This window comes from Centruroides vittatus, unplaced genomic scaffold (genome assembly GCF_030686945.1).
Source record: "Centruroides vittatus isolate TY-2023 unplaced genomic scaffold, ASM3068694v2 contig_425, whole genome shotgun sequence".
Taxonomy (NCBI): Eukaryota; Metazoa; Arthropoda; class Arachnida; order Scorpiones; family Buthidae; genus Centruroides; species Centruroides vittatus.
In genome coordinates, this window is record NW_027122231.1 from 1413793 (window position 1) to 1557971 (window position 144179).

The 144179-nt window shown below is 29.5% G+C and overlaps 2 protein-coding genes and 1 long non-coding RNA gene across 6 annotated transcripts; 2 read left to right on the forward strand and 1 right to left on the reverse strand.

The window, feature by feature from the left end:
• Nucleotides 1–2166: 2166 nt before the first annotated feature.
• On the reverse strand, nucleotides 2167–14951 carry LOC136976812 (runt-related transcription factor 1-like). 4 transcript variants are annotated; one of them, XM_067272193.1, is made up of 5 exons: nucleotides 14429–14950; nucleotides 10338–10451; nucleotides 7221–7379; nucleotides 3097–3306; nucleotides 2167–2904 (listed from the first exon to the last, which is right to left on the reverse strand). In XM_067272193.1, the coding sequence occupies exons 1-5, from the start codon at nucleotides 14787–14789 to the stop codon at nucleotides 2315–2317; spliced, it is 1434 nt and encodes a 477-aa protein (XP_067128294.1). In that variant the 5' UTR covers nucleotides 14790–14950; the 3' UTR covers nucleotides 2167–2314. The 4 variants fall into 4 exon arrangements, with proteins under 4 accessions (XP_067128294.1, XP_067128295.1, XP_067128297.1 ...); XM_067272194.1 differs by having other exon boundaries at nucleotides 10347–10451; nucleotides 14429–14949; XM_067272196.1 differs by lacking the exon at nucleotides 7221–7379 and having other exon boundaries at nucleotides 14429–14951.
• A 5919-nt stretch (nucleotides 14952–20870) lies between these two features.
• Nucleotides 20871–105379, forward strand: LOC136976815 (transcription initiation protein SPT3 homolog). Its single transcript, XM_067272198.1, has 12 exons — nucleotides 20871–21043; nucleotides 32603–32688; nucleotides 72878–72962; nucleotides 78046–78132; nucleotides 86805–86907; nucleotides 86996–87132; nucleotides 90408–90483; nucleotides 93436–93557; nucleotides 101031–101195; nucleotides 104948–105043; nucleotides 105116–105229; nucleotides 105298–105379. Exons 1-12 carry the CDS (start codon nucleotides 20930–20932, stop codon nucleotides 105340–105342), a joined length of 1230 nt encoding a protein of 409 aa, XP_067128299.1. The 5' UTR covers nucleotides 20871–20929; the 3' UTR covers nucleotides 105343–105379.
• Nucleotides 105380–114243: 8864 nt separating this feature from the next.
• LOC136976816 (uncharacterized) lies at nucleotides 114244–135279 on the forward strand. The gene is made up of 4 exons (XR_010880988.1): nucleotides 114244–114295; nucleotides 127076–127144; nucleotides 127217–127306; nucleotides 135216–135279. It is a non-coding gene; the product is annotated as an uncharacterized lncRNA (long non-coding RNA).
• The last annotated feature ends 8900 nt before the right edge of the window (nucleotides 135280–144179 follow it).

Below are 144179 nucleotides of genomic sequence, written 5' to 3' on the forward strand. Positions count from 1 at the left end.
CGAAAAACTTTTATATTTTTCTCGTTTTTTTACGGGATTTTAAAAATTTCATTATTTACTGAGCACGAGTTTCGATACATCTAGAAGCATCCTCCCGTTTGTCATCGTAATAGTTCTTGGATGTAATTTCGATTCAAAAAGCGTTTCAGTCTTTTAGAACGTGTTTAAATTTTTAAATAAATTCTAACTCTCTCGATAATCTAAACGTTGACTTTTATAAATTTTTGTCATTAATCTTGAACAGGATTTTATCGTTCGTGAATAAACAGAGTGCCATCATATTCTGTAACTCGGATACTCCGTAACTATTAAGAATATCAATAAAAGTGAATCTTAGGTCCCAATCCACCAAAATAACAGTGATTGGACGTAATAGAGTCAAGAAGCCGAGCCAGTCGTAAAACATAATTTATCAAAAATTGTCTTTCTCTCTTCACTTGGCTCAAGGGAAAGTTGTGAGGGGGTATATCGGATCATTGTTGCTATAGCAACATCCGACGTAACAGCTGTGGCTAAGCGTTAAATAGATGGCAGTGTTTGAGACGTAATGTCCTACTTAATGTCGTATTGATTCTATTTGATAGAGTTTCAGTGGTGACAATTGCATTTATCATATCTTCAAGCGATACTCACTAAATATACAGTCTCAATTCAGTATACCCCATTCATCGGATTTTGATGAGGGAAATTCAGATATAGAAATCCCTATTCGAAAAATCATAATAAGATAGTATCGTCATCAATGTGTAAGGTAGGCAAAGACAAATGACCATCCGAGCCGTAAAAACTTCAGCTAAAGGGGAAAAAAATGACATAAATCGCGTTTTTATGACCCAACCTATAAATTAATTTTTAAAAGTCAAGTTTCCTCCTCCGTAGACTACTAGAGAAGTGTTGCGTTAGGCTTTCCGTTATGAAAGAACACGCGATTTCCTAAATACTAACTTTCGTAACTGAATAGAGAATGTTAAGAGTCATTTTCTGCCAGTGATTTCGGTATAAAGGTTTGCAAAAGAATCGAAAATAAAGGATGATACTCTTCTTTCAATTAAAATAAGTTTTCGGAGAGAGAAAGAATACGATTCAATAGGAAAGAAAGAATATAAATCCGTAAAATCTGTGGTCTTTATTCTTAAAAACAAGCCACGGAGAGCACAAGAGGTAAACTGTTGAATTAATCCCAGTCGAGCCACACTTTTCTCTCACTTATTGATTTGTTTCCATCGGAATAAGTGGAAGCACAGATCGTATGCATCAATTTCCTGGCAGCATCGCTGTTGCTGCACGCTTGTGTGGCGATCAAACCAAACCCGGTCTAGCTTTGACACAATCTAAACCAGTTCTCTTCTAGGAGTTGACAGCAGCTTTTTGACCGAATCGAATACAAAACGATTGGTTTAGTAACAGACTTGTCTGTAAATTATTTACAAAAATTCCACCAATTCTCTAGAGTGTTTTTCTTTCTTGCTCTTTGACTTCTCGGATGTTACGAGATAAGTGATTTCTAATGGAAAAAAGGGCATTTTTATTACTGTTACTACTAATATTAAAAATCCGTTATATATCTTTAATTAGATTTAAAAACGTTTTATTTTTTAAATAGAATTATATATAGGTCAATATGTATTTAATCTTTATTAATTATTAATCGAGAGTGTATGACCTAATGATATCGTTTCTTAAACTGGTAATTATCTTTTGATAAATCGCCAGAAATTGAATTGATAAAATGTTAAATTGATTTTGATTTTTATGACTTCAAATCTGAAGAAAATGGTTGTAGTTTTACTTAAAATGACATTTGCATCTCCTGCTCCCCATCCGACAAGCTGTAATCTGTTTGATTGAACTTTCCCCCTTCTCTTTTGCATACTTGGATGTTGATGGGTATGAAGGATGGACAAAGTTTCCTTCTTTCCCATTTTCTGATTTAAACTGTAAAAAAAGCACTTTAAAGTTTCCGTTTGGAAATGTTTTGCTATCGCAATTAGCTATTTGTATCTTAAAAAAAAGAATTAGACTATGATTGATATCCGAATCTTTAATTTCCAAGTTGGAAAGAGGTTTTTAAACTTTCATCGTAGAGCGATCCGATTTCGATTCGAAAAAAAATTATAATAAAATTACTTAAACCATAGGTATAAAGGCAGACCCATACAAAAAATATATGATAGGGATATTGTATTTATTGCTTCACCATCTCAACATTCATACAAAATTACTGCTGAGGACGAAGGGGGGATGATAACGATGATGATGAGGTCGTTGTGATATAGCTATTTACACATCCGTTCTTAAAATAAGTTTCTACATTCTAATAAGGTCTCCATAAGGTCGGGTCCGAATGACCGTTAGTCGTGGAATTAAACATGGCTCCCGCTGTAGGTGTTGCCTGTCGAGATTCCCCGTTACCATCAGGGAAATCTGCGGATCTTCCCGAAACGTTAACTTCCGATCGCTGAGATATGCTAGCTTCAGTTGCAGATCTTAACTCGTTTCCTAATAGGTGAAGAGACGAGTGGCTATACAGCTGCGGATACAGCAGTGATGGTGGTACTACCGGTGATCCAATGTACATACCCGTCGAGGAAGCACTAGTGTTATTTCCATTGCTGTAGTAACCGTGAGACGATAATAGACTGTAGCCTGGATGGCTTGCAGATAAGTAGGGACTAGTTGTAGTGCCGGGAAGTAACGATACCGTTGTAGACGGTGTTTGTTGGTTAGTTACTCCACCCAATCCCTGACGTAATTCACTCAGTCTATCAGTAAGACAAAGATCGGCCGCTGCTAGAGCATTGTTGTATCGTGAAACTAGAAGAGAATCCGCTTTGAGTAGACTACTGTTGGATTCGGTTAGGGAGGGAAAACCGGCTGGAGTTGTAGGACCTCTTTCCGAAAGACCTGATTGAAAAGAGGAGAAAGGTCTTAAATACACGAAAGCGCATAAGAAAATTAATAAATTAACTTAAGCCACGTTAAATCAAACGAATATATTAGTTATATATAACAAAGTAAACGCTAGCAGAATAGTCGAAGCGTGGATGTTTCTGTTAATTGTTACGTCACTAGAGTATGAAAGACAAGACTAAGTACCGGATGTCAGTTGGCTGCCTGACGTACAGGTGTCATGGGATGCTGCCGACGTGCCTGCTAGGGCTCCGTCTAATTGGTAAGTGACAGCAGCCGAACCACTGAAGCCAGAACCTTGTAAAGACGAGGCTGGTGTCAGATAAGGTGTGTAATGGGAAGCATATGGTGTCCAATGGGCATCAGTTCCAGTCAGATGAAGTGCTTGAGTCGGATCTGAAAGACGAATGGTACAATTAGTAGCTTAATGACGGCTCTTCTTACATTCTCCTTCCATCTCCTACAAGAAATTCTCTAGCATTATTCCAGTTAACAAATGATAAGTTTCTTTTATATTTGCAACCGTAAATTAATTCTATCTTTAAAATAGAATCAGCGATAAATACTTTCGATGATTAACGTTTAAAATTGCATCAGTAATGGAAATACCGCAATTAAAAAGCATAAATTAAAAGTCGAGTCTCATGAGAAACTAATTATCTAGTTTCTAGCCGTTTTGTGATCGAAATGATCAATTGATCAAATTATCATCTAGCTTGATCCACGGTTTTGGGATGCGCAACTGTCACTTTTAACTGCCATCGAGAAGAAAAGAATTTCGAACCGCAAACCGTATCAGATAACCAAGAGGACGATAGAGAATTGCCGATTGTGTTAATGGCCAGAGACAGATTCTTGGCGTGGCTATAATCCTTCTCCGTATCCAAGCCACTGTTCGGAATTTCACTCCTAATTGTCTCATAATTCTACTTCTGTAAGACTGCTATGTAAAGAAAAAAGAATTTTTCCTCTTCTCTTAACTATTTATGCTATTTCTTTTGCGAATTTCTGACGTTAACAAAGATTCCTAAAAATGAAGAATTTCCTATCGAATCATTGTCGTCCTTAGCCTATAAATCAGCAATAGGCTATTAAAATCAACTTTAATTTCTATAATATTCAAGCTATTTATTAACTATTGATTTCTCATCAATACAAAACAAAATTTAACAACTTCATTACCAAATTAATTTATTAACAAAATAACATAATAGGCCTATAATGCTTAGAAATTTACATATTTTACCAATCTCATCTCATCGATATTAAATTCAGACATTACATCTCATATAAACGCTCGGAATTCGATTAATTATTAAAATATTTAAGCCCAAATGATCATTTTTAATTTATAACTTTTAATAAAAATAATTAAAATTATTTAGGCAATTAAACAGTAAATTTTCCGATGATTCTCGAAGATAATATGATAAAAATTGATGTATAGGCCTATTGTTAAAGAACTGGAGCAAATTTTAAATACTGTATTTGCTTCAGTTCTGCTATTTCATAACATTTGTTTAATATCAAGTCATTTTTTAAATATTTAATTTACAGTAAAAGATCTGCCTCCATAATAATCCTCCTGCTTAACATATGCTTAACAACTCGAACAAATGCAGGTTGTTTCATATATATTTTTCCACCAAAAAAATTATTCATCGACAAAAATCTATATTTTATGATGCTGAAAATTCTCTTCTTTACAGTTTGATTTGTGCACAGAGAAATTGTTCCAAAAACTTGACCTATGTTCACTTAAGTAGAATTCTCCTCCGGCCTCAGATATTGCAGTATTATTTTCTCCCGTTACAAAAAGAAAATGGAGCGAACAATAGGTCAGTTAAATGTTCAGTTTTTTATTACGATAGGGCCTTAAACTTATATAATATAATAATTAACAACTTCTAGTCGAAAATTAAAGAAAACGTAAAATAAAAAACTATATATTAAACCCAGAAAGAAAGCCCAAGGGCTAGATTTGACTTCCGAGTGGATTTATTTAGTTCACGCTATAATATAACTTTCACACTCCTGCCCTAAACAAAAATAGCAAATATCGGCCTAAAACTGAGGGGGAGAAAACACATTTCCTTTATTGTGAGGTGATGTATCCTACGTGTAGTTTATAATCGCGAAGTGGCTATAAACGAGATTAGAATACGTAAAATTAAAAACCAGGTTTTTTTTTTTACTATTTTTATTCCACAGTTAAGCATTATTTACGAAATTATATAAAAATACTTAATATAAATCCAGAATTATACTTATAGATATACAGAATTATAATAAACAGACCGCGCAGTACATTACACTATTACACTAATGCCACATAATAGTATAGGTTATCAATTAGACGCATACAGCGATCAAGTTATTAATTAATATGAAGAAATGTATTGGAATTACGTTTGAAACAAAAGCCAAAGCATCGAGAATTGCGTAAGATTGAAAACACTGGAACCGAACTCAGAAATGCAGCGCCTAGCCACCTACCCTGTAATTATTATAGTGGACTACACTCCTAAACAACAATTAGCTCCCCATCGACGCCCATAATGTAATTTGTATGCCATCCACTCTATACATTTCACGTTGTATACATGCGATACTTCTCAAATTCATATTAAAACGAGCCCTTTCAATTTTACTAGAATATATCCGAGATTGTATTATTTAAAGGGTCGATAGACATCAACTATTGAATACAAGCAGGGCGACGTCAAACCATTAAACTTCGCAAACACCGATCTTTCAATAGTAAATGCTGTATAATGGCTTAAAATGTGATAGTTAAATATTTTAGAGTGATGATGGATGCACCGACCACTCATAGTTAACGGGTTGCATAGCTGTAGTTAAGTGCGACGTATGCGTTCAAAATAATTTCGATTTACAAATTTAATAAACTTAACTTTGCACATAATTCTATATCAGTTTTCAATTTAATCATGGAAATTGATTAAAGACAGCTACTGTTGTGAGATATAATCAATTAATACAATACGTGTAGAAGCTATGCGCTCCCACTGTATATAGTAACGCGTACGGCATAACCAGTCAAACAGAATCTACATAAACGCAGCTGTTGTAGGTTTGATATACACACAACTGTATACAAATGGTAATACGGAAGACGTTAAAGTAAGCTAAGCCCTAAGCAGTACGAAAATCGCAGCGGGCACTCCACATTAGGCAATTGGTAACGCGTAGGGATTAAGAATGCAACTATGTGTATACGCACGAGCGACTTTACATTTTGCACCTTTATAAATGTAGCCGTTTATTCAATATAATAAAGCCTCGCACCGTTTGATTGCATTATAGTGGGTTGAACATTTGGACTATTATATGGATTTGGAAGGCGCTTCTATATTTAACAGTCCGCTTATAATATTTAACGTGAATTTACCTTAAAGCTGGGTTTAATTATGTAGTAGCACTCCTCGTCGTAATTATAAGATCCCCCTAGCTAGCATCACAGTAAGTTACCGCACGGTATAAAAGCCTTTACAATAACAGGGAAAGGATTTTAATTGAGAGCATTTGCACACAGAAAGAGAAATATCAAGTTGTCAAAAGTGCAGAACCACTAATTGTTTTTCTCCAAGTGAGCCAGACCTGTTAAGACACCGCTTAACCGCAATCTCATCCACGTCCCAACAAACAACCGTAAGAATATCGGCAAAGCAATTTGCAATATTTTTACGACCTCTCCTTTCTCATCAGCGTATGATGAATGATGATGCTGATTTGTCATGTTCAGCTACTGCTTTAAATAATGCTACTTTCAATCGAAGTCTGCCATATAGATCTCCTTCAACCGTATGACTATCAACCGCTTCTAATTACGTCCCGTAATCAATAGTTTCTCGGTGCAGTCCGTAAATTAATCTAATCTCAGTGAAAACTTGAACTAGATGACGTGATGTGGAGCTGTTGGCTCGATATTGTCAAATGGATCAATATTTTGGTCACTTAGATAGTGCTTATTTAATGAACATAAAAGCATACTTTCTATTACTTTTTTGTCGACGTAGAAGTAAGCGAGATGTTACGGAGAATATTTGGCGTGCCCACATTTAAAAATAAAATACAGGCTGTATTGCAGTCGCTTGAGGTATTGTGTAAGAGAATGATTTTTGAGATGGATCATTTTTGAGAATTAGCCCGGAGGATAACTTTCCACGTGCACTATGACAGCTAAAATGCAGCCGAGCGGTCGAACATTCCAATCGCATCTATACACGGGGTGGAGATGATCTGTAATGCTAGGTTATGCTACCTTAGAGATAAATGACTAAACTTACCTTGGGCAGGACCGGGAGGTGCGGGCATTCGACGTGGAAGTTCGAGAGCCCACTGTTCTGCTGTCTTCCTCCTCAAATGTTCCCATTCTCGAAGAGGATCGAGAAATGTCGGACGCTGTCCAAAGGCACTGGCAAACGCCCGTAACTGTTGTTGCTGCCCTGTCAAAACACAAAATCCAATCAGCCTTCGTTATTACGCGTTATTAAGCGAACTACTAGCATACTCTTAATTATCGCAATTATAAATGCCGGCAGTCATTTGGATTAAATGACATTTAACGCTTTTTTAAACGCTTGCGTCGCCTCGAAATATGGCGCCTATCTGCTTCTCGCTATTCTTAACAATGTGCAAAGCCGGCGATCACGTGACGAACCCACTAAATATCAAACCGGGCTCCTTCCATAATACAAATGTACCTGGTAGCGAATTCCAAGATAGAGTAGATACCAGGTGAACGATGTGATTTAGTGGGCGTCGGATGACACCCGTCTAACAACGCACTTAATGATACAGCTATTCGCAGCATTAAGTCTATTATCGCTTTTTTCGTCCGCTGCACATCCCATCATAATAGTGGGGTAGAAGATATTTAATAGCCGGTCTATACTTGTAAATCCTGGAACTATAGTGCTACCGGAACAATGCAGGATTACTTTTGTTCTCCAAAATTCACGCAAGCTGTTATTGCTGAATATGACTTACATAATCGACAAAAATGATCAATTTCGGCAATTTTTTGGACAGGGTCGTTCTATAGAAGAGAAAAAATAGAGTAACGTACGTTTATTTTTAACGGCGAAACACACTAATAAGCGGGGACTCACCGATCTGTGACAATTAACGATTACAGTGGTTCCCACCCTACTACGGGGCGCACCTCTCTGGGGGGGGGGTGCGAGTGGGTGCAAAAGAGAGAGGGATGAGGGCGGAAAAGCTTTACTTATTTTTGTTACTAAAGCAGTTCACTCTCATAACATCCAAAAACTATAGCGCACACCCTCACTGCAATTAAAACGGCAGCAAAGTAGGTTAAAAGAATACGGACTGTATTTATTTATGTTAAAAAAAAAACGCTTGGGGTTTTATTTCTCGATCTAATCTTCGAATCGTTGGCAGACATATGCCCTCGCAACCGAGTCTAATTATCTGCTGCGCCGGAAGCCGCGTAATTCAAGACATGACTTGCGTCAGTCGTATACAGCCAGGTCTGTCATATACACTTGTTACTCCGGTTGTAAAAAAGCGACCATCAGCTATAATATGTTGTCTTGCCGCCACATTACCTGACTGAACTGCAGCGAGGTGCACTGACAAAAACATATTGGCTGCCTCGGAAATTACAACGCATCTCTCAAATAAATAGCAGAAATTTCAGCTCCATTGAAGCACGCCTCTGGTCTTATCTACAGCCCGTAGGCCGCCTCGGAAGAACCAGAAAACACCTGATATACAGATTAACCAACGCCCGTTGTATATAACAGATGACTATGGACGACATATCAGAAGCTCGCACCGAAAGACCAGGCGGCATGCAGATAAGGTAGAACAGAGGATGAGAATGTGGTATGCCCGATCACTTCCCTCCCCGTTACAGATACGAAGATCCCATCCGGCCTTTTCTAATACGGGGATTAACGAATTTCAAAAGCTTCTCTAGCCGGGTAGTAATGAATAATTCGAAACAGTCTCCTCCCCCGTCCAATATGAAACACCGTGATAAAGTTCAACCATTGATCCGGATGCCAGCTGTTACTGTGGACAGCTGTTGTGTTTGTGAGAAACATGTTATTAGGGGTGCGGCATGGGTTATTAGAACGGGTCAGCAAAGACTCAAAACGAGTTACGGTAGCTACAATTGGGGTGGGTGTTCGCCCGTGCCGTGCCCAGTTCGTTGCAATTCATCAACTCTATAATATACCGGTATGGTACAAGGAAGTGTTTGGGTTTCGGCGTAGCCCGGGGGACTTGCGGGGATTCACCTTGCTCTATTTTTATGGAGGCGCAACGGGGAGGAATTGCCATCGATTAATTCGCACCCCAAAGCTCGAATTGTGCGCGTAAAACCTAGCAATTTTACTCTTTTGTAAAGGATGAAGGTGCAGCAAACTGTGACGCCACGCCGCCTTTTTTCCCCTTCTCTTCTCAGTTAATTTCGATAAGTAGCTTAACTCGGGACATGCTTTATCCTCATTGAATATGTAATTAATAAATTTACGGCTTGTAGCATTTTAAGTCTTTGCAAGTGACAAAAGACGGTTTTTGGTTTCTTTTCCTTAGCTGATTTTTCTGTCTTTATTTTTGCGGTCGACTGAACCAGAAACACAGTCGACAACATTGCCAATCGACCAGAAACAAATTTTGTTAAGGAATCTCCAAAAACTGTAAACTTTTAATAATTTTATTAAAACTCTTCACTTAAAAACTACTAATTGATTTTCTTAACTTAATTTCTTCTATGCCCTACGCTAAATCGATTCGAAATCCTGATAAGAACACACCAACAAACATTGTTAACTTAGTCTATAATATTAATTTTATTAATTATAATATAATTTAACTATTTATTAACATAAAAAAACTGTCAACTAACACAATTTACTAGTGTAACCTCCGCCGAGGAGGCTTAAAATGTTTTACTTTATAAATTTTATTGATGTTAATTATTGCAAGATATAATCTATGAGCACTTAAATGTATAATATCAATAAAGATGAATGGAACCGCTTCAATTTAAACAGTAATTAACCTTAAAAACTCGGGGCTCGTTTTAATTTTTTTATCATTTGTAACACTAGTAAATTATGTTTGAATTTTTAGAATTAATTATTAAACTTAATATTATTTTTAACTATTCAGAGCACTTTAGCGGATAGTTTCCGTTACGAGTGCCATTAGAAACAGTCACTCGAAGAAGAAACTATCCAATCACATATCCCAATAAACCATTCATAACAACCATTACTGGATGGCCGAACCACACCCATAATTGCCACTATAGAAGAGAAACGGCAATCGAAAGGGTGGTTCGAAACTCGACAAATGGACGTTGGGCTAAACTAGGGGAGGCGAAAGGGGAACATCAGTCATCCACATGCACTCAATTAGCGGAAACGTACGGGTCTTACTGCGTGGTTCTCTTGGTCCGTCAACGGTCACCTTGATTGCTTTACAATATGTTGCCACTTGAGGAGGACTCGTGCTGACTGTGATGGTCAACGTGAAGCTTTTACCTGTAAGAGAAACGGTAATTAGTTTCGGAAACGGCATCGATAACAAAACCGCAAACCGTTCTCTTCGCTTTTTTTATGGGAGAGAGCTTTAAAAAATTTCTTTTTGTGTATTCTTTAAACTGTCAAATTTACAGAAAATCCCGAAAGTGAAGGTTGGATTAAGTGCGTCCCCTGAAAAAAGCAGGTGAGATGACCATAGCGATCAGCTCTTTTCCTGAAGCGACCGAGTGAATGACCAACCCGAAGAAGGGATGTCAATAATAGTTAGGAGTTAGCGTTGCTAAGCTGGATGACTTCTGACATCTGGGAGAAATCCTGACCGAATTAGATACGAGCAGTTTTTCTAACAATTCGGAAAGGTTAGTGGCTTAAGAAGGCAGCCGCCATTTTAGATTTCGGCCACTTTCGCAGCAATGCCAGAAGAATGACTACAAAAGAATTTGTTTTATCGCATACTCGAAACACAGCTCATTACATTTCTCTTGCTAGACAATGAATGTACATTAATTCAATTCTTATTTATTTATTTTTTCCCTCCTTTACAAAAATAAATAAATAAAAATTTTGTCTGTAAACTGCTTGTTAATACGGACTCTAATTTGAATACTTGCTTATTGCATTTAAAATTAAAGTTTTGACAATTAGTAAAATCTATTTCAATTATAAGGCCAATTATTTTATAATTTAAAAAGTTTCATAAAATTATCAAAAATTATTTAAGGTTTTCGAAGAATATCTTATTATTTGACTTAATACTTTGATAAGTTAAATGTAGCATTACTTATACTTCATATCCCTTAAAATTAAACCAGAAGTTACAACCCGCAGGTAATTAATCCACGGATTATGTTAAGAATTAAGTGACTAATGATTAACCTTAGACTTCTAAATAACAATTAACGTTTAACAATTTTATATAATCTAATAATAAAGGCCTACTATATACTTATAGAATAGGCATAAAGAATAAGATTTTCCCACTAATTTTTAATAAGATATATAAAAAAATTAGTTTTAAATAAAATTATTCGTTTAAAAGTATATATTTATTAATTGAATATACGATACGATGATTATTTTACTATTTAACTAGTGAACTATATCCTTAAATTATATAAAATCCATGTGTTAGAACTTGTATTCGATCCGCTCTGTTACAGAAAACGCGCATCTCTCGGGTCTATTGATATGGCCTAACCAATTTCTATTTACTTTATATGCAATTAGTACGACACTAAAGTTTGGTAGCTTTAAAAAAATTCTATACACGAACCTTCCATTTGAAAGATAGAACGAAATACGCGACTTCTCAATTCCTTCCGTAACTAGAATCTAGTGACATGATTGGAAGACAGATTAAGGGGGATCAAAGGCTGTCCGACACCAAATTTGGTCGGAGTTTGTTTATTTGCTAGACCTCAACTAAATTTTGGTGTCGGACTAACCTCTATCCCACTCTTGGACGGAGCAAACGAATTTATGACGATATATTCTTGCTCTAAATCAATTTTTACATAAAAAATAGACCATAAACCAAATTTTTAATTACTTTCAACCGCATCGGTTAATAATATATTTTCTGATCTATAATAAATTTCGTGCTGTAAAGAAAAGCGTTTAAAAATTACACCATCTTCAAAATTACTTAATATTTTATTAAAAGAGATTTTCGCATTTCTTCTCTTGACCTCAAGCTTCGTAATACCCTTATTATAGTATAAAAGAGGAGTACAAATGTGCATAAAGTCTGCATCTTATTCCTGTCCTCATCTTAACATGAAAAATCCGTCTTATTGAAGAGAAACTCTGAATAGATAGATGCTATCCGAATTTAATGTTATCTTCTTGCATGAACCTATAAAGATTTCGTTCGCATTAAGTTTATGTATACAAAAAAAGACGTAAAGAAATCTTATTTTTTATGAAAAAAATAGAGGTTATGCCATTTTGTTTATTTTCTATAATAAATCCTTTTTATAAGTGTCGAATACGCAATACGTTCCAAGCTTTTAAACATTGTTTAATTTACAATAATCCGTGCCTTATAAAAATCTTAGTTCTTTCTTAAATAAAATTAGAACTTTATTTTTTATATTTTTTTTCTAATCACCAGTTCAAACTCGAGTAAGTAACTAAATAAGGAAGTTACGTTTATCTATCTTCTTTCTGGATAGCCTTTCTCTTGGGAAAAGTTGCGCTCTGATCCCTTTCAGGTCGTAAGGGGCAAAAAGGTTACATTAATTGCGGATCTTTACAACATGGCACGGAATTAGCTGACCTACTTGCCGACTAGAGGTCAGTAAAAGTAATTTTTTTTTATTTATTTTGTAGGAGTTGCATCTTTTTTTTCGTGGTTATTTCTTGTACGATTGTATTCCTAATGCTTCTTTCATTTCAATTGGGACGCGCTCAATTATTCATCAAGAGGGTCATTGTTGCCGATATTATATACAACTAGGGATAGAAAATAAACGAGAATTTTATCGTTCGGTTTAGCATACACACACATTAAACAATGGTCTATTATACGTAACGAAAAACCGAGTTTTAAACTCGTTTTCCGCTTATAGATTTTTGGATTATTGAGGAATTTAAATACAAATAATCGTAAAATATTCCTTCAGTTCTTCGTTTATGGTCTTAATTACTAATCCTTATTCATTTAATTCCTATTGTACAGAAAATTTTTTGCTGGAAACTTATGGCAAAAAAAACGACAGAAAAGCAATTATCATAACCGAAAATCACTTATGGATTGCGGTTGGCCGTTGGTCATTTTCTGTAACAAACACTTAGAAAAGTATGGTTTTCTGGTTTAATTAGTGTAAAACCTAAAAAATTAGAGTGGTTAAGGTAAAAAATAAACAGGAAACAAGTCGGATGAGTCAGAGAAGCGGGCGAGGGAAAAACACAAGTTTGCGGTTGCTTGGTTGATGTGTGGTTTTGTCAGGCAAGGGCGTGACGGGAATAGTGATGTGGCGTCTGAAATCTCCAACAGTCGAACGGTGCTAATTTCACGAGACGACATTAAGCTCAGCCTCAAATGTCTCGTCCCAAGCGAATCAACTACTCTAACGCTTCCGATCAAACCGTAACGGGAAAACGAAAACGAGCGAGGGGGAAAAAAAGGCTCGAGCGCAAACACGTTAAGACTAGATTAACGATAAATTACTCGAACCTTCTCTCCTTTTAATATTTCCTTATTGTTTTCGGATGATTTGGAAACAGACCTTGGCACCCGTTAAGAAAAACAATAGAGGTGAAACGTTCTTAATTTTGATCTTCCGTTTGACCCAGTTGAACGCGCTATTTGCACCCCTAGACAATAGGGCAGTAGGTGGACCGAATTGTATTCTGTAGCTAGTTGCTCCGGATAACTGTAGGTCTCTTAATAATACCCGAAGAAAATAATAATTATTAACGTGGGAACGTGTTTATATTCGTAAATTACCATCTAGAATAATTGGAATTTATGATCGTATTTTTTGTTCCTTTCTTATATGTATAATGGATGAGGGGCAGCCTTCCTATTCTAGATGTGAAACAATAAAGGTGATGTGTCATCCGATATGTTCTTGCGGTGTGCAGTGCACAAATTTCTGGATATTGGCTTGGCTGTTGGGTAAACATTCTGGCCAAGTCGGATGCAACTGTACAACGTTACCAGGTATTAAACTGTGCAAATATCGGCGGTATATATTTAATATGTAGAATTTGCTAGTGTTTTACTAAACGCGAAAAGCATTAAGCAATTCCGATTTAAATAAAAAGACTGAAATTAAAGCATAACTTAAAAAAACACCTTAAATCACGCGGGAATATCTCGGTTGTGGTAGATTAAAAATCCTGACAAACTCGTGCTGGTTTTATTGATTGTTAAGCAATTCCACAGGTTTCGTCACATGGTTTTGGTTTGTAAACAAACATCACATAACCGTTATACTTTGGAGTAACACAAAAGTAAACAAAACACTCACCTCTTCCACTTCTTCCCACGAATCTCAAATCGTTAAACTTGGCTACTTGATTTTTCATGACAGCCGATGCATTTCTTAACTCGCCACAGAAGTTCTCGTCATTTCCGGCCCTGATAGTGACCAGGGTGCCGTCAGTCACTTCACCTAGGGCCACAACCTTAAAGGCCACAGGTAGAGTTTTGTTAGATCTCCAGTGAGATGGCAACACTGAGCATACGAGATTTGGGCTTCCTGTCCTAACTAATTCACCAGGGTGTTCGCTGAGCACTTCACTCAGTGCACGCTCGCCCGATAGAAGAAAGTCGGTCATCATGTCTGTACGAACGGCAGAGTTGCCGTGCCGATCACGAGGAAGATGCATGAGGTTGTACGCAACCCGAACACCTATCTTAGACCCGACACGTTTTGCAGTGGACTGAATGGGAACGAACCACGCGCCACTCTCCCTCCCTGGATGGCTGATGCCGTATCACTCCGCCTAGTCGTGTGTGACGTAAGCGCCAATAGTAGTGTCTTCTGTCGTTCAATCTTCGCGTTTTTCTCACAGTTTTAAACGCCACTAAACATCTCTCAAAATCAAATCTCCCAAGACATAAAAACTTAAAACTGTAATTTCAACACAGATTTATTTATTTTAAACCAGGAAAAAAACATTAAAAATTTCTCCAATTGAAATTAATCAGGAAGTAATAAATTACGAAGTAAAACAAATCGTTATAATTAACGACGTTTATGACGAAAACTATCAGTAATAAAGTGCATAAATCGTTACGCCATTTTATAACATTGCCATTTTTAAATTTACTAATTTCTGCATCAAAATAAATTATAATCCTACTTAAGAATTTAATATTAATAAATATTTTAACAGGAATTGTTAAATTATTTTAACTAATATCGTACTATTATTTAACGCGGAATGAAACACAGAGTAAATCGCCTCCTATCAAAGAAGCGACCTGTTCCATTGTAAAATAGGGAAAGACGGTTTTACACGTGGAGTTATTGTTGAAATTATTTTCTTGTGTAGTTTAGAAATATAAAAATTTTTTAAAAATTTAAATTGTGTTAATTTATCGTAATTCTTATTTAAAATAAATTAACACATAAAATATACTCTTACATCTCCATATTGATCACAATTAATGGCTAAACTAATTGTTATACTTTTTCAAATCTGATAATTCTGCCTAATTTATGCTTGAAATTCGTTATAAATTCCATAAATTTCAATACAATTTAAGAAAAAAATTACGCACAGAAGGAATAAAAGGATAGTATCTAATACTATAATGGATGTGACATATATAATGGAGGATAGATCATAACAGATGTATTACCCAATTAATTAATAAGATACTTTATTTATTTTTTAATTTTTTTAAAATTTCTTAACTATCAAATATAAATATTTTGTTAGTTCTTTCGTTTCTTGATGTTATAACTCAGGTAGAGTGTAGAAAAAAGATTGAATAGAGCTTCTCTATTCTATTTTTAAAACTAGACAATTCTTTTTCTAGATTTATTTTTTTAAATGAAAAAATTAGATTTGGTGAAATGGATTAAGAATGAATTTATTTTATTCGAAAACGGGAAAAATGTTTTTTTTTTTTCTTGAATTAGTAAAAAATTTTCTTTTGAGATGTTCTGATATAATACACTCTATGGCTATTCTACAGTAAACATGTACTCTGTGTCATAAAAGTTGCCATAAAACCTTTCTGTTGATAAGTGTGCTACGCATTCTTAATATGTAAGAAAATCTCGATATAACTTATATTGAAATTACGAGATTTTACTAACTTATTTTTAATTTCTTATCTACGGTGCAAGCTACGATAATTATTTATAAAATAAAGCGATAAATTATTCAATGTGCTGTGCGTGAATAATGAAAATTGAATAAATGTAAGGCCTTATATCAAACGTTATAAGTCAGTGATAATCGTGTTACATCTTAAAAATTATTGTTATCGTCGGGAGTAACTTCGTACATGAATGAAAGTGTAAACATTGCTCTATTTAGCTTCTCTGTCACTACACGAAAGCTCCGTTAGCTCTTTATCAATCAGAAGATGGGCGTGTTTTTTTTTTGTCTCGTTGACACCAATATGTCCTCCCTAAGGATTGCGGTAGGTGTTCTTGAATTACGATGCCACTTTTTTGATGTTTATTCACCAATATCTTGCGTATTAGAATGGACTGGCGATTGTGTTTCTTATAGTACGTAAATTGAGATGCTTTTCAGTATCCAGCTGTAAAGAGGAAGACCGCTTCATCTTTCCAGCGGATATTCTCCCTTGGGTCTACAAGAAAGCAAACCAGTGACGTAACTACTGTACCGCAAAATTTACAGTCGCGGGGTCCCGTATAATAAGCTTACATTTGTATTATGTCATAGAATTTATTTAAAAGGAGACCCAATCATAACTTTTTGTTATAAGACCGGATTTTGTAGTTGTATTGGAAAAAACTTAGGCCTATTTATTTTGGCTAAGAAAGTCGGTCATGTTGCGTCACGCCTTCTGTCAGGCATCTTGAAGCTGTGGTAGGAATTCGTGTTTACTGACTTATTTTATATTTATAATATTTATATCAGATAAAATTTTCGTAAAAAAATATTTAAGAAGTGGAATTTTATACTAAAATGATAATCAAATTTAATTTTAAAACTGCAACAACGACTAGGTCTATAATCTGGTCAATAATCGACTTTAGATGTTAATGACGAATCTTATTAAGGAGTTAATTCAACGGGTTTATTCTGCATAATTTTTTCTTATATTCGAACATGATTTAGATGACTTTCTCAATTACCTAAATACTACAACTAACTAAATTACAATTAAACGACTTAGCGATTAACCTCGACATCTTTATTTTGAATTCAACTTTAGATGCATTCAGACAATTCCTATTCTTGTTCTTATTTATTTATTTATTTTTTAAATAAAAAAACCGGGCTTTAGAATATCTTTTCCATTCTTATTCTATGATAAAAATGTCGTATAAATATACTTCTTGACATCCTGTCAAAATTTCCAGCTTTAAACAGACATATTTTGTTTCTATAACAGGATCTATTTAGAAAAACAATTCGCTTATGTAGATGATCCATCTAATTTTATTAGTTAAGTGGGTCCAGCGCATACACTTATCACTAAATAAATGTAACTTAGACTATTAAGACTATTAAATAAATTAATAACTTCATAGCAGGCCTTAAAGGGGTACCAGAAGAATCATTTTCTTGAACCTCACATTTAAGACGCTTCAAAAATATTTCTTACAAATTATTCATTCTATTGCGTCTTTTGTGTATTAAGAAAAACTTTTTAAAAATCTATTATTTAAAAAATATAATATGAATTTTAGCGTTTTTTTTTTTTTGAATGTACTGGGGCCCAAAAAGTTAAGTGTTCCGGGCCTCTCTCGATATCTGATAGACCTTGTATTATGGTAATTAGTCTAATATTTCGAATATCATAATATCTAATCTTCAGTGAGTCAATTACATTTCTGTACTTTAGAAACTTAATCAGTGGCAAAGCGTGGGAGGGGAACTAAAGGGGTTCGAAACTAGGGGAAGCACCTAACCGGTAAAGAACATTTTTTTTTATAACTCTTTCGGCCCTGTGGGTACTAAGATGATCTTTTTTAGGCAATCGCAAATAGGTTCGGCCAGGCCCACAATGGCTCGGCCTGGGTGGTGAGGAATGGAGCCCAACGTATCCGGATGGATCACCCCAGAAAAATTCCTGGGAATTTTTCGACCCGTTCAGATTCGAATCAGGCGGTAGTTTGCCACGTTTAAACACTAGTTTTTGTCATTTGATACAGTTCTAATAAACACATCAAAGTTGCATTTTGACAATGGTTTAGTTATCATATCTGCAACATTAATCTCAATTAGTATATATTCAATAACATAAACATTATTAGTAATTTGTTGGTTTAAATAACTTACAAATCTCATTAAGCTAGGCCAGCAGTACTAATCAGAAGAAATTTATTTGAAATTGAGTAATGAAATAATTTAATTTTTAACAAATTGTAAAGATAAGCAGCAGGGGAAGCGGTGCTTCCATCGTTTCCTACCACCCCCGCCGCTAAGCTTAATTATTATATAAATAATTATGTAATTTATACTTAAAATATATCCACGTCCATTTTAGGATGGCAACTCAATTTTATATTAAGGTGTAAAACTCTTGCGTTGAAATCTATGGAATAAAATGTCACATATGTTTATTCAGTAATGAATAGTAAAAGTATACGGTATATGAATATAAATTTCAGATTCTCTTTAGTAGTATTTTAATATTTTCTTGAATTATTTTCTCTTTTAAAATTTAAATGATAAAAACATATTCATGAATAATTCTGTTGTAAATTTTATATTTTTTTTATTATATATTTTTCTAGTGAGATAACAGCCTTGCTGTTTACTTATTTACTCCATAAACAGAGCATAAAAAGCGTTTGAGATTTAAAATTTCAATGTTCAATTATGCTATTTTTCTCTACAAAACTGAAGAAATATTTTGTAGTTTTATTTAAATGCAAGAATAATTTGTAAAAATATAGCCTATGTGCTTAATGATTATGGCTTTAGAAATACGAAAATTCGCTCAGATTATTATATAGCGTTATTCAAATTATTTTTGAGATTCATCGAAATTAAGATCTTAATGTCGAGTTAAACTAATTGATCATTTCTATCTTCATTTTGGCTGCTTAGATTTGGTTTTTTGCCCATCTAACTTCTTAGATTAGTCAATCTTTACTTCGACCTCCCAGCCATTTCCTTGTTCATCGATGTTCTGGAACGGTTGTTCAATTTCCATTCCAACTTTTCGGTTCGATCATCTTTTAAGTTTATTAAAATTCTTTAAATGTTATTTAGATTTTTGACTTAATTTCTATGATATTTTACATAATTAAAACTAGTAATTTCTCATAATATAAAGTACAAAATTGTTAAGTTTAAACAAATTTAAGAATTGAAACGATTCTTAATCCAAATGTTCTAATAGAAAATAGATTTGTAATTACAATTTAGAACATGAAAATTGCCGAATATTTTTTTATAAAATTTATAAAGATTATTAGATTAAATATTATTATATATATATATTATAATATAATTATTTTAAAAAATTAAAATTTTAATATTTATATTCGAATTTTTATATATAAGATGGAATTTAAACACGTAAATGACATGAAATATTCTGTGACAAATTTACAAAATTTTAAAAAATTACTTCTTCATTTTGTACACATATATTGATTGTACTGTACACGATAGAACAGAAGTAGCTGAAAAAGTATCTTCTATAATTTATTTTATTTTTTAATAAATTAAATTATCATATTAATTTATTAAAAAATAAAATAAATTATAGAAGATACTTTTTCATTAAATTATCATTTTAATTTATTTTATTAGTTTACTTTCAAAAATAAAAAGGTGACTGACTATACAGAGTGACTTTTGCTCATACTATAATAAAACGAAACAAAAAAAATTAAATATTTGTTTGTTTCGTTTTATTATACTGTTTCCTGGTATTTTTTAAATAATTTTTTAAGACATTAAAATTTATATAAGTTAATGAAATTTAAGAAAATTCTATAATATAATACAAAAATTTGTAAGTAACTACATTGAAAAGATTCTACTTTTTTCAAGAGAAAAGTAAAGTAGTCTTCAAACATGTATTTTTGTTTTTTCTTCTACACACAGTAACGTTTACTTTTATATAAATAAAATTTAAGATAAATATTTTAAAATATTATTATTATTATTTTTTAAAATAATTTTATTTGTGAAAATTTCCAGAATGTATTTGGTTCGAGGTTTTGACAAAATTTTGTGATGTCACATTGGAAGCAGACAATATTAGAAAAATCCTTTAAAATTTTTATCGGAAAAAATTCGAAATTTTGCTGGAAAGCAATATGATATATCGAAAAAAATGGGAAAAATTCGATTAAATCAATTATTGTACGATTTTAGAAATATATATTTCATCTTAAAATATTTTATACTAAAATTATTTGTTTATCTTCGATTGCAAAGTTTCAATATGTCTTCTTAAAAAAAAAAAAAAAAAAAAAAAATCAAAATTTGAAATAACCAATAGAATGACATATAACAATTCAAAACATTTAAAATAGCCAATAGAGAAAAGGAGATTTAAAATTCCTTCTTTGTTATTGGTCAACTTGAAAAATGAATATATTATAATATTAATTTAAGTTTATACCTGTTTTAGAATTTATTAATTTAAATGCAATGGAATGTTTATTATTAATAATGTTAAATTTCATTGTGAAAATTAAAATTAATTATTTATGTTTATTTTTGTTAAGTTTTGAAACAAAAAAAAATTTTTTTCTTCCAATGGAAAACGGATCTCCCCTCCAATACGAATGGGTAAAAACCGGAAGCGGAATGACGTCACAGAGGCAGTGTGCATCTGTGTCGTCGACAACATGCCGGTTAACGAGAGTCCTAATAACTTGAAGACATCAAAACACAAATCAAAAACAAAGAAAATAAATAACGAAAAGGAAGTTAAGACACCAGTACAAGTTAGTGAGAATAAGGTAATGTATTTATGCTGTTATAAGCTGATAATAGAGTGCTAGATTATATTGTACGTAAGCCTAATGCATTCAATGTTGTTTACAATCTCAATTATGCTTTTTTAGTATTGTAATTGACACCGTAAATGATTAATTTGATTGAAAATATCTGATATAATTTCAAAAATTGCAAATGTTAGGTTATTCTGGCTGTCATATATCTATATCATACATAAACATCTATAAGAGTATTTACTTTAAACATCTTGCATGTAGTTGTGAATTGCCATGTGTTAAATCATTAATTACATAACTAATATATTTTTTATAGAAAATATATCTACTCCACGCCAAAACATATAATTAGAATTGATACTGTCTTTTGGAATTATAATTATTTTTATATTAATAAAAATAGTTGAGCAAGTATTTTTATATACTGAATAGAACATATTAATAATATGATCTAATGCCTGAGGAAGATGTTAATGTAATGTCGAAAGAACTTGATTAACTATTTTATTAATATAAAAGTAATTATTCTTTACTTCACAACTGAGTGCATAGGTAGACACTGGGCATCTTTAATGTCACTCTGTATTCAGGAATATCTTACACACTGATACACGTTTTGGGCACATGCCCCTCTTTTATCAGCTTTTTCTTTAAGACATTTAGTAAAGAGGTGCTAACTAATACATGTCCTTTTTTAAAATATATATATTTACAGTTAAATTTCTTGACAGTGCACTGAACAGCACTTAGCTTTCACTGGTAATGTTGGTTTTATAATGCCAAAAGACAGTATCTTTTATAATTGATGACAATATTTTATGGTACAATTCTAGGACAAAATCACGTGGTTGGGACTTTAACAGAGCTGTAGAGCATACTGATAAGAACAAATAAGTCAAAGGAACCGTGCCTGTATGGGCAACCCTTTGCGAGAAATAGGCTCCCCAAAATGACTCTATGTAAACTTTTGAGACCCTCAAAAATGGGGTAAACTTTCAGTCTTAAGTTGTCATGTTATATTTATTAATTCTAAACTGCTTTATAATATATTTTTTTCTTTTAAGTTGATGAGAAAATTATTGGTAGTAAAATAACACACTGATTTATGGATATTTATGTAAATGATAATGAAATATTTATTATGTAAAATCTGCTAACCTAATACTTTGACTATTTTAAGATTGTAGAGAAATTTCTGTTAGTTTCAGAAAATATTTGATTTAATAGATACTATTTAAAATAAAAGAAATTAATATTCAATAATATATTATTTTTAGAAACTTTGTATAATATTATTTTCATCTTTGTACTGTTTAAGAGTTACAAAATATAAAAAATTTCAAAAGAATGATTCAAGTATGAAAATACATATTTGAATATTATTTGTAATCATTCTTTTGTTAATTTTAAAATTCTGTGATTATTCTTTTGCTTTAATGTAGTTTATGAATATTTAAATGATATTTTGAAAATGGATAAATGTATTTGAAAATGTTAGATTAGTGGATAAAAATTTTTTATACTTGATAAAGTTCTCACTGATTCTTAATCAAAAATAAAGAGGAATGGTAAGTTTAATTTGCTTGAAATACAACTTTTACATATTACTTTTTTAATATAACTTGATATGTATACATGCTAATATACAAAACAAAATTACGTATGATTTATTTTAAAAAATTAATATGGTATATATTTTTATTGATGAAAATGTGTATTCAGTTTATCAAACAACAACTAATTGAACTGATGTCACTACAGAAAATTTAAATTTTAAAATTTGTTGGTAAATTTTGGATAATCAATCACTTGTTATGGAAAGAATAAAGTAAAAATATTAATATGAATTCTAGTATAGTACAACAAAGGTTAATCAAAAATTTAACAAACAAAATTTAATCATAAGAAATATCAAAAAAAAAATTTTTTTTTAATTGGTAAAAAGAAGCACTACTTTACCATTATAAATCTACAATAAGCTGAGGAACTTTGAATTGAAAATAAAAATACATAATAGTAAAATTAATATTAAATAAATAAATTTTATATGAGTACTGTACTTTATTACAGTTCTTTTTTAAGGAAGTTACTTATTTTGCTTTGTTATATATTAGTGTTAATAATGAGATAGCTCAATAGCATGTCTATAGAAGATTGCTGACAATCATTATGCAAAAATTTGTAATTTCTGGAATTAGTACACACTGAAATCAATTTCAGTTAATCAATTTTTTGATGCTCTACTATATCTTTTTTTTCTTCTAATGGTTTTTGAAATTATCCTGTAATATCTAAGTGCTAGTTCATAATATTTAATTATATAATTATATATGCTCTATCTAATATTTAATTCCATTCAAAGCATATCTTAAAACCAAAGAAATTAGTAACATGTGATTCTTAATTATTAATTCTGAAGATGAAGATTTAGTGTTTGAATGTAAACATCTGCTATTTAGTCCGTAAAAATTTTATAGAATGTATTTAAAGTTTATTCCATTTCTGTGTAGAATAAATTTTGTTCAAATATTGTTTAACTGAGGGAGCTTGAAACAGTAGGCAAAATTATTTTTAATATAAAAAGTTTAATGTGATCTGTCTTCTTATGTTCCAGACATGGGCAAATGTGGCTCCGAGAGTCGCATGCAGCTCTTCTTGAGTTACGTGCGGCTCTTGCTGAAAGTGTTAATTTCAGTTTTTTATTATTATTTTTACAGTTTTATTTTTTATAATTTTGTGAAAATATGTTTATGAAAAAAATTCAATATTTGTTTTATATTATATTTATATTATATAATAAAATCGTGCACCTTACCATACTATCCACCACGACAGTATAGAACTGTGGCTCCCATGCATTTTGCAAAACCTACATTTCAGCTCCCACTGAACTCTTGCTTGCCCACCCCTGTTATATTTATTCAAAATGTAAGGGTTCTGCTTTGGTTAATCAATAAATTTTAATAAGTTAGTTAAATGATTACCAACTCATATATCATCTTTATTTTTTAAACTTTCCTTTTAACTCCTTTAACTTTATAAATGAAAAATGACAGTCTTTTCAAGAAGTCATAAAACTAGTTTTTTAGTGCATTTTCAAGGTTTTCACTTTTATCCTTTAAATCTACATTGAAATAAAAAGACAACAATGGAAATTACAACTAAGTGTGCTATTTTATATTTTATATAAAATAGCTTACTGTTTATATCATAAAGCTGAAATTATTGATAATCTTTGAAATTAAATTTGAAACTAGTACATTTTTAAATTCAATGATGTAAAACTAAAAAAAAAAATAAAAGATTTTATGTGGAACTTTGTCGCTCAGTCATGAATTCTATTACCAATAAATTGTTGACTTAGTTAAAAATTTTATTATTATTTCATTTGTTGGGCTGCAATTTTCAAATTGCAGATCTCTTCATTCCCATTGTTGTCCATCTGCTTGTCTCTCTCTGTCCTTTGTTAACTTTTAGCTTATTTACTAGTTTTCTATTTTTTTTTTCTTATCACAATAACTTTTTTATTGAAATAAATGAATATTAAAATTAATATGGAATTATAATTAATGAGTTTGTGTTTATGTTGAATCTTTAAGAAGAAAAAATACATTAAAACATTTAAAATAAGCTTTCTTATATAAAAGAAAGCTAAGAAGGAGAACTGTTAAGTATTCATTTAAAAATAAAAGAAAATGTTAAAATATATCAAAAATTGACAAATAGAATATAACTTATCTGAATGATAAACAAATATTTATTTTTGAACATGTATAATTTTATTAGTTCATTTTATTGCTAAATTATCATTTATGTTTAATGTATTTATGATATATTTTATATTATTTTATGTACAGTACAGAACATACTATTTCAGATAGTTTTTTATTTTTAAACTATGTACTCTATATTATTTGCACTCAATTTTATATTGTGCCTTTTTCAAATGTTAACTTATTTCAAAGTATCAAATAAACTAAGACACTAATATAACTCTTGATAAATTTCCTGAAACATTTTTTTTATAGAATGAACAATTTTGGAGTTTTCATTTACTGTATTTTATGGACTATAAGACGCACTTTTTTCTTCGAAAAATTGCCTCCAAAATTAAGGTGCGTCTTATAGTCCATAGTGTCTTATAGTCCGTAAAATAAAGTAATTGTTGTTTCATCTACAGTATGTACATATTTATCCATATATTTATACAGTATGTACAGTACATATTTTCCATTTACAGTATTTGTAAAAATAAATAAATAAATAAAAGTTTCATGGAATTAGAAATAAAATCCAGCAATGAGTTGCTTAACTTTCCCCAGTGGCATTTGGTGGCACCATCTGTTATGATATTTAAAAAATTTTTTTTATATTTTTACTATTATAAAATGGCAAAAAGCTTCATTTTGAGGGTAGGGATGGGTTTAGAAATAATCGGTAAAATCATCATTAAGTCTGACCCTACTGAACGTACAACCTCCATTATATCCCCACCCCTCGAACATTAACCACCAAAATTAAATAGCATCAAGCCCCTAATAAGCAAAACCTACCTGCAAAATTTCAGAAATTTTTGACAAAAAGCACAGGAGTTATTAAACTTCAAAGAGGTGAACCAAATTGTGCCACCCCCCCACACACACACACACACTAACATAGATTATATACAGAAATTACCCCAAACTTTTTTCATTCCTCAATGTTTGAAGGTTCCCTGAGTCCAAAAATGTAAAAATCTTGGGAGGTCATTTTTTATCGATTGCCATACTTTCCCTGTGTTATATATAACAGCTGGGAAAGTAAAAGTTATATAACTTGTGGTAGACAGATTTTCATTCAAAATTTTTCTTTTAAAATTAGAAGAAAGATAATTTTGAAAAAAATTATATGCATAAAATGAAAATTTCAGTACTGAGTCATGAACAAAACCATATAATAAGGATATACAGTAGAACCTCTATTATCCGGACTAATTGGGGATGAAGGTTGTCTGGATAAGGAAAAATCCGGATAATCGAAAAAATAATAATTGACAGTGCATATAGCAGACATGGGCAAATGCGGCTCTTTTTGAGTTACATGCGGCTCTTGCTGAGTGTTAATTTCTGTTTTTTATTATTGTTTTTACAATTTTATTTTTTATAATTTTACGAAAAGATGTTTGTTAAAAAAAATTAAATATTTGTTTTATATTATATTTATATTATATAATAAAATCACGCGCCTTACCATACTATCCGCCACGACAGTACAGAACTGCGGCTCCCATGCATTTTGCAAAACCTACATTTTGGCTCCCACTGAACTCTTGCTTGCCCACCCCTGGTATATAGTATGAATAATTTTTATTTGTCTAGATTTACATATAGCTTCAATATTAAATTATTTTTTATTAAGAAATTCAATTAACGATTTTTGTTTAAAGCTAGCTGTTCTTTTTGAAGCTGCTAAATCGCGAATACTTTTAAGACATATAAGTTGTCCCGAGTTACACTCTTCTTAGCTCTCAAACCACTTCATGGCGACATCTAAGCACTGAAAAGCTTCAGAATGTGTAGGACCAATCTCTCTTACTTCGCAAATCTCTTCGTCTTCTCGATCTTGTTTATCTGAGGAAGATATTTCTTTAATTATTTTCTCATCATTCAAAATTTGGAATCCAGGATCGTTTGCATCGCAATTTAACCACTCGGTTACATCTTCGTCACATTCGACACATGTTGAAATTTGTGCTATTGCTTCCGCAATGTCTCCTATACCACTTTCTACTGTTACTGGAATTTACTAATTGTCTTTTCAAAATTTTGTTTCATGCATTCCATCACGTACGTACATAAAGTGTCGCAATTTGCCAAGTGCAAATCAGCAAGTTCGTACAATTTTTGTTTATGTTGAACAATCCGGATAATCGAAAATCCGGATAATAGAGGTCCGGATAATGGAGGTTCTACTGTAATTCACTATTTAAAATTTTTATTTTTACAATTGATAGATGAAGTCCATTAAATAATGAAGCTCAAAAATTTGAATGAAAATGCATTTAATATTGCAAAAAAAATTTTTTATTGTGAATTTTACTTTAATAAGTTTTAATTTGAAAGTTTTTTATAATTTTAAAAATGATTTTATATTAAACATTAAAAAATAGTTTTCCTTACATCAACGTTTCGTATTTCTTAAAGATTTTTTACATGAAGTAAAACTTGCTGTTTTTTTGTTTTTAAAGTAAAAAAGACCATGATGATTTTAATACCAATAGTTAGATATTTATTTTTGAGGAAAATTGTTTAGTAAATAGAAATATATGATCAAATTTATTAAATATTTTGATTTAGATATTGTGATTCTTCTGTTAAGATTGGATTCAAGAAAATAGTGCTGATTATTATGAAGCTTCTATAACATGAAATGGAAAAATAATATCTGGTTATAAAGTCACTGATAGATGATCAACTGATTTAATATGCAGGATGTTTTTCCACAAATTCATAAAGAGTAGATAATATGTAAAGAAATTGTTTATCAATATTGATGTACAGTACACAGAAAACTTTTCATTGTTAGAAATGTATATACTTATATTTAATTAGCAAATATATGTAATAACTTCTCTGATATCTCTTTGTTGTGCAAAAATTGGCATAACTTATAAACAAAACATCAGTACAGATGCAGATAGTTTTAATGTTTTATATATACTAATTATAGTAGTCATGTTTAAATCCAAGTAAATAAAATACAGCAACTTTTACTTAGAAAATAAAGTAAAAGTTATACAACTTTTTCCTGTTAAAACAATTTTTACTTTTATCATCATCAAACTTTTAATATCCACAAAACTCTTCTCATTAAATTTGATTTTTGCAGAACCTCATGCTAAAAATGATTTTTTATGTGGAAAAAAATTAGACATAGACAACATTGTAAAATATAATCTTTATCTTCTATAAGTATTAGACGTTTATGGTGCGGTTTTTTGTATATATTGCTTAAGTATCAATTTCCCTTGAAAATTTTCTTTTTCTCAATAGATTAATTGATTTAACTTCACAGTTGGTTTAACCGTAGTTATTTCGTCTGTACCGCATTTCATCAGAGACAAAGACTATTGGGTTTTATTTCCTACATTATTCTTTATTTCACTATGCATTTGATGCATAGTGCAATAAAGTGCATAGTGAAATAAAGCCCAATAGTCTTTGTCTCTGATGAAATGCGGTACAGACGAAATAACTACGGTTAAACCAACTGTGAAGTTAAATCAATTAATCTATTGAGAAAAAGAAAATTTTCAAGGGAAATTGATACTTAAGCAATATAATCTTTATTTTTAATGTTTTCATTTCTGAGCAGTATAATTTTATTGCAATGTTTTCTGTAGCATTTACTGCAATATATTGAAGAAATTAACTCAGAAACTTTTTATTGACAAAATGCTTATGTTATAAAAATAACAATTTTATTATAGTGCATTCAGAATTCATGAAAATAACTGTGAAATATCAGGATTTTGCAGATATATTTATAGATGCAGGAAGCATGTTTAATTTATGACAAAATGAATATAATGCTTTGCTATATAAATTTCAGAAACACTGTAAATATTAGTTATTTTACTATAAAGTTATTAAAATTTTTGTTAGATTCTAATTTAAAATTTTGTGTAAAGTTGGTATAATAAACTTTAAATGTAGTATATGAGGTAAAAAGTTTTATTTCTGTTGAAATCATATTTTGATAACATCAAAAAAAATATCAGGTTTGTATTTTACTTGTCTTAGATTTATTTGCTGTTAAGCATTTTCAATAGATTTATCTTTCATCTTCAGAACCTTCTACAAAATTTAAAATTATAAATATAAGTGACAAGTATTTTAAATATGAAAATTTAACCTCCAAAAAAAACCTTTTAAAATTATATTTTACTGAAGACAGTCAAACATAATTTAAAAGATATTTGTAATTGTATTCATCATTTTTTAGAAATAGAAATTGTATATTTAAAAAAAGCTGTTTTATAAATATACTATTTTGCTATTGGTAGATAAAATATTTTTGCAGTTTTGCATTTCATCTGAATGAATTCTTGATTATGGAGTGTGCTTTCAATGCACATAATATTGATGTTACTTTTAGTTTTCTATTGTATTTTTATGATAGGAATTATATTTTAATTTATTGCTGAGAATTCTAATATGTTAGTTTTCATTTCTAAAAGTGATAAATAAATATTATATTATAAGGAATGAGCAATTATTTATTGTGATATTGTCACCATGCCAGGCTGCAATTTTTAATCATACTTTTAATTTATATTTAATTTAAAATATTATATATGCTCTCCATCTCAAATTAGTAGTGGCTTGCCCCTGTACATCATACTTCTCCTTCAACAATAGAGTTCTGCCAGTCATCTGTCTAACACCTTTCAGGGAAGAATTTTTGAATTGAAACAACATGGCTTCTGTTTTACATTGGAAGTTCATATTTAGTTAATCTGGGCCTTCTGCTCCTAAAGTTTCCATATCTCATCTTGTCTTTCATATATCATACTCCATTCTCAAGATTAAGGAAAGACGGATGGATGAACAGATTACAGTGGGAATTTAGAGGTCTACAATTTGTTCAAATTACAGCTCGATAATGATTTCAAATCTGCATAAAATACAGAGCAACAGTGTAAATTGAATGGACAATCTTTTTAAATGGTGGACCAATAAAATGTCTCTAAAATAGTATGGACTAAATTTTTTAGCATTTCTTGATTTACAGTATGTTATTGAGATGACTTATAATGAAAAAATTGACACAAACAGTTTAATGTTATTTATTGTAATATTTATGCAGGTTTGTACATATAACTGATTTTATTAATAAGATAAACAAAATACAATATAAGATATTCTGTTTATTATATGTACAGTATTTTGTAAAAGACTGACTGAATCTCATATGTTTATGTGTTGGAGTTAACTTGTTAATCATAGATCACTGTCCCTGATATAAATTATGATTACACTGTATTTTGCATTTTTTAATTTATATAAAGAATAAGAAATTTTAAAATAGGTGTCATAATTGTGGTGTAAAAATATTTTCATTAACTATTAAATATTATGTTGGGTGTATTTAGCCAAGAATATTAGTCCAAACTAAAAACAAATAATTTGATTAAAATATATTTCAGTACATTAATTGAAAATTAATTGTTATTTATATGTACAATTATTTCAGTTAATTGTAATTTATAATTTTAAATATGCAATTTAAAATTTCATGTTTAAAAATAGTATTAAAGAGTGAAATTATTTAAATAATAGAAAATGTTAATTCAACAAATATAAATGAATTTATCAGATATCTAAAAATAGTGAAAAGAATTTAAATCCATTATTTGGCAATTTAAGAGAGTTTTTTTTTTAATCTCCAAAAGTATTCATAGTGAAATGCTCATAGTGAAAGAGTCTATCTTTGAATCTTCACATAAACACAGTAAGACCATAAGATTGAAGAACAAGAACTAATTTAAAACTTAAACTTTGTATGATCATGCAGATTAAATATTTTGTGGTAATAAATGCCTTCAGATTACTTTAAATAATAATAAAATACTTTTGTGTGTGTGGTTCAGATTCTAAGTTTGTATGCATGCACATACATAACATAAATAATTGTCATCTGAAAATGAAGGGAATAAATCTGAAAATTTTTATGAATTACAAATACCACTTTTCATTATAAAAGAAGTATAGTTTTTGGTTTTATTTTCAATACACAGTAGTATTGTAATATATATTGTAATAAACATGTAATATTTTAAAGATTTTAACTTAAACGTTTGTTTACTATCAGTGATCTTTTAGCATTTAAATTTTAAATTTGTTCTTGTTTTTCATTCTTGCAGTTTTGCTACATTCGTCTAGTATCTGAAAATGGAACATACTAATTCTAATACTAAAACTTTATCTACAAATATAATAAAAAAAAACATATTTTAGTCTAATTGAGAATTTAAAAGATTCTTTATTCATTTTAAAAAATTTTCTGAGAACTAATATATGCACCAGTTCACTTTAGTCTTATCCAATTTAACTGAAAATACATTGTTCAAGCATTTGTTGTATTTACCTTATGGCTGTCATTTCATATATATTTTGCAATCTGTAATGTCTGTGGATATTTTATGTAGTTTATAGAATTTCATACTTGTAATTTTTTCTAATAACAATATACTGAATTTTAAACAAATGAAACAACAGTAGCTTGAATATTGCATAAACAGTGAATTGCTATAGAAAAAAAATCTAAGTTTGTACAATTTTTTTTTCTTTTCTTTTGCAAAACTTGAATAAATAGGATTATGATAGTTTCCAAATCTAACACACATTTTTTTTGTTATATTTTAAATGTTATTTTTTTATTGAGCTTTTCATTTTCAAACCACAATAGTAGCAATGATAAACAACCAGATTTTTAAAATAATAAAGATTTTATTTTTAGATTTATAATTAATTAAGCTTGTTTGTTTATATTACAAAAATAATTAATTGGCTTGTTATATTTTTCATAAGATCATCAAAAAATATCAGAAGAATAGTTTAAAAGTAATCATTTTTAAACTTTTGTTTTGATGATTTTTTTATTTTTTACATTTTATTGTATATTATATTAATATTTGCATCTGTATTATCACTAATATATCATATCTGTATCAAATTAATATAGTTTGAAGGAAGCATTTTTCTTCCTATGAAAATTAATTTCAATTTAATTGAAATTTACAGAAATATATGCTATAAATTTAAAATGTAATTAATTTTATTTATTGGCTAATATTATTTATGTTTAATTTAGTTAAATTATGTTAATATAAGTAAATTTAAAATATTAAAAAAAATTATTTTTAAAAATTAAAATGTACAATAGTGAGAATTATAAAAAGATTTAGAGACCAAAACAGCTTATCCAATTATTTAAAACTTTGATGTAAATCTTTTGTATAAAATTTTTAATTATAAGATACTTATAAAGCTTAACTTTCTTGTTAAAACATTATTTTAAAGTGTGTTAAATATGCAAGTTTTACAGACTTAAACTTCACAGTTATTATTTTTGTTTAATTAATTATTGATTTTAACAATAAAAAGTATGCTATCAGAAAAACTGTCAAAATATTTGCTTTATTAATGTTAAAAATATAATAGCATTATATAGTATATTAAATGTAGCACTTAAGAAATCAAAAGAAAAGATTCAGGTGACTCAGCTGTCAGTTTGTCAACATTACTATAATGCTTTATGACAAAAATCCATTAGAAACTTCATCTTAATATCTATGACCACAAAAATTAATTATCTGCTACTTATTGCAACATGTCATTATTACAAGTCACTACATAAATAAATGGGTTGAATTAGGTAATATATGTCATTGTTTTAAATGTAGTTAATTTATAGAGCTTTCAGTTATTCTTTATATATTTTTAAATTTATAATTAATTAAATTTTTTATTAAAAATTTTATGATAATGAATTAAAATAATATCATCTTTTTTAAACATTAAGGTATCAGAAAATACAAATCTTCCTGCAACTGCCGTACAAAAAGCAGCTTCATTAGAATGGTTCACTTCGGAAATTCAGTCTATGATGTAAGTATTATTTTAAATATTACAGTCAGCTTAATACAATTTAAAATTAAAACATAGATAAGAAAATATTTTTTTTTTAATTTAATTTAATTTTTAACTAATAACACTCTTTCATTTTCTTTATTATTTTAGTTAAGTTTCGAAAAAAATATTAAATTCAATAAAATATCAGAAAATTTGGGAATAAATTTGTGTTCACTAAGCCAGTCATTTTAATTTGTATTAAAATAGTTTTAGTTTTAGTGTTATGCGTTATACTGCAGTTAGATATTTAACTAAATCTGTTCTCATTGAGAATAGAAAATATCTTTTATTATCAAATTTTTGGTGTTTTATGTTACTTTTATAGTACTGTAATTAATTTTATTCAAAAAAAATGAATTTTAGCTAATGGAGAATCTTTTGAGTAATCTGTTAATAATGTACGTTTGTTATTGAATATAAAATTGACAGCTTTAATAAATATAGCATACTTCATGGAAGAGTTTTCAAAGTTTATTTTTTATATTATTTTCTAATGGTTTTCTTCTAGATGCTATTATTATATTTGAGTCGAAATGTAATTTAAAAAGTAATTAGCTTTTAAGTAATCAGCTTTTAAATATTAAGTAAGAAATTAAGAATAATTTTTTGATCAGTTGTAACTGGATTTTTTGGATGACCAGAGAGACCTTGCAGGCACGTAGAGTTCGGCTTATAGAGGATATTACACACAATTTTTTTTTTAATTATAAGTTTTTGAAGTTCTATCTAGTTAATTCTATTTCTTATATGTGAAAAATTGTTTCTTATTATTGTACTAGTGTAAAATTTGATAATTAAACTTACCTACAACAAGCAATTATTTATTGTGACATCGTTACAATGCTGGGCTGCAATTTTTAATCATAATTTTAATTTATTTAATTTAAAATATATGCTTTCCACTTGAAATTAGTACTGTAGTATCTTACCCCTGTACATCATACTTTTCTGTTAGCAATGGAGTCATGTCAGTCATCTATTAACTGCTTTCAGGAAAAAAAATTTTGAATTGAAATAACATGACTTCTGGTTTGCATTGAAAGTTCATATATAGTTAATTGGGGCCTTCTGCTCCTAAGGTTTTCATATCTGGTTCAGGATTTCATCTAACTCTGTTCTCGAGATTAAGAAAGAACAGATGGACAACAGTGGGAATTTATAGGTCTACAATTTTTCAAATTGCATACATCACAACACACACACACACACACAAGAAAGACATTGGCTGTACACAAAGCATTTAGCTGGCAGAAAAGAGGGTAAAGGAAAGGTGGGAAGGAGGAGGGAGAGGAGATAGACAGTACAGAAAGATAGGATCTCTCTGAACGGTGTGTATATGCTACAGTACCCTCTATGTTTGATGTTGGTGTGATATGTTTTCAAATTGCAGCCCAATTATTTCAAAAGCTATGAAAAGGTAAAAATCATTTGAACTGGAGATGGTTTTATTGTAAAATTTAAATGTCTCATGTACAGAATGTTACTTATGGAACAATAATAATATATTACATATTCTGATATGGAGATAAGAATTTATAAAATTATGTCGAAACTGATTTTTAATGTTGAAATATTTGAGGTTCATTTAATGAGAGACTTTCTAATGTAAAATGTAGAAATGTCAGTCAGTATTAAAGATTTGTATCTAGTTATATATTGGTATTCATTAGTGTTCTTTTCAAGACAGTTTTAGCTAGTGATCAATCACTAAACATTCTTCCAATCAGTTAAAAATATATTTTATTTATTTATTGGTTTTTAAAGATAGCTGGACTATTGATCAGAATATATATAAAAACTCAATATGAAACTCAAAGAATATGAAAGTATATATATGCTATTGAGTTTTGTAGCATGTGCAGTTTGTTGTCATTAACTAAAGTTTATAAAGAAATTTGTAGTTAGCAGCTAGCTAACATTAGGCTATAGGTTGATCACTTAAATTTTTTTCTGGGGAGAATGCTGTATATAATTTTTATTCTCATAATAATGTAAGAAATAATACTTTTGTATGTTTAATATTATTTATTGTTCTGCAAATTAAAATGTTTTAGTGCAGCATTATAATAATAATGTCTCAAAGTGCAGATTGAAATATTTTTATATTTTAATCATACTCTTACATGAAATTAAAATTATCAATTAAACAGGTAAACTTGAATTTGAAAAAATTAGTATACTATAGTTATTGATGTAATTTGTTATATTACATCTTTCTATTCTACACAGAACTTTATAATAATGTTTTAATGTTACAAAATGCATTATATTTTTATGTAATTTCAGTTTCATAACTGCAGTTTAGCTATGGAATAAAAATATTCTGTGGCAAATATAAAAATAATAATATAGTAAAATGTATATAATGGAAATGTTTTGGAGTAAAATATTTACATTATAAAGCAATCTTTGTTTAATAGAGACTTTACCTTAAAATCCCTAAAAATGCAAATTTGATTGATTTCTCATTTTATTTATAACATAGCCAACAACAAAATGCAAAATTGGTATAAAAAGATTATTCATTTTTAATTCATCTATTGTTGATTACAGTAATTTTATTTACAAAGAAGAGGATTTTATTAAAGAAAATAAACTGTATTGTACTTTAGCATAGACTAACACTTTAATGAATAGAGATTCTCTTATAGACTCTTATTTCTAGTGTAAAATAGTTGTGATTTCTATTTGCTTTGTTCTCACTTCTTAACTTTTTTTGTTTTAAGATTTCTTTCAGTTTCCTCAATTACTTCTTGCAATGTATTGGGTCAATGTTTCAAACCTTCTTGAATGAAAAAAATCTATTTACATTTTAAAATGCAAGTAAAGAGTTGAAAAATGACTGAATTGGATTTTCTCCTTACTGTTCTTGCTCTTCTATTGTTACTTCAACATCATCATCTTTATGGCATTGTGAATTTTTGCTGAAACTATCTGAGCTATATTTCTGTTTTTTTCAATTTTGATGGTTTGATCAAAAGAATACAATCTTTGGAATTCATGTTTGTTTCTGATACTTCTAAAATGTTTTGAAGTTGTTGTTGGATGAAAGATTATTGTCTTCCTCAGAAATAAAAAAACTCGTAAATCCAGCCTTTTCAAAGCATTTTGAAACTAAAGATTTTTCCACTAGCTAGAGTGATGCTATCAGTTTTTCAATAGCATCCAATACTGAATTCATGCTATCATTTTAGATGCCTCCTAAGTATTATTCTAAGTGCCATGTTCAGAAAGATTTACTAAGATGCCTGAATTATTAATCATTGATAATGAGTTTTTAACAATGTGTATGAGCCCTTGATTTAAGGGCTGCAAAATTGAGTTAGTTTTGCTTGGAAAAACACATCAATTTAATGTTTATAAATGTGATATTGAGGATGGCTTGTGTCATTTTCCAAAAACAAAAGTCAATTTCTGTTTTCCTTTTGCATTTTCCTACTGAAAAGTTATGTAGCTGGATCTCTAGTATTGTGATATTATTGTATCACTAACAACTTTGTATTAATTTTTTGATCTGGGTGATTTTGATTTTTTATGACTATTGATTTCTTGAATTCTCTGTTCATATTCCAATGTAGAAAATGTGTGTCTTTGGATATTTTTCCTCCAAAACAGTTTTCTTGTCTTAGTGCAAGGGATTTAGTTGGTAACATTTTGTAAAATAGTACGTATAATTGCAGTTTTATAAATCACAGGAATCATATCCAGAAACAATTTACTCCAGTTTTTCTTTTCAAGTTTTTACATTTCATGTTGCACTTAAATAATACAAAAACCTTTAAAAATCAGCCTTTTTATTCACTTTTCCAAATGTTTTTGGCCAGTTTGAATGGCCTTCCTCTGGAACAGAATAAAAGGTTGCATTTTTAAAGGTTTTTGTGTCCAGGTTAGTGTATCACATTTCAGGATTAACATTTCTAGCTTCTCTATAAATAAGTACAGTACTTAATTTTGCACAGACTGTAAAATATAGTAACAATATTTAAAAGTAAAATATAAAATTAGTTACAAATTAAGAATAAGTAAGTTATTTTAAATAAATATTATTTAAATTTATGTAAAGTAGAACTTTAGTAACAAATAGGTTAAATGTTAAAAATGATTACTCATATAATAATTAATAAATAAAAATAGAAGATAAGTGAAGAATTTAGAATTAAATCAATTAATTCTGACTTTTCATTTCTCTGTGCAATTTTTTTTGTCCTAATCTTTATTCTAGATTTTCTCATAATTGAAGTTTTAAGTTGTGTCACTCTTAAGAAAAAGATTTGATAAGTAAATATAAATAGGTAACATTGACATATTACTTAAATTAGTAATATTTTTATTTTAATTATTATATGTTGTTATAAATTATTATTGGTTATATTTAATAAAATTTTCTTCTATAACAGCAAAGAACATTTGCTATTAAAAATTCTTTAATAATTTCTTCAAAATTAATTTGTCAAAAACAGTCTTCTTCCAGATACTATATGATAATGAAAATGTCAATTTGTATTTGAATCATTGTTTGAGGATTTTTCAGTTTCTTTAAGCAAGAAAACAAGCTTTTTGGTGTGCAGATAGTCATCATTAAAATTAGAAAAATGTCTAATTCGATTTCAATATTATAAAATACACATTTTATTTTATAAGTTATTACGCATTCATACCAGTTAGTATGAGCAAAATTTTTCTGTATCTTTCAATTTAGTATACGTGTAGGAATGAAATTGTTGAAGTTCTTCAAGTCTTATATCTAAATTATCAAATGTGAAGTACTAATTTTTCATATTATTTTGTGTATTCTTCATTAGATAAATTCAAATTATTGAAGAAGAAAAAAACTATTTGATTTTTTTTATACACTTCCATTGTTGAAAAAGTTCAAGCATATCAATTATAGCATAAGTAGTTATACAAAATTTACTTCTTCCATTAAAAAATCTATTAAATGATATTTCTGGTGCACTTCCATCATTAATATTTTTTCATTGTGATTTTGAACTACTTTATATTAATAATTAGCAAATAAACAAATTAATAATTAGTATCAGGAAAAACACATTTAGATATGTTGTCAAATTTTCTAAAATAATCTCTTAAAGTATGTAAATAGTTTACTACTGACTTGTAGATATCTGCATGTTTTCAAATTTATTTTTTGGATCTTGAAAGCTTGATTTATCTGTTGAAAATTCTGCAATATTCATTTTACATAACAAACATTACAAACTGTAATTCTAACATCTTGTTGGCAATGTTTTATACTTCTTTTTGTAATTGGTGTTCATTTATACATTTTAAAGCATATTTTATCATTATGTAAGATTCTATAATTGCAAATATAAACATCTATTACCTGATTTTTATTGAAGCCAAGCAATCTACCAGATTATATTGAGTTGTAATATATTCTATAATTGCATTTGTAGCCATTGAATGTTTTTCTAAAAGGTATTGAAGAGTGATTTTAATACTTAATTATTATCTAAACATTTTTTAAGTATTTGCTTATTAGGATGTTGAAAGAAGAAAGAATTGTGTAAAATAATTGAATTGTTGAAAAAATTAACTGTTCTTGAACAACAATCTGCAGGAACTGATAGCATTGCAATCTTCAAGATAAGTGAATGAACAGCACATGGTATGAATATTGCATATTTATTATGTTCTAAAAATTTTTGTTGCATTCTTTTATAAGGTTCTGATAATGTTTGCAGCATTGTCATATGACTGACATCTGTACTTTGAAAAATCTGTTTTGTAAAATTCATATAAGTAATGGAAAACTTGATTTTCCATATGTTCGAGATTTGTGTCTTAATACAATATTTAACTGATCAGTGTGAGAAAGATTAGCAGTGATATATATAAAGGTCTACAGACAGACTGAAATATCTGACAGTCCTTTGAATACAGTTAAACAAAGTTTGTCATTTATTGGATTTATTAATTCTTTGCAGATTGTATTAGATAAAGGCAGTGGGTTTTCTTTCTAAATATTCCCATATTTTGAGATATGGCCTGCTCATAATGGATCAAAACTGAGCCAAAAGTTCTAATATTGCAAAAACTGGAAATTTTTTGGGATCAAATTTCTCATCTGTAGAGTGACTTTTCAAAATGCAACTTTTGTACAAACTAATGAAAATGGGCTTAGTGAAGGAAATCATTTTTGCTTTTCCACAAATCATGTTATGACTTTTCCATGGTAATACAATACAGTGAGTGATCAGTTAACGAACATAATTTGTTCCAAGACCATGTTCACTACCCAAATTGTTCATTAACTGATTATCAATTTACCATAGATTTTTATGAGAATTTGATTAATTCATTCTGGAGACCTAAAAAATAAATAAAAAATTGAATAGTTTCTTATTGCATTTATTTATATGTATTAATGATAATACATATATACACAGTCTTGCATTTTTATCAGTTATGTTTTTTTTTTTCGTTTGTGGGGTGTTATCAACATTGGACAGATTCTTTAAATCTGTTCAATGTCGATTGCTTTTTCTGTCTTCTTCAGGATTTTTTGGAAGTAATTAATAACGTTGTTGTAGAGATCTATGAACCTATTAACTTCAACTTGGTTTGGATGTCATTCTAACACTATTGTTCTAACATTTTTCCCACTTTTTCAAAAGATTTTTAATAGCAAATGGCATTGGTCCTCTTTTGTTTTCCTCTTTTTCAGAAGAAAACGCATCTTGCTGAGTTTCTCGGCATTTTTCATTCAGGAGTTCTGTCATCAGATCAGTTTCAGGTTCCATTATGAGCTCTTCAATATGACCATCTTCATTTACCTCCAATTCCAGATCTCTAACAGTTGTCACAATTTCATCCATAATTTCAGGAACCTCTCTGAATACAGGAGGACACAACTTTCATCAAGCAAAATTCAACTGTCGTTGAGTAAATTCTGACCATGCCTTCTGAATGAGCCTGATAGCTTCAAGAATATCAAATTTTTATTTCCAAATGTTTTTAATATCATCATTGAGGAGAACTGGCATGCTTCAAAACACTGATGAAACAGTTTGGGAATGTACAATTTTTTGAAATCCATAATAACCTCCTGATTCATTGACTGAATCAATGAAGTGGTATTTGGAAGCAGAAACTAAACTGTCAGCCAGGGAAAGTTTTCCAGCAAATTATCTCCAAGGTCTTTTGGGTGTCCTGGTGCATTCTCCAATAGCAATAGTGCTTTTTCAATGGCAATTCATTGGTCTGAAGGTAATCTTGATGCTTGGAGCAAAAACTTCAAACAGGGAACATGCAGGCTCTTTTCAAAGAAAAGAGCCTGCATGTTCCGTGCCCTTTTATTTGATCTTTGCATCACTGGCAGTCTTTGTTTAATTATGGAATTTTTTTTTGAATATTCTAGAGTTTTCAGAGTGAGAGACAAGATGCGGGATAAGCTTCAAATCACTACTAGCATCAGCTTCCAAAAGTAACGTCAATCAATCTTTCATGGTTAATGCCCAGGAATATTTTTCTCATCTTTCATCATGTAGGTATAGTTTGGCATATGTTTCAAAAATTTTTCTAGTTTTCTCTTGAATGATAGTCGTACTAATTATCTCTCTTTTCATTTCCCTTTCTTTTATCCAAACTAAAAGCAGTCTTTTCATTTTTTTATGGATGGCACATGTTTGTTTCTCAGATATGATTTTTGTCACTCCTTTAGCTGCTTGAGTCTTCTTGATTAAATCTTTCTTAGCTAAGATTGTGCCTACTGTAGACCTGTTCAAGCCATATTGCCTAGCAACATCTATCTGCTTACTCTCTACCTTGGGTATTATCTTTTGCTTGGTTTCTATGGTCAACACGGTTCTTGACACTACACTCTTTTTAGGCTCCGTAATATTATCAATTTCTTTTTTAAATAAAAAGTTCAGAAAAGCACTTACAAAATTCAGAGAACAGAAATCAGCTAGCGCACAAAGAAATTATGTAAATATGAAGCTCGAACAGAATTCGAAATTTGGAGTTAAAACGTTAATGAATATCTGATGGGACAGTTAAAGTCTCTCCTTTTGAAAATAAAAACTGATGCAAAACTTAACAAGTGCCTGACAGTCTTGCAAAGACTATAAAAAGTTATTTCTGTCAGAAAGGCAAACAAAAGGCTGGAATTACAAGGGAGAGTTTCAAAGTTCAGAGGAATAATATTCAATCAGTATCAAGTTGCATTGATGTTGACATTTTCCATGCTCTGAAAGGTTTTGAATTGTCACCTGGAGACAAGGGAACACCAATCAGTATTCATTATTTTATGTTGCTGCTGCTTGTGTTTGTTTTGTGAAGGTGTTCATTGTTTGAACATAAAAATATTTCGTGGAAGTGTTCATTGTCTGATTTGTTTGCAGTCTGAACTGTTCATTAACTGATTACCCACTGTATTTTTATTGCTGCATTTCAGGACTTAATAAAACTGGTTCTGTTTTATAATAGCCTTTGAAGCACTTGGATCATTCAGAGCACAACTTGTGCATATTCTGCATCAAAATGCAATTATGGTGATGCATAAAGTGAGAAGGATGCATTGTGATGGTTTGTTGGGCACTGCGGGCACTGACTTTTTGTTAGTTATGCTAGTGTATGGAAGAAGAAGAAGGCTTTCTTGAGCAGGTTTAAGCAGAAAGAATATTATTTTGAGTATTTTTGTCTTTCTTGGTTAATAATATGATTCTTCTTTCAGTAATGGCTGTTGTTGTTTTTATTTTTGTCATGAAAGAAAAATATTTCTGAACAAAAAGGAACAAAAACAATTTGTTTTGTTGAATGATTTAAAGCTTAGTGTCGCTTTGTTACAGACTTATCAAACATTAGATGTTTGAGATGAGATGACAGGTATAAACAAAACTTTATTTGGTATACATTTTACAAAGATGCATTTTGGGTATCAAACCCCTCTTCAGTTTGATTCTTAGATTTACCTAATATTATAAATATACTAAGTTACAATATTGCTTAAGATTGTTTTACAAAAAAAAAATTACTGCACCATTATATTTACATTTACCTGTGTTTTGTAGACATTTAATTGTATTATTTCAAACATTTTTCTTAAACATAAATACATAAATTACAGTCTAAATACAAAGAATGAAGAAAATTTTTTGATTTACATGTTTATGAGAATATTTTTACTAATTTATCTAATAAACAACAAATAAGAACTTTTGGTAAGCTTTTTTACAATAGGAGTTACATTGTAAGCCATGGTAGAGTTTTTCTTCATCATCATGTGTGTTTAACTTTGTTACTGTTTTTGTCCTTTTGAAGTAAGAGGAGGGGAGCCATAAACAACCTATAGGGTGCACTGACATTATGTAACTTGTTTCCAGATGTTCAGTTATGTTCCAGTGTTTAGATTTATGTCTACTACATGGGGGAATTTTTTGTTTCAAGATGTTCAAATAACTTGTTTTATATTGTTCTTTTTCACTTTTAAAATTTTTATTTTATTAATAATGATTTCACATCCTGTTTTTGAACACTGAAAACAGAATGCAAAATTGTTTTTATATGTTGTTATATTGTTTTCATAATTTGTGATAAACATGAAAATAGTTCAACTCAATCATATCACTATTTCTTCAGTCACTATCAGGTTATAAAGATGAAATTAAACATTTTGAAAAAAACATTATTGACAATTAACTCAACAATGATTACAGTTCAGTCTCAATCACATCTCACCACCTTTGCTGCAGACTTTCAAACTCTGTGAGCATAGAACGATTGAGGTTTTTCTTTGAAGAAAATCTTGAGCATTGTTCTCACATGGGTATTGTCATTGAACCGTATATTAGCAATATGGTTCTAATAAATGGTAATCAGTTGGTGCCTATTTGTGTTGTAAGGTGGATGAGGCAAAATCTCACAGTCCAGACTGGGAGGTTTTGCCTTACTAATTATCTTTAAGATTATCAGTTAGGCAAAACTTCAAGATTATCTTTGCTCTATGTGTTGGCCTGTTATGAGGGTATAAGATTTTGTCAATTTTTGAGTTTATGGGAACACTTAAGTTGTGCTAATTCTCTGGTGATTAACCATGGATTATTGTCTATAAGTTGCAGGAGAATGTCATTATTAATGCCTGGATACATTTATCTTGAAACAAGAAATCTCTGTTCTTAAATTTCTTGAACCAATTGTAGCAGGCCTTGCCTGTTTACTGTCTCCTCGCCAAATGCTTTGCAGGTGAGATCATGAAACTTTTTCTCAGAGGTTAGATTGTAAATGGATAATAATTGTGGAAAAAACTTTCAGTGGTGGTAGTAGTAGTAGTAGTAGTTTCAGTAGTATCAATAGAAAGATCTGTAACTATGAGATTTAGATTTTTAATTAAAATTTTTTTCTGATTGTTTACTTTTTATAAGTGAAGTTAATTTTGATAAATTTTCAAGCATTTCACATTTTTTCTCTCCTGTTTCTTTTTCAGTTTTCTATTTTTATGTTTGATTTGGTTGTTTGTTTCGTTGTTACCTGAAATTAATATTGACTATAAAAATTTTATAATGTAAAATACAATAAACTAGATACAACTGATTTTGTAATATCAATTTAATATAAAACACTTTCAACACTTTCAAATTTTATAATGAAGTAAGAAACAAAAGTAGAATATTGATGGAAACTTGAGAAATGAACTTTATTATTGAGTATAACTTAAGAACTTTTTGGTGCATGTGCAATCTTTTTGTAAGATTTTTATACATCCTTGAATTTAAAAAAAAAAAATGTAAAAATTATCTTACATAAGCATTGACTCAATCTTCTACTTTCCTTATAAACAATCAATGTTCTTATTTCTCTAAATATTGTCTGTGTGTATTTGTTTATTATGATACTTGTTTTTGAATTTGAAGATTATTTAACTGTGCTGCCTAGTAATGTTGATTTATTGTAATGATTGTCGATCTTAATTTTCAAAATGTTTCATGCCATTGTGATATATTTCAACGATTTATTATATTATACCTCTAAATCTTTTTTAATTTATAGCAAATTTTACTAGATTATATAGCAGTTTTAAATTTAATATATATAGATATCATTGAATGAATTTCAATTTAAGAGTTTTCTTGCTACACATTTATTTTAAATTCTTACTGAAAGGTACAAAACTTGAAAACAAGATTGTATTACCATAGCAATAAGTTCTTACTTGTTTTTCTGTTATACATGTAGGTCTTCAGTTTTAAATTTAGCTTTATATATAAGGCTTTCGGCACTTTTCACTACAGAGAAATCAAATAAGAAATCGTTTTTCTTTGTTTTTTGTTGACACTGAATCATTTTGTTTTAGCTTATCGGTTTTGGACATGTAAATTTTCAAATTTAGTAAAGGAAATCAAATTTTTTGAAATTCACTTATAGTATCTGTCATTTATATATATACGAGGTGACAATAATTAACCCGTACAAAGTTTGTAGCAATGCTGCACCTGAACTTTTTTACTGTCACCAATTTACATACTATTGTTTAATTCTCCATGATTTCCTGCCCGTGTAGATGTACTTTCGATGTAATAAGGGTTAGTTCTTTATTTTTTTAATGGTGTCGAACAAATGTTGTGCAATTTTGGAGCTATTCCGGCAAGGAAAGCATCAATGTGAAATTGTTCGTCTGCTCGGTGTTCCAAAAATGACAGTCTCAGATGCAGTTCGGCGATTCAAGGAGCTTGGCCACAATGGTGACCGTCCCGGACGTGGAAGAAAGCGCACTGTCAACACGTCTAGGAACCGCAAGATCATCACAAAGCGAGTTGACTGACATGCGAAGGTCTCCATGAGAAAAATTGCTCGTGAGATCAGAATCAATCGCGAATCGGTGCGGTTAATGGCGAAAAAGGAACTCGTACTCAAGCCCTACAAGTTCCAAAAGGTTCAGCTCCTCACCGATGAAAACAAGTGCGTGAGACTCCAAAGATCCCGTTAACTCAAGCGTCGGGCCGCAGGTCGACAATGGGAGTGCATTCTCTTCACAGACGAGAAGCTTTTCTCCGTACAACCATCAAAACGACAGGAACTGGTCCGCGGGGGCTCCTGGACGCTCAGCCGTCATCGAACATCACAAAATCCAATGTCAGTCATGGTTTGGGGCGGAATTTGTGCGAGCGGCAAGACACCCCTTGTTTTCGTCGATCAAGGGGCCAAAATCAATCAAGATGTGTACCACCATGACATTCTCGAGGCTGTGGTACTTCTGTGGGCTCAGCAGCATTTTGGCAGTGCGAAATGGACGTTTCAGCAGGACTCGGCGCCGACACACAGGGCGAAGAAGACTCAGGAGTGTGCAAGGCTCATTTTCCCGATTTCATCTCGTCTGCGGAATGGCCACCGTACTCGCCGAATCTGAACCCAATGGACTACAGTGTGTGGTCCATTTTGGAGGCCAGGGCCTGTTCTAAGCGCCATGAAAGTTTGGAGTCGCTGAAGCAATCCTTGCGCTGGGAGTGAGACAAACTGTCTCCAGAAGAGTGCGGCCCATCGCTGAGAATTTCAAAACGCGTTTGGGGCTCTGCATCAAAGCAAAAGGAGGCCACTTTGAAACTGGCTGAATATCTGATTAATACGTAAAGTATTGTCACTGTTATATGCTGTTGTTTTGCTAATTTTCATTTCTTTAATAAATTTATGATACAAAAAACTTGTAGGGGTTAATTATTGTCACCCTGTATATATACCAATGAAATCCGAGGCAATGAAAACCAAGACAAATTTTTTTAAAAATAGTTGAAAACCCAAACCGATGATAACCGTAATGTGTATTATATATTATATATATATATATATATATATACTTTACGGTTATCATCAGTTTGGGTTTTCAACTATTTTTTTCTGCAAAAAATTTGTCTTGGTTTTCATGCCTCGGATTTCATTGCTGTGCCCATGTGACCTCACTGCTAATTTTGCAAAAACAAAGGGCGACCCAAGTGTTTTCTGATCAGTGTGGCATTGTTTCTCATTGTGTGAGCATTATTATCCTGTGCCTCTAGTGAAACAATGCCATTGCTTTCCTTTCCTTTTTGCTCCATCATAGGACCAAAGAAAGTTTCCAGAGCCCGCAGCCCTTCGAGAAGAAGACCAGGAAGATGATCAAGTTGAAGAAGGAAATTATTGAAAAATAAAAGAGCGACATTGAGATTGCTGAAATTGGCTGCTTTTATATTCATTTTATATTAATTTTTTATTGTTGTTAGTGTTAAACACTATATTCATTCTCTATGACAGTGTTTCTCAAACTTTTTGGTCTGCGACCCCCCCCCCTTTTGTACTTAAAAATTTCAAAGGACCCTGAAGAATGGGTATGTGCAGAAAAACATCCTGGAGGGGGTTAATTTAAATTCAGAAAGGAGTTCATTTCTTTTGTTTAATTAATCTATCCCATGTTGAAATTTTTCTCCGTTACTTGTCGCTTCATGCATTGAATTTTTCATCAATGTTAAGCCTAACAAAATTTTTTTTAAAATAATTTTTGTGGCTATTGTATTGTTAAAAATTATTTCTTTATTTTGCACAAACAAAATAAATATATTGAAAAATATAAAAACAAAAAAAAATTATATTTCAGAAGTTAATCTAGTCTCAAAAACATTCTGATTTAGCATGACCACACAGTCCTCAGAAAACCAAGCAAAACTTACTACTCACGATGGGAAAAACCGTCTTGTTCAAACACTGGCGTGTCTTTAAGTACCCTGTCATGGTCGCACCAGTGCTGCCAGCTAAAACACGCATACCAACAAAAATAATATCGGAGTAGCCCAAGGACATAGTCAAATATTGCCAGCAGAAATTCGAATTTGCCAACTGAAATGCTTTCAGATAATCAACGCTCTACTGTATTTCTAACTCAATATTATATTTTAATATTGGGACTTCATAATTTTATGCAAACTTGCAAATCAGAACTATTTTGCAATGTGTTCTTTGATTGTTCTAATAACTTAATTCAATATTAGCATCATATTAACAGTTTGCAAGTTTTAAATTATAATTTAAGAATTATGCAAGAAATTGTCTTTGATCAGTTTAAAATTTAACTTTTATTTAATATTAATAATAAAATAATAATAAATATTTCATAGTAGTAATTGTTAAACCTTCAACATCAGTCAAGCAAAAGAAACAAACCGGATATTATTCATATATTTAAAAATTTCAACGTCCATAGAACTTTTTAAATTAAATTTTATTTTTGTGCAGCTTCATAGTAAAAGTCACTGTTAGGTATAGAAAAATTAAATATATACATGTTAAAATTTTAATCTTTATTTTTAACTTTTTTATTTTTCAATATAATTTTTTTAGGATTTTTAAATTTGAATTTTGTCTAATTACAGTTACATTTTAAAGAAGAAAATTGTTTGTAATTAGTAAATTAATCTAATCATTTTATTATTGAATTTATAAATTTTACAGAAATATATTTTGTTTCTGTAATGAAAGTTACCTGTCTTGATTTTTTCTAAAACAATGTGCATCCTAGTACTCTAGTGTGCTACAAATATTATGTAAGTATATTTTAAAGATGAGAAGAAACCCATTCATATAAAGGTTTATTACATCCACAATTAACTAATAGGTAAGATAGGCCACCAGTTACTATTGTACACAACTATTTGTAATTTAAAATATATCAAAATATTTTTAATTTTGTACAATAATACATGAGATAGAACACCAGAAAATCTTATGTTTTATAGTGTTCTGCAAACCAAAAGTTTGAGAACCATTGGTTACTGTTAATTTCTAGTTTGGATGTTCTTATGCACATAAAATAATTTTAAGGGGGATATGTAATATTGGAATCTGTATAGCTAAATGCTTACAAAATGAAATTATTTTGAAATGATTTTTAATGTGAAAACATGAAACTGATATAATAAAAATGTTATAGTTATGAACAAGACATAATATCTGCAGTTAATATTAGAAGTAATAGTTGATTGAGATAAATTTTCAGTTTTATAATACAGTATGTACTGTATAGTATCAAACCATGACATGTCAAATTTAAGCACTAATAATGTTTTTTATTGAAAAATTGAGTTTTTTCAATATAGGAATACAACTGATTTTATTTTTCTTTTGAATATGGGTTTTAATTGAAAATAATTAATTAACACAAAAGTTAATCTAAATATTAATTATATGTTACTTTAAATAACTATATTTAATAAACTGAGAAGATAATTAGTAATTTTTAACATTTTAAAAATACTTTCACATATGGTTTTTTATATTATTTAAATTGGGAAATAATTTTCGTGAACAGGAAGTTAGTATTTAGAGAATAGTATAATTGACATTTTAACAGAATTAAGCAGATAGAGAACATTCTTATTTTTAATAGTGATATTTAAACTAAACATATTGTTATTTTCATTAGCAGTTATGTTATTATATATGCTGCCATCTGTTGGATTTTGAAAAATTTAAAGGGTTCTTTAATCAGTTATTATATTAGATGGATGATAAGGCTGGTTATTTTAATTTTAATAATTAAAAAAATTAATTAAAAATTTTTTTTTATCCTAATTACACAAATCTTGCTATAAAAAAAATAGTTGTATGAAATTTTCTCATACATTTCATGGAATGTTAATGAGAATCTTTTTCCAGAATCAATAAGCATGTTTTGAGAATTTTTACAGAACTAAATTTAAAAAATGGCAGAAGAATTAGTGATATGCAAAACTTATGATGATGACATATAAAATTCCAATAAATAATAATGACAACTTTAAAAATGTGTGATAAAGTAGTATTCTGCACTTTATTATGATAATAAATTCGAAAAATATAAAGTAGAATTATTTGGTATAAATTGTAGTATTTATTCATTCAATCAGAATGTAAGATAGGTAGTTTTTAATTTCTGCTTGCTGTAAAAATTAGAGACCTGTTTAAGATACTTTTAATAGATAATGTAAAATAATAATAATAAACATTATTTCAACATATTGAAATATATATTGTTGAAACATACTGTTATATTAGTAACAAAATATATAATACACTCAAACCTCTTTTTGTGCGGTCTATTTTTGTGCGATTTTTTATTTGTGTGATTTGTTTTGTGTGATTTTTTGTGCGCGGTATATGAATTTCAATCAAATTGGTATACTGCACAAAAATAATTGCACAAAACACATTGTACGTATAAAAAATCACACAAAAAAAAAGACCGCACAAAAACAGGTTTGAGTGTATATATATTAATTTAGTTCTTCATATATTCTTATTATGTTAATAAGTTTAATTACCAGTAATTTATTTAATGAATTTTGAAAATTTTTTTAGATATACTTTATTAAATATTTTATAATGTTTTTTTTTTGTTATATGACTCTTCTATTTCTATTTATCATCTGAATGAATTTTTGTTGAAACTTGTTTAATTTAAAAATTAAATCTTGTTGCATTAATTTTGTGTTTTATTAAATTACTGATATTTATCAATAATTATTGATGCCATTTTTACACATAATTTTACACTGAATTATTTTAATGAATGTATTAATTTTTTTTAATAAAAAACAAAACATACATTTTTTTATGATCAACTTATATGATTTTAATTAGTTTAATAAAATTAAAATTTCATGTTGTATATATTTTTATTTTGACTTAGAAATGTTCACACAGATGATAAAGACTTGTGTAGTAAATTTAACATTAGGCATTTTTTGATATTACTTTCAAGAAGAATTATAATGTAAATATATCGGTGTATGTACGCATTCAATTAATGAAAGTTAAATTCAGAGTTTAATGTTTAAAATATACTTAGGAAAAATTAAATGACTACTAATGTTAACATAATGACAATTAATGAAACTTTAAGAATTAAGATTTAATCATATATTCTTTTTCATATTTAAATTGGACAGTATTTATAATAGATCATTTAAAAAGTAATTGACCACTATTTTTTTAATTATTCATTCATATTTTGTTGATTCTGTAATAAAAATTCAACTTAGAAGTTATTTAGAAGTCAAGTCAGTTTTTTTAAAATTTTATTTATTATTTATATTATTGGATAAAATGACAGAATTTTATATTAATTTGCTTTATTAATTGTAAATTACATTAAAAATATTAAGTTGTCAAATTTTTCTTAAGTATATTTTGAATGTTAAACTCTGAATTTAATTTCTGTTAATTACAATGTGTACACAGACTGATATTTCAAATCTATTTTATAATTATTCTTGAAATTAATATTAAAAGTGCCTGATATTAAAGTTAATATTTTCGTAGTAATTGTATTTAATATCCATAAAATGTTTTCAATTTACTTTTGATACTTTTTCAATTATTAAGAGAGTAATAGATAGTCAATTTTATCATGGAAAATTGATTAATTATTTAAATTAAAATTATGATCTTTCTTTGCCTAGTAAGATGAGACTAAATATATTTTGAATATATAATTTAAAAATTGTAATGGAAGAAAACAGGATAAATACTAAAAGTGTTTGAGGAAAAAATGTTGATTACAACAATGATTAAATAATAATCATATAAAATGCATTATTATTGTATTAGTTGATATTATATACTTACATACAAGAAAGATATTACATTAATACAAATGATCAAAGCTGAATGATTACCAGATTACATTGGGCTACATTACCAGTATTAATCAGTATTAAATACTGAGTAATTTGGCACTAGAGGTAGGCATTAGGTGCCATCTCTTATTAAATTAATATTTATTAAATAATTTAGAAATTCCTGGAAGAAAAGAATCAGCCTGGAGCAGACTCATATTCATAACTGCCACTTACTGTGCAGATGTGTTGCCAGTTATATTACCAGAACCTCTGTCCAATCCTTTGCTTTTAGACATATTTAATTTTGATATAACCATACTTGTTACTCATGGTCTATAATTATCTACCGTGGCATTTGGCTATTGCTTTATCCCTGCATGATGTATATATAGCCAGATGAGTGCCATAGTGGGTGATTATAAACCTAGTTACTCACAACACTAACTGAGTTGTCTCCAGTCAGTGTTGTGAGTAACTAGTATGGTTATATCAAAATTAAATGTGTCTGGAAGTGAAAAATTGGTCAGAGGTCCAGATAGTATAACTGGCAATACATCAGCATGGTAAGTGGCAGTTGTGGATTAGAGTCCTGCTCTGAGCCAATTCTTTTCTTCCAAAAATTTCTGTTATTTAATAAATATTAATTTACATATAATTATTAAATTTAATAAGAGATGGTGCCTAATTCCTACCTCTAGTACCAAACTACTCGGCATTTAATAATTATTCATAGCAGTAATGTAGCCCAATTTAATCCATTAATCATTTGGCTTTGATATGATCATCAGGCTTTAAGATGTTTATAACTTATATGTAAATACAAATGATCATTTAGAGACTTGCACTGCCATTTTATGAAGCAGAATTAATGTGAATTGAAAGTTGAATGATTTGTAATCTCTAAATTATATTCTGAGAAAGTAATAAATGTTCAATATACTGATATATCAGTAATTATTTATTTTTATAAATTAATGCCTCAACCAATTCTGTAAGTCATCTGATTAAAATTCTATATTCTTTCAGTGTTTGTAAACTCCCTTTTAATCGCCCTGTATTTTTTTCCTGACTTAATACAATTATACTTTGTGATGATTCTAAGTATATATTTTAGTATTTTTCCAGTTTAAGTTAGTAATTTGAATCGGTAATGAATTACCAACGATCTACCTTAACATATTTAAGGCGATTGTTGGTAATTCATTATATACTCATCGGGCTTAGAGATGTTTACTATTTAATCAGTAACATTCTTGAAAAGTGCAAATGCATATTTTTGTTCAGTTTAATTTACTCCATTTATTTTGCCTGACTTATTTTCTACATATTCATCTATCGTAATTATTACTTGGTCCACATTTAGGAAAAATAAATCAGTTTAGAGCACAAATTCTACAAGGATTGTGAATATACATCAATGCACATTTGGAATATAGAGGCTGTCCATAAATGATGTCCACACTGGAAGGAAAGGAGGGGGTTAAAGCAAGGTGGCAAATCTTTTTGAAATAAAAGCGCACTCGGTTCAGTAAGATGACGACATTGACATTTGCTGATTACATTCCCATACAAAAGTTATTTTACATTGTATTGATTTTTCTTTTGCAACAACTTTTAATTGTATATTTGATTTTTTGCGGAACATTTGAAATGGCTTCATGGAGCACTTGTGTTCTGCAGACCATGGATTGAGAACCACGGCAATAGAGGATACCTAAGGATGGAAATATTATAAAGCAGAAGACTATGAATTTATAAAAAACTACAGGAATCTGAACCATCAACAAATCTTCAAGCGACTCAAGGTAAAAAAAGAAAAAAGGTTCTGCTAGTGAAGGATGAATGACAGGATTCTCAAAAAGAAATGCATTTCACAAAATTAAAATTAAAGAGTAAATTGTATCTGCAGATGATGATGCTGCCAAGACCTTTCTAGAAAAACTAGTCAAAATAATAAGAGAGGGTGATTATGTTCTTGACCAGATTTTCAATGCTAACAAAATTATACTGGAAGAAAATTTTCATTGCTATTTTACATTGTTTTTGAATGAAATATAGTTATTTATTTCATTTTACATGATTTAATAACTTGGAACATATCTCCCATTTTACTACAGGAAATGTTTTTTTTCTTCCATGTTTTTTTTTGAGGAACATATCTTCCTTATAAAAAAAAGGGGTTGGGTTTACTATAGTTATTGCTGTTCTATAATAAATATCACTGTTATGTTAGACTAAGAATGTGTGTTTGAGTAGATAAATAAGAGAAACTATCTAAAATCTTCACAAAAATAGGTTTATTATAAATTAATTTCTTTTCATTTTATTCTTATCCTTTCATAGAAGCATATCAATGTTACTGGTAGAAGATTTGTGGAATTGTTGTTGGGATACTGTTTAAAATACAGTTCATATGAACTTGTCCTTAGCTTACAGTTGCATATTCAAGATTAAGCTTGCAAGTTGTGCTTACAGTCTGTGTATGTATCACACTATATAATAGTTAACTAGCTAATATTATGTATGTGGAATTAGTACATTTTAAGTTTATAAAAAAAAATTGCATAGATATATGAGCTGCAGTAATGATCTAGAAGATTGGCATGTAGCGCACAAGCCACAGTTGGACCATTGTGATTACTTGGTCTCTTGTTTATTTACTTCTAATATATTAGATTTGAGTTATGGTAGTAAAATTGATATATATTAATATGGTTTTAATTAAAGTAATCGGATTAGGGAAGTTGTTTGTAGAGATATAATATTTCAGGATTTTAGATAGGAAACCCTTGGGAACATATAGTGCTGACTCTCAGAATCAAATCTCTGAGGTAACTGAGTTTGAATGTTTGAAAAAGTCCTAAAATCTTATGAATAGTTGTGTGTTATATTTTTTTTTGCTCTCTGAACATTGCCTGTAGATGTGGCTGTCACCTAATTGTTTTGGGATTTTTTCCAAACATTCAAATTCACTTACCTCAGAAATGTGATTGAGGGTTAGCACTATATGTCCCTAAAGGCTTCATATATGTAACATATCTTATATATTATCTGAGTTACAGCTATGTAGAATGAGATGACAGTATTCAAAATATACAAGTAATTAATTAGAATTTGAAAAATTTGCCAGAATCGCATACAAATCTCTCTCTCTCTCTCTTTTTTTTCTGTTTGAGAATGAATTTTTGTATAAAAAAAGAGTTAAGAAATTACAATGTGTGATCTCATTTATGTTCTTGAACCAACCAATTTATTTACTGACAACAGAATATGTATTTTACATGAATTTTGCTATATACAGTATTTTCTTTATATATTTAACATTATATATAATTTAAATGAACATATATTAAAAATTTTAAAGTTTTTGATGGTTGTTAATGTTAAATGAACAGAAAAAGAAAATTATTGTTGAAATTAAAAATTTATATAATTTTTTTTCTTTATTATATAAGTTATTTATTTATCTACACATTATATATATATATATGTTACTGGCAAAACCTGCAATTTTACGCCAAACTAGTTTGGCGTAAGCGTGTCAGGCCAAACTAGTTTAGAATTATTATTCAAGTATATTAATGGTTAAATATATTAATGGTTAATTTAAGTTCATCATAAAACACAAATAAGTTCATTTTTAATTTTAGTTTGATTTTAAAAGTTATTTTTATTATTTTCGTTTGAATTTTTGAAAATATTTTCGAAAGTTAATTACTTTTAAAAGTGCATGGCTTAATAAAAATATACAAGTTGATAAGTACTGATTAGCTTATTTTTATTTTATAGTTTTGTACAAGTGTTGTGTCACTTCTAATCAATACTGTTTTTCGTTAATTTTACCCTGGGTATCGAATTTGGCGGCTCATCTCCGATTCCAGCGATCAGAAGACAGGGAACAGTGGGACGCACGTTCTAACCTAACCTAACCTATTCTAATAATTTGGTTGCTAATAATTATGGTAATTTATTAGAATAGGTTAGGTTAGAACGTGCGTCCCCACTGTTCTCTGTCTTCTGATTGCTGAAATTGGAGACAAGCCGCCACCTTTGATATCTAGGGTAACATCAACCCCGTTTTTTATAATTAAGTAGACTATGAGTAAATATTGTTTATCTATTTGATTGCCTTTTAATTTTATTTTAACTATTAATATATTTAACCATTAATATACTTGAATAAAAATCTTAAACTAGTTTGGCCTGACACGCTTACACCAAACTTAGTTTGGCCTAGGCAAAACTAGTTTGGTGTAAAATCGGGTTTTGCCGGTAACATATATATATAAACAATAATATAACAAAACTCTATGTAAAGTGAAAGAAGTTTATATCTTTAATTTTTTAACAATTTAAATATTTGAAAACATTTAGAAATAAAATAATCTTATTTCTTTGTAAGCAGTTTGATACTTGATATTTTAGAAATTTGAATTTTATAACTTTTATTTGTCTGATGCAAATGAATTTAAAAATATGTATTGATAGATAAATTTTCTTTAGTTAGTGTTTGTGAAATTTTGTCAAAATATAATTACCAATAATTGTTTAAATGATATTAAAATAAACATTAAACTGATTTTAAAATAATATAAAAAAACATAGGATATCATAAGCTTAGTGGATATAAATCAAATTAATATACAATGCTTTTCACCATTTGCAAGTTATTTGATAGAATCCATTATTTGCATATTAAACAACTTCTGATACATAAGTATCAGAAGTTCAGTTTATTCGTTTATGAAAAATATATTTTAGGCCTCTGATCCCATCTTCATTTCTTACGATTCAAAATTAAATCTTCTATAATGAAATTTTTTAATGAAAATTTTAAATTCAAGTTTAAACTCAAAGCAACCAAAAAACATGACAAACTCTGATTGATGCATTTGAATTTGAATATTTCATAGTTAATCTATTTGATTATTTTTAAAATAATAATAAATGTAAATTATTCCTATTCTAGAATTTAATGATATTATACTATGTTTCACTTAAACCCAATCAAATTATAGATTACTGTTAATAAATTTTGATCCCACTGTATCTGTTCATATGAATTTAAAAACATTTTTTTCCCCTTCTTTTTTAAATTTAACTATAAGTAATTTATAAAATGGAACTAACTTAGTTGAAAATGTCTTTGCAATTAATTCATTATTGAAAATATTCTCTTGGTATAGTTTAATTTCATTTAGTTTATAAGAATTACAATTGTATTTTTATAAGTAGAGCCGATTAATGTAATTGTATAATTTGTTATATTAAAACGTTTATGTAATTAAAATATAAGCTTGTTAAAGATTATATTTTATAAGTACTGTAATTAAACTTGTCTTAATATGCATTCATGAAGAAATATTAGAATGGAAAAGTTTGATATGTTAATTTTCAAATGAACATATAATAAATGTTTAATTGAAACTTCAATAACATTTTATTAAGAAAATTGAAATTAGAATCTCTTGAATGTATACAAATATCAAAGATTCTTTTGATTTAAGAGCTTTCTTATGTAAATTAATTGAAAAGTTTTTTAAAAAACTATTTTTGTCTAGAATTTTTTTATTGGATATATATTAAATTTAATCATTACTAAATATTCTAAAAAAATTTTAATGTAATTATGAAAAATGGGTGAGGGTGATTTTTGTGCTGCTTTGATATTGAAATTTTTTTATTGTATTTTAAAATTTAGAAATTGTAGAGTTTTGTTGAATTAAGGAATGATTTTAACTTTAAAAATTAAGGAAACAAAATTATAAATGTAGATTTAACCACCTTGGGGCAACATTTTGATTTCTTTCCACTCATTTTACTGTAACCAGCTTTTTATCAATTCTTCTATTCCTCAAAAAGAACATTGTAAAAGGGAATGTCTACCTTGATATGTTGAAGCAGTTCACTGAACGAAGTGCAACTATATATCATCTTTCAATGGGATGGTGTTCCACCCCACTGGTGTATGAGTCAGAATGCTTCTTGAATCAGATGTTACCAGAATGATGGATTGTTCAGAGTGGACCAATTCTATGGCCTTTACATTTGCTAGACATCACTCTACTAGACCTCTTTCTTTAGGATATCAGATTTAAAAGACCCCACAAAACCAAACAAAAGATTCATGATTAAATGATGAATCAACTGCCACTAAATTATATAGAATTAAATTAATGTTAATTGCTAATTCAACAATGAATTAAAGAGGTAAGAATTTTGCTTTAATAGAAATCATTTATAATTTAACATTTATGAAAAATACCTTCATAAACATACATTAATTATGTCAATGCCATAACTGCTAATTTTCAGTTAATATTTTTAAAAAATAGAATGTGTATTCTATATTATAAATTATTATTCTATGTTCATTTCTTCTTAAGGATATAATTTTAAGTATATTTTTTCTTTTTAAAATACTTAGTTTATAAATTAATTAATATTTGTGTGTAACTTGTTGGAAACATCTTTGCAATTACAGTAATTCATCATTTAAAATATCATTCTTTTGATATAGTAAAAGTTTAGTGATTAAAGATATATAGAAAATAGACTTACAAATAAAATATAAAAGCACAATAAAATAAAGTTTATATTGTGCTTTTTTTCTTGTACTACTGAAGAGGAACTTTAAATTAAAACAGTTCAAAATGCATATAGTGTTGTTTAATTATTTCTTATGTTACTAATAATGAAATGTTGAAAAGATTGAAGTGACTGTTTTATTTTTTAAATTACCCTCTTTTTAGGGTTTATGTTTTTCATATATATTTTTTTTACATAATAAATTGGTCAGTTTTCCTGTCAGATGTAACTACATGTATTTCTAAATATTTCCAAATATTGTACCGAGAAAAATTCTACCTGCTTCATTCAATTACTAGTCACTTATTTTGTGAAAACAAACATAATAGAAATGATTAAAATAGTCAAAGAATTAGGATTATGTACTAGTTAAAAGGCAAAGCTTAATTCATTAATGCAGTTTGAGAGAGAGAGAGACATGTTAAGTTTTATTTAATTTCAGAAATTTTTGAAGATTTTTAAAAATTTATGTATATATGTACAAAAAATATATGTATATATATTTTTGTAGTTACTTTAGAAAAAAAAGAACTGTAAATGTCAATATACTTACCACTATACCTATTTTTCTTTTTAAAGAAACTAGCATAAAATGATCATACCATTTATTTCTTTGAAAATACATAACAGAAATAACTGTATTATAAAAAAATGAATCCAAAATTATGAGCGATTATTTATTGTGAGATTGTTACAATGTCGGACTGAAATTTTTAATTTATTTAATTCAAAATATATGCTCTTCATCTCAAATTAGTAGTAGTTTGCACCTGCACATCATACTTTTCCTTTAACAATAGAATTGTACCAGTCCAACATCTTTCAGGGGAAATTTTTTGAATTGAAATTAACATGATTTCCAATTTGTATCAGAAGTTCATATATAGTTAATCGGAGCCTGCTGCCTCTAAGGTTTCTGTATTTGCTCTCATCTTTCATCTGTTGAACTCCGTTATTGAGATTAAGGAATGACAGACAGATGGACAGAAACAGTGGGAATTTAAATGGTTACAATTTTTTCAAATTGCAGCCCAATAATCAATATTTTTAATCTGTTTTTTATAATTGATGATGATAAAGTTTTTTATTGATTCTAAATTAATTGATATATATACACACTTATAAATAAATAAATAAATAAATTAATTAAATAAATTTAAAATATTTAAAAAAATATTTATTGTCATTTTAACATAATGCAAAAAAAATTGAATTTATAAATGCTATTGTCAGATCTACGGATTATGTTTTTATGATCTTAGTTTAAAAACCAATTAGTTACACATTCACTTTTTTTTGGAAAGTGATTTGAAAAAAGAATGGGAAGTAATTTGAAAAAAAAATCTGTTAGTTTTTACGTAAACTTATAAGGGTATTTACTGAATTAAAAATTGAACATACATATTTAAAAATTAATTGAATAAACTCAAATAACTTTTTATTGTTTTTATTTTTTACAAAAGATTTGAATACTTTTTTACATGAAATTTTATATAATAGTGTTAATTTTACTCATTCAACTTTACATAAATTTAAACTATCTCCTTTTTGTAAAATTTGGATGTTGTAATCGAGTTTATTTTAACTATCTTGAAAAATATATTTAATAAAAATAATCATTAAAAAACATTTAATTAATAAAAGCTTTCTCAAAAGTTTTAAATATTGATTTTTCGTACTATTTTTCTAAATTTGAGAATTTGTTGTAATTTATAAAAATTATTAGATTATACCGAATGTAAATTAAAAAGTGCAAAATACCAAATGCAAAATAGTTTACACTGAATGTTTTTTTTTTATAAATTAAAAGATGAAAGTTTATAGTCTAATTTTATGTATCTAATGATTGTTCACAGATCTAAAATTACAATATATATCTGTAATAAAATTGCTTATTATGGTTTTTTAACTCAGCTAATAGTAATTTAATAATAGTTTAATCAGATTATAATTTTAGTAAATATTATAATAATAAATTAATATACAGTATATATATATATACTTAATTTCTATTATAATACTTAATGTGATGATTAAATTCAAAATGATAGTTTGTTAACTTCATTTGAAGTATTTTACAGAGCTGCTAGTTTCAAAACTGTTTTATGTATATAGTTCTGTTAAAATCAGATATGTAGAATATTTATTTTCTAGAAATGGCATTAGTAGAAGAATTTAATAACATTATTGATTAAATGCTAATATCCAAAATTTTAAAATAAAATTTGAAATGTAATCTTTGAATAATTCATGTTGGATTGAACAGTGATGTTTTTGAGCAGAACATTATAGAAATTTTAGAAACTATTTATTTGACTGCAACTACAGAATATCTCATACTTTCTTGTCTTTGTAATTTTTTTCAAAAACAAGATTCAAATCTATTATAGTTATGCAGAATTAAATAACCACTGAATTGAAGTATATTCTTGATGATTGATGAATGAATAAAAGCTTGTTTTACTATATTTATCACATTCAGGCTAACATAAACTGAAATTTCTGATGTAAAATAATTTATTAAGAACATTTATCAAGTTGTTTCATGCAGTTCACAACATCTGGTGAATTGGATATACTATACCTTCTATAGTTTAATAAAATTAATTTTTTTTAAATATTACTTATTTAGAGTTTTAGTAATCTGTATTTATAGATGATTATTTCAATTTTTTGTTATTACTTTCCTAAAAACAAATATGATAGTAGTAATGCAATTTTTAATCTGAATAATATTTAGTTTGGTAAAAGTATTTTATCATGATATAAAAATTATTAAATAAATCAATTATTTTGAAGAATCATGTTTTTTTAATTAAAAGGATAAATGATTCTAGGCATTTTATCAGTCAGACATCAAGAACATTTACAGTATGATTTAATAGTATTTATTATATAATTCAGTTTTGTTAACAATTGATGAATGTTTCTGATGCTGAAAATGCTTAAAAACATTTGAACTTTTTATTTAAAGAAACTTAATTCCTCAAAAGTTTCAGTGTCAAAACTGTTAGATACAATAGTAAAATATTGGAAAATTACAAACATTTCTTGATGGACAAACTTTGAAAGTGTCCTTTACTCAGTCTCTTTTCATACACCATCAGAAAATGACAGTTTTTTTATGAAGTAAAAAAAACTTCTTAAAAATGTGTATTATTTGTCAAAAGTTTAATTGCATTTTTAATCAAATTTAAATTTTTTTTAAATTATGAGAAGAAAGATTAATTTTTAACAGAGTTTAATAAAGAAAAAAGTACAAAATAAATTGATGTGAAATCGGCAATACTTGATTACAAATATCATCAATATACTCAGTTTATGAATGTTTCAGTTGATAAACTAAGAACATTGACTATATATGCTAATATATGCATTAATATGTAATCAATAATTTATTGATTGTATATGCATTAATAGGCTAACCTATTATGTTAGCATGATAACTATTTCATCAGAGATTTCTGTTCTTTATCAGAATTTTCTGTATGTTCTTCCACTATATCATTTTTATTGACATCACTTTCATTTTCAGATTTAATAATCAAATTTTTATCATCTAATTCAAGTAATGTCTGCTGTAATTCTTCAACATTCTTCTTATTGTCAATTTGATATGTGGTATTTTCTGTTTTCAGACAGAAAACCAAAAAACATCTAAAAAAATAACAAAATACTCTGATAGGTTGTAGTATCTCTTAGAGAGAAATTAAGATAATGTCAAGAAAAACTTGCAGTTCTGCCCAACAAAAAAGAACTGATTATGCAATGCTAGCTAATCAATGTTGTCAGTCCCTTAAGAGTAGCTTCTCAAAGTTGCCAGATTCTACACCATTTCGAAACAAAAATATTTTAAAAAATTATTCTGAATGTATCTGTGAGATCAGCTACAACTTCCAAAGGTTAATATTAGCATTTCAAAGTAAAATAATTTTTTTTAAGAATTGATATTCTACTTTTAATACTTTATGGCATTTTAAACTTTATATAAGTATGGATCTAGGAGTATCATTTGAAAGTTTATAAGTTATTCATTTCTTCATTTGAAATTAAAATCATAATAAATTTTAAATAATCTTTAAACAAGAGACTAACAATTAATGGTAACAGTAAATATCCAAATATTTATTGTTTTACATAGTTTGATTACTATTAAAATAGTAATAACAAAAATTTATTTGTTCTTTTTAAAGTTTTTAAAAGTAGAAAATATTTTTAAAGTTACATAATTTAATTTTATAAAGTCATTTTAATTATTAATTAATTAATTATAAACAATTGAAAAAAAATTTTACTAATTGGGCTGCAGTTTGAAAAAAATTGTAGACCTATAAATTCCCACTGTTGTCTGTCTGTCTTTCCTTAATCTCAAGAACAGAGTTAGGTAGATGAAATCTAAGACCAGATATAGAAATTATAGGGCAGGAGGCCCTGATTAACTGTATACGAATGTCCAATGCAACCCAGAAGTCATATTATTTCAATTCAAATCTTTTCTCCTGAAAGCAGTTAGATAGATAACCCAATGATTATTGTTGAGGAGAAGTATGATGTACAGGGGCAAGAGACTACAGTACTAATTTGAGGTAGAGAGCATATATTTTGAATTAAATAAATTAAAAATATGATTAAAAATTGCAGCCTGGCATTGTGACGATGTCACAATAAATAATTGCTCATTAAGAATTCAAGTTGAGAGAGAGAGTGAATATTATAAACTTAGGATATTTTATTGTTAATTAAGGTTGAAATGATAAAATAAAAACCATTCAAATTTAATAAAAATACAGTGGATATTTTCTAATTTTAAATAATAATGTTATAAACTGGAAACCAATGTTTTATGAATTAAATAAGATACATAAAATGCTAAAAAATAGTCACTTATCTGGAAATAATCACTTAAAAATGCTTTATATTTTAAGTTCAATAAAAAAAAGAACAAAAAAAAAATTTGACAACTTAGTTGTCATTGGAAAATCTTTTGTCAGGACTTGTACTAAAAATCTATCATTTGGTCTCATTTAAATACTAAGAAGCTGACATATATTAGAAGAAATTTTCAATATTTTGATTTTGATGTTTTTATTTTCTTAATCTTTAGATTACAGAAATGTGTTTTTAAAAATAGTTTCGATAGTAGCTGAATATTTTAAATATATTTTTCAAATTATTATAACAATAGTAATAATAATGCAAGTCCTAATTTCTCCCATTTAAAAGATTATTACATTGTTTATTTTTTAAATATAATCTATCTGTAATCTTAGAAAACTATATTATTTTCTTATATCTGGAAAAGGACTGATAGGTTTGATTTAATTTGTAATAATTGACCGATTTATCATTTTTATTTCATCTTGTGTTTTAATTTTCTATATTGCCTCAAATGTAGGTTGTGTTATCTAACACGCTGTGATTAAGGATTGATTGCTGTTGAATCTGTTCCGGCTCTCCTGTCGATACACACTCCAAATGAAGATCTTTCTTCACAGATGGATTTTCAAAGTCGTCCCAATACACATCATATAATGATTTATTTTGTTCCAAATACACGCGAGTTAATTTGACTAAATTTTACTATCATTCGACATTTTCTTGATTAGTTATAGATGTAAATCGAACAGAATTTTGTAATGCAATTTTGGCTTTTCCCCTATTCAGATATTAAATTGTTCCGGGTGTATTGATATGATCTTGTATTCGAAAGGTTCGACAAACACCTTGAAATTGTAAACAAAAGTTTAGTTTTCAATTGCAATTTTAAATAAGTTACCCAAGAATTTTTCTTAAATCTTGTTTGGATTATTCGCGTAAATCGATTTATTTAAAATATAAATTTAAAATTCGATTTTACTGATTTAACTTTACTTATTATATTGAGTTTTGTAGATACAGTAATTTTAACCTCTGCTATTGATTAATTAGTGTATTGAATCGCGCTATATGAAATATCCAATTAAAACATCGGTTTTTTTTAAACTAAAATAATTATCACAAGTTTTTAAAAATATATAATTTTAGAAATCGTCACGAAAGATGCTAGCCTAATAAGTATTGTGCTACAGTTTTTTTTAATATCGAATTTTTATAATTGTGAAAGTATTTCTTGTATTGTTTTGTTAATGAATAGGAGCTTTTTGCCTCATTTTTAAATGTTTGATTATTAAGAGAAACGATGAGAAAGGTTAATATTTTTAATTGCTGTTTGAAGAACATCGAATTCTTTATATTTATACTGTATTTAAAACTCTTAAATAATTTTCGTTTTTTGGCATAGAATGATATTTTATATAGGCCTACTCTCAGGAATGTGTTTGTGTTTGCATATGTATGTCCAAGTTTAGTAATTATCTTACTTTAAAACACTTTAATAAATTTATTAAAACATAGTTAATAATAATATTGTTCTACATAAAATATCATTTTAAATCATTCTCAGCCAAAGCAGTGTATTATTCAATTAAACGCTATCTAAAACTATATTAATTAATTAAAATTCTCGATGCGATGTTATTTTATTCAGAAGCGCAAGGTAAGACGTAAAAAATGCAACTGTAAGTATTTTAATGAGAAAAAGTTGCGATGCGGTTCTAATAAACATTGTTTTGAATTGTTAATGCGTTACAAAAATTAATTGTAAAAAGAAAATCGATATTTTGTTCAATAAATAAATTTGTATAAGTGAGAAATTTAAACTTGATATTTTATTTTATGGAATAATTAATAATGTTAATTGCAATAATGCAGAAAAAGGGTAAAAACTTTTATCGTTTTAATAGTGGTAACACTTGACAGTTTATGGTAGTGTGTATAGTATGGACAGCCGGATGGTCAAGGTAGTTAGGGCGTTAGTTTTTCGCTCTGGGGACACGGAATCGAATCGAATCCAAGCGAGTAATCCCAAGAATTTTTTGTGGAAGGTTCGTCCCAGATATGTCAGGCCCCACCATCTTGTTCCCCTGTGAACCTAGGTATGGAAAATGCCCTCTTTTATTTTATTTTTTGATTTTCTGTTCTTTAGGCCCTAAGAGGACCTTCCTGTCGTATTTTTGTAATAATTTATTTAAGAACACACAAATTTTTTATATAATTCATCATTTAAATTTTTTTATGATGACAGAAATTCAGAAAGATTTGATATGAAAATTGATAGCATTATTTTACTTGACTTATGATTTCATAAATTAAATTACTTTTGTTTAAGTTTATTAAGAATTTTTAGCTATCGTTTTAAAAGAAATTAGGTCATAGAAATAAAATTATCATTAACAATTTTATTCAAATTTTTTATAATTAAACATCATATGAGAACATTTATGCAATATGTCAAAAATTGACTATTCATATCTACCTGATTAATCAGGTAGATACAGAGGTACCTACCTGATTAATACATAGATATATAGGTACATATATACACAGAAAATATGAAACACAATGCAGTTTTTCGAATAAAATAACGAATCTAAAATATATTATAAAAAATAATATAAGTTTTATTTAAACTTTACAAAGTAAATATTCACAAATTTTATTATATAGCTAATTAAAATGAAACCGATTTTATAAAAAAAGAAATATGAATCAAGATTTATTAAATATTTTAAAAAATGTAAACATTTTTCACTATACATAATAATAATAAGTTAAACTGGTATAATAAATGCGAAAGCGTTAAACTACCTTAAATTAATAAATGAGAAAATTACATATATAATAAATCTTTGGTGTACATGTAAACTTATAATGGGAATGTTGACAAATCATTTATATTGTCTGTCAACAAGAGAGTTGTGATTGGGAGAGATTAAATTGAGAGAAAAGCGTTAAGGTTTAATATAACAACGTTCAAATTTCTATTATGTAATGAGTTAGATCATTTTTTCCTCTTGATTTCCTGTAGGGACTGCCTTAATTCTTCATTACAGTTCAAAATGTTTAGTAATTTTCTCGAAGAAACCGAATATGTCTTCGGAGGAATGAAAATTATTTCTAATGTTTTCTGTCAAAATATACATTTTAAAAGAGTTATTTAATATAAGATTTGACTTTCTAAAATATTTCTATCGTTATGCATTTGCGTTTCATTTATCAATGCCTTTACCTTGGAATTTGAAGATAGTTTCTGTAAAGTCTAATGATCCGTAAGTAATATTTTCTAGTTAATTACAATTTAAAAATGGTGTTGAAATTTTCGAATTTGTTTTTTCCCTTGCCTTCCCATCCTATACTGTGTAAGAGAGTTTTTTTTTTTAGTCTTAAATCTGAATTTATTTAGAAGAAATTTTATTTTCTATCAGATGTTGTCTTTTTAAAAGGAAAGTTATTCCGGTTGCATTTGGTAGATTCCTACTAAAAATATTCCTATTCACCGACGCTTTCTACTATTTTCTAATGCCATGCATTGCCATGTCTCTCCCCAAAAGGAAAATTTCGTTTACTATTTACAAGGTAATCTTGTTATTTCAAAAATAAATGTTAGTTTTTCCATATTTATTATGGCCATCTTATGCAAATCAGCGAAAATCTACGATATTGTATCGATTTCTTATGCTTAAATCCATAGTTTATTTTTATTTGGCTATTGATTTAGATGAATTGTTTTAAAAACATGAATATAAATTAATTTCTTACGGGAAAAGTATTTTGAAGAAGAGGATTATAAATAATTTTCTATAATAATTTATAAATAAAGAAAAAACTATAACAATTCGTTATTTTCAATTGCCTTTAGGTCATTACATTTAAGATTTAGATTAATGTAAATTAGTATTTTTTTTAAGCGTTTAATCACCTGTTCTCGTTTCAGGATTTCAAAGTTTTAAAATTCTATTCAAATTTTTCTCCGTTCTGCTTTCGTTTTACTTATTTTATACAGTACAAAAGCTCGAAAAATTAATGTATTGTGAAGTTAGTGCGTTTCACTTATTCTCTGGAGCATTATTAGCGTATTTTCAGTAGCGGATTTGTCTGTCGAAATGAAGTTTTTACATTTTTCTATGACTTTTCGGCGAACGCCTTAACCGTCTGCTCATTATTGGTGCCGTTACACGCGCGCGCATAATCATGGCTGCTTGTGTTGTTAACAGCCCATCTTGTTGCCATAATGAGCTGTCAAAGCAAGGAGATGGATTTGGCAGGCTTGGGGTTGTCGGGGAGCTTCATTAGTGCTGGTAGCAAGTTGTGTCAGCGATAGCTGTAAAACCAGGAGGGACGTAAACCTGTCGGATTTGCTTCGGCCAAGAGTGGTTTTCCCATTTTTTCCCCCTCTCTTCTCCCGTTTCTATCACCTCAACGGCTGTTTTTTACGTGTCTCTATCTTCTTCTTATATTCTCGGGTTCATTTTTTGAAACGGATCGAAACTCAGTCCAGACAGAAACCACTTCCCTATTATGACTTTAGTCGGAGCGTGAAGGACTCGACCCTAATCCCCTGCCAGGACGTCGCTAAGTCCGTTTAAATCACATCGTTTCTCTCCGGCGAACGGAAATCTCCACATTGTTGGCGCACCGACCGAACTTTAGTGCACAGTCGTGGTGATGCGCGTGTTGCAGCGGTCTCCCCGGGTTACCAGTCTGATGGTCCGACTTTCATCGATTGCAGCATCAGTAAGATAGTCGCCCGGACGACGTCCTTGCTTCTTAATGAGAGGAAATGAGCAAAACTCCCACGCGCCCCTTACCTATTAGAGTTTTCGCCCAAACGAATTTGCCGACGCTTAATCCAGCGATGACCCACACCGGGTAGCCACAGAAATTTATTGGGTCTCGCCCACCCTCCCTTTCTCTCCGTCGTCGGCTTTGTTGGCGTCACCAAGGCAACGGTTGCCAGTAGTAAATCCTTATTTCTGGCTGGCACGGTCCGGGGGCTCGGACGCTTTCACCGTGGGATTTGAGGTTTGCTTTCATTTCCCGGGGTTTTATCCTTCTTGATGGGAACCGGAGAGGCCCGATTCCCTTTGTGGTTTGCCTCCCCGTCTTTCTTGTTATATCAGCGACTTCGTCAGGTCTCTAGGTCGCTTCCAGGGGATTGGGTTCGAAATTGTGATTTAAACCTGTCCTTTCTTTCTGATTCTAAAGCTGGATTTCCCCAGCTCATATTCCCTTCTTCTCTTCTTCCTAATTATATAGTGTAAGATTTCCAACTGCTATTTTTTCGGATCAACTATTCTATAACTTGCCCGTTTTTAATACCTGTTTTCGTAAAACGGATATTAGAGGAGCTTGTTTGTTACGCTAAATCCCACGTGATAATCTAAGAATAAAAAATCGTGTCATACTCTTTATGCTTTTATAAAACGTTAACAATCGCCTATTAATTTGTTGAGAATCTGCTTGAGTTTTTTTCTTTCTTTTCTTTTTTTAAAGTAATGCGGAGGTTTTGACTGTGGGAGTCCGCAGTTACGCACAGTTATGCATATCTAATTACTAACCGATCTGGTGTGTTATAGGGAGTTAAAGGGGAAGGTGTTAGTTCTGTTCCGTCCGAAGGGGGCGGAGAAACACAGAAAAACTGGAACGAAAGAACGCAATGTAGTAATGGCTCGTTCTCTGTCAGTGTCAAGAGAATTGATTCCGTCTTCCTGTGGAGACGACATTAAACCTTAATGTGCTAGAGAAGCCGACGGGATAGCCACGCACTACCCTCCCCGACCGTCATTAAGTGGCAGATGAAGAATGGCTCTAGCCAGTCCCATTGGGCTACGGGTCTGCCACCTAATGAGGATGGATGTTACTCCGGAGACGACCATGCCAAGTGCATTCTGCTGTGACACGGCCACCCCCTGTGTCGCCAGTATGAGTTGATAGGCACATGCCACTTGACAGGCCGCAGAGAGCTGCGCTTTGTTACGTTAATCCCCTATTCCACCCGCCCCATTTATTCGGCGAGCATGCGTGTCGCGAGTGTGTAAAAACATCTAGAACTCGTTTAACTCCCGGTAGATGGCGAGACCGAGCGGGGGTATGTTGGACCGATTAAAAATAAATCGATGAAGTTTAAAGTTATCGCGGCGATCGCCATTTTTTTTTCTCTCTCAGGTAATTTTCCGATAGAGATGCGATTTTCCGGGGGAGGAGGAGGAGAATAATTAAAATACATACGTCCGGCGACGATGCTTAATCGCGTACTCTTCCAACGCGCCGATGTCCATCTGCGGGGAGGCAAACCCTGGATGCACAAGATAAGGGTTTGTTAAATTACCAGAAAACTTCGTTTAGAAATTCGCACGGGCGTTCCCCGTATCCATTTGAGAGCGATTTAATGGATCCACCAAAGTAAAACGTTCACCGGGGACCACGGGGGAGATAAACCGAGGAAGAACAGGTAGGTATGGATAGCGAAGATAAGGATGGTAAATTAGTTGAATGGGTTTCTTCAGCTTCATTCTGTAATCGACAGCGAAGGTCGTCGCCATAGCTTTTAAAACCCCGCATCGAAAAGTGGTATTATTGTCAAAACGAAAATCGCGCGCTTTCCTTATGATGGGTGGAAAGGAGCCGAAACCAGCTTTCGCCCAATGACTAGTCCTCCGTAGACTAGGTGAAATTACCCGTAAGTTTTGAACTGTGGGGAGAATCGGGGGAAAAATCAGATTATCGGTCGGACAATTTTGGCTGTGAAATGGTCCAGAAAAGACCAGAGTGGAGTATATTATGTCATTACGGAGCTGGGGCGAAATTGGCTGGTTGCTCGCCTCTCTTCCCCCCTTTTCTTTTCTCTAAGCTTGTTTTTGACGGTGGCGTGCGATACGAGGACAACAACAACCTGTCTCGAATTATTCGAGCTCATTATTCGTCGGTGAGTGGACGGTGAAAGAGATGGTTAACTTATCTCGCGTTCATTAGCGAGGGAAAAAAGGGGAAGAACTTGGAAAGAGAGGGGGTGGAGGAGACTGTGTGTGACGCCGCCAGCCGTGAAAAGAGGATGAAATGGTGATCGTTGAGCCGTGAAGTGTTGGGAAATTGGTGGTGCTAATTACGGTGTAGAGACGATAAAGTAACGACTGGGTTTCGCGGTGTACTTCAAGACTGCACGCAAAAAGTCTCCCCCCCCCGTTTCACTTTCCCTTTTTGTGTGATGAAGTTCTGGGGAAAGTTTAAAAGAAAGTCGTCTTGTTGAGTAAAAAGTAGTTGTGTTTGCCAAGATTTCTAATTTGTCTTTTCCCTAAGTGGATTTAAAACTAATCTTTGGAGGAAAAAACTATCTGTGGTTTTATATATTGTCTGCAAATATCGCGTCGACGATGTAAATTTCTTCTGGTATATTTTTGTTTTCGATAAGATCCTGATTTGCTTTTTACGCTTTATTTTCGTTCTTGAAATAGTTAACGATAAACTAAATTTTTTCACTTAAGTTTATGTAATGTTTGCTCTGTCCTCAAGGTATTTCCTATAAAGAAACAATCGTTTGCATTTTTAAAATGGTTTTACGACTAAAACGCTAATCGTTACTGTTTTAATTCTAAAGAACTTGCAGACGTTTATTGGAATAAATTAAAAATTTAATTACACAACTAATTATATAGTATTTATGTATTTCGGATTTTTATATTCCTAGTTCAGGTGCTAAATTTATGAAATTTTAATAGTTTTTCCTTCCTTTTTAACATTAGATATAAAGGAGAACAAAATTATAAGATTTTTATTTTAAATTTGCTAATAAAACAATTACGTAAAATTTACCATTGAAAACACATTCTCTTAATCACACGCACAATACAATTTTTATTAAATAATTATCTCATAGGCTAATTAAAATCGTTAATCCGCTGCAATAAAAATAATAATTTCTATCGAAAAAATATGGTTTTGTTTAAATATAATAATTATTTCGTATTTTTTTAATACTGTAGTACTTTACTACTGTGTTTTTTAGTACTGTATTTGGAATTTCTTTTGGGAAAAGATTCTTACATAATTTAGTATTTGTGAAAAATGTTAGTTTTTAAGCACGAATACTTTTAATTAAAAAATATAAATATAATATAATAATAATGGTGATATTTTATCAACTGCTATTATTATTGCGGTACATATAGTATAAAATGGTGTCTTATATTTTGTCGGACAGAAAAACATTAAATAAAATTATTATATTTTAATATATTGAGAAAAATACTTCAGAAGTAATTGGAATAGAACCAATAATTGATTTATCGCTATTTTAATATACCAATCGTCAACTGAATTCATTCAGAAACATATTTCTCCGTCTTATCTCTTTAATTTTGTTTTAAATCATACAGTTTATTTATTTTTGGAGCATTTTTTCATTCTTACTTATTTTAATATTAATATTTCTACAGAGAATATTAAAAAAATATTATAAATAATTGATATTTATTTGTTTTTCGAAATATTTACAATAGATAATACCGCATTGTCAAGTAATTTAATTATTCATCTATGGAATTTTGCAGTAATTAAGTAGATTTTTATGTTAGGAAATAAAATATCGACAATTATTAGCGCATTTTATAAAAAATCCTAAAATTTGGTTCCATAGATACTATAGTTTATATAGCAAGAAATTAAGTTTTACGTGTGTTTAAATATACTTCGGGCGAATGTTATTTTCCGATTTTTCTTTCTACTTTTAAGAATTAAAGTAAAAAACTCTTACATAATTGAATTTTATTTAAATTATCTTTGAGAAATTATCGTGTAATGATCGAACTTTGTAAAGAGAATTATGAATAACGCTTTAGAAACGGAAAGTGTTTGCCCACGTATCGAGGCGGCCATTTGTAAGACAAAACATGAGACTTGATTATATTGGCCTAAGACATTCTTTGACATTTTAATTGATATTTTTTACCCTATTCTTGAACGTTATAAGCTACAGAAATCGGAAAATAGTGTTTGCTCTATTCTAATTTGAACTTGGGCTATCGCTATTATGCATATAAACGGGTTCACATCGACTGACGTAATATAAAGAAATTCTCCGAAGTTTTTACTTTTACACCTTTTAAATGGAAGACGATCAATTCCTAAGTGAATGAAACACCTTTAATTTTTATTAAAAATAATAAAATTCTGCCATATCCCGATCTTTGTAGATAATTATGATTTTTGTGTACTGGAAGACCATGATTATTACTCAGGAATATCATCATATCTGGCACGCTAAAACGCGACCTACTGGTTGGGAAGCACGTTTTTAATTGTATTTTTAATGCCTGATTGTGGATTGTTTCTGGAGCTGAAAATTGATTTTTTTGAATGAAAATAATCGCGTAAAATGCGCATTATGCGCGGATTTAGACAGTGAAAACAATAATTTGATCATTAGACAATCTGCCATTGTCCAAAGCAATTATATATATATCATACTGATATAACTACTTTAAATTCATTTTAAACAAAAGCCAGACATTCATTGTAACAAGATTTGACTGTGTCTTCAAATGAACTTAACAATAATCAATCAGAATTAATTTTATATTCTGTAAATAGTTGATTGATTTAGCTAAAAATGTTCTATAACTTTCTATACTTTTATTACATTAGATTAATGTATAGCAGTTGTTATCAATATTAAAGAGTTACATTGATTTAACAGAGTAGTTTAATATTAATTTAGTTTAATAATTTCGTATTTTTAATTTGATGTATTAATTCAAGACATTCAAATTTCCCTATTCCGATTGATTCATTATTTACTAGTTGATTTCTTAATAAAAATCACAAGTTTACGATTGGTCAAATTAAATAATTTTATATATTTGGAGTTAATAGTTTTGGAAATTATTTAATTTAAATCTCTGTAGAGTTATTTAATTTAATTACTTAAACTTGTACAATATTTTGTAACAGTTTAAATAATTTAAGAATTCCTTTTATGCAGATCTGTAATTTGAATAATGTCTAGAATGTAAGCTGTGGCAAATTCATTGTTAATTCTAATGAAAGGTCTTAATTTTGTAATTTTTGCTAATAAATCACTTGTTTGTCTATATAAGTGAATATTAAAGAGATTTTCTAATAAAAATAAAAAAAAGTTGTCATTAAATAATTTATAAAATGTATAGCGTAACAGTACACATTGTATAGTACATATGATTATTAATGTAAAATATCAGTTATTAGAATTAGTAATGTTAAATATAATTGCAAATCAATTTGTTTAATATTTGTTGTCTAACTCTATTTTTGATTTTGTAGAATGTCTTTAATCATAGTTTATTATATATTAAAACAGGTTGTTAATTATCAATATGAACATCAAATTATTAGTGTGTTTTTATAGCAGTGATGATTTGATACTGTTAATAAGTGGCAAATATTTTGAAAATTATAAATTATTTTCTGCATATTAAAATATTATATCAGATAAAATTACCCTTAAATATTCATATTTATACCAAATATAAATATAATATAGCTATAATAATATAATAAAATATAATAGCTGCTTAAAGTGGGTGATATTTTATTTATATTCAAGTGGTTTTATGTTTATCTAGTTATTTAATTATATATAAAAATATTTTGCATCTATTACTGATTAGAAAATAAAAATAAAAAATTCTATAAATTAATATTTTTATGTAAATATCTTTATTTGAATTATATCTCCATTAAAGAAAGTAATATATAAAACATAATTAATTACAGTAGAGCATCGATTATCCGACTTAATTGGGGACTGGAGTTGGTCGGATAACTGAAAAGTCGGATAACCGAAAAGTATGAAAAAATACATTATTAGTATAGTGTATTAGGCCTGGTTTAAATACTAGCCTTCCTTTCATGGTCGAGCCAGTGCTGCCAGCTAAAACATGCAAAAATTTAACAAAAATAATATTGAAGTAGCCAAGACATAACCAAATATTGTAGCGCCACATCACTAGCGGACATTTGAATTTGCCGACTAGAACGCGGTCGGTTAACCGATAAGTTGGTTAATCGGGGGTCGGATAATCAATGCTCTACTGTATTATCATTAAGTCAGTTAAATTTATTGATTGAATTTTTATTTTCAGGTTTGGCTTTGGAGATTGCAGATATCCTTTGTTAGAATCAGCTCAGTTAATTGAAGAAATTGTTCATCAACAAATGAATTCATTGGTACATTGAGTTAAAAAAAATTTTACCGTTAATATTTATTTAGTAAAATTAATTTATTTTCATTGAAATATCCTTAGTAATTATATATAGAAAAATATGTTTAACTATACTGTTATTTAGAAACCTGTCAGTTATATTGTTATCAATTATTTTAAAAATTAGTTTTTATTATTGATGTAGGAATATAATTTAAAATATTTAAATTTATTCTTATCAATTATTGAGTAAAAGCTAATTACATTTTTTGCAGTTTTTAAAAATTATACTCAGTAAGATATTCATTTTTCATACGTTTTATATAATTTTTAATAATTTAACATCTTCATCTGATTAACAGATTTTAATTTTAAATATTTTGAGAATTTATGACCCTAAAAATTTTATTTATATCAATATTTTTATTTGTAATTTTAATGCTGGAGAAACTAAATCTTAATGAGCAATTATTTTTTGTGACATGTTCATAATGCTGGGATCAATTTTCAATCATATTTTTTAAATTTATTTAATTTAGAATATATGCTCTTTATCTCAAATTATTAGTGGCTTACCCCTGTACATTATACTTTTTCTTTAATAATAGTCATGCCAGTACACCTTTCGGGGGAAATTTTTTGAATTGAAATAACATGATTTCTAGTTTGTATCAGAAGTTTGTATATAGTTAATTGGGACTTCCTGCATCTAAGGTTTCTGTATCTGGTTTTGTCTGTCATCTTTCTAACTCTGTTTTCGAGATTAATGAAAGACAGGCAGGCGGACAGACGTCAGTGTGAATTTACAGGTCTACAATTTTTTCAAATTGCTACCCAGTTAGACAGTTAAACATTTTGGCTAATGTAATTAGCTCACTTTAACTATATTAATTATAAAATTCTAAACATTAGAAGAATTTTTGAATTTACTTTCTAGAACTTTATAGTTAATGTAGTTAGACCCTGATGATGCCTAATTAAATTTTCGAAAAACAGTTGTGCAAAAATTAAATATTGCAAATTAATTATTAAAGATTGAGTTTCTCAAGTTAATTTCATCTTGTTATTATTTATATTAGTTTGTGTAATGTTGACATAAAAAAAAAATAGATTCTATAACAATTAACAATGAATATTTTCTTAAGTTACATACTATAATGTTCAATATATAAGTGTATGAGTCCATAGTGATATGTATAAATATAACAGTATTTTGAGCCAGATATATCTGGAAACAATAAAAAAATACTTTGGCATTACTACTGGATATTGTATTATGAAAATACTAATAAAATTTTCAAAAACATGTAAAAACTAAAAATACAATGCTTTACACACAAGTAAATACAAAATCTTTCAAATGATCTTTAACAAAATCAGTAAAGATTTTAATTTATACTCTTAAATGACATATATAGGATGATCACTATTAAAGAGTAGATGTTTAGAGTTCTCTGCAGAAAGAACTATTGGACAAATGTCAATCAAATATGGTATATGTAATGTCCTGAGTATGTGGTTTTGATTTTTGGGAAAAAATTTTACTTCAAAATTTAGACAGTAGAGTGAAATTTGATGCTACTGTCTCTTTATGTGCATATTTTCTATCAAATTTTTGGACTTGTGAAACAAAATGCAATAATTTTATTTCAATTACAGATGTGGAATATGGGATTAACAATTAAATTAAAGATAAGACTTTGTGCTCCTCCATCTCCATGTTCTAAAAACTGTTTGCTTTTTTTTCTCCAGTTTCCAAAGATTCTCAATACTCAGAGGACCTCTTTGTAAATCTTCTAAACACTGAGCTGGCATTTTTGTTGACAGAAGGGTTTAACAAGAAATGCATGATCATGCAAAATGAACAGTGACCGTGCATCTGTCAAAAAATTGTGAAGAATGTTTTGTGACTATTTTTATACTCAAAATTTATTAGAAAATGTATGTAATATGCACATTAAGGAGAGAGCAGTACCAGATTTTATTCTGACAGCTAAATTTTGAAGTAAAATTTTTTACAAAAATCAAGCCTGTATGTTCAACACCATAGTATCTCAAATTCAATTGAGATATGTCCAACAGTTTCTTTCTATAGAAAACTCTGAACATCTGCTCTTTTGAAAATACAGTGTTATTATAATTAAAATAAAACTTTATTTGGGATATATTGTCTCTAATTAAAATGAGCCTAAAAAATTATAATGAATATAACATCAAAATGTAAACAATGTATCAAATAAGATTTTTCTTTATAGATTTTCTGCATTGTCTGACGAGTTGATAACTTTCCAATCTGTTCTATTGTATGATGTGCCATATTCAGAATATATATGAATAATAAAAAATATAGAAATATTTAAAAATGATCACATTTTAGCTTAAAAATTTACTAGTAATCAAAAATTTTTTGTTGTTGATTTTGAGTTATTCACACTTCAGTTTTTTTGATTTGCATGAATAGTTTTAGAATATACTAAATTTATGTTAACATAAAATCAAATTAAATTATAAAGCTTAAAAAATTTTAAAAAGTTTGTTCTCATCATAAAGTTAATTATTGTAATTATACTTTTTGTTATTAGAATTAAATCTTTTTTTATAACAAATTGTAGTTTTGAAGTTTTTCCTTTTATCATTTCATATTTGGTTGGATTATAAAATTCTGAGATTATTTTAAAAAAAGCTGATATAAATATTTCAATTTAACTATTGCCTTTAAGATGATCTCTGGTTAACAACAAAGATAAGTAGAATTAATAGAAAAAGCTGGCGTGTATTCTATTTTGCTTTTTGTCACCAAATTCTAGAATGAACACACACTATAATGGTGTGAATTCCATATCCATACAAGTTAGAATTAACAAATGTAAGAAGTATGTTGCAAATAATTATGTTAATATAGAGAATGCAAAATGGTTGTGACATAGTTTAAATTCAGACAGGTTAAACTCCAAGAATTTTTTGTAATAGTTTGTCTCAAATATGTCAAGCCTCATCCCTCACCATCCAGCTGTCTTATTGTGGGCATGGCCAAACCTGAAAGGCTTGAATAAAAAGCCTTGTAGTGTCCACTGGACAGAGAATAAAGTATTGAATATTGTTATTTTTGTTCTGTTTGAATTTTACAGTAACATAAAGTGTACAGAATAATTGTTCAATATCTTGAAAATCATTATTTACAGAAGTAAAGGATTTTACATATATTAATTAATATAATAATATTAATTATGTCATATATTAATAATCTGTATATATAATATTGATTAATTTAATATACTAATTAATGTTAAAGTTTGAAAATTAATTATTAATCTAGATACTAAGTGATAAAAGACAAAAAATCATATTTTCGGCTCAGTTACTGTTGACTTTTATAAGTAATAGACAACGAAAGCAGAAATCATAAAACAAAAATGGTAGTTTTTATTTATTTATTCCAAACTTATTATGTATATAAAGTTAAATTTATATCTGCAAAGTTTGTTTTACAATTTAAAATTATTTGATGATGACTAGAATTTTTATCTGTTGAACTGTATAACAAGTTGCAAACCTTGAACTTGAACAGAAACTTATTTTTATAATATTTTTAATGCAAAATTAAATTGTGAGTTCTCCTTTGCTTGCGACATATCACATATGACTAGAACTTCAGCAGATAAATAAATATTTAAAAAATTTTAAAAGAATATCTATATTTTGAAGTATTTCCACTTTTTACTGTAGTTCAATGTTGTAGATAAACTGATACATAATTTGCATTCTAGTTAACATTTTTATTGTGACATTCAAGTAAAATAGTGTCAAAATGGATCATAATTATATATATTGAATGTCAAATAATTCAATGTTCTCTAAATTTATTAAAAAAGAAAAGTATCTATCATATAAAGATATATATCTTTATGTTAGATACAAATGAAATTTGTTTTCTTTGGCTGCTATGATGTTTATGCCAACATTCTAACATTATGAAACCTGTTGTTTAACAATATTTATAAAAATATCATTCAATTAATATGACTAAAAACTATTGTGTTTTATGTTTTTAATAAATGATTCATATAGATTTAATTTTATAAACAAATAATAGTAAATATGTCAATTTAGCAAAAATTTGGTGGTTAATTATTCTTACATTAAATTTGCATAAATTGCATTAGGCCATCGTATTATGAGCATGATCATTTTAGGGCTGGATATGCATAACACAAGATGGCAATTATAAGTTTTTTTTTTGTAAAAAAGCCTTTCATTTTTTTATTTATTCAATATAATAATATATTTTTTATACTTTATTGGGAGGCTCCAAAAGTCATTACTATGAGATCACCATGACCATTATGAGTAGTCCTTTCTCCTTTGTTTCTATACATACTGACAAAAATCCAAAACATGTTACTTATTTCATCTGCAGAATTTTTAAATATTTGTTTATTTAAAAAAATATTTTTACTTTTTATGTATTTGTTTATTTTAAAAAATACATAAAAAGTAAAAATATTTGTTTATTTTAATTATTTGATGAAAATAAAGCAAATTGGCACTTGTTTTTACATAAAAAAATCTGTCCAATGTTAATAAGAAAAACACAAAGAAAGAAAAGATATATGAAAAATAGTTTTATGTTTAATTTCATTCTCATATTTTTATTGAGGAAAACATTTTTATATCTAATGCTTCTTTTATAAAAATATAAAAACATCAAACATATATGTTTTCATTTGTATTTTATATAATCTCTATACTTATATTTTATAAGAGGAGAAACTAATACTGACAGTTCACTTTATCGACTTATAATTTAATAATTAATAAAACAAAATTCTCTTTTTCTCTCTCTTTTTTTTTAATAATGTTTATTGCTTGTAAGCATAATATAAAGTTTATATTTTTTTCCTCTCTCGGGACAAAAAGTTATGATTTTTACTAATAATATTTTAAAACAAGAAGTTTCTTTTTGATTACTTTCCCTTGCTTGTAATACATTTACTTTTGTAATGAAAGAGTACATGATTACATAAATTTATTATATTTATAATTATGATCATTTATTAATTTTTGTATGATTAAATAGACTTACTGATAAAGAATTTTTAATTTTACAGCTTCTTCAGTCAGCAGAAATAGCAAATATACGCAATTCAAGATTTATTGGACTTGAAGATATTGTTTTCCTAATGAGAAAAGACAAAGTAAAGATTTAATGATATTCAGAAAAATTTAATTATTAAATACAGTATATATGTAATGTTTAATATAGTACAGTAGAGCGTCGGTAAGTGGAATGGCCGGAAAGTGGAACGATTTTCAGTCGGACTGTGTTGTGCTGAATCGAATGTTTTTGATACCAAATTTACTTCTAAAGTATAATTTTCATGTTTATTATATTCTTTAATATATTTATTTTGTTTGTACAAAATGCAGAAATAATTTTTAACGATACGGTAGCCTTGATGATTATTATAAAAATTTTCGTTAGGCTTAAAATCGACGAAAATTCAACACGAAGCGACACGCAACGGAGAAAAATTTGAACATCGGACAGGTTAATGTATTTTTTCGTACAAAGTCGGAAACTGGAACAAATCATTAACTGGAAGGACCCCAGTCCCCAATTGGTTCCACTTATCGACGCTCTACTGTACTTTTATTTTATTAAAGAACTTTAAAATCTTTTCTAATTTACAATTTCAGTTATGTTCAATTATATCAATTTCACTTGTGAAGAGTCACAATTCTTACTCTTCCAAGTCTTAGAAGTCTTATTCTCCCAGACAATAAAAGTTTTTTTTACAGCTTTTTTATTATTTATAATTAATGTGTAGGTTAGTGTATTTTAATCTTTTTCTAACAGTGACCCTCAATTTGGTAACTTTTTTCTTGCAGTACTCCTCCTACTTTATCAATTTAGAGTTGTGCTTTGTATACTTTCAGGAAACATATAAGAAGTGTTATGGCACTTATCAGCACTATATAGGTATCCCTCATACAACATGGTACTTCTGTAACACTTGCTCTAACAGTTTTGGAAATCCTCTATTAAAATTTCACAATTTAAGTGTAAACTTTGTTAGCAGATGTGTGTTTACTTGAATAAAAAAAAATGTGTCATCTCAAAATTGCCCACAGATTTTAGAATATTGAAATTTTCAAATTATTTTGTGCTTTTTGTCAGGTTTACTTTAATGAAAACTGATAAGGAAGCAAAAAAATTGCACTAGCTTTTCTATCAACCAGGTGTCACTGTTGTTGCTTTCAGACTTTAGCCTTTAAGACTGTCACTGTATTTTTTTTTTTTATAAATTAATTTTCATATTTACCTAAAAATATTTAATAACTTTTTCTGTGTTGTTAAACTTTTTTTAACCATATGTATTACTTACCTACAAATGATTACTTCATTTGTAGGAATGATGAACAAAGTACAGCAGTATCTCTGTACTCAAACAATTTAGTATTCAAACACAAATTCTGGAAAAAGTTGTTCGGTACTCAGCTAAACAAATGTGAACATCTAGAACAAATTTTTGATTAATAACATATTTTTATTTTGTCATCCATAAAAAATTTTTTACAATAAAAATAAAATAATATGAAAATGTTGCTGATACTTCTGATCAAGATCAACAAAAAAGCTGAGATGATGACGATACTTTGTAAAAAGAAAATGCCCTAGTTTAACTAAAATTAATATTAATATGTAATATAGTACTTTTAATTGTGATTGTTAATTAATTATTGATTATTTAAGCAAATTAAATTATTGATTTATTCACATATTGATATATTATTTCCAAACATATTTCTTTTAGTAATGAAAAAGAATAATATGCTTTTGCTAACATCTGGAATGTAATCCTATGTTTTGTATTAGACCTTTGTTTCATATAGCACAGATTTGCATAACACAGCACTTTTTCTGAACGTAACTACAATATTATATGAGAGATACCTATATTTAGTGGCATCCCTGAAGCATTGTTGTGCACCCCAGTTAAAAGGCACTGGTTTAGATATTTACTCATACAGCAGTCTGTTCAAAATGTATTTTTGCTCCCTTGAAAAGATCCCCTTCAATTGCCTTTGCCTATTAATGTTGCACAAAATATACAAAACTCTGTTTAATTGAAAATTTTTTTTCTAATTTTTTGATTTAATATTTCAAACACAATAATAATAATAATGTCTTCAGTTTGTAAAAGGCTTTTATAAAATTTGTAGTAAATATAGTCATTGGAATTATTCACATCTTTATATATAATATAATGAAGACCCAAATATAAACATAATATTGAACTACTTTTTGCCTATATTTTATGCTAATTTATTAATTAATTATTGAAATTCGGCTTAAGGGTAGATTGTTGTGTCAACACCTTGTATTAAAATTAATAATCACAAATTAATTTGAAATAAAATAATTTAGAAAATTTTGGAAGAAAAGATCAGTCTTGGAAAAATAAACTTTAGACTTGTATTTATTCACATTTTTTATATCTATGATTAAAATAAATACATTAAACAAAAAAAAAATGACTGTCCTTTATAGAATATAAAGGACAGTCATTTAAGAATGTTATAAGAATGTTGCTAACCACTTTTTCCCTTTATCTTTTTTCTGATTTATTATTTTAGAATCATTGAAGAATAGATTATACTGATAGAGTTAAAAGATTATTTTGTGTGAAAAGAAAAATTCACATTTAAATAATAATTAAGAATAATATGATTGTAATTTTCATATTAATATTAAAAAAATCTGATTATTTGTTTAAAAGGAAAGTCAATTTTATTTAAATTATTGCAAGCTTTTATTTTGTATTTTCATTTACAGTTTCAAATGTTTAGTTTGCTATTGAATGAAGCACTGTTTTAGATATTTATCCTCATATTAAAGTTACTTTTTACTGTATTTTGTTATAATTATCATCATAACTTCATAGTTTTATGTTAAAGTACTTATGATGTATTCAATATAAGAACTTATTGTGATAAAATGAAATTGTTAAATCATTCATTATCAATTTAAAAATGATTGCTTCTTTTTCTTGAAGTGATATATCAGAGTTTTCAATTACTTAACTTTTAATTTATTAAACTATTGACTTAGTCATTAAATTAAAGTATTTTCTAAGTTCAAGTAATAACTGATTTTTTGTATTTTTATTTAAAATAATAATTTAATACTTTATTTAAATTAATCAAAGAATTTTCAATTGTGAATTTAATTTAATTTCTAAAAATGTAAAAATGCATTTGAATTCTTGTATTTGTCAATTATTTTTGGATTATTTTTCTGACATACTTGAATGAATACTAAAATGTTGAGCAAATAAAGCAAATTTATATTTAAAGATTAAAAGATGTCTGATAAAGTTTTATGAAAATTATTAGAAATTAATTTACTTGATAGATAAAAAAAATAGAAACTGTGATTATGGAAATTCAGACACTCATGAAACAAATCAGCATTCTGTGTTCCTAAGTTTATTCATTATGTTCTATTTTTGTGAGTTTGATTTTGTATTCTAACCTGAGAATGGTTTTTAAAAATGACCAAAAACATTCATAATTAAATTGTTTTTGTTACTTATAAAGATTGTGTGTGTGTCTGAATTGGTAGTGTGGGGTCATTATTTTTAATATCATCAATAAAATATCAAAATTCAGGAATGCTTTTAGTTAATTATCCACTGCAATCTAAACAATCTAATTGGTTAATCTAACAAATAAAAGAGAAATTTTGTTTGTTTCTTTGGCATTCAAAACTGCCAAAGGTTTTTGTTAAAGGAACCAAGTTATATATATATATGAAGCATGAGAACCAGTATTGAGGAGATACAGTAATTACCGTATCTCCTCCATACTGGTTCTCATGCTTCATTTTAATTAATTCTTGAGATGGATCCCATTTTGTGTAGTTGATTTCTTTCAGTAAGTTTTTTGAATATATAAGTGTATTTATGGTCTAGTTTTTAATGAAGAATGCTTTTTCACTTTTATGTTATTCAATACAGAAAATATTTTTTCAGCACAAACAGAGAATGAGGCAATGAAAATAAACTTATCAGGTTAGTGAGAATTTGTGTGGAAGTCATCCAGTTTTGAGTAGAGTAACTGTTAATATAAACTTATCAGTTTTGATAATAAGGAATATCTATATACATTCTCACATTTTTCTTTTGAAATTTTATACCAGAGTTTGTTGAATTCCTTTTCAATAAGATGAGCTGTATCTTGTAATTTTTCTTTACTCTTTGCTTAAGTTTTCATTATTGTCTTTTGATATTGTAATAGTAAATTTCAAGGCACGAGGGATAATTGAGCATTTACATTAGTAGGGTCCATTGCTTCAAGCAGTTCTAGATTTGTAAACATGTCCAATGCAATTGACAAGAATCACCTGAACATCTTCATTAGTTTAACATAACAATTCAAAGTTTGCAATTTGGAATTTTTTAAGCTCTTTATTAATTATTCTTGATGTGTTTTTAATATAAATAGCTTTAACTTTGACTTCACAGTATATTTTGTCTATTTGAAGATAAATTGATGGATCACTTTCATTGATATTGGGTAAGTCATTGTTCTTAATTATTTCTCTCTAGAAAGAGTAACTGAGGATTTCTTTAACACTATTATTAATTGAATTTCTTAATTTTACATATTCTAAGGCTCTCAATTTAAAATTCAAGATTAAGTTTATTATTAACACAAAGTAAAATGAAAGCTAAAAAGACATAGTATATCTTATTAACTGGGTTCTGTAATTGTTCCAATATCATAGCTGATGTAATATTTTCTTGTAATACTGCTGATATGAAACAGAGGATGCGAGTTGGTCATTAGTTTAATCTTCTTTTCATTACTTACTCAAGAGACAACCATCTAGTATAACTAATGTATGAATTTTTCAAAGATCAGTATTAGTAAACATTTGAAACTTTATATTCAGACAGACATTTTGGACTATTTAAAAAATGTGTGTAAATACTTCAAGCTAATTCTTCTAAATAATATGGGAATTCTGAGCAAGCCTTTGATGCACATAATTGCATTGAATGTCAGACAAAACCTTGCACAAAAATGTAATGGAATGTTTTGCTTTAGTAAATATTGAACACCACTTTTGTTGCCCACCATCACACTTGCATTTTGCAAATGTGATGATGGACAACAATAGTGATGTTCAATATTTACTAAAGTAAAACATTCCATTGTAAAACTGACAGGGATTCCAAGATTTCTAAAGGAATTTCATGCTTCTGAAAAAAATGACATTAAAGAATCAAAAATTCTTTTAGCATTGCAATCTGTTATCTTTAGCAGAGTTAAATATTTATCCACTGTTTTTGGAACATCATAATCATAATATCTAACTAACAAACAAGTTGTTCAAGAGTAAATACATCAGTTGTTTCATCTGTAATTAATTAAAACTTCATTATCTTCAATTTTGAAATTAGCTCAGTTATATAATAGAGTGAAACAAACCAGTGATTTTTGTTCACATACATTTAATACCTTTGGAAATTTTAGAATTACAGCATGTATTAGCAATCTAATTTGGTAAATAATCTAAAACTGCTATTGATAGATTGTATACCACAACAAAGGCATAGAGCTTTACTCTGCTGCTGCTACTTGGTTTGAATAAACAGATGAAGATGGTAAGTTAGTTATTTTCAAGCATTGGTTTGTGCAATTAATATTTTTAAATGCTTGTCTTCACCTGTCTTTCAACTCATGATACTTCCTGCAATATCACAACTTTGCAAAATACTTTGCTTTTGTTTTTCTTACTTCCATTTAAGAATTAAATCTTTCATCATTTAGCCATTCTCTTCTCAATTTTTGTTTATAAACTTTAGCTATTTTTGTTTTTTTCTTTTCAGGTGTTTTATTTTTTTTCTTTATCACTATCTAAGTATTGTTTACCACATTCACTCATTATAAAGTAGGATTTCACTAATAACGTAAGAATAAAAGTTTACAAATCTCACTTTTTGCATCAACAAGTGAAAAAAAAAAGACTCAGCACAACATTGCAGATGAGAAAACATCCATCAGTAAGGTTTCTTGCTAAATTTGAGGTAGATTTAAAACACATCAAAATTAATTAGTTTTTCAATGGTGTCACATATGTTTTGTAAAGATGTGCCATATCATATCCCTGCTCAAGGTGAAGAAATCATGCATAAAAAGCTTTAAAAATGTAGTTGTCCTGTAGCAAAAACGATAGAAAAAATTTTAACTAAATATCTTGTATGGTTTCTGAGATATTAAAAAAAAAAAAATATTTATTTTATTACAGGTACTCCTCACTTTATGACCTAGTTGCTTAACAACCACTTGCACTTACGACAAATCGAGTTTCGACCTGCAATTCGGGGAATCCCCTTTCGCAGCTTGAGTGTCGGTCAGTGGCGATTGATGACATGCGCACTAAGCGTACTATAATAGTCTTATAGCACTATAATAGGCTAATAGCATACTATAATAGTCTTTTTATGAATAAATTTGAAGTTTGTTGCATAATTTGGATAATTTTACAATGATCCTATATTCCCAGCACAAGCTCCTTGCTTATCGACCAATTTGCTTAACGACGTAGTCGTCGGAACAGAACTCGGTCGTAAAGTGAGGAGTACCTGTATTATTTTTTAAAAGGAATATTTCTGTAGCATCTTGACCATCCTTATCTCAAAAACTAAGCATTTTGGGATATTAGCTTTTTTCCCTAATTTCACATATTTTTTGATGTTTGATCACCTCCTGAAGTTTGGCTAGTTCTATCATTAACACCATTTAAATGTTACTCTTATATTCAAATACATGGTCTGTCTTTACAAAGATTAGTTATTGGACTGCAATTTGAAAAAATTGTAGACCTATGAATTCCCACTGTCATTCATCTGTCTGTCTTTCCTTAATCTCGAGAACAGAGTTAGATAGATGATGAGACCAGATATAGAAATCTTAGAGGTAGGCGGCCCTAATTAATTTTATAATAACTTATGATAGAAACCAGGCGTCATGTTATTTCAATTCAAAACTTTCCCTGAAAGCAGTTAATAGATGACCAACACAACTTTATTCTTAAAGGCAAAGTGTGATATACAGGGGTAAGCCACTACAGTACTAATTTGAAGTGGAGAACATATATTTTAAATTAAATAAATTTAAAATATGATTGTCATAATGCCAGGCTGTAATTTTTAAAGTCACAATAAATAATTGCTTGTTAATGATATAAATATTACAAAAATGAAGACTACTATGAAAACATTTTTGAAGCCTTATACACATCCATTACATGCATCAGAACACAATTTATCTTAGCAGAATTAATCTTTCTTTATAGGCTCTTCTTCACTTACACATATGCAAATTGACTAAAGTGCTTCTGGCATTGGATACATGTAAAAAAATACTTTTTGATATTAATAAAAATTAAAAAATCCAGGATGGATACATATAAAAATTACAAAAATAAAGGCTAATACAAGAGTACAACTACATTTCATGCACATACCTACAGTAGTTCCTAATATAAAAATGTTTTGAAGTGTCCATTTGGATTCCAACTGCTAGGACACAACTAACAATAGCAGAATCACTCTTTCTTACTGCATTAAGAACATATAAATTCTCTGAAAGGTTGGAATGGATATGTAGAAGACTGTAAATGTTTTTGTATGTCTTTATCTTCATAATTTTTATAATGTAAAAAATTTTAAAAAATCTAAAATTGAAATATATTTACAATGATATCAATAATTGAATTGAATAAAACTATACGTACATTAATCTATAGTTGTCATTGGCAATTTTAAAATATATTTTATGTAATGTAATTGTAAGACTTAATTTTGTAATAAAAATTTTAAGTTTTTAAGATTGAAATTAAAGAACAATTTTTAATATTTTTTCCAATTGCAATGCTTTTCTTTTCATATGGCATTATTTATTTGTGTGTTCTTCCCATTAACTCATTAAATTTAATAGATCTTGTTGTTATAGCTAATTGACTATGTAAAGTAATCTGTTTAGTATTACGGGCATTTCTGGAAATTATTGGATTAAGATAAATGAGATTGTTATATTATTGCACATATACAGATCATTCTGAAACCCTAACCTGAATTAAACAAATCAGAAAATGGTTAATCAAGTTTGTTACAGCAGAATTAACATACTGTCGAGCAAGTGCATAGACTTTCAATTTCTATTAATAAAGTCAAGTAATTGATATTTCAATATTTGTTTTTGTTACACTATTGAAAATGGTACAGTAAAATAGCTTAACATTGTTACAAATTAAAATATAATGTAAAATTAAAAACCAAATAAAATTATATAAAATGATGGGAAAATATAATTTTATTGCCATTCTCTATGTATTTGTCTTTTGTAAAGAAATATTTCTCTAGAATTATGATGCTATTATTGTTATATGATTTGTTTCCATTTATTCAAATTTCATCTTCATTTTTTCAATCCAGTTCTTCATTGTCATTATCATAATTATATTAAAATAAATTAAAACATTTTAAGAAGAAAATTCAGAAAATTTAATTTTTGTTATACAGTAAAAATCAATTTACTATAATTATTTCTTAATCATTAAAAAAAATAATTTATATTAAAGAAATTACAATATTTTTAGTTATGTTTTCTAATAAGAGTCAACGTTATTTTATATTAGTTGTAAGATCGTTAATAGACAATTTTTAAAATTTTAAAGTTACATTATATTGAGTCAAGTTTTATATTAAAATGTTGTCTATTGTATTTTGATATAGATGAAATAATTTAAATAATAATTCAATTACTGAAAAGTAACTATATAATATTTTTCTAGACAAAAATTTCAAGATTATTACATTATCTTAGTGTTAAAGATACAAGAAATACTATTGCAAAGAATTGTAACTTAGAAGAAGAAGATATTGCTGATACAGGAGGTTGGTTTGAAGAAATTGAAAATTTTCTAAATAGTAGAATCTGTAAATTTTGATTTATTTGTTGTATTAATTATATATATTGCTGTAGGTGAATCAAAAGTTCAACCACGTTTAAAACGAGCTAAATTATGTCAAGATTTTCTTAATTCTATAAGCCTTATTGGAGGATTATATAATAAAGTTGAAGATGAAGTTGTGGATGAAGTCAAGATAGAAAGAGAAATTGTAAATATTCTTTGTTTTATGAACTTTAATATATATATTTTGCTTTATATTTAATTTTATTACTTTTAGTAATCTAAATGCATTTACATTAATATCTTAAAAATATTTACTATAACAAATATTAGTACTGTTTTTAAAATGCTAAATTTGAATTCAGTGTTTTAAAAATTTTGTTTAAATGAAAAACAGTTTTATCCTTTGTGAATTTGTTATATCATAGTAATATTTGTTTTTTATATGTTCTAACTTATAATATTTTTATTATTTGTTTTTTTTTGTAATTTTTAAAGGGATGTTATATTGTTAATTTGGGGAGATACTTCTAGCCTATGGCATTACCTTTATAATAAATAAATAAATAACTGATCATTTGATTATTGAAATAATTCAAAGTATAGTGGAACCCTATTTATACATTTCTCAGTTGTAAGTTTTTCACAATTGTTTATTAAATATTTACTACCATACTTTCTTCATTATAAAACACTTCAGTTATACATTTTTTGTTTATACAGTTTTGCACTTATAAGTCTTTTTTTTGTATCCTATAGCACTTTTTCCCTTATTTAGATATTATTCATTAAAAAGTGAAAAAGTTTAAAGTGATTATCAAAGAAAGTGAAAAAAAGTGAATTATGTATGCAATTCAGGTTAGTCTATATTGACAACTAATTGCTAGCAAATGCAACAAGGTTGGTCAAGCTGATCTGATAGCATGCTCCACAAAAGTGAATCAAATATTAATTTTGTTTAAAATAAATTTTATAAATACTTGGAATCAAGTAGTTGTTCAGAAGAATTTTTTACCGAATGTACAGTAAGGGATGTGGTTTATAGATTCCAGAGGAACCGGGTAGTTACTATAGCTTACATTGACTATAAACGAGAATGTTCAGTTCCCTTTTGCGCATGCATGTGGACATGCACAATGAATGGATTGAACAGAAGCATGACAAAGTACAATTGAATCTACTTGGTAAATATTTGCATGCAAAAATTTTGTATATTCTACTCTATAAAATGAAAATTGATTTTCAAATTGTTCTTTGTCATTAATTGATCTTTTTGCATGTACTTACTTGATTTTGAAATGATCGCCTGGCAAAACTAATAAATACGTTTGCTGTCAATTGCTGTCTCGAATATATAATGTCTGACAGACACACAAAAATCCTAATATATGCACTTCACCACTATAATGGAGCAATCTAAAAAGTAGAATGAATAATACATAACATATGGTGCTGTTACTGATGAATTTTCTTGTTTAAGAAAACACTTTGCCAGTCTAATATGTTGAAAATTTTCACTTTGTTTTGTACTGTGGACCAATTTTCTTAAGAAAATATTAATATGGTATTGTCTTTGAGAATATTATAAATTTGTCCTCCAATTAATAAAAACGTTTTTCAATTTCTCATTCATATTCACTGTTTGCTATCAGTGTGAACTAGTCTTTAGAATGACTCTTCATTCTTTCATATGACTGGAGTTTTAACAGAAGGAAACAACCGATGTATATGACAAGGCTATTGAAAAAACAAGAAACAAGCAAAATTTGATCAATTTTTTAAAAATACATAATTTTTTGTTGTTTTACTTTTTTTTTAAGTTATGTTATTCAAATATTATACAGTACATATTCGTGTATTATACAGTACATATAGCAAATTGAAATTTCTTTGACATATCATAGTAATACTTGTTTATTACATGTACAACTGAATTTGTACTGTGATATACTTTTGTGATGACTATATTCACTCTGAAATCAATTTGAAAGTAATTTCACTCATATGTTTTTTCAATAACATTCTATTTACACAAATATTTTCATAGTTTCCTAGAAAATTGTATAAATGAAGTTTGACTGGTTTTTAAATGTTTTTAGAATTATTCAAATAACTCACTCACTATTGTTGCTAAGTTTTAACTGTAAAATTAAAAATAGTTTCTCAAAAATATTCAAAAATTCCTGTCTACAGTTGACTTTTCATACCAAAAACTTACTTTTATGTAGAAGAAGACCTAGGCCAATTTTACTTCCAGCACTGCACTTCACGGTTGGCAGCCAACTCTGTAGTGCGGTGTTTTCCACTGGATGACAAGCTGTGATGGCCAATGACTGAGATTTTATTTTAAGTTATTTATATAATTATGAAATCACTGCAATTAATAAATAAATAGTCAGAATATCTTACATTTGTTACTGTTACAGTGTAACATTATTTAATCCTAATACAGATATAAAATACATAAAAATTAAACTATTCAACACTACAACATATTGTAACATTTAACTTTCTAATAATAATAAATTTTATTCCTGTAATTAGAATGAAATAAATGAAATTAAAATGTAATAATTGAATCAATTTCAAGTTATGCAAGTAAATATAAAAATTTTAATATCTAGACAGAGGTTTAATTTAGAAAATTTTGTTTTATGAATTTAGTCAGTGAGGTAATTGGTCACAAAATTTGTTTTTTTAAACATAGATAAAAATTAATGTATTAGATTTATGCATGCCACATTTACTGTATTTACTCGCATATAAGACAATCTTGCATATAGGACAAGATGTGACTTTCAAGATCAAAATAAAGAAAATTAGATTTATTAATACAATTCTAATTTTATTTCGTTTAATCATGTTAAATATCAAATGAGCGTAAATGTACACATTGTCCTGCAAAAATTAATGGCATTTTAAACTTTAAGGAAAAATCTTGTAAAATCAACAACATAATTTGTTCACATAAAGCTGGACAATCGGGAACCTTTTTTTTTTTTGCCAATTCTTAACTGTTGAATTCACTCTCTGTCAATTACACTTATGAGTTTCTTGAATTCTGATTTCTGAATAATCATCTGTTTTTATGTGGGAATGGATTAAAACTTATATCGTGCTCCCATGTGATTTTGGAATTTCAATCTGGAATTCAATTCAAACGCTTTGCTTTTCCTATTGCTATTCATCTTTACTCCTGACAATATACAAGAACGATTCAAATGACCCAGATAAAATACTTATGTTTTCAAATACAAGAGGGTAAGCATCCGGTAAAAAATGTGAATACACTGTTCACAAAAATTATTTGCAAAAATGCAAAGAATCTTTCACATGCATGTATAGGACAACCTAGGACTTTGAAGCTGTGATAAATGAATAAAAACTTTGTCTTATATGTGAGTAAATATGGTATTTAATATTAAAAGAAGAATATATTACTATGAAATCCTAAATAATATATATATTATTTATTTTAATAAGCGTGCGGATCAACAAACTGCAAACATGGATCAAAATCAATATTTAGAATATTCTGAAGCAAGAAGAGCATCTTTTGGTAAGTCAATAATTATTTTTATTATTTGAGTTTTATTGTATTAAATAAATTGTTAATATATTTGGAGCTGTAGAATTTAATCCTAACTGTTAAATAAATATACAGAATAATGTAAATTTATTTACCAACATTTTAATCATAAATATGGAAATATAAAATGTGATAAGTTATTCTTTCACAAAAATTAGCTTGAAGACAAAGTAATTTATTATTTTAATGATAAATGTGATAATTATTGTACTGTTGCCATTTCTCTTGAATAATATGACTAGAGAATGCATAATGTACAAAAGAAGAAAAATATTAAAAATCTACAAAAATAGCAAAATTCAAATATTAGTCTACATTTTGAATTAAATTAAATTCAACTGTGATATAATGGTATAAAATATATAAAAAAGATTTGACTTAATAAAATATCTTTTTGTTTTTTTTTATAAAAATAACTCAATAAAGACTAGAACAATATTGTGCTTTTTGACAAAAAGGTTATGCACTAAGGAGGAGGCATTAGAACTGAATAAAACTTTCTTAGTGCAAATGCAATGACAATGATAAGTGATCACAATGTCATAGCAAAGAGATGATTTCCTGTGGAACAACAGTGCAATTTAAAGTAACCTTTAGTATCTTGTAAGGTATTCTCTTGCTTGGATACATGTCAGATACAATAGGGCATAAAAGCATACGTATATTCTATGCTATCTTGTGACAGACTTCTCCACAGATATTGCAACTGATGCTTTGAATTCCTCATATGCACAATTGTGACTGAAACTGACAGTTTATCTTGTCCCACAAGCGATTGATAGATAACAAATCTGGAGATTGGACAAACCAGGAGTGTATGTCACAATGACATTTCTGGGAAACTGTAGCTATGTGCAGTTGAGCATTATCTTGATGGAAAATGGCCACGAAAGGCAATATGTGGGATGTAAGATTTTTTTGAATGTGTCTCATACCACTATTAAATTATGATTGATTGTCATAGGAGGTGTCATCATAAACCAGAAAGCCAGAAGTGGATCAGAGTGCTACTTAGCCATAAAGGTGAAATTGAAGCACTCGCTAGTGGTTCTTTACACTCTAACATGGTGGTTCTTCATTTCTAAACATACTTGGAATTTATTGCTAAAGATGAAACATGCCATTCAATAGTGGCTTATGTTTCTCTATCACAACCAATGTTATAGGAAGAGGTGATTCCGTAAGAAGGCTTCCATTTGTCTCTAGATGATGGACGAAGACATCATTGCAGCTGTTTGTGTCTGTCCCATTTGACCCAAACAGCTCTTCTGATGATTGATCTGAAGTATTCAGAACCTGTTTGCTATGTCTGTGTGTTCTTGCTTAGCCATTGGTTTCAACAACTCTTTATTGTCAGACCAGAATAGCTCAGATAGTGGGGAAAATGGCCATCCAGTTTTCCTTGCTCTGATGATATCCTTTTTCAAATTCATTGTGTAACATCTTTGACTACATTGCACAGGCATGCATGGGGTTTGAATACCTCCAATCAACAAGTCAATTCTGAAATAGTGAGTCTCTGTAAGCCTTTTTAAAGGATATTGGGATAGCAATTTTAAGATACTATGGTGACAATACCTTCATATCATTGAGAACTTGTATGGAGCTTGAGGGTAATATCAAGGAGCAGACCCCTCCTTTGTCTTAGTGGACCTGTTTTGTCAATTTTTTTTTGTTTTGAATATTTGAAATATGTAGAATGTTCCTTTATTAATGAAAAGCAGTTTTAAAGAATTTATATTTTTGTTAGTAAAATTAACATTAATTCACTACTTTGGATTCTTCACTTGTATTAAATAACCAAACCATGAAAGAAATCTTAAAATGCAGTGATATTTTAAATTTTTGAATGTTTTTAGTTGTTATTTTATCAGCCTTCGTTGGGATAAAATGGTGATTGAATGACTATGTTCCATGCATTTTGAATGAAAACTAACATATTTCTGATGAATATAATTTAAATATTAGTTCTAGAACAAAAATTCAAAACAAGAGAATGCTGGACTTTAAATAATATGCTAATGAAAAATGTGTAAATGACTAAAATACCAAAAAACACATAAATGAATATGAACAACTAAAAATAGTTTTAATAGTTTACAAGTCATGACTTGTAAACTTGTATTGGTTGATTTTTTTTGTATGAAAGTTGCTGAAGTGATAGTTTTCTTTATTGTCAGAAAACAGTTTCCTGAAGATGGATGTAGTTTTCTATCTGAAATGCTTTGTAATGCAAGATATTTATAGGAGTTGATTAAGTAGTCTTGGTTTTTTAAAGACAAAGAGACATGACAAAATTGTTGATAGTCTCTAGTTCGTTTTATTAGCCAAAAATAAGAATTTATATTGATTATTTAAAAAACTGCTGGATGTAAAATAACTGCTATATGACAGTTATTTAATTAATAGATGGTCTTAAGTGGACAGTCTCAGGATTTCCTGCTAAGCACAGGTTCTGCTGTTTTATCATATGTTTCAGATAGCTTGTACTATTTCAGATTTTTTAAAATTCAATATTACTCAATTTCTATACATTAAAGAACAAAAGTTTTCAATAAATGAGTGACAAATCATATAAAATAACTATAAACAATATAAAAAATTTATAAATAAACAAGAAAATAGGAATTTAATTTGAAAATTAAAAATATCCAGTGTATTTGTGCTTAATAGTTTTGAAATAGTAAACATTTCTAGAATAAAACAAATGTTTTTTGTTTACAAATATTAAAAGTGGTAATGGTAATTGTATTAAAAGGCAATGAAAATTCTTTTATATAAGCTATTAACACAACCTGTAAAATAATTTTATGGTCCAGCTTATGCATAATATATAATTATTGTTTATAGTATTATTGATATATTCAATTACTTTAAAAATGCAATAAATTTTCAGTTAAAAGACTATTATTTTTATATTAGCTAGAAAGTACCGATCCACAAAATTCAGAGATTGGCTTCTGAAGGATAACTTGACCGAAATAAAGCCAAATCCAATAGCAATTGAAATTTTTCATTATTTAGCATATGAAACTGTTGCACAGGTAAGGATTAAAATTAATATTCTGTAAATAGGCATAAATTAATCAGGAAGACATTGCCATACTTTTCTTCTGTTATATATAACAGCAAGGAAAGTAAAAATAATCAATCGGTCAAAAAATGACTCCCCAAGATTTTACACTTTTGGACTTAAGACACTTTGAAACATCGTGAAATACAAAAAAGTTTGGGAGTCATTTCTGTATGTATGGATGTTAGTGTTTGTGTGTGGAGCATGATTTTGTTCAACTACTTTGAAGCTTAATAACTCCTGTACTTTTTGTTGAAAATTTCTGAAATTTTGCAGGGAGGTTTGTGTATTAGGTGGATTGATGATGATAAATTTTGGTGATTAAAGGTCAAGGGAGTGGGGAGATAAAGGAGAACATGCGTATCTCTAGTAGGGTTGGACTTAATGAGGATTTTACTCCTTATTAGCATTTATAATTTTTTATAAAGCCCATCCCGACCCTCAAAATTAAGCTTTTTGCAATTTTATAATAGTTAAAAATATAAAAAGTTTTAAAAAATAAAATACCATTACAGATGTTGCCACCAAATGTTGCTGGGAAAGTTAAGCAACTCATTGCTGGATTTTTTATGATTGAAGCGTACAATTCCATAACGTTGTAAATGCCACTTTTCTCAAAATATTTATTGAGGAATTGAATTCTAAATGCAAACATGTTTTCTGCTGCAAAAAAATATTTGGCAATATTGGCATACAGTGCCATATGTAAGTGGCTGTATTTTAAAATTAAACTTATATGAAGCCATAATGTTTAAAACACCAAAGTGCAAGTCACATTACTTTTGCGCTTAAAATGTTACAGCCTATATTTACATCATTTTGATATTCCAGAAAATTTGTAACCTAGTGAGTTTTTACCTCTCCTGAAAAATTTTTTTTTTGGAATTTACAACATTATGGCATTGCATGCTTCACTTATTAAAAGATTTGCAAATATTTTAATGTACAATTATGGATTCACTATAATACACAATCATTAGAATAATAATAAACATACTACAATAAATAAACAACAATGACATTTTTAAGCAATTGTGGACACAGAAGATGGTGTGCAGTTCTTATGAACATAGATTTGTCAATGTAGTCTTCACTTTGTCAAACTGCTTGTAGGCTTGGAAGAGTTTATAATGGTTAGGCAATATGAGATCATAAGTACAGAATTTACAGATAATCTGTGTTAAAAGATGTAACATTTATAGATGACACAAGTGTTAGAAAATGTCCTGTTCTGTTCAAAATAATATATCACCTGAAGATTCAAGCTTTTAAAATATAGATTATTACATGTGTGTAACAAAATAGATATAAAGTGAAAGAAATGTGTACACAAACACAAATTATTATGAAATGAATAATTCAAACAACTTCTAAATTGAGGAAATCAAATACTTTTTTAATTATTGAAATGTTTTTGACTTGATAAAACTTATCATCAGTACACCAAACACTACATAACAGAACCTGAATTAGAACATTTTTGAATCAAAACTTTTACTCTTATTACAAAATAAAGAGTAAATCAAAGATGAATAAACAATAAATAAAATATCTTTTGTAATATAGAATGTTAAAAATAATTGTTCATAAATAATCTGTTTTGATTCAAAAATGGTTTAATTCCAATTCATGTTCTATACCAGTGTTTCTCAACGGGGGTGTTTTTCCATGTTGGGGGCGATTAGTAACAATTTATATTTTGGGGAGAGAAAAACAATTTTCTGGGCGATATAGTAAAACATTATATTAAGAATAATTAGATATTTTATTCATTATATTGTATAATAATTAAACAAATAACATTATACTAATACATAAATGTTTAATTTTTTACAAAGTATATAATTATCAAATAAACTAATAAACTCAACAAGATTTTTTTTCGAAGTGAAGGGGCGATAATTCGTTAGACGTTGAGAACCTCGTTCCACCTCCACACACACACCAACACCAATACCCAAAAAGTAATAAAAAACAAACAAATAAAAATGAATAAATTTATTATAAAGGATTTGTACACTAAAAAAACAAAAAAAAAGAAGTATAAATGTTGGTGTAATAAATACAAGGTAGACTGTAGTGTCCATAAAAAAATATCTGAGTAATGAAAGAAAAATTAAGGCCAATAATAAAAAACAATAAACATATAATGTTAGAAAAACATTGAAATTTAGATAAAATTTCACAGAAAAACAGATGTTTCTTAGTATTTTACAAATGACAAATAAACAAAAAAATAATAAAAAATACCTGTAAAATGTTACAAATAGACATAGAAAACCATAAGTAAACCAAAAAAATATAATAATAAAATCACTAAAAATAAAAAATAAATAAGAAATAAAAATATAAAAATAAAAAAAAAAATAAAAAAAAAAATTATAATAGAAAATAATAGAAACATATAGATAAAAAAATATAGTAAGACAAAGAGAAAAAAAAAAAATAAAAAGAAAAACCAATAAAAACAAAAAAAAAAAATAACAAGAAACATTATAAACAAAAATAAGAAAGACATAGTAGATACAACAAAAAAAAGAGATACAAAAAATAAAATATACAAACAAAAAAAAAAAAAAAAAAAAAATAATAAAAAAAAAAAAAAAAAAAAAAAAAATAAAGAGAAAATAAGAATAATTAAAAAAAAAAAGAAAACAAAAAACAAAAAAAAAAAGACTAAACAAACCCGCGTGGATTACAACGCATTCTCGGGGGTTGTGCTGCGCTTCCTTGCCCGTGTCTCTCTCCTTCGGGCGCCCTCCACGCCCACCCGCCCCTTCGGCGCCACTCCCCGCCCCGAGCCCCTCTGTTTTTGTGTCTTGTCCTCCTCCTGCTGCTCCCTGGTTCCCTCGGCCGTCCCTTCCCCCCCCTCTCCCTTTTCCCCGCCTTCTCCTCTCCCGCTCCCCCCCCTCCCCTCCCATCGCGTCCCAGCCCCCCCTTTCTTCCCCCCCCCCCCTACCTCTCTCTGCGTCGGCCTGGGGTTCCCCCTTTTTGTGCTGCCGGCCTGTCGCCCTTGCCTCCCCTCTTGTTGGGACGCCCCTCGGCTTTTCCCCCTTCCGTCTTCCGTCGCGCGTTGCTTTCTCCGCCCGCCCTGTTCCTCCGCCTGTCCGTTCTGCCCGCTTTCCCGTTAGCCTGTGTCGTGCTGCTTCCCCGTTTTTGCTCCTCCTTTCGCCCCCCTTCTCCCGTCTCCTTTTTTGTTTTTCTCGTTTTCCCTCTCTTTATTTTGTCTTGTCCCCCTCACGCCTCCTTTTTCCCCTACATCGCCTCGATTCTTCTTATCCCCATTTTCGTTCGCTTCCCCTCGACGCACATTCCCCCCCCCACTGGCCCCGCCCCTGGCGCCCACTTCCCATCGCTCGGTTATCTCTTTTTTCATACATAATCAGTAGGGATTGCAATTGCTGGATCCTTCATCCAGCAATCCAGCTGGATCCAGTGCATTCTTCGGCCTGCTGGATCCAGCGCTGCGGATCCGCAAATACTCAATTAACTTTCTAAATAATGGCGCAAAAGTCTACGTTGTCTGCGTTGCCGCTTTACTGCGTGCACTATGGTTCGGCGGCGAGAGTGACGTTGCCATTCATTGCAGCATGTGCTACACCCCCTCTCTACACCGCATCGCCTGCCCTTTTACCTCAGCTGATCTAATTTGCCAGTTTATTTAGCGAGAGCGGAAAGTCAAGTGTCTTCACGCTAAATAAAATAAGTAACTCCTCTCCTAGTCCTGGTGCATAATTCTAATTTACAGTCGGTTGTGACGTCAATGAATCACATGACGGAACGATTTATGATTATTTGATGACCCTGAAACCAACTGGCATAGAGGCAGAAAGGGCCTTCTCTGCAGTGGGATATATATGCAATTCATTAAGAAGTAGGTTGGGAGACAACACCATCAATACCATTTGTTTCTTGAGATCTTACTTCCAGAAAAGTAAAAAAAAATAACAGAAGTGATTGATTTTAAAGGATTAATTTTATTTAATCCTTTAAAATACTTTAATCAAGACAAGACTAATATTTTATAACTTCTACTCTAATTCTATTAAGTAAGAGTTTTTAACTTTTATTCTATTAGGCTAGGCTAGGCAATTTTATTGTGAAAATTAGTGAGAAACTGAGACTATCTAGTTAGTTAAATAGTTCATTAAATGAATGAGTATCAGTATTTTAGATATATGATGATATGAATGTATGTGATTCATGATTGTGATAATAACAACTAACTACTAGACTACTACTAATTACTTACTCATTACTTTACTAACACTACTAATTATATTATGTAATAAGTACAGACTGATATGTAGAGCCTATATAAGAAAACTGGTAAGACTGGTAGCCACTTAGCCACTGATTATCCGTCCTTACATTATTATAATATATTAATATAAATTAATTAGTAGTATTGCCTTTACTATTACTTAACTTAAAGATTACATTATAATTATAATCTAACTGAACATTTAAAGTTAATTTCTATCTCAAGTGTTAAACCGAACCAAAGTTAAGTTTACTACCTAAATGTGTAAAAAGTTTTATTGATTTATAGTGACCAGTCTAAATAATAAAAGTCTTAAGTATTTTTTTAAAAAATGTTTTATTTCTTTAAAAAAACCATAAATTGCTGGATAGATAGATAGATAGATAACACGTTCTTGCACCAAAAATACATCTGCGCTGGAATGATGTTGGTCCAGCAAAAATCCAGCTGGATTGAAAACACTGCTGGATTGCAATCCCTAATAATCAGTTATCCGAACAACCCCAGTCCCCAATTGATTCGGATAAACGACGCTCTTCTGTATGTCCTTTTATTGTAACATGCATTTTGTAACATATATTTACTATAACATATTATATATTTATTATAAAAGCCAAATTGGTGCAATCTTTGATACTGCATTTCATTTGCTAATTTCTCATAGTTGGGAGTGTAAGATGATAATCCCAATTGTGAACAATCTTCAAGGTTAGCATTAGTAAGTTGAGATCTTATTTTTAATTTTATAATATTCATGGTGGAAAATAAAAATTTGCACAAATAAACAGGATTTGACTTTGAAAGCTCCTTTTTTCAAAAGATTATACTTTGTATGATCAACTAAATTCCAAAAGTTTTCATCCGTATCGTGAGGTTTAAATATGATATCATTTTGAAAATCTAAAAATCTCTTCTTCAATTTTCAATGTTTCTTCTTGAAAGAAGTTCTGCTATAGATTTAGTAGTTTCAATAATATATACTTATGTAGTAAAAGGATTTACAAAAAATGTAGCCACAGGTTCGATAATGGTAAATTGCTGGAATCTACTTTCAAACTGTTCCAAAAGTTTTCAAGATGAGTAATAAATAATATTAGGTCAAAATTATTTTCACTGATCACGTTTTCATCCTTGGAAAGTGTACAAGAAAGTTTTTCATCCAAAAATGTATTTTGGCTTTGAATGCTTTTATAGAGCTAAATGTTTATTTTTTGCCTAGAGTTAAAAAAGCCAAGTCCATCAACCATTGTACATTATCTAATTGTTCAAATGTTTGACCTTTTGAAATGAGTTTTCGATCTTTTGGAAGAGATTAAAAAATTCTTTACCAAGTGCTTTGCCTTTACTTAACCATCTTATATCTGTATGGAAGATAAGGTCAGCTTGGGAAGATTTGTCCTTTCCTACAAGGGCTTTAAACAATCTGTGTGATAAAGGATTTGCTCGAATTTTGTTAATTATTTTAACAACAGCATTCATAACATGTTCAAAGGATAATATTTTGGCATATAAGGATTCTTGATGTATGATGCAGTGATAATACATAAAGTTTGGAAAGGATTCATCTTTTTTGCAATGGGAAATGAATCCATTATTGCAGTCCACCATTGCTGGAGCACCATTAGTTATTATTGCTGATAACTTGTGTAAAGGCATATTAATTTCTGTTGAGTAATTTTAAAGATATAAATATCTTCACCCCTTGTTTGCTTTTGCATTGATAGTAACATTAATAGTTTTTCTTTCACACTAAAGTCACTGAATACCATTCTTATCATTACTGCCAATTGCATCATATCTGATATATCTGTTGACTCATCTAATTGTAATGAGAAATACTCACATTCTTCCAAATTATTTTTCAACTGACTTTGTAAATCTGTTGAAATCATCTGGATTCTTCTTGTACTTGTATTGTCTGACAATGGTAAATCTTGTATTGCTGAAATAATTTCTTGCTTATTAGAAAATCCTTCAAATAATGAATCGGCTCCAATGAGAAAGGTTTCCTTAATTAGTTCACTTTCTAAAAATGGTTTTCTTCCTTTTACCAACAAATGAGTAATTTTAAAGGAAGCAACAATGGCATTTTTATTTTTATTTACACAACTGGTAAAAACTGCTTGCTGGGTCAGAATTAGGTGGAAAACTAACCTCAAAAGAACTGTGATTGATTTTGTAATGACATTCAACATTGTGTTTTTTTGCCACTGACACAACACTGTTGCATATTAAGCAAATACATTTCTCCTTACTTTCGATAACAAAGTAGTCTTCTTCCCAGTCTTTGTTAAAATGATAGGTTTGTTGTTTTTTACTTGGATTACTCATTTTGAGGTAAAATGTTTATATACAAAAAAAAAAAACACAACACAATGATAGCATGTGATGACAACAGTGAGAGTTTACGACGACAGCACTCAGGGACAACTAATACCATACTACTAATACAATAGAGATGCTGTTGGAGATATGATTATAATAGACGTGCTGGATTAGACAATGGTCAGTGTAGCCCAAGTGTAGCCAATTTAGCAAATTTCTCACTACATCTAGCAAGATTTTAAAAACTAAAGTAACTTTTCATTTTCTTTATTTTGAAGATTTAATTTTTTTTTCATTATTTCAACACTTTGCTGCAGGCACAAGGTTGGGAACCCCTGATGTAGGCCTATCTATCAAGAAACAACATACAAAATATTTAAGCTGAAAAAAACTATTAATATATATAATAATAATGAAGATTGAATAAATTCAATAAATTTCATCAAAAAATAGTTATTTTTATTACTTATAACTTCTTGTAGTGTTGAAACATAAAAAAAAATGTAAAACGAGTTGCAGTGAAATTAAAATTTATGATATTTCTTTAAAGAAAAATGCAGATGACCGATTTCTAATTAAGAATATACATATATTATATCAAATTGCAAGTGCTTTGTTTAAACAGATAACACAATTCAATCTTATTGATATTTTTCATAAATTTATATTTGAGAAAAGTATTTTATTCAAAAATGATAATTTGCATACAGGTTCTTTTCCAAATGTAAATTTAAGAGAAATCTTAAATTATGACATTCATTTTAAGTAGTTTTAATTTGTTGAAGATGAATTATTATAAATTTTAAACATTATAACTTATCCAAAGATTGATTTTAATTATTATTTGAAAAACAGATTGTTGATTTAGCCCTGTTGGTGAAACAAGATGCTCAAGGGAATTCATGTGATCCATTTACTAGATTAATTCCTCCTGTTGTATATAATCCAGAATATCCTAATATTCAGATAGCTCAAAATCTGAAACAGTGTCAAATTCTAAGACCTGATTCTCCATCACAGGTAAGATACTTGTTTATACAGTATTTAAGTATAACTGACCTTCTTTAACTGTCAAAAAATAAAAAATATGACTTTAATAAGATTGACTAAAATGTATTCTAAACATTAAAAATTTAAAGATCAAAATTCTTCACCTTAAACATATTTTTAATATTCAATCATCACAAATCATAATCTTTCATTGTAAAAAAAAAATCAATTAAATTTCAAAATTTAAGCAATTTAAAATAGTGAGGTTACGACCAACAAACTTCTAGGCTTACAGGAAGGCAGCGCTGAACATCTGATGATCACATTTTCGCATTGAAAACTTTGGCCACAACCTCTATATTATATAAAGTAAAACTTTAAAACTCCAATAAAATTTAGTAATTTTGGATGATTAAACAGTCCAAAGTATCTTAATTAATTTTTAGAAAAGTCTAAGAAATTAATTAAAATTATTTATCCCCTATATATACTGCATAAATTGTTTAATTTGATGTAGTAGTAAAATCTAAATGACTTGGTTCTAGCAATCATAGTCAATTATACAGGATAGATCTTAAAGGTAGTTAACCAATTAGCTTCAAAATCAATCATACAAGATTATATGAAAACAGGATATTATAGTATAATTTAAAATTGAATGAATAAGTAGTTTTCCTTTACTATAAAAATTTACAGATTGTAGAACAAAAAAAAAAATTTTTTTTTTGAAATGTCTTATTTTTACAGTAGGCCAACAACTCTCAAATCTATTATTTCATTTTCACATTTTCTAAAATAAGTTAATTATCTTTCCAATTTCTCTAATAATAACAAGTACAGTATGATCTTTTTTTATGTGGGGATTGTGTGTCAGCATACACTGCATAAAATGAAATTTGTATAAATTTTAGATCCAGCTTAAGCAGTCCATAGACACTAATGCAAATTTATAAGTAACAGACAAACATTAAAATGTGTTTTATGCTATCTTTCCATTGTGGTTTTGATTTTATTACATAGTATCAAAACAAAATGTTTAGTTTTACTTTTACACAGCTGACATACTGTACACCAAATTTTTACTGCTTTATATCTGCATTAGAATTATTATATCATTAGTTTTGCTCCACAATAAATTTCATAGTGAAAATTATCAAAATCATAGTGAAAATTCATAGTATCAAATCATAGTATCAAATTCATAGTGAAAATTATCAAAATTATAAATTTCATAGTGAAAATTATATGCAGAGAATTATCTCTGCATATAAGGGTTAACATAACCATTTTGCATCTAGAAAACAAATTTTTTTCTATCAATCCTGCATAAAAGAAGACCCTATTGTACATATAATTTTTAAGAATTGCTTAAAATTATCATAATTTTTAAAAGAAAATTAAATACTATTAATAGCCTCAATTTGAAGTGAGTAATTAAATTGAATTTAAGCAATACTTATGTATGTAATGGGTAGCCATAAAGATAGGTTTTCCTCATACAACACTTCTACAACACAATTTTGCTCTAACAATGTTTGAAAATTGTGGATATCAACACAACTTCTGGTTTTGCTCTAACACAGTTTTGGAAATCCTCTATACTTAAAAATTGTGAAATTTTGTACAAACTTTGTTGTTCAATATTTTTTTATTCAAGTAAGCATGTGTGTTGCCCATGGATTTTAGAAAACTGAAATTTTCAAATTATTTTGTGCTTTTTGTCAGGTTTACTTTAATGAAAACTGATAGGAAAGCTAATGCAATTTTTTCTTCCTTGTCCTATCAACCAGGTGTCATTGTCATTGCTTTCAGATTTTAGCCCTGAAGACTGTCACTGTGTTTTCTTATAGATTATTATATCATTTATTATTATTATTATTATTATTATTATTATTATTATATTATATACAGATTAATCTTAGTATTTGGTAAATTTTATTTAAACTTTTTTAGGTATGTGTTACTAAACTTTTTTTAACCATAAATAAGTAATCATTTGTAAAAATGACAAATGAAATACTTGAACAATTCAGTATTCAAATGCAAAATCTGGAAAAAAGTCACTCAGTACTCAACTGAACAAACATGACCCTCTAAAACAAATTTTCAATTAATAACATTTTTATGGATGATGAAATAAAAACATTTTTTATGATAAAAATAAAAAATATGAAAATGTTGCTGATACTTCTGATCAAGATCAACAAAAAAATCCGAGTTGATGACAATACTTTGTAAAAAGAAAATGCCCTGGTTTAACTAAATTAATATTATGCATAAAAATTAAACAAGTTAAAAGTGATCAAGCACCGATCTTTTATTGTAGGATTCGGCGCTTTCACAATAAAACATATTGTGAAAAATTTTATCAATGTTTTATTGTGAAAGTGCCAAATCCTACAATAAAAAGTTGGCATTTGATCATTTTTAACTTGTGTAATTTTTTAATATTCTATGCCTGCTGTTTTTTTGTTTTTGAAGATTTAGTTTATATCTGCAAGCCAGTTTTTTTACTGTTACTTCTGAGTTGAAATAAAATTATTATTCTTTTATGTAAGTCTTTTAATGCTTTAAATGAAGATAATCCTGGGTTATGTTGTTTATATTTCTCTTAATTAGCAAAAGTATACTTTTTTTTTGTAAGTTCTGGAATGTTACCCTATGTTTTGCATAAATGGATTCACATAACACTGCACTTTTTCGGAATTAACTACTGTCTTATACGAGAGATACCTATATTCCCTGTTTTGTGCTTTCTGGAGGTTATTTACAGTACCATGTTTTGTATAAACTAAATATCTTAAAATCTAATAATGCTTGAAACAGAAATTGAAATGTAATCAAATTTGGACATGAAAGTCTTTTCCCCATATTTTGAATAGTAATTCAGGTAATGGAGAAAAGGATTTCATGAAAAAAATTTAATTACAGATTGTGTTTTAAGAGGGCATATACACAAATGACAAATAAAAACAAAGATTTATGAAATTAAAGTTTATTTAGAGTTTTGAATCACTACTATGACATCTGTTAGTTAAGTAACCAAAAATGTCTACTCAACTTCTCAGCTTTGAACTAAAGCACTACATACTTTTCGTTCACTGAATTCACCCATTATTTTGGAGTCTTTTGTTTGCATTAAAAAGATTCACTTGTATTGAGATATGCTTAGAGTAAGTGCCTTATTTAATTTACCTATAGAGTTTACAACAGAATGCAGAGAAAAATTTCTCAGACACACATCATTTGAAATAAGTTTTTTTCAAAAAATTCAAATTACTCTACAACTCAAACTGATTACTTTGAGAATTTTATTTGGTCAGTATACAATGTTGCCTTCAACTTAAATATTAACAAAAATAGATAAGAATCAATATTAATGAACAGAAAAGCATAACACAGAGTGAATTCAGAAAGGACTTAAAATTTCACATGCTTTCAGAGTTTAAAGTTGTAATCTCAACAAGAGCATTTGTTTTATTAGCTACTAGCTAATTAAATGTTGAAATTTTACTATTGTTTAATAAATTTCTTGATTAAGAAACAAAACACTAACTGTCCAAAGGAAAGTTAATTTTAAATAATTTTTAAGTCACTATATCATAAGCTTAATCAGCTGGGTTTTTTTTGGGCTATAAAAAGTAACTTAATTGATTTTACTGCATAATTTGGATTTGTATTATATATCTTATGACATACATTGAAATTATGTGTATAACTATATCATTTTAGATTGAAATATTGTTTTTAAAATAATTCAAAAAGAAGTAAAATTTTTTTAGAGTTCTGCATCCCCACCTTCTTCACCTGGTTCTCAGGATAGATTGCAGCATCCCTCTACTAGTTTAAATAAACCAAAACCAAAGAAACGTAGAAGGGTTTGTCATAAAACATTTCTGTTGTCTTAAAATGTTAAACTTTTTACATAATCTAATTCAAAATCTTTTTAGAGTGATGGAAAATCCTCCTATGATTTATCCGGATCTCGATGCATCCAGCCTGCCGACATCAGAGAAGCTATTCGTAGATACTGGAAGCCTTCGGGTCCGCTGATGCTATTTTCGGTAATTAAAGTTTAGTAAAGCTTTAAATTTCTGTTCAAGTTTGAATTAATAACTTATTTTCTTTTCAGAAACATCATCATAATTATTTAGGAACAAGACTCATGTGTTGCTAACTCTTTAAATTATTTGTACATAAATATTTTATTGAAACATTTGGTCATACTTTTGTTCTCAATTTTCAAACAGCATAATAATCATTTTCCTTATAAGTTAAATGGATTATTTAAAATCAAAACATTAAATGTTGAATCCTATTTATCAGTTCAGATATAGAAGTAATAAAAATCTTAATGACAAGTTGATGTTAAATTGTTACATGTAATAAAGAATTTTTTTTAATGAAAAGTTTAACAGAGTAATTTACTTTTGCACATTAAATCAAACTTGAATGATTAATTCTAAGAACATTCTTATCATTCGATATTATACAGTACAGTATTTATATTAGCAGAATTTACACTAAAATTGTAATAAAATCCACTTATTGGTATTTGTCCCAAAACAAACTAACCAAGATTTCTTTGTAAGTGTATTGCTAATTAACTTCAGATTAGTGCAAAAAGACAACTAGAAATGCATATCTACAAACTGGTTAAGACTGATAAACTACCTTAGTGCAAACAAGTAATTTTATAATTTGCTGGAATTTCTTATTTCAATTATATACTGGATAAAACGCATAACTTGAAGATTTATTATTTTAGCCTATATCATTTTAGATTAGTTTGATAGGATAAGTCAATAAAACATCAGGGCAATCTGACAAGTTGGTACCAGTCTCCCAGGAGGATTGTCCATGGGAAATTGGTCCTTTTTTAGGTGTTACACATGTTTAGAAAATTCCATGCAGCCAGCCCATTGGCCAGAGGCAGTTAGTGTTGGTCTACCACTCGAGTAATCCAGGAAAGTAGTCCATCCCTCATTGCACCAACACTCCAATTGTAGGCTTTCTAAAAACGGCTTTTCTTAGTGTCCAGAGTATGGAAAGAATAAAACATCCTGCTGGTCTAGTGCAAATGCACAATCAGTGTTAAAAGTAGTTTCATCCAATTTAACATCAGTGGACTTGTCCTTTGTCTTTATATAACATTGAGTCAGGGTATCAGTTATACTCATGACAATGGTCAGCTGATCCCAAGTTGATTACAATAAGTGGAATATGCTATATATTCAAGTTTGAAGAATTTGGTTATAACAAAGTACAGAGGATAAAATTAGGGTTTCTCAAACAGGATCTCGGTTGTTTTTAACCCAGGAAATCCTGCAAATTTCTTAAAAATTCACTTTTTTCTTATTTTGGGTTAAAGTTGAGGAAATTTTGCAAATAGAAAGTGTAATTAACTCATAAACTGTCAGAATATATTTGTATTTATTAATTTTAAACCTACTTATTAGTTTTTTAAATTTTTTCTTATTATGGCATGTCACAAATGGTCAATAATCAATGCATAGCTTATTTGTGACAGGACTCTGAAAATTCTTTACTTGTCAGAACCTGTAATATATGGAGTAATTGTGCTTATGCTGTCTTAATTTTTAACTATGCCTTGTAGCTTCAATAACTGAGTAATGCCAGGTTGTGCAAATTAGGCAAGGATACAAACGAGTACAAAGTCTGCAAGTATGAAGTTTTTCTTCATAAACCTGATTATTAAAGACAAGCAAACTGCTGAATTATTAGGATATAAGCTTGATGTTTCTATTAAAGCAGCCGAGGTAGACAAATCAAGAATACTAGAGCAAAAGAAGTACTGCAATCTCGAAAATGAACTAGAAATCTTCCAGGCCACAGGTGAAAAAACACGTAACATCCATCTTCTCTTAAATGCATTAAACATGATTCCAATCACATCAATTGAATTAGAAAGGGCATTCTTGGTAGCAGGACTTTTCATTAGTTAAATAAGAACCAGAATGAGTGATTGGAGTACTGATCATCTTTGCTTTTTAAAATATTACAAAAATTTACAATATTCTATATTAAGAAGTTTTATTTAAATCACAAAAATTACCTTTTAAGTTCATTTTTTTAAAATTTTCAACTCAATTCAAAAGCATTTTTGTTGTTGTTGTTGTATGCAGTTTCCAGCAAACTTTAATAAATTTTTTCTATTTGTGAAAATTTCTATGTAATTCAAAGGTAATTTTTAATATATATCTTACACAGCATTATTAATATTAATTTACATGTTGCAGAGCATAATAAATTACTTTAAAAAATGAAATACAATATATCTTGAAATCAAATGATAGAATTACTTAACCAATATCACTTCCTAAGCCTTTCAAATTTCCGGTACTCCATACGAAAATTAACAACTAATTAACTAACGTTTTCGATCGCCTCCGCGATCTTCGTCAGGTTTTATCGACGGTTTTGAAATAGAATGCAAAAAGAATTATTTCAAAATTCAAACGATCGAACCTCTCCCGCGTGCAATAATTGCGAATGATCTAACATGCAATTAATCTCCCTGATACCATCATAAAAATGTCTCTGTCCATCCATACAGGAATACTACACTATCCTGAGATGCTACCATTGCGGGTGCATTTCGGATACATACCGCCACGCATATGATAATACGTTGCCATCCTTGAAATTAATACATTTCCCCGATTTTGACGCCTTGTAAATCTCAAGGGTCTCCAAGGCCCTGATGCGGTCCGTGTCGAATGACGTTTTAACGAGGCTGGTTTTATCAAAATCTGCCTTTATCTCGGGGTCGGTGGCGTACATCGACAGAGCGGTGGTGTGTCTTTTTTTGGCAACGTCATATTTGTGTTCCAAGATCCTTCTTTGAACGGACCTCTTGGTAGATCCGATGTATATTAGGTCCCTTTGGGACCTGTGATCCCTTATCGGGACACTATATACCCCTGGTGCTCTTAGAAAATCCGGTTTGTCTTTGGCGTTCCTGAGTAGCGAATAGATCGATTGGGTTCTTGAGTACGCCAACTTGGTGCCCTTCTTCCGCGCTATTTCCTTGTATAGGTCCTGCATACCTCTGTTGTACTGGACCACCGTGCGCCGGTTCGGCCCCGAATTGGACCTATCCCGTGTCACCGACGCGCAATTGCCTGTCGTTCCGATACGTCCAATTCGGGGCCGAACCGGCGCACGGTGGTCCAGTACAACAGAGGTATGCAGGACCTATACAAGGAAATAGCGCGGAAGAAGGGCACCAAGTTGGCGTACTCAAGAACCCAATCGATCTATTCGCTACTCAGGAACGCCAAAGACAAACCGGATTTTCTAAGAGCACCAGGGGTATATAGTGTCCCGATAAGGGATCACAGGTCCCAAAGGGACCTAATATACATCGGATCTACCAAGAGGTCCGTTCAAAGAAGGATCTTGGAACACAAATATGACGTTGCCAAAAAAAGACACACCACCGCTCTGTCGATGTACGCCACCGACCCCGAGATAAAGGCAGATTTTGATAAAACCAGCCTCGTTAAAACGTCATTCGACACGGACCGCATCAGGGCCTTGGAGACCCTTGAGATTTACAAGGCGTCAAAATCGGGGAAATGTATTAATTTCAAGGATGGCAACGTATTATCATATGCGTGGCGGTATGTATCCGAAATGCACCCGCGATGGTAGCATCTCAGGATAGTGTAGTATTCCTGTATGGATGGACAGAGACATTTTTATGATGATATCAGGGAGATTAATTGCATGTTAGATCATTCGCAATTATTGCACGCGGGAGAGGTTCGATCGTTTGAATTTTGAAATATTCTTTTTGCATTCTATTTCAAAACCGTCGATAAAACCTGACGAAGATCGCGGAGGCGATCGAAAACGTTAGTTAATTAGTTGTTAATTTTCGTATGGAGTACCGGAAATTTAAAAGGCTTAGGAAGTGATATTGGATATTGGAGTACTGGTATGAGGATTGTTTTCTAGAATTACTTAATTTTAAGATAATTAATTCTATCCTGGAGAAACAGTTCACTTTTATCCTGGCAAAATACATCTGAAATACTCATTGAATAAAAATTTTTAATATTGTTTAGCTTCACTATTTTGCATTATTATAAATGATGACTTATTATCCAGAGTTACAAACATCCTTGTTAAACAATATAGCTTATATTTTAACCTAAAAGAGACAAAGGGTAACGATGTTTTAATATTTTTTCCAAATTTGAAACTTTGAAATTTTATTTAAAATGCTTATTAAAGTGTAATAGTTTACAGAATTTTAAATACTTCTAAATACAGTTTGAGTTTTTCTTGTATAAATGTTAATTTTCACTTCATTTCAAGAAGGAAAGGTAAGGAAAATTTAATTTTCAACTCTTCCAATTGATGCAAGTTCTAACTCCACTTGCAGATAATGATGTAGCAAGGTGCAGCAATAGTGATATTTGCTTGTCCAGTTGTAGAATCTTATTAACTCCACTTACAGTCAGTAAAATAAAACTGCATTCAATCCAGCAATAATAGTCAAATTTTAAGCTGTCTGAAAATTACATTACATATGTACTTTTAAAATTTTTGTATTATTCTAACAAACTTTCATTCAATAACTTTAAGCCTGAAAAATGTAAATAAATAATTCAATTGCTTTTATGTCCTTATTTTATACAATTTACAGTATTACCAGGTGAAATACCAGGTGAACAATATTGTTTTCTTTCTAATTATGACTTCCTCATTTTGCAGAAACTTAACACCAGTATAATAAGTCCTAGTAATTTGATCATTTTTTTATATTTATGTCTACTAAGACTTATGTAAATAAATACATTAAAAACAGAAAATTTACTTTTTATCTAAAAATTTCTCTTCTTCCATGAATGAATTTGGTTATGATTTCTGCACCTGACAACAATGAGCACAACATTATTTCCACTCTCTCCTGTGTTTACCTTAACTCAAAATTTATATCTTTTTCCAAAAATCAAAGACACTATTAAAGAGGCAACATTTTATAAGAATGATGCTACAGAACTCAGTTGCAAGGAGGCTGGCAGAAGTGTGGATATATTGTTTATATTAAATATTTTATATAAAAAAAAATTTAATAACGAAAAGTTGAAGAACATTTTTATATAAAAGAAAGGTCAAAATTTGTTCAATTTAAATGAAGGTTTGAGACTAGACAACTGCTGAAATGACATCAACCAATAGAAACGTATCAGTTAATTAATTAACACTTACAATTGATATATTCATTTTTCACTATTTGATTTTCTTTCAGTAATACAGTAAGTGCAGTTTTCAGTCGCATTATCTAAAAATAAATACCAATGTACAGTATAGCGTCGATAAGTGGAACCAATTGGGGACTGGGGTCCTTCCAGTTAATGATTTGTTCCAGTTTCCGACTTTGTACGAAAAAATACATTAACCTGTCCGATGTTCAAATTTTTCTCTGTTGCGTATCGCTTCCTGTTGAATTTTTCTCCGTTGCGTGTCGCTTCGTGTTGAATTTTCGTCGATTTTAAGCCTAACGAAAATTTTTATAATAATCATCGAGGCTATCGTATCGTTAAAAATTATTTCTGCATTTTGTACAAACAAAGTAAATATATTAAAGAATATAAAAAAACATGAAAATTATACTTTAGAAGTAAATTTAGTAGTATCAAAAACATTCGATTCAGCACGACACAGTCCGACTGAAAATCGTTCCACTTTCCGGACATTCCACTTACCGACGTTCCACTTATCGACGCTCTACTGTATATAACTTTTTAAAATTTTTATTTATTATTATTAACTGTTTTATTATTGGTTAGTTTGGATCGCGTATAATTTGATATAAACATGTTTACCTTCAATAGAGGCATTAAAATCAGCATCACAGTCATCAGGATTTGAGAGGAGCGTAAACTGCTCGGGATTAAACTAAAAATTTCTTTGGTAATTGGTGGTATAGGACTTTCAACGTCGGCACATACTCCTCCATCAGTACTCATTTGTGTTGGCTTATTTGATGCCACATCTTTTCTCGCTTTCTGCTTCAAATTTTTCAACTTTTTTGTGTCACCGGAAACTTATTAATTCTTCGGTTAGAATTTGCCAGGTTTTATTTTTTCTTTAAAGATATGGTACTCGTCTGTTTTGATTCTATTATATCTTTGTACTTTTGGATTAATTCCATCAAACACCCTGCTTCTCGATCGAGTTGTCGACTTTGTTTCTTGCTGTATGCCATGTTTGTATGTAAACGCGTATTACGTCTTTTCGAAATATCCAATTAAGTAACGTGCAAGAAAATTGTCTAGCAACGATAGTGTCGGGATTATTAAATTCACTAATACCGTTATAAGATAATGTCACTAATATCTTAATCTCTCGAAGTTTAGTAATCCTTCGCTAAAATTTGTTGGCGAAATCCTTCAGTCAGTAATCCTGGTATTAGTCTAATTCCTGGATTTACAAATACCACGATTAAGCAATGTTGATGAAACACTCCGTAACTCATGTATGTTCATTATTTATTGTACGTAAAGAAACAAATGGGAGTTAATTTAGTTTTCTCGTGAAACTTGCTATAATAATTTTATCAATAATTTTCTTATTTGTTGGACTGCAATTTGAAAAACTTGTAGACCTATAAGTTTCCACTATCGTCCGTCTATTTCTCCGTCTTGTCGTTCCTTAATCTCAAGACCCGAGTTAGGTAGATGAAAGATGAGACCAGATGTGCCTAAGAAACAGGAGTCCCCGATTAACTGTATGCATCTTCTGATTCAAACTGCAAATCACGTTATTTCAATTGAAAATTTTCTTCTGAAATGTGTTAGATAGTAATAGAGTTGTGCCGGTCCTCTAACGAAAAAGTATGATGTACTGTACAAGGGCAAGCCACTACTAATGTAACACAAAGAGCATATATTTTGTATTAAATAAAGTAAAAACACGATTAAACTTTCCAGCCCGGTAATGTGACGATGTCACAATAAATAATTTCTCGTTTTGTTTAAATCTAAAATTGATGATATTTTGATCATTGTTTTGATTCAAAAACGTATATGTTTTAATAGTATCAAAAGGTCATTCATCCATGCCAGTTTTTTTCAATAACAGTGTTATATGAAATCGAGGATTATAGTGGTTTTCATTGTTATTCTTTATACTATGTGGATTATGTACAAACAGTATTTTTGACAAGACTATATCTTGTTTATAAAATCGCGGTGCCGTCCTGTGTTACCAGCTTAGAGGTATGAAGAAGTAGGCTACATGTCAGGAGTTGCAATTTGGTACAGAGTATTAGGTGCCCAAATCACGCGTACATAAAAAAAACAGACTTGTAGGTACTCGGGACCGAGAATCGAGTCAAAATAAAATACAAAATGGCGACACACTTTCTACAAACAGGCAGTAGCGCATGCGTTGCTCGTTGTGAAGTTGGAAATGCGAATCGAAATCGAATTTTGACATTCATTCATTCATTCATTTTATTTTTAACTAGCAGACCCGGCCACACGTTGTTGTGGCTCAAAATGTATCTATTATAAATGTATAACACTTCCCCGTGGGGGAAAATTTCAAAACATCTCTTCTTAGTATACATTATCTTGATATAAACCTATTAAAACGCGATCAAAAACGCAAAAAATCGCATCTAAAATAGTATTAATAGAAGCAGAGTTCTTCATTGTAAGCCTGAATCCCGTCCATCTCCCCCAGTGGGGGGAATTTCGACATGTATATTATATAAAAACACGTGCGTATTCGAATGCAACGTTGTGTCAAAATTTCAAAGGAATCAGTAGAACAAACGAACATTACATTTTTATTTATATAGATGGATAGATGATCTGCTATATTTCATCCTCACAGAAAAGCATGATGCCTCACAGTAAAGCAAACTTAGGTCGTCGGAGTTAGGGCCAGTGGTGATATTCGAAATATTTAACAAAGGGTTCGCTAGCAGAAAATTTTTCCCTGACAATCACCGGCAAACGAAATGGAAGTTTTGGCTAGAAATAAATACAATATCTTTTCTTGCGATATATCTAATAATCAGTGGCGTATTTGGAACGTAACGAACCCTGGGCGAAGACCAGGTACGTCACGTTCCATAAGAGATACGTTCCATAAGAGAGATCCCACAATCTCACGCGCGTGAGATTGTGGGATCTCTCTTATGACTGCGTCTAGTTTCAAGAACTCTCTCGAATCGATCGCGATTAAACCTCGTTTCGGTCGAGATTGAAACGGTCGAGAGAGATCGCGCCAAGACATAGTTCCCGACCTTGCTCACAATCTACATTGAAATGCTCGGTGCGAACGGGGTATAAGGCTCTACTTTAGTAGTATTACAGAGTATAATACGTATATTTTAATATATTTTTTAAAAGAAACAAAACTACTGAGAAATGTTCCGTGTGTTTAACAAGGTTCGGAAAACTGAAAATTTTAACAACGGTTCGGCCGAACCTGTGCGAACCCGCTGAATATCACCACTGGTTAGGGCCATATGTTGGACATAAAAGCCTTAATCCTAGATGATATCTTTTTAATTTATATAATTTATACGAATGTTTAACGGAATAATATACAACCTATGTCCGCCCTGAAGGTCCATTCTAAACATTGGTGAAAGAATTTTTGAAGTCGGATGAGTAGTTTCGGAGATTACCTGTTACATACAAACTTACAAACATTTCCTCTTTATTAGTATAGAAGATGTATAGAGTACATATCCCGGCCCCGCTTTAGGCATTATCAGGAATTACATTTTTTAAAATTATGACATTAATTAATAGTAAGTAGAATTATTGTTTACAATTATTTGTAAATATATGAAAGAAAAGAGAATATAATAATAGTATGCAAACAATAGTATTTTTGTAAATTATAGGTAGAACAACAATATTTGTAAATTATAATAAATAATATAACTAAACAGAACAAACAAAAGAAAATAAAGAATAAACATCGAGTTGCAGACCAAGTCCGTTCATGACCGTTCATTTTTTTTTTCTTTGGACGTGATGGTGTAACGCGTCTTGCAAATGTCAATTATTTTGATTATTTTGGTTGTTCTAACAATAGTTGTATCTTTTCAACTATCTCGTTTCACATCTTTGGTAAGGACTTTGACAAAGAATTTTTTGACAAGAAAGACAAAGGAATCTTTGAAATAACCCATTTAATTTCACCGAAAATGCATCGTGGACGACTTCGTGGTCGTGGCCGAGATTGGCGAAGTTTAACAATCGCGCTCGAAACCTGCGATACGAAATAAAATTGGAGAATGAGAACGAGACCCGCCTTGTGTGTCAAAGTGATCCCGCTTAGTATAGTGAGTCTCTGAGACAGTCTTGTCCTAAATATGGGTTTGCCGTTTTACTTGTTTATAACTACTACTAATATGCATATTACTGTTCTTTTTAGTTTTCTAAAAATCATCTCTTAGGGATATACAGTAGTACGTTTTGCAATCAAGCCCCTCAATTGTTTTGCAACAAAAAAATATTAAATAAAAAATAACGTACAGGTATTTACTCGAATATAAGCCGATCTCGCATATAGGACGAGGTGTGACTTAATAAATCTAATTTTCTTTATTTTGATCTTTAAATACAATTCTAATTTTATTTCGTTTAATCACAAGTACAATATCAGATGAACGTAAATGCACACATTGTCCCGCAAAAATTACTGGCATTTTAAAAACTTTATGGAAAAACCTTGTAAAATAATCTGTTAATGTAAAGCTGGATAATCGGGAACCTTTTTTTTGCCAATTCTTAACAGTCGAATCTATCAATTACACTTCACTTACGAGTTTCTCCGAATTCTGAATAATCATCTGTTTTCACGTGGGAATGGATTAAAACTTATATCGGGCTCCCGTGTGATTTTGGAATTTCAATCTGGAATTCAATTCAAAAGCTTTGCGTTTCTTATTGCTATTCATCTTTACTCCTGAAAATACACAAGGACGATTCAAACGTTGTTGTTGTTAAGTTATGGCAACGCAACACTTAAGCGATCTGCCTAGGGGGATGCCTTCCGCGAGGACTTTTAAGGGAAACTGGAACCTATTTAGGAGTTACAGACGAGGGAAAAACTCGGAAAATTCCACGTGGCCAGCTGTCCGAGCGAAGAGCGAACCCACGACCGAACTCCCAGTATTCAGAGTACGAAGACTGGTTGGCCACTGGTGGGCGCCACGATTTAAAGAACCTAGATAAAATACTTTTTTTAAAATACAAGATAGTAAGCATCCGATTAAAAAATGTGAATAAACTGTTCACAAAAATTCTTTGCAAAATCGCAGAGAATCTTTTGCTCGCGCGTAGCCTATAGGACGACCTAGGAATTTGATGCTGTGATAAATGAATAAAAATTCGTCTTTATGCGAGTAAATACAATAATTAAAATATTTAAATTATATTATCTATATCTAAAAAATAAAATAAATTGCTTTTAAGAAATTGGAATAATACATTTACTCGTGAAGGTTACCGATGCAGTTTCGATCACGTGAGTGTAATACATAACTAAAATCAATCGTTTGCGTAACATCTTATTCAGAAAAATTTTCTCTTTAAATGTACCTGCATTTGTCATATATTTAGCGAAATATTTTGCAATAGAACCGCGTAACTGCATCCTGATCTAACATTTTTCGTATTTACATGAGATCATTCGACAGATAAGAGTAAAACATGTATTCAGGTGATACGAAACGTAGTTTGTGCATCGTTTGCTTTTTACGACCAGTCCTCTGGTCGTTAGAAATATTGGGGATTAAAATGGCGTATTGCGATTGTGAGAAGAACGCCAAAAAATGCAAATTTTTGTCAAAGTTATATCCTTTGTACCAAACAGCTATAGAGATATTTCAGTGGACTAACATAATACTTTCTATTCAAGAAGTAACAGACAATTTGGTATGTGTCGGATGGATCCAAATGTTTCCGAAAAATAAGATACTCATGAAAAGTACTGTAATTATATTTTATATTTTTCTATCTTTTCAATTCAGTTACTTTAAGAGGAAGAGACTTTATTTTCCTAGAAACAACAGTGGATACGAAGGAGAGGAAAAAATGGCTGATGACATTCAAATTCTTTTTATAGCTGTACTTACACTTTTATTTTTTTCAATACTTCCATTTGTTACTGTAATTGACTTATTTTTGTATCCTACTCTAAAGGAAATAACTAATTCCGAGTTGGAACTTGCATTCTGTAATCTGAATATCACATTAATGTGCATTTACGGAATTGGACAATTAGATTGTTTTGTACTTGTTATGGGTGCAGGTGCCATAATTATTTCTAAGAGGTTCACGCATTTATCTAATGCAGTCGATGAATTGAAAAAAGACGAAAGTTTTCTGAAGAATAAAATCGAAACCTTGATTGAAACTCATTGGGATTTATGGACTTATATACTAGAAATAAACTTAGTTTGTGAAATATACGCTCCTGCAGTATATTGTTGCGCAATATATCAGACAAGTTTCGTTTTCTGCGCAGTTGTTTTCTTTGGACTTGATGGTGTAATGCGTCTTGCAATGTCTATTACTTTGATTATTCTGGTTGTCGCAACAATGGTTCTAACTTTTCAACTATCTCGTTTCACGTCTTTGGTAAGTTAATTTTAAATCTATCGCGTGTTATTCAGTAAATATCTTTGGAAATTTTCTTGACAAATAAAGTTTATTCTTTTATCAATTATTGAAATTAAATTTTAATGATATTCATAACCTGTTATGAACAATGAATTTAAAAATTATTTTAATTTATAATTGATTTAACGTGATAAATGACTAAAAAGAAGTTTCTGTAAAAAAATGTTTACCTATATATTTTATACGTAAGTTTTTCCAATAAGTGTCTACAAATTTATCACAACTGAAGACTGAGATATACAAAACTCTTTCAAATATCAATGAAATCATTATGTAAAGCTGTTTTGTTTCAAATATTTGTTGCAATTTGTTTAATAACTTTATTCTTAACTTCACTGATCTTCTTCAATCATTTCTGAAAGACTTGACTCTCCATTTTTAAGAACATTTTTTGGAATAGCCAAGATTTTACTGTCGACAATTGACATCAGCTTCTCCGAAAAGTCTTTGCGCTGCCTTCGTAGTTGGGTTTATGACAATATCCCAGGATGAGAGAAAGTTTGCGATATTTTTTGGTCGCGTGTTCCCCTATCCATATTTACTCTATGTTAAAATGGTCTCGTTTAACGCTGTTTCGCTTAGTGCTTTGTCGTCTAGGAACGCATGCCCTGCGTTAAGCGAGGTCTTACTGTACTATTCATATGGATATTACTGTGAGGGGCGAATAGACGAAAATTTCATCTTAAATTTTAATCACTTTAAATTTCGCCGTAAATTTCAACCATTATTCCATCAAAAGGCAAGAGTTAAACCCATAAAAATTAATTCCCACGGACGTGTTTCCTTGTTGAAGAGATAACACATCCAGTGTAACACCCGAAACCTTCGATACAAACTTCAACTATTGAACGCCAGACACTCAACAACCCTCTCCTGAGCTCACGGACAAAACCCACGAGAAGGTGCAAATAAAAGGGTGGGGCGATGACAAACGCAGAGAGCCGTCATCAGTCTCCGATTCCAAAGGGGTGCAGATCCTTGAAAGTCGCCGCCAGTTCCGAGATCGCGTCTCTCGATCAATACCTGTGGATTTATCCTCCGCTATTATTACCTGTGCCTCTACTCTCGTCAAGTTCCTCCTTACGAATTACCTTCCAGACCGCCTGTAGGGCATCTGAACGAAGGACTGCCAAGAACCAAAAACCGAGAACTTTCTCCTGTTTGACCTATCCGGCGGCATCGTTGCAAGAGTCGTAACCAAGTATTTATTAACCCGCGATTCGTTCGTAAACTCTCTTTCTCCGATTGATCCAATTACGACCGGTTCCATGTATACTACTTAATTGTTACTTTTGTTAATATTAAATCATTATTACTAGTTAAAGGGGATCTCGAGTGAGTTACTTTCTCGTTTTTCTCGATTCACCTCTACTCCGAACTTAACCGCTCACCCGCGACCGCTCGCGTGACGTAATAATCTTCTGTCGCGATTTCCGAGTCCTGAGAGCCTCGGTGGTGTCCCATCCCGACGAGGGGTCAAGGAGACTACGACCCTCCGGTCACATTACTGTTCGTTTTAGTTTTATAAAAATCGTATATTATGAATATACAGTAATACGTTTTATAATCAAGCTCCTCAATTGTTTTGCAACAAGAAAAGAATCTTAAATAAAAAATAATTAAAATATTTAGATCAGATTATCTACATCTAAATATGAAATAAAGTGCTTTTAAGGAATTGGACTAATGCATTTACTAGTGAAGATTACCGATGCAGTTTCGATCACGTGAGTATAATACATAACTAAAATCAATCGTTTGCGTAACATCTTATTCAGAAAGATTTTCTCTTTAAATGTACCTGCATTTGTCATATATTTAGCGAAATATTTTGCAATAAAACCGCGTAAGTGCATCCTGATCTAACATTTTTCGTATTTACATGAGATCATTCGACAGATAAGAGTAAAACATGTATTCAGGTGATACGAAACGTAGTTTGTGCATCGTTTGCTTTTTACGACCAGTCCTCTGGTCGTTAGAAATATTGGGGATTAAAATGGCGTATTGCGATTGTGAGAAGAACGCCAAAAAATGCAAATTTTTGTCAAAGTTATATCCTTTGTACCAAACAGCTATAGAGATATCTCTGTGGACTAACATAATACTTTCTGCTCAAGAGATAACAGACAATTTGGTGTGTGTCGGATGGATCCGAATGTTTCCCAACAATCAGATACTCATAAAATGTATTTTGGCTACATTTGGTATTTTTTTAGCTTTTCAATTCAGTTTTTTTAAAAGGAAGAAGCTTTATTTTCCTAGAAATAACAGTGGATACGAAGGAGAAGAAAAAATGGCTGATGATATTCAAATTCTTTTTATAGCTGTACTTACACTTTTATTTTTTTCAATACTTCCAGTTGTTACTGTAATTGACTTATTTCTGTATCCTGCTTTAAAGGATACAAGAAATTCCGAGTTGGAACTCGCATTCTGTAATCTGAATATCACATTAGCATGCATTTACGGAATTGGACAATTAGATTGTTTTGTACTTGTTATGGGTGCAGGTGCCATAATTATCTCTAAGAGGTTCAAGAATTTGTCTGATGCAGTCGATGAATTGAAAAAAGACGAAAGTTTTCTGAAGAATAAAATCGAAACCTTAATTGAAACTCATTGGGATTTATGGACTTATATACAAGAACTCAACTTAGTTTGTGAAATATACGCTCCTGCAGTATATTGTTGCGCAATATATCTGACAAGTTTCATTTTCTGCGCAGTTGTTTTCTTTGGACTTGATGGTGTAATGCGTCTTGCAATTTCTATTACTTTGATTATTCTGGTTGTCGCAACAATGGTTCTAACTTTTCAACTATCTCGTTTCACGTCTTTGGTAAGTTAATTTTAAACCTATCGTGTGTTACTCAGTAAATATCTTTAAACTTTATTTGTCAAGAAAATTTCCATTCTTTTATCAATTATTAAAATTAAATTTTAATGATACTCATAACTAGTGATGTAACGAATATTCGGTTACTACCCGGTATTCGGCCTATTCGGCCTATTTTTTCACTATTCGGCCGAATACCGAATACCTATAAACAGGAGTAAGAAATAACAAAAACACAGTAAATTAATCATTTTGGTAATTTTTATTAATGCTGAACATTAAACTATAATTATTAAAGTTAATAAGAAATAGCATCTAACTCGAGTATTAAATTATTTCATAATTAAATAATATTACAGCCTTTATCTAGTCAGATATCTTATGGCATTGATGGCGTGTAGGTTAGAATGTATCGGGCATTGATGTTACTGTTTAGTTAATTATGTTATATTCGTATTCGCGTATATTTTAATATTTTTACGATATTTTAAAATGATTTACAAAACGTTTTATTGAAACTTATCGTATTTAATGAAAGAATTATTTATCTATTTCTAGAAGACGAGTAACTAATATATAATTTATTTTAAATATAAAGGAAAGAATGAGCATTTCTCATTATATGCAAAAGATAACATTTGAAATCATGTTAATTTTAAAAATATTGACAAAAACAAGAGCAACAAAATATCACAAATAGAAACCCCCAATAATATATTTGAACTATTCCACAACTGGGGAGAAACTAGACCATATGTCCCCACTAAAGTATATCCTTAGAGTACTATTCAGTCTACAAATACGTAGTAAAAACAAAATTTTAGTGCTTAAAGAATTATAAGTTATTTTATTTGCAATCCATCTTTTTAAGTTATTACTTACATCTAAATACCAACAACTGCCGAATCATATTGGACTATACGGCTTTTACATAAATTATAAACCAATTTGGCACTAGTGATAGACGTTAGAGTCCATCTCATATTAACTTTAATAATTATAATTTAATTAATTAATTTAAATAATTTAGACCTACTGGAAGAAAAAATCGTAGTGACAGCGAGCCAAATAGAGCAGGGTGCGCGATCCTTGCCATAATGCAGTTTGCACGCCAACTTTCGTATGTGCATTAATCAAGCCGAATATTCGGCCATTCAGCCACGCTCCTGGCCGAATATTCGGTATTCGGCTGAGGCTGAATATACTATTCGTTACATCACTACTCATAACCTATTTATGAACAATGAATTTAAAAATTATTTTAATTTATAATTGATTTAACGTAATAAATGACTGAAAAGAAGTTTCCTACATAACTAATTAATAAGTGCCCAATATTCTATAAAAAAAATGTTTACCTATATATTTTATACGTAAGTTTTTCCAATAAGTGTCTACAAATTTATCACAACTGAAGACTGAGATATACAAAACTCTTTCAAATATCAATGAAATCATTATGTAAAGCTGTTTTGTTTCAAATATTTGTTGCAATTTGTTCAATAACTTTATTCTTAACTTCACTGATCTTCTTCAATCATTTCTGAAAGACTTGACTCTCCATTTTTAAGAACATTTTTTGGAATAGCCAAGATTTTACTGTCGACAATTGACATCAGCTTCTCCGAAAAGTCTTTGCGCTGCCTTCGTAGCTGGGTTTATGACAATATCCCAGGATGAGAGAAAGTTTGCGATATGTTCATAATTGTTTGTTGAATTCACTTTAACTTGAAAAATACACAGAACTAAAGATGGCTGAATATCACTTTACTCGATTGCGAATAAAAAATTGTGAAGTCCCAAAAACCGGTTAACATTAATTATTTATATTAGAAGATTGTTAAAACGAATGTAAAAAATCATCCATTGTTACAGGGGACAAAAGCCGATCAAAGATCGGATTAGACGCGTTAGTCATTTGAAACCGCGACGCATGAAAAAAAAAGGAGAATGATGTCGAAAGGCAAAAAGGGCCTAATGTAAAATAAAACGCGATTATTGTAAAAATTAATAATTGTAGACGAACGTCCTCTAGCAGAGATGGACTTTTGATAAGTCGCTCGTGTACGAAATTTAGATCAAACAAAATTTGAAAAAAGGGGAAAAGTTTTCAATAAAAAGGAACATCATATCAAAGCATTAAATTTCAAAAATGTCTCAGACTAGACAACAATGGGGAAAATATGAGCGCAAGTTTCAAAGTTCCATCAATTTTTTCCATCCTGAGTAAACGGAGAGTGTCAAGTAAATTCGTCGAGGCGGCTCTTACTCGTGACTAGAACAGGGGTCGTTTTTCGCTTGGAGACAAGCGAGGGACCAATCGAGAAGCGAGAAGGGAGAGACGTAGAGCCAATCAACATGAACAATTCGAAAAAGGGAGATCGAGATAATCGCAGAGCGAGGAAGAAGAGAAGTCTTCTTCCTTCTACGCGCGGAGAGGCCGGACAAAAACTGTGAATCTGCTTACGGCTAATACGCGCACAAAGACAATTTATTTTTCCTGCATCAGGCCGATCTGCTAATTAGTGCCAATAAGGACAGACCACCAGTGACCAGAGGCGAACATCTCCACCTGTTGCTGCCCCGGGGCCTACAGTAGAAGACGTCAGGAAAACGCCGGCGTGACTGAGACTTTTCGAAAAATTTTATCGTTCGAGAAGTCTGTGTTAGGTGTAAGTTCCTTTACGTCTAAATAAACGACTTTTGTGAGACACTTGTCGTCTGTGTCACCTCTCTCACACCCACACGCGAACGACCCTAGAAAATCCTGTCGCGGGATTAACGATTCCCCCCTAAAGGTCGGCGGACTTACAAAATTGATGTATTAGGCAGGCCCGAATGCCTGTCAGAAATGTCAGATGAGAAATGACTTGGAATAGTTTTTATAATCACTTTATCGGCTACGGCCGATATTTGTTGCTGTTGTAACACGAATCTGCATTCGAAGCTATTCGTAAGTTGTTTATAACCAATGGGAATGCAATCAAATTTTTAAAATATGGCGACCACGAAAAATACGACAACGTCGTGCAGACAGTTTGAAAGAATGATCAATTTTATGAAAAATTATAAATAATAAAGTTAGAAATAATTTTTATGGTTCTGGATCAAGAAGAATTGCAGAAAAATAGGACAGAATCATTTACAGGGCATTCAGTAAAAATCAGAACACCCAACATCTTATTAATAACTTGAAAGCTGTACGAGTTATCGCTGTGTGATAGTTATCATTTATTTCTTACGCACTAACGATATAATTTCTTATTTCTTATACGATTCTGAATAAAGTAGCAGGCTAATTATTCACAAATAAATGATTATTTAACGACCAATAATGATAAGAACAACTCAAAAATTTAATCCACTTATATACTATTTTAAACTTAATATTTAAATATGTTTAACTGGATATCTATGAACCCGTATTATCTAACTACGATACCTGTTATTGTTGCTATGACAATCAAAAATTGTCGTCTGCTCATAAACAAAGCGTTAATTCGGAAAGCGCAAAATGGCTAAAAGCGAGATACTTTCAGTGCCTGAAAAGGGTAAAATAAGTGTTACAAGTGAAGCTGGTGAATGAATAAATTCTACCACTAAAAAAACAGGAAGAACGATTTAAGTGATCAGGAATTATTTGACGTTAGGCGAGGAATATGCAGGTAAGAAGAGTACCGGAAAACATAAAAAAAACTCGTAAGAAACGAGCAATTTTAAGGTAAATTACGAATAGTACAAGCTATCTCAGAAATATTGCTGCAAAACCCGAATATGGAGTAAGCTTGGGGACGTAGTATACGCTTCCAATTGTATATAATTGCCAAAAGAAAGTCAAAACTAACGATTACAGCAAGCACAATGTTGCTAGACTGACTTGGACTAGAAATCACATGACCTGGAAGGAAGAGTGGAGGAATATAATATGGTCATTTAAGAAAAAATTCAATTAAGATGGGCTTGTTGGTTTCTATAGGCGTACTAATGGAATGATTTAAAAAAGGAGAGAAAAATCTACTTTCAACAACAAATAGGTGGAAGTTCAGAGATGGTTTGGGCTGACTTTAAAGAGAGAGAGGAAAAAAATAGTGCCTTTCCTAAAGAAAGGCATGGTGTTGAAGAATACATCCAGCTGCTAGAAATGCATTTACTTTCCTTTAGATATGTCACAGGATTTGAACTGTACGAAGAATGTGTCGGATTTCTGGTCAGATCAGTGTAGGTAAAATGGTAACACCAGAGAACTGAAGACTGCAATCATTAAGAAAACGAAAGAAATTCCTGAAGGTTTTCTTCAAAAGTTGAAGATGAATGGACAGCGTTTTCAAAGTAATCGTAAACAAACGAGGGCATTCTGGTTATTAGCTTTCATAAATAACCTCGGAAATATCATTATTATTTTGATACTAATAACTTAATTATAATATTAAGTTAAATCTTATAATTATTGAACAAATGAAGGAACTCGTTTCTTCAATAAAATTATTCTATTTTTTTATTTTAGAATTTTATACTTTGTATGCGAATGTGTAAACACTTAAAAATAAAACTTGAATTCTGATCTTTCCGTTAAACAAAAGTTGTTGCGTGGAAAGAGTTCGGGTTTTAAATATGGAATATAATTATAATAAAATATATCGAGTTATATTTTATATATAAATATATGAACGAATGAAGAAATCAGTTATTACTGTATAACATTTTCATAAAATTTGAATATCTGAGGATCTATTAAACTTTTATTCAAGTGCACTCTACACTAAAGTATGTCACGATATTTTATTAAATTTTATAGAATAAAATTTTGTGCTTTATTTTTGATTAATATCTCACTTGAATTTGATTTTTCATTTTCTTCTTAACCAGAATTGTAAAATAGTGTTATATTAATAATTACAACTTCTAATATTCTTATTAATAGAAGTATTAATATGGTAATTTGTAACTACTTTTAATCCCGAACAGCTCTATTAATCTTTGAGATTATTTTAAAAGAATAAAACTTGAAGAACAAATTCCAACTTACAAATATCAGGTAATGTCATTTTGTGAAATTGAATAAAATGCTTGTATTTTCTGTTTAAAAGAATTATATTCACGAAATAATTTTTTTGGTGAAATTGTTTGGTGGACTTCAAGGGGTGTTGTTTATCACGAGTACTTGTACTTTGATGAAACTCTTACCGCAGATTTGTACAGTGAGCAGCTGCAAAGAGTATGTGACAAATTACAGCGAAAACAATTATCTTTGACAAATCGTCGAAGTGTTTTTGATTTTAGAAGAGTATTTACACATTGCAAAAATACAAGGAAAAAACACAATGCAATTGAGATGGAGGCTGTCACCTCGTCCTTCCTATTGTGTTTACTTATCTCCGTCGAATTATCACATCTTTTTTAGATCTTTTGATAATCATGTGCGTAGAGAATAATTTACAAATCACTCAGCCATAAAAAAGTAAGAAGTTCAATTTTTAATGCTAAAAATGGTACAGATATACCTCGAGTTACGTCGTTCTCGATTATACGTCGTTTGTCAAAAAAGTATACGGAAAAATAAAAATCAAGTTTAAGTCATTTTATTCGACTTTACATTTGTCCGCCACAAATATTGAAGTCGTAATATCACTAGAAAAGCGTTAAAAGCACATAAAATCATATTAAAATATGTACATTTACAGTAAATGTTAATATAATCATCATAAATCCTAGAGAACGAAACTCGAAAACATCTGTGTTTCTGTGTTGTCGTCTTATTTAGCGGTCTTTAAGTGCTCATTATTGGCGTTTTCCATGGTAGTTTCAATGTCTACCATTTGGCGTCGTTGTCAGCGCCACTCGATATTGGTAAATTTAATATAAATTAGTTTAGTTTATTTTCTACTATTACAAAATAATTTTAATAACTATATTTGTTATTTAACCTTAAAAAATAATCTTATTTTATAATGTCTTAGAGAAACCACATTGACAAATAAAGAGTCCGCGACAGGGCCGGATTATCGAATAGGCAAAGTAGACAAATGTCTAGGGCCTGTAATTCGGAGGGGCCCGGCTTCAGTGCAGAAGATTTCTGTTTCAAAACGAGTTAAAATTATTCAAGAAATTCGATAGGACAGAAAAGGCTGTATTTAAAAATTCCTGCTAAGCTCCGCCCGACTAGCCATTACCTAGAAAAAAAAAAGTCAACAGCAACCCGTGCGTCAGAAGTAATGTACTGTACGCTACGAAATCTCTCGCACCATCTAGGAATAATCCTGATATATGGTTATGATTTGTTTTTTAAATCTAAACTTATACGTCGCGACATCGCATATTCGATATAGCGTTCAAGTTGCTCGAGTGCGAGGATATTACAATTGAATAGTGTTTTATAAAAGAGTTAAAATAGGTGACACTACGGAGTGACTTGGGGTGACACTACGATATCCGCACCGGGTGTCACCCATGCTAGCTACGCTAATGTCACGTTATATAAGATTTGTTTAGAAGCAACTTATTTAAATGGAGCCCCAATTTAAATTTTGTCTAGGGCCCGCTAGAGGCTTAATCCGGCGCTGGTCCGCAATGAACTGTAAACATCACCAAATTGTAAACATGTACATTTACAAGTACGTACTGTACGTATATAGATACACATGTATTCGTAAATTCAGATTACTTTTTTCTGTACTATATTAAAAACTAAAATTTATTTGTTTGTAAGCTTAAAATAGATTCTTATTAACCATATATTATTAAAATGCATTTATAAATAAAATACAGAACTGGGAATGGTAATTTGTGGTTTAGCTAGTACATGTAAATTCGGAGACAAATTCGACTTACGTCGCTTCTCCTGGAACCAATTACAGACGTAAGACGAGGTATACCTGTATTTTCAAACTGCTTCCCCTTTAGAAAGTATAATTGAATATGAAGGTAAATATTTTGATAAATAAAATTATTTTAAACAAAAAGTACAAGCACTTTTATTCGCATTCTAAAAAATGACATTATGTATTTGGTTACTTGATATTAATTTTATATATCCTAATTTTCCTGTAAATACAATTCGGAAGAACAGATTTATATGTTAAAAAATGTAAAGCTTGAATACGAAAGAAGATTTCTTAAAATTGTGTCCATGGCGCTAAATGAAAACAAATCGCATAGAATAAAAATAAAGTGTCTTTTCGTAATTTATGTTAAATCAGAATCATGTAAAAAAAATAAGATGTATTACTCATTTTGTTCATACTGTATTTAAACTTAGTGAGTATATCAAACATATTCGTAATATAAATGTAATATAAAATAATATTGTAATTGATTCATCAATTACGATGTGTTTTATAAAAGTTTACAATTTTTGTTCATGATAATTATTTTAATTTTCCAAGATGTACGGAAAGTTTATTGACATCTATAGATTGAGTTCAGCTGATTTACCGTTAGAGACCAAAATGAAGGTAAGAGAAATACATTTAATTTTTTTTATCGGCCTATAAATTTAATATTATTAAACATTTTTTGTTTAAAAGATGCTGAACTTTATGAAAAGATACGGTAAAACCCCATTTGGAGTAAGCATCGGAGGATTCTTTTATGTTAAGAAAAACTTCTTCATTCGAGTAAGTTCGTTCACTGTATTCGTTTGACTTTATTAATGTTGTAAAAACATCATTTATAACTGCGCGTGCAGTATACGAATCTATTTTATTCGGAGAATTGCAGTAAATAAGTAACTCTCTTTAGGTATATATGTTATGGACCAAGTGATTAATAGGGCATTGTTTATAATGCCCAGAATGAATAATGAGTAAAATGGGCGCGCAGTCTGATAAATATTGATTAATTTATTAAATTGACCAGACATTATAAATACAGCTACATTCCCTTTGGGCAATTTGATTAAAAGTACTCCACTTTTTTCATTAGGAATAGTAATGTTCAAAATAACCACTCAGTCGGTTTAACGAAACACAAAGTTTATATTTACAATATAAATGTACAAAATACTACAAATTAAAGTCCCAATTAAATATGCACAAACACTAATCCAACGACAACCGACTATTCCCGTACAAATTCGTCGAAAGAACTCCTTACGATCAAACAGACTTGTAATTAACAAAACCTCCGAGTCAGAAACAAGTTCGTACTAAAACACTGGAGTCACTTTCCCCAGATTTCCGTGGCGTCCAACGAGAGAGTTAGTTAGCACTTCGATAACGACGATCCTAATCCGATCCGCTCCGATCTTCCCGATACGAGCTCAGCCGATCCCGATACGAACTCACGATACGAGCAGTGTTGCCGTTTTGAAATTTCAAAATGTACTGAATCTCCTTCAAAAAATGTACTATTTTCCTTCAAAATGTACTATTTCTATGGTTGGTTGCTTTTGATATTAATATACCATCATACTAAGTTTTTGTGCTTATTTCAAATTCATATTCATAAATACTTTAAGTGAATATATATATATATATAGGTTATATATAGGCACGTAAACAAAGTATTCATGAAAAAATATATATATGTATACTTTCAATCTGCCACATAGGCACTTCATTAAATTAAATAAAAGAATAGTAAGACAAAACTTTCTTTAATAAAATTAGCAAAATCAATTCTACAAGTATAAAAAATTGCAAATCTTATCTTACAAGTTGAACAGATGTATTATGTCGTCTACATCTTCATTCTCTTCTGTTTCGGTATCGTGGATAGCTATTGGGTGAGTTTCTTTAAGTTCTGGGATCCAATCGTAACATTTTCGGTTTTGGGTTTTTAATAACTCTTTTGATAGCAGAAAAGCATTACAAGTGTCAACCTGAAGTCTATTGCGAATCTTTGTCTTAATTAAATTAAGTTGTGAGAAGACTCTTTCCACACAAGCACTAGAGTGGGGAAGACTCAACAAACTTGTTGAAAGCTTTCCAAGTATTGGAAACATCACGTCGCCATTGTCATCTTTAATTTTATTTACTTCATACCAGAAAGTTTCTAGGTTTTCAACTGCACAACTGGTTAACTTATCACGAATTTCAGGCAGCAGTTGCCATTCTGTGTTCAGCTCTTCATACTCATGTTCAGGCACAATATTAGGAAAATGTGTTACCAGGTTTACAACTGACCTAACATTTCCAGACAAAGCAATTTTTGGCTCCAACTTTGTTATTTCCTGCAAGATCAAATCATCAAAAGGAAATTTCTTTTTAATTTCTGCACTTAAAACAATATAGAAAGACTGAATGCTTGAGAGAAATAGCTTCATGTCTTTTTCAGGGAATTTATTCTTTGCAATCTGAACTTCGCACATTGCACCAAGATATATTGTTTCTATTCGTTGAAAATGTCGTGAATTTTGAGTGTCTATCTTGTTCAGCGGTATTGAATCCACATAATCTTTTTTCAGATAGTTGTGCAAAATTGTTTTAAACAGAGAAGATATGTTTGGCAGAAGTGATGTAATACGTGGCCTCTCGCTTTGAAAATTAAGGTTCATTTTGTTGATGAGTTCCAAAATGTAAGATAAAAAATGTAAATACAACTTATTAAAGGGATTCTGTAAATCTTTCAGTAACAACTGTGCTGTATGTATGTTATCTTCCACAGCAGCTGCTGTAAAATAAAGAGTGAGTGCATTCCATTGTTCTAAGGTTCTATTGACTACTGCCTGCCAGGATAGCCATCTTGTCTGAGATAAACGTAACAATCGATGTGGTTGGCCATCTACAAATTTTTGAAATTCACTAAGTTCATTGATCCTCTTGGAGCTATGAGCAAAGTAAGCATATATATTTCTAACCAAGTCTTCAATTGTCCGTGGAAGTTTGTTGCAAGCCTGCGACACACATAAGCTAAAAGAATGGCATACACATCCAAGAACAAAAATATTCGGATTGTCCTTTTTAATTAACGCTTTCACACCACCAGATTCACCCATCATCACAGAGGCATTATCCGCACCAAATCCAATCATATTTTGTGCAGGAATATTTAAATTTATCAAAAGTTCCATCATTGAATGATAGATAGCTTCAGCAGTTGCTTGCTGAACTTGCAACAGTCCCATAAAGCGATCCCTTGCTTTTCCAGAAGAGTTATCAAAATACCTAGCAATCACTGCCAAGCATTTGGTGGAGGAGATATCAGTCGTTTCATCAATAATTAAGGAAAATTTCACATTTTGTAACACTGAAGTCATTTCTTCGCAGCTTTTCGCAGATAATTTTTCTTTAATGAGTTCTGTTGTTTTCGTTCGGGCTACTTTTAGGTCTTTGGCAATATTTGAATCATGGCATACGGACTGGATAAGTTTAGGAAGGTGATCCATAATCTTTATTGGAAGATTATGCTCTACACAAAACATAGCTAATTTCAGCTCAGCTTCTAATTTTTCTTGTTGGTTTGATTTTCTTTGAAAAGCTTCTAGTAGGCCTCGTGATTTTACTGTTTCAAGGCTCTTCATTGCTTGTTTGTGTTTTGTATTGGTGGCATGTCGTCGAAGGTGACAAACATTTCCAGATATGGTTTTTTGGCATACTGCACAAAATGCTTTATTTGGGTATACTGTAGATCGTCTTAGCCAAGTCTTAAATTCTCCCATTTGTAGCCACTTGTCACAAAAATTTTGAGGATAATTTTTTCCTTTCTTCTCAGATTTATCATCCTTTTTCACAACACCACCATTCGATCCTGCTTCGTTTTCACTACCAGATTCAATACAAGTTGAGTCTAATTCAGCTTCTTCAACTTCCGATTCAGAAGAATACAAATTAGTCATTTCCTGAGTTAACGATTTAGATAATGTTGATTTCTCAATGTGCCTGCGTTTCTTAACTGGAGAACTAGTACTTTTAGAAGCTGAAGTTATATCCCTCATATTTGTGGAAATGGCGGAAACAGCAGTTGCAGAAACATTGTTCGAAGAAAGCACTGCAGGATTAACGGGAATTTGAGTAGGCTTAACGGTTATTGGATGTAAGTTCTTCTGTGCTGCACCAATGTAGCCTATTTTTTGGTTGCGCTTGATGTATCTAAATTAGAAATTAGACAAAACATTGCACTATATTGTAATAATGTTTAGTCGGAAATTATTTAATGTACGTGAAAACATAAATAAAAAGCAAATCGATATATTTGCTCACAAATATTTTTAAAAAAAATTTAAAAAGCATTAATATGAGTGCTTTTTTAACAGTTTTTTAATGATCGAAATTCTTTAAATCTTCGTGAGATCGAAATCAAATGCTCTGTTATTGAAATACAAATATAATCAAGGTGTGACTTGAAAAAGCTAATATTTAAATATAAAATAAAATATTTCATAAAATTTTTTAATGAAAATATGTTGTATGGTTTTTTTAACACAAGCATTAAAGCTAATTTTTTAAAAATACAATAGTGATGGATAAAAAAATTATAAACTAAATATGCGTGGACAGATTCAAATTAACAAAAGTTAATTCGGTTAAATTTCAGATATGTATACTGTCATGGCCGCACAGCGGGGACCTACGTTCAAACCTAACCTAACCTATTCTAATAAATTAACAAATTATTACTAATTTATTAGAATAGGTTAGGTTAGGTTAGAACGTGGGTCCTCGGGCCCGAGAAAATTAAAAATTTGCATTTCTAATCGCAAATACTATCGAGATTCCGGAAGGGCAGCCATAACAGTATACGTATCTGAAATTTAACCGTTATTTCTTCTACCAAAATTACTAAAACTGAAGTTCATAATTTAAGAATTAAATTATAATGGTAGAAAATAATATAAAAGTATTTATATTATTTATACTCGTACAATTTCAAAACTATTTTCTATAATAATTCGACTCTGACTTAACGGCTATTTTGATATTATTGACGACAAAAGTTTAAAATCGTTGATTTCCTTACCTGTCCATTATTTTTGTTTGACGGATTTGAATTGTTTGGATCACGTGACACTATCTATGTTGTTGACGTCACCGACATAAGCCATGTGTATGTTGTGATTGGATAATTCAAATTAACAAGTAGTGACACTAGTGAGACTTTATTGAACTAATTTTTTCGGATTCTTTCGTTAATTAAGGCATGAAATATTATTTTGTACCATAAATGGTACTAAAATATTATAATGTACTCAAAATGTACTAAAAATCTAAGTGTACTTTCAATGCTCTCGAAAACGCAAAATGTACCAGAAAAGTACAAATGTACTAGGAACGGCAACACTGGATACGAGCTCCCGTTCCCGCCGAAACTACGGCTTAAATAGTCCCAACGTTCGAATCGTCCGCCAATCAAATTTGAATTCTTCCACAACGGCCGCCAACGGTCATTTCCCACCGGCCAATCGTCCGTCTGTCGTCGATTTGAAACACAACGGATCTTCTAACGGTCGTTTCTAACGGCCGATCCCAACGGCTTTTCCGTTATGAAAGTTCGTTATAATAAACCAGGGCGGAAATCGCTCGCCTAGCGATTCCAAACCCTACAAAAATTATTTTAAATTGTTTAAAAACAACTGCAATCTTTTAAAAGTAAGCATTATTAACTATATTAATTAAACTCATGTTAACGAAGAGTATTATAATAAAAATAATCTTTATTCATAGTAAGGAGACCTTGTTACAGGGGGGAATTGGTTAATGTACAAGGAAAAAAAAAAACATTAAGTACAAACATTAAGTTAGTTGCATGAATATCGATAAATAGACAATATAAACATATAATCATTTCGTACAGTGGACATTCAATTCGTTAATAATATGAGTAAAAAAATTAACAATTTTATACATATTCATGTTAGTTAGATTGCCCAGTGGGGATCTATAATTTAGTTCATTATTTGTAGAAAATAGGACTGGTGTTTGGAATTTTTGTTGATAATTTTTCAAAGCAGTACAATCTCTGAGAAGGTGAAGTGCAGGATAAAAATTAGAGTTACGCCAATAACATGATCTTGAAAAGTCAATATATGAATTGTTTACAATTAAGGAGTGATGGTTGAGTCTCAGTTGAAGTAATAAACGTTTAATATTTAAAGTTGTATCCATTGTGATAATTTAACGAAGAGTATTATTAACAAATTTTTACTTCAATCAAAATATGAAGTTTAAAGGAAACTTCTGGAATTTTATTTTTGGTATAAATTACATAAAAAATTTAATGTTTTTAGTTTATTTGTTTGAGCAATTAAGATTTTGATGACATTTGAAATTAATTATTTTTCTTTGTAGCAATTGCATCTATTAGATTTGCAACCAATTTTGCAGCAGCATCGACTATAGCCTTGGCCTACAGAAATTGATGACATTCTTGCACATTCTCTGAGCGAAATTTTTACACCCGGTAATCTCAAATGGGTATAGTTTTCTTTACACACAGTAAATTGGTTTCTGGAATATAATAGATTTAATATGCCATGTTTGATGCCAGTCTGTAAAGGTTTTTATTTTCAATCGCAACAACGACACCTAAAATATTGTTTCCATCACTGAGGCTCGATCTTGTCCGGTAGACGAATCCTTACTGTATCATCATTAGCTTGCTGGGCATTTCGAATTCGATGCATCAATCATTTTTGTGCTTCCTTTTTAAGATTAGACAAAGCCTTTTTTTCTCGTTTTAAACACACTTCTTATTTTTTCTTGTATTTTTGGATCAACTGTTTGGATTTTTTCTTCGTCATCCACCGACTCCAATAATAATAACACCCTAGGTTTTGGAAACCAGCATGATTAGATCCTTTTCATGTGAAGACAATGTAGATCTTTGAAGTTGATCAGTTATATTGCTATATGAGGGTTATATTATCAAATAATCTTTTATAATGTTTTTTTTGGACCGTACAGTACTTCATCCTTCTGAGTTGGCGCAACTTTGATTTACTTTGTCGTTAGTTTTAAAAAGTCTCTAGTTCTTTCTCTCGTCAAGATTCGTTGGGTATAAAATGTTTTAGTCCAACTTTTAACTTTGTTCCAAACATGGTCTCATAGGGACTGAAGTTTATACTAGTGTGATGCGCTCGATTTTTCATCAGTTGTAGAAACGTATCTTAATGTTTTCGACCATTTGTTAGTGTTGTTAGTCAGGTTTCAACCAAGAACTAAGCATATTTTCTACGTCTTGATTACATTTTTCTATGGAACTCTGATTTTGTGAGTGCCGGACGGCCGAGCGATCGAGGTGACAGCTTACCGCTCCTGGGAGTCCCGGGATCGAATCCAGACAGGTCGAAACATCTCCAGGAATTTTCCGGAGTGGTCCATACGGATATGTCAAGCCCTGTCCCTTACCACCCGACCGTCCCATTGTGGGCCTGACGGAACCCATAATGGGCTTGCTTAATAAAAGGCTCACTTAGCGTCCACAGGGCAGAAAGAGTTTAAAAAAACTTTGTGAATGACTCAGCTTTTCATTCACAATTTCTCAGGTCACATACTACACATTACTTTGCTGGCATTATTGGCGATTTTCTGCCGTTATGGCTTTGTAGAATACTGATTGCACCAAAGTTGTAAAAAACGTCTAAAAGAGCATACACTATATCTTCAGCATTTTTGGTATTTAACATTTGTAGTTAAATGAATTTAGTCAGATGATCTTGGTACACGAGTATAAATTTATATTGCTCATCGGCTTATGACTGCATATCCATAAGGTCGGCCTGATATCTCGAGTTTATTTCGTTACTTAAAGATTATTTAACTACCAAGCTTTTCTTAGGAACATCCTGTTTTTCTGACAGATTTCATATAAGTTCAAATAATTTATCTTCATCTTTCCTTGTAATATTTATATATTTCGTTATTTCGTACTTAATTCTTTTTCCATGCGGTTTCAATCGCTGTGGCTAATAGCGATACGGGCATCATGCAATGTGTGAAATATTTCTTCAGTGTCAGAACGTAACATTTAATCGCACTACCTTCTTCTACAAACACAATTAATTTTCTACTTCTCCGATAGATACAGTGTAATGTCTATGTAAACGCTGATATTCTTCTGGTAACATAGAAGTCACTTTCATTTTTGACTCTCACTTTTGATTGACAAATATGCTGATTTTTTTTTTAATTTGACTGTCCTGGTCTTTTTTCTGCTATTAACTTGCTTAATCTGTTGTTTAAGCGATTATTCATATCACTTAATTAATGTTTGCTCCATAAGCCTAATCGTTACCTTTTTCAATGAAGAAATCACTATTTTAAGAGGCAAACGAAAATTTAAAATGTCGCACAACAGCTAATGGTCGCATGAATTTTAAATTCGATACAAACTGCAACGCAGGGGCGAGTGTGATTGGGTTGCGTATGTTGTATAATCACATCTCAATGTATTATTAGAATTTGTCTGACAAGATGGTAGCATCATTCATAATGATTGGTCAATCTCATAAATTATGTTAAAAAACCTGAAATTTATTACCGTGCCCGATTTTGTCATTATTCACAATGACCGGGCATTAATCATACTGGCCGTATTAATCACTTAGTTCATAACGTACATAATAATTTTCTAAATATTGTTTTACAGTTTCTGAGTGCCTTATATTCAGCGTTGTCTGTGTTGACAGAACTTTTAATTGCAAAGAAACCACCTTCTTGTAAAGTTGAGATTACAGATCTCATTCAATAAAGCTATCGAATGAAATTGCTTCACAGGCTGAAGAAAGTTTGAATAACAGCAGACTTGTTCAAGGAAATGAGATATTTTTGTGTTCGAAAAAGGAAGTCGATTGTGTGAATGATTGAATTATCACAACAATTTGAAATCACGAGAAAGTCAAAGAAAATACTCGTTACGAAACTTCAAGATTTGACTTTCGACTGTTTCGTAGAAAGTTACGACATCTTCTCGACAATAAATTTAAGCCTCAGTAAATTTATAAAATATATTAAAGTTTAGTTTTTATGTTATTATTATTATTATTATTTATTAATTTCTTCTGTAGTAATAATTATGAATTTGTTGTTTATTGTATATTAAAAATATTAGACTACTTACGGGTTAATTAACAGACACTTTGTGGCCGGATGGCCGAGCGGTCAAGGTGGCAGCCTACCGCTCTGGGGGGACCCGGGATCGAATTCGAACGGGTCGAGAAATCCCCAGGAATTTTTCACGGAGTGGTTCGTTCGAATATGGCGGGTCCCGTCCCTCACAACCCATTGTGGGCCTGGCCGAACCCATAATGGGCCTACTAAAAGAGGTCCTCTTAGTGCCCACAGGGCGGAAAGAGTTTAAAAAAAATTAACAGACGCACACACACACTTTATATATATAGTACATATAATCTGTACAGACTATATATTATTTATAAACTGTATATGGTGTTTAAATAATTCACAAGTTACATCGGGGATAAATCCGGCTGGCAGACGTATTTGACACAACACATAACTGATGGAAGCTGACATATTCTACTGCATATGGAATATACGAAATATTTGCGGCCCGCCTGACAAGATTTATGCTCAATCTGGCACACCAATCGAGAAGTTTGTGCACCACTGCATTAAATAATTCACAAGTTACTGATTTTGTCGTGTTCATTTAAAAATTAACATTTTTGATCTTCGATTGGCATCGTTTTGTAAAAGGCTGAGTATTTTTAGATTTGCGACGAATTTCCGAATGTAAAAAAATAAATAAACTTTGCAGGTTTCCCAATATGCTAATGTTTCGATTATTCAATTACTTAATAATTAAATGATTTACCACGAATTCAGAACTTGTCTTTTTTGCTATTATTGTATACTAACGGGTAGGCCCAGCGTTGCTCAGGCAAAAGTAACGATAGCAAAGATTAAGATTATTACGTTATAGTCAATCTTACCCGTTTTCACAGAATGCAAGAATTGGGTCTCCCTCATTCCAGACTAATTAGAGAATTTTTAGATGGGTCTTAAAATATTTCGATTTCCCGCAAAAACGAAAAAAACTGCATCTGCGTCTTGCACGCATCTTTCTCTTAACGCTTCCATTGTTACTTAACATCCCATTGTTGATGGAAGTGTTAAGACTTAATCCTGTCTCTCTCCCCCGTGTACCAAATTTCAACTTTCAACTCCTAACCGTTTGGGCTCTGCGCTGATTATGATTATTATTATTATTAACTCGTCACGATTATATATATAGATTCGAACACCAAAACACCTGGATGCGTAAGCGCCTAAATGAATTACATCCCAAAAGCTAAATTCAAGCATGGAGTTTTTTTATTTTTTAAATTTTTCCTGTTTTAAAGATCTCATTTTTTTACGAAGGCATAAAATCAAATGAAAGGGAAATTTCCAGAAGAGAAAAAAAATCCAGCAAGATGTTGCTTCTTGCTGGATTTTTTCGCGTAACATTTCGGCTGTTAGGAGATTTTATTTTTAAAAAATAACTTGCATATTATTAATTATACACAGATAAATTTGTTTGCGAAACCATTTATTCTGAACTTTTGATATAAAAAAGTTACTTTTATACTATTAATTATTATCAAATGGTACAGAAAGAGAGATTACATCGAACAAAATAACATTATTTCGATTAACATTTTTAACGATTACTTGAATAAATAATCGCTAATCCAGCTCTAAAATACACCAAATGCAGAATTTTTTAAAATAGAAAGTATTTTGAATGGGATATTACCAAGCCATTGATTTCTGTTTTGTATTGCAATCACATGACGATAACTTCAATGGCGGCCTTCAATAGTAAAATAGTTAATATATAATCTTAAAAGCATCTTATTTCATTTTTATACTCGAATAGTTCAATATGTATTTTCTGATTATTCCTTGTGTAATTTTTCCTTTTTAGAAGACAACCAATTCAACTGAAAATTCGTAAAAGAATTCGATAAAGTATAGAAAATGTATTTTGTGTAGATAGATCCAGTTTCCAGTCATGCATGACTGGAGACTAGGCCTATTTAATGGTCCGGCCTTTTGTCTCAGTTAGGTCGGCCAGAGCCATATTGTTAATTAATATGTTACCGTAATACGGAGAAAAGAATGAAATGTATGAATTCTTCTCTTTTCTCTAGTTAATATATTACGTTCCCATCATATGCTACTTAATTGTCAGACTGAGACGATCGGGACAATATGGCGCATCGGGCGGTATAGACCTTTCACCATTTGAGTTTCAAACACGAAACCGTGCCGAAATTTCGATAGCCTTGAAAAGTTTTCTTGCTGTCTTTATTGAGTAATAGAGATCTTGATATTCTTTTGATTTTTTAAATGAAGTACGGCAAATTCCAAATAAAAAATGGCGATGCCGAATAACGTAAAGCATCGCCATTCGATTTTGAATATTATAATAATAGGACTAATACATTAATAAATATTGTATTAGTCCTATTACTATTAAAAATTAAACTATTACTGTTAAAAATAACAACATAATAAAAATTCATTGATAAAAAATGTCTTGTATCAGCTTGTTGGGCCTGAACTTCTAGGCTATATCGACCACTAGTAAAGTGTGACGTAATTGTCATGCTATAGCAGTTGTATGCGTTTATGATGGTCGTTAAGCGAAGAGTAATGCCTTCCAGGAGAATTTTTAAGGTAACTGCCCCTATTCATTCGTTATAGACGCGAAGAAAACTCGGAAACTCCACGTGGCCAGCCCGTCCATGCCCACGACCGAACTCCCAGTGTTCACGAAACGAATGCACTTGGCCACTGGTGGGCCTAAATAATAAATATTACATAGTGTTACGAAGTACCGCCATCTATTGAGAAAGAAAGATATGAAGCCACAAATAAACAATCAGACAAACAAACAGACTTCGGTTATTAAATAAATAACATTTATAATTAAGTTTTATTCGAAATTTCACATTATTTTTTTATAAACATATTTTTTATTATATAATAAAAACTTTTAAGCAAAATTTCTGTCTTTATGAAAAATTTAAATAAATTTCAGTTATCCTAAATATTCATTCCTAATTAACCTCGATGAATTCCCAAGATCCACGAAGACGGATGTCAGCTTCTTCAGCCAAATCTGCATCAGCAGAGAATCATAAAAGGAACAACTTTATTCTCAAATTTCATAAGACCTTCAACACTCATGACTCATACTCAATACCCACACTCAGTTTGACTCGCATCATCTCAATGAAGGGTTAAAACTCTTCCTTTCTTTTGCACGCTGTTACACAACGGATTAAAATATTTTAACTCGTTGCCTTTACATAACACAAATGACAAGTCCCTTTGACTAAAAGGAGAATGGTGGATGTGCATTCAATCTTCTTTAAACATGGAGACGTTACATTCAGTTTATATACTATATTGTACTTTGGCCCACCAGGAGGGACTTTGCGGATTCGTTCCCTGAGCAATAGGAGTTCGGTCGTGGGTTCCAGCATCGCCAGGACGGGCTGGCCACGCGAGATTTTCCGCGTTTTCTCCACGTCTGTAAAGCATGAATAAGGGCTAGTTACCCTTAAAACACGTCCCAGAAGACATTATTCCTCGTGTATAAAGAAATATCTAATTACTAAGTACGTCACATCGCACGTCAGCCCTTATCACGGGGCATTATAGCCTAGTTGCTCTCGACCAACATAAAATGGCAAGACAATCTTCACTCTTTATGTTCTAGCTCGTTAGTAGTAGTGGTTTGAGTAGCACTGATCACAAAATTAATTTCATGAGACATACTGATCACAAATTTAAATTAATTATTAAATGTTTTTATAAATTTGAATTAAATTAATTTTATTTTAACAATATTTGATCACAAAATTAATTTTCTAATTACAAATTTGAATTAAATTCATTTTATTTTGACAATAAGGTAAAGTTTCTGTATTAATTATTAAATGGATAAAAATTTATTGAGTAAGTTAAAATGATTCAATTTTTGCAGGCTGGTAACTAAATTTCTTTTTAAAATATATCAACTAGATATATACTTTCAATTCATCGTGTTGAAACTTCTAATGAAAAATTACTTTTTATTTTCACTTAAATTTAAAAATATCGCGGTTGAGCATATTTCAGTAAATTTAAAACATGACAATTTGAAATAATATTTTATTATTAGAAAATAAGTTGCACTGGTAATTTTTAAAATAAAAATTTGTCGAGTAAATTAAAACACAACAATTTGAAATAATGTTATAACAAAAAGACAAAGTTTAATATATTTTTTCTAATTATTAATTTGCAATAATAAATTTTACAATTTGTTCTAATATAGAAAGTAAATTAAAACAGGACAACTTGAAATAATAATATAACAGTAAGGCAAAGTTTAATATATTCTTTCTAATTATTAAATTAATTTGCATTAATAATTTTTACAATTTGTTCTAATACGGAAATAGTTCAATATAATAATTATCTAAATTATATTTCTTACTTATTTATTAAATACCTATACAATGTATTCATTTTGAAAATATCTGTTTTTGTTTAATTAAGAATTGTTCGTAAGATAGAATATCGCAAAAAGAACATTTCTTTATAAAATATTTGTGGTAATAACAATTTTTTAAATATTATCCAATTTTAGACACCCAAGAAGTTCGATGTCTGAATAATTGTAATTCCACTAAAAAAATAAAAATTTCTATCTGTCCATTTTTTGTCAATTTTTTAGGATTTAGGTACTCCCAACTTTTCAATGTCAAATGATGGAATTTTTATGTACATTATTACTTCGGTTAAGTTTAAAAAATTAAATTCAATCTTTCCTCCTTGTAATAAATTATGTTGTACTTTTTATATAAGTTAAATAAAATTTCAGATACCTTACTATGACATTCCCAACTTCCAAAATTATGATTTTTGTATGATAAATACATCTCTTGTAAGAAATTTCCAAATTTAACAGATTTTTTTTATTATCTCGTGGTGATAAATTATCAAAAGTAATGAATTGATTAACAGTAGTAAAATTTCCTGATGGTGAGGGGAAGTAGATTTATACATTAGTAGAATACAAATTATAAAAAAATTTAACTGAACAATGGTTGTAATGGTTGTTTTATAATCAATTACATTTTAGTTTTACTTTGATGTATTTAACAATAAGATAAATTACAATTCACTTTTTATATTAAAATAATAGTAATACAACGGTATATATAATAAGCATTATTTTTTCCAATTTAATTTGATAAAGAAATGTAATGAATTTATTACAAAAATCTATCTTCCCAAAATTGTTTGTATGTCTTGCTACAAACCCAATTTGTCTACATGAGGTGTTGAATGGAATATTTTCGTCTCGAATCGCGAAAGGTTCGAAGTCAAGGATAACTCATATATCACTGTTTAATGTTTTTATGGCCAACAGTAAATAAGTTGAAATGCCTCAAAATCTATCGGCATGTCATTCTGTAATTTTATATAAATAAAAATTAGGATTACTATTATTTTATATTTAATAACAAAATAACGAAAAGATTTCATACATAAACATTTCTTACCGACCATATAGAATGTTCATTGATGTACCAAATGTTGTCTCGTCTTCTTATTTTTGATATTTTATCACGATTATATTCAATTATTTCATCCATTTTATCAAATTGTTAATGTGAAATCTATAAAAATATAATTTTTAAAATTTACATTGTAATTGAATTGAAATGAAACTTGCTTTTAAAATTTACAAAATTTAGTTACTATAATGAAATGAAAGTAAAAGATATATTACAAGAATTTTACTCAAATTGTACAGTAGCAATAATGATAATAATAATATTACAAAATGGTCTTTCTTCAAAATTTATACTGTGTGATCCAACTTATTAAACTTTGAATTACTATATGATTTATACTAAACCATAATTTCTTTGAAATAATATTTATTTAACTGATAAACTCTAATTAAAGATATTAAATTTATAAAATGAAACTGTGATTATATACATTTTTTTTTATTATAAACTCATTTCACCTCAATGAAAATTATTACATATCAACGAACTTTAAGAATAAATTTTACAACAATAAGGTGGTTTATTTTAAAAACAATTTATTTAATTAAGCTAACTAAAAACATAATAAAATTGTAACACTATCTGTATTAGTTATATATTATAGTACGTACAATTAGTAGTGGTTTGGGCCATACTGATCATAAAATTAATTTTCTAATTACAAATTTGAATTAAATTAATTTTATTTTAACAATAATGCAAAGTTTCTGTATTAATTATTAAATGTTTTTACAAATTTGAATTAAATTATTTTTTTAATTATAAATATGACACAAATTTGAATTAAATTAATTTTATTTTAACAATATTGGGAAGCTTTGATCACAAAATTAATTTTTAAGATTTCTTTTAATATAAAATTAAGTTGCAGTGATAATTTAATTAAAATTTGTCAATTAAATTTAAAATATGACAATTTGAAATAATATTTTATTATTATAAAATTAAGTCGCACTGATCATTTTTAAAATAAAAATTTGTCGAATGGTATTATTTCAGATCACAAAATTAATTTTTCAGATAATAAATTTGTCAAGTAAATTAAATTAAGATCACAAATAAAAATTTGTCGAGTAATAGTTTTATCATCAATACCAGAATTAATTTTTTGAAATTATGTTTTTAAATTAATTATTTTCTCGATTGATATTTATTATAAAATTTATTGAGTAAATTAAATTAAGATTAGAAATAAAAATTTGTCGAATAGAATTATTTCAGATCACAAAATTAATTTTTCGACTAAGATTACAAATTATTATTTAATTTAATTAATAAATTATTATTTAAAATTATAAAAGTTTGTCGAGTAAATTAAGTTAAGATTACAAATAATTTTTGAGGATATAAATATTTTTTTAATAAAATTATTTTCAGATCAAACATTTGTCGAGTAAATTAAGATTACAAATAATTTGTCGAGTAATAGTTTTATTATCAATACTGAAATCAATTTTCTTGATTGATATTCGGGTACACAAATTAATATAACACCGAAATTATTTTGAGAAGGTTTTTACATTACAGTTTATTTAAGTGTTTCCACTTTTTCCTTCAGTTTATCTAAAGTAAGACATATTTCTGCAAGTAAATGCAGGAATGACTTCACGATTGCTGACGATAATTCTCGATTTAATTTTTGATATTTTAAAATGTGACACGAAGAAAGTTCGTTTTGAAAGTCGTCAATAAATTGCTGGTCAAGTATTTGGTAATGAGAAACATAATTCCAGTTTAGATAATCTTTTAATATGCGTAAAGTCATAGTTTTTAATCGTTGGTATTTTAAAATTTTTTTAATATCAAACGTATGTATGTATCGCCTAATAAAATTATCGGAAAGAATTTGAAATTCGGCGACTTTATTCCAATCAATTAATTTTTCAAGAGAAATCTTGTTCACAAAATTAAGATTACAAATAATTTGTTGTGTTTAATTTTCAAATTAATTTTTCGGGTTATAAATTATTTTCAGATCAGAAATTTATCGAGTAAATTACAATTATAAATAATTTTAATATTTAGAAAACTTCTCAATCCATACAATTTATTCTAATATAAAGGATAAATTAAAACACGACAACTTAAAATAATACTTTAACAATCAGGCAAAGTTTAATAATTTTTTTAATTATTAAATTATTAAATTAATTTGCAATAATAATTTTTACAATTTGTTCTAATATCCAAGTAAATTAAAACACGACAACTTAAAATAATATTTTAACAAGACAAAGTAAAATACGGAAATAGTTCAATATAATAATTATTTAAATTATGTTTCTTACTTATTTATTAAATACCTATACAGTGTATTCATTTTGAAAATATCTGGTTTTTGTTTAAGAACTGTTGGTAAGATAGCATATCGCAAAAGGAACATTTCTTTTTAATATTATCCAATCTTAAACACCCAAGAAGTTCGATGTCTAAATAATTGTAGTTCCATTAGTAAAATAAAAATTTCTATCTGTCCAATTTTTGAGGATTTAGGTACTCCCAACTTTTCAATGTCAAATGATGGAATTTTTATGTTATATATTGCTTCGGTTAAGTTTAAAAAATTAAATTCAATTTGCCCTCCCTTGTAATAAATTATATCGTACTTTTTTATATAAATTAAATAAAATTTCATATACCTTACTATGAATTTCTAACATCCAAAATTATGTTTTTTATATGATAAATACAGCTCATGTAAAGAAATTTCCAAATTTAACAGATTTTTTTTATTATCTCGTGGTGATAAATTATCGAAAGTAATGAATTGATTATAAAAATCCATCTTCCAAAAATTGTTTGTATGTCTTGCTTCAAACCCAATTTGTCTACATAAGATGTTGAATGGAAGATTTTCGTCTCGGATCGTGAAAGCTTCGAAGACATGGGTAACTCTTATATCAGAAACTATTACTCCATGAATGTTTCTTTTTTTCTTTTTTTGGTAGTAAAATTAACTTGCCATTGATCTTTCGCTGATAATTGATACTTTTTAACGGAATCCATATAAAGGTCTATTACAGTTCTATAGG

Excerpts from the sequence above, each read along its gene's own strand:
- LOC136976815 (XM_067272198.1), top strand. The coding sequence starts at position 20,930 with ATGCCGGTTAACGAGAGTCCTAATAACTTGAAGACATCAAAACACAAA. Across the intron at positions 86,908-86,995 it reads AGATATTGCTGATACAGGAG|GTGAATCAAAAGTTCAACCA; the intron begins GTTGGTTTGAAG and ends ATATTGCTGTAG. Across the intron at positions 90,484-93,435 it reads AGCAAGAAGAGCATCTTTTG|CTAGAAAGTACCGATCCACA; the intron begins GTAAGTCAATAA and ends TTTTTATATTAG.
- LOC136976812 (XM_067272193.1), bottom strand. The coding sequence starts at position 14,789 with ATGCATCTTCCTCGTGATCGGCACGGCAACTCTGCCGTTCGTACAGAC. Across the intron at positions 7,380-10,337 it reads AGAACCACGCAGTAAGACCC|GGCAGCAACAACAGTTACGG; the intron begins GTACGTTTCCGC and ends GTGTTTTGACAG. Across the intron at positions 2,905-3,096 it reads AGGCAGCCAACTGACATCCG|GTCTTTCGGAAAGAGGTCCT; the intron begins GTACTTAGTCTT and ends CTTTTCAATCAG.